We start from the raw sequence: 109,863 nt of genomic DNA, 5'->3' as shown, positions 1-109,863 counted from the left end.
GTTTGGCTCTGTATTGCTCTGTTTGACTCTGTTTGGCTCTGTTTGCCTCTGTTTGGCTCTGTTTTGCTCTGTTAGGAGCTGTTTGGCTCTGTTTTGGTCTGTTTGACTCTGTTTGGCTCTGTTTGGCTCTGTTCGCCTCTGTTTGGCTCTGTTTTGCTCTGTTTGGATCTGTTTGGCTCTGCTTTGCTCCGTTTTGCTGTGTTTGGCTCTGTTTGGCTCTGTTTGGCACTGTTTGACTCTGTTTTGCTCTGTTTGGCTCTGTTATGTTCTGTTTGAGTCTGTTTGGCTCTGTGTGGCTGTGTTTGGCTCTGTTTTGCTCTGTTTCTCTCTGTTTTGCTCTGTTTGGCTCTATTTGGGTCTGTTTTGCTCCGTTTTGCTCTGTGTGGCTCTGTTTGGCTCTGTTCTGCAATGTTTCACTCTGTTTGGCTCTCTTTCGCTCTGTTATGCTCTGTTTGAGTCTGTTTGGATCTTACTTGCTCTGTTTGGCTCTGTGTGGCTCTGTTTAACTCTGTTTGGATCTCTTTTGCTCTGTTTGTCTCTGTTTAGCTCTGTTTGCTCTGTTTCACTCTGTTTTGCTCTGTTTGGCTCTGTTTGGCTCTGTTTTGGCTCTGTTTCGCTCTGTTTGGCTCTGTTTGGCTCTGTTTGGCACTGTCTGGCTCTGTTTGTCTCTTTTGCCCTCTGTTGGGTTCTGTTTTGCTACGTTTGGCTTTATTTGGCTCTGTGTTGCTCTATTTCACTCTGTTTTGCTCTGTTCGGCTCTGTTTGGCTCTATTTGGTTCTCTTGTGCTCTGTTTGGCTCTGTTTGGCTCTGTTTGGCTCTGTTAGGCTCTGTTTGGCTCTGTTTTGCTATGTTTGGGTCTCTTTAGCTCTGTTTGGCTCTGTTGGGCTCTGTTTGGCTCTGTTTCGCTCTGTTTTCCTCTTGCTGTGCTCTGTTTTGCTCTGTTGTGCTCTGTTTGACTCTATTTGGCTCTGTTTGCCAATGTTTGGCTCCGTTTTGCTCTGTTTGCTCTGTTATGCTCTGTTTCGCTCTGTTTGGCTCTGTTTGTCTCTGTTAGGCTCTGTTGTGCTCTGTTTGGCTCTCTTTGGCTCTGTTTGTATCTTTTTCGCTCCGCTTTGCTCTGTTTGGCTCTGTTTGGTTCCGTATTGCTCGTTTTGGCTCTGTTTTGCTCTGTTTTGCTCTATTTGGCTCCTTTTGGCTCTGTTTGGCTCCATTTGGCTCTGTTGTGCTCTGCTTGGCTCTGTGTGGCTCTGTTTTGCCCTGTTTGGCTGTGCCTGGCTCTGTTTGGCTCTGTTTGGCTCTGTTTGGCTCTGTTTGGCTCTGTGTGCTCTGTTTGGCTCTGTTTGGCTCTGTGTGGCTCTGTTTTGCTCTGTTTGGCACTTTTTAGCTCTTTTTGGCTCTGTTTGGCTCTCTTTCGCTCTGGTTTGCTCCGTTTGGCTCTATTTGCTCTGTTTCGCTCTATTTGCTCTGTTTGGCTCTGTTTGGCTCTCTTTCGCTCTGCTTTGCTCTGTATGGCTCTGTTTGGCACTGTTTTGCTCTGTTTGGCTCTGTGTTGCTCTGTTCGGCTTTGTTTCGCTCTGTTTTGCTCTGTTTGGCTCCGTTTGGCTCTGTTGTGCTCTGTTTGGCTCGGTTTGGCTCTGTGTGGCTCTGTTTTGCCCTGTTTGGCTCTGATTGGCTCTCTTTGGCTCTCTTTGGCTCTGTTGTGCTCTGTTTTGATCTGTTTCGCTCTGGTTGGCTCTGTTCCGCTCTGTTTAGCTCTGTTTGCTCTGTTTTCCTCTCTTTTCCTCTGTTTGGTTCTGTTTGGCTCTGTTATGCTCTGTTTGGCTCTGTTTCACTCTGTTTTGCTCTGTTTCACTCTGTTTGCCTCTGTTTGGCGCTGTTTGGCTCTGTCTGGCACTGTTTGGCTTTGTTTTGCTCTATTTGGCTCTGTTTGGCTCTTTTTGGCTCTGTTGTGCTCTGTTTGGCTCTGTTTGGCTCTGGCTGGCTCTGTTTGACTCTGTTGTACTTTGTTTGGCTCTGTTTGGATCTGTCTGGCTCTGTTTTGCTCTGTTTTGCTCTGTTTGGCTCCGTTTGGCTCTGTTTGGCTCTGTCTCACTGTGTTTTGCTCCATTTGGCTCTGTTTGGCTCTGTTTGGCTCTGTCTGGCTCTGTTTGGCTCTGTTTTGCTCTGTTTCGCATTGTTTGGCTCTGTTTGGCTCTGTTGTGCTCTGTTTGGCTCTGTTTGGCTCTGTTGTCCTCTGTTTGGTTCTGTTTTGCTCCGTTTGGCTTTGTTTGGCTCTGGTTTGCTCTATTTCACTCTGTTTTGCTCTGTTTGGCTCTGTTTGGATCTGTTTGGCTCTCTTCTGCTCTGTTTGGCTCTGTTAGGCTCTGTTTGGCTCTGTTAGGCTCTGTTTGGCTCTCTTTTGCACTGTTCGTCTCTGTTTAGCTCTGTTTGGCTCTGTTGGGCTCATTTTGGCTCTGTTGTGCTCTGTTGGGCTCTCTTTGGCTCTGTTTCGCTCTGTTGTCCTCTTGCTGGGCTCTGTTTTGCTCTGTTTTGCTCTGTTTGACTCTATTTTGCTCTGTTTGCCAATGTTTGGCTCTGTTTTGCTCTGTTTCGCAATGTTTTGCTCTGTTGTGCTCTGTTTGGCTCTGTTTGGCTCTGTTTGTCTCTGTTTGGCTCTGTTAGGCTCTGTTGTGCTCTGTTTGGCTCTGTTTGGCTCTGTTTGGCTTTGTGTGGCTCTAATTGGCTCTGTTGCACTCTGTTTGGCGCTCTTTGGCTCTGTTTTGCTCTGTTTGGCTCTGTTTTGCTCTGTTAGGCTCTGTTTGGCTCTGTTTGGCTCTGTTTGGCATTGTTTGGCTCTGTTTGGCTCTGTTGTGCTCCGTTTGGCTCTGTTTGGCTCTGTTTGGCTCAGTTTGGCTCGGATTGGCTCTGTTTTGCTCTGTTTGGATCTGTTTGGCTCTGTTTAGCTCTGTTTGCCTCTCTTTGGTTCTGCTTGGATCTGTTCGGCTCTGTTTGGTTCTGTTTGGCTCTGCTTTCCTCTGTTTGGCTCTGTTTGGCTCTGTTTGGCACTGTCTGGCTCTGTTTGGCTCTGTTGTCCTCTGTTTCGTTCTTTTTTGCTCTGTTTGGCTTTGTTTAGCTCTGTTCTGCTCTATTTCACTCTGTTTGACTCTGTTTGGCTTTGTTTCGCTCTCTTGTGCTCTGTTAGGCTCTGTTTGGCTCTGTTAGGCTCTGTTTGGCTCTGTTTTGCACTGTTTGGCTCTGTTTAGCTCTGTTTGGCTCTGTTGTTCTCGGTTTGGCTCTGTTGTGCTCTGTTGGCCTCTGTTTGGCTCTGTTTGGTTCAGATTTCCATCATTCACAGTAATTTGCTTTTATCTTTTTAATTTGAAATCTTGCTGCTTAAATAAAACACCAACTGATTACTGCGGCTCCTGTGAAACTTACATGGCAGACATTCATCACTGAAAGCAACTGACACACGTCAAATTCAAAGTACTTTCATGTCGCATCTCTTTCTGCTTCTGTCTCGCCCCCAGCTCCCTCTGCCCGTCTAGCTCCCAGGTCAATTAGCTGCTTCATGCAGACACGGTGAATTCGTGGGAATGGGTAAAACTCGTGGGGTAAAGAGACTCCTGGATCTCATCTTCCTGGTTCTCCCAGATACTGATTACAGGAATGTGCACAGTGCCGATTATCCACAGTCACTCCCCTCCAAGTTGTTCAGCTTTTTATTTGATTTTCACACTGGATTTCAATGTGAAGAAAGCAGAGCTGTGATAAGCTTTATATTGTTCAGCAGATGTAGTGCAAGAAGATACATGACAGGCCGATGATAACAGTGCTCTTTGGATGTGGTGAGCACCAGGGAAGGATTGGCACCATTACTGTGTCGCTCAATTAGTCTCGTGACAAATCTCGTGCTGGAAATGACAAGAAAACCCATTGAATTTGCTCCGTGTTTTGGTTTCAAAAGAGCCGAATACAAGGTAAGAAAGTGCATCTCGCTCGAGTGAATTATAAAATGGCAGATTGACCCGTGCTGTTGCTATAAAATTATAGAAAGTTACGGCACAGAAAGAGGCCATTCGTCCGGGCGTGCTGCTTTCAAAGCGCAGTAGCGATTGTTTGATCCATCAGGAGTGATATTTGTGCCGGTGCAAACAGTAGGTAGCAATATTCGTACTTGTCCCACCCATATTTTGCTTCACACCAACATGTCTATACTCAGTGCTTTGCAACTTTTCCTCTTCCTTCATTCCCTCACTCCACTTGAACCAAGTGTGATGTTTTCCAGCTCTGAGGCGAAACTTAAACTCTCACTTCTCTGGTGGAGCTTTTAAACGTTTCCAATCAATGAAAAATCAACATTCATTCCAACAAATTCAATAACTCGACATTCTCTGACCGGGAATCGAACCCGGGACGCGGCCGTGAAAGCGCCGAATCCTGACCACCAGACCACCAGGGAAGCTACGCCAGCAGTTTTTGATTTCGCTTATCTGCGCTGCTTTTGCCTATTGTTTTTCGGTTCAGATCTCCTTCACCACAAAACTGCCTGTTTAGGTTCAAGATAAACGACTTCTTCAGCCAATGAAAACAACGGTTTCTATGATCTGGAACATGAAATTGACAGTGAGGTGAAATAGCCCCACAAGCTGCTCATGTATAACTTTCAATTTCCAAACCCTCCACCCTATTCGCTGTTGATCCAATGGAAGCGCCGATTCCCAGTCACTGGACATCAGGGAAACTACCAACAAGGCTTGACATTTGGATTATGGAGGCAATTTATGACATTTTCTTTTTCATTCCCGATCTCTTTCACCAGAAACAACTTTCTCCGACCAATTAGTTTGTTTGGGTTGAACACAAGTGACTTCTTCACCAATGAGATGAACCATTGCTGATGGCTGGAACATGAAATCGATAGTTTCCTCCTTTAAGACAGTTCTTAAAGCCTCCCCCTTTGACCGAGCTTTTAGACATCTGACCGGATATGTGTCTCGGTGTCACACTTTGATATATAATGCTCCTGGGGAACGTCCTATGACGTTTCATTAGGGTAAAGGCGCTTTATAAATCTAAGCTGTTGTTTTCGGATATATATGGAAAGGTTCAGACTTTTATCTTTTTACTTTTAAAATCTTGCTGCTTGAAATAAAAAAAAACACCAACCAATCACTGCGGCTCCTGTGAAACTTACAAGACTGAAAGCATCACTGAAAGCAACTGACACACATCAAATTCAAAACATTTTCATGTCGCATCTCATTCTGCTTCTGTCCCTGTCTCGCCTCCAGCTCCCTCTACCCGTCCAGCCCCCAGGTTAATTAACTGCTTCATGCAGAGACAGTCAGTTCATGGGAATGGGTATAACTCGTGGGTAAAGAGACAACTGGATCTCATCTTCCTGGTTCTCCCAGATACTGATTACAGGAATGTGCCCAGTGCCCATTATCCACAGTCACTCCCCTCCCAGTTGTTCAGCTTTGAAATTGATTTTCACACTGGCTTTCAATGTGAAGAAAGCAGAGCTGTGATAGGCTTATATTGTTCAGCAGATATACTGCAGGAAGGTACATGACAGGCTGATGATAACAGTGCACCTTGGACGCGGTGAGCTCCAGTGAAGGATTGGCACCATTAATGTGTCGCTCAATTAGTCTCGTGACAAATCTCGTGCTGGAAATGGCAAGAAAACTCGCTGAATTTGCTCCGTGTTTTGGTTTCAAAAGAGCCGAATACAAGGTAAGAAAGTACATCTCACTCGAGTGGATTATACAATGGCAGAATGACCGGTGCTGTTGGGAAACATAAAATTATAGAAAGTTACAGCACAGAAAGAGGCCAATCGGCCGGGCGTGCTGGTTTCAAAGAGCAGTTGTGATTGGTTGATCCATCAGAAGTGACATTTGTGCCGGTGCAAACAGTAGGCAGCAAAATTCGTTCTTCTCCCACGCATATTTTGCCTCACACCAACATTTCTATCGTCAGTGCTTTGCAACCAGCCCTTCTCCTCTCCTCTTGCTTCATTCCACTTGAACCAAGTGTGATGTTTTCTAGCTCTTGAGGTGCCCTTGAACCCTCACTCCTCTGATTCTGGTGGGGTTTAAAACGTTTCCAGTCAACGAGTGATCAACGCTCGTTCTAAAAAAATTCAATAACTCGACATTCCCTGACCGGGAATCGAACCCGGGCCGCGGCGGTGAGAGCGCCGAATCCTGACCACTAGACCACCAGGGACGTTAGGCCAACTTATTTCGGTTTGGCTGATCTACGTTGCTTTTGCCTATTGTTTTTCAGTTCCGATCTCTTTCACCATAAAACTGCCTGTTAAGGTTCAAGATAAACGACTTCTTCAGCCAATGAAAACAACGGTTTCTGTGATCTGGAACATGAAACCGACAGTGAGGTAAATAGTCCCACAAGCTGCTCATGTGAAACTTTAATTTCCAATGCCCTCCAGCCTATTCGCTGTTGGTCCAACGGAAGCGCCGATTCCCAGTCACTGGACATCAGGGAAACGACCAATAAGGCTTGACATTTGGATTATGGAGGCAACTTTTGACATTTTTTTTTCATTCCGGACCTCTTCCAGAGACAACTTTCTCCGACCAAATGGTCTGTTTAGGTTGAACACAAGCGACTTCTTCACCAATGAGAAGAACCATTGCTGTTAGCTGGAACATGAAATCGATACTTTCCTCCTTTACGACAATTCTTAAAGCCTCCCCCTTTGACCGAGCTTTTAGTCATCTGACCGAATATGTGGCTCGGTGTCATACTTTGTTGTATAGTGCTCCTGGGTAACGCCTTGTGACGTTTCATTAGGTTAAAAGCGCTTTATAAATTTAAGTTGTTGTTGTAGGATATATATAGAAAGGGCCAGTCTCCTGTTTTATCTTTCATGCTGATACTTTTTGTCTGTGACATTTTAACATGAATTCGCACAACTAATGTGAATCAAGTTTGCGACGTTAAAAACGTTTTAACCCCCTGAGGGAACTGAACCACATTGAGAATCACAGAGGAACAGACACAGAGAGAAAAACATCGAGATTAACAGAGGCGTAAAGAGAGACACACACCCAGAAAGCAAGGGTGTCACCAACTTGGCTCAGTGTTTGTTCCATTTCTGAAAGCAAATTTCCTGAATGTTGACAAATGAATGAAAATCAGAAAATACGGACGTATTTGGATGGGTTTCCTTGTAATTAACTGATAGTTAATTTGGTTAAAATCAAAAATGGTGAAAACTTTAGTCAGCAGGATTGCAACCGTCGTGTTCATATTTACAACAAACGGAAATTATTGAACTTTCACTCACTTAAATAAACAAGCTTGGATAATGCTCTTGCCAGCTTTCAAACCGCAGCTCCATCATATGTGAAGCGAATATGACCTCACTCGCCTCTATAAACCCTGCGCTGTAAAGAGCCCAATGGAGCTGTCTGGAATGTTAAGCGGTGACGTCATGCAGCAGCACTTTGGGTCTTTGTTTTGAAGAAATGGAATTCGGCTGTTCTCATTAGGAATGCTGGAGACAGACTGATCAACAATGTCATCATCAAATGGCACAGCTCAGTAAGAGGACCTTCCACCATGCTGTCTGTGTCAGTTTTGGACAAAGAGCTTTATAATTAATGACAATTTCCTTCTCTTTCTCCTTAGCCCTGTTTTTTTCGCTTTCAAGCCATTGAACAATTCCCATTTGGAAACTCGGTGTTAAGAAGACCAATATTAAAAGCTTCAGCTGGTTCCACACCCGAGCAAATATGTCAGACTTGCTCCAGGGACTGACGTTTGCAGTGCTTTACTTTGGTCAGAAGTTCAAGGCAATATAATTTGCAGGTAAACCTGGATCTTGTTTTTTTATTCATTCACGTGATGTGGGCTTCGCTGTCTGGGCCAGCATTTATTGTCCATCCCTAGTTGCCCTTGGGAAGGTGGTCTGCCTTCTTGAACCGCTGCAGTCCATGTTGTGTAGGTACTTCCACTGTGCTGTTAGGAAGGGAGGTCCAGGATTTTGACCCAGTGACAGTGAAGGAACGGCGATATATTTTCAAGTCAGGATGGTGAGTGAATTGAAGGTGATGGTGTTCCTATCTATCTGCTGCCCTTGTCCTTCCAACTGGTAATGGTCGTGGGTTTGGACGCTACTGTCTAAGCAGCCTTGGTGAATTCCTGCAGTGCATCTTGTAGATGGTATACATTGCTGCTTCTGTGCATCGGTGGTGAAGGGAGTGAATGTGGATGTGGTGCCAGTCAAGTGGACTGCTTTGCCCTCGACGGTGTCCAGCTTCTTCAGTGTTGCGGGGGCTGCACTCATCCAAGAAAGTGAGGAGTATTCTATCACACTCCCAACTTGTGCCTTGTAGATGGTAGACAGGATTTTGGGAGTCAGGAGGTGAGTTACACGTTGCACGATTCCTAACCTCTGACCTGCTCTTGTAGCCACCGTATTTATATGGCTAGTCCAGTCCAGTTCCTGGTCAATGGGAACCCCCAGGATGTTGATAGTGAGGGATTCAGTGATGGTGATGCCATTGAACATCAAGGGGTGATGTTTGGATTCTCTCGTGTTGAAGATGGTCATTGCCTGACACTTGTGGGGTGCGAATGTTACTTGCCACTTGTCAGCCCAAGCCTGGATATTGCCCAGATCTTGCTGCATTTGGACATGGACTACTTCAGTATCTGAGGAGTCGGGTATGGTGCTGAACATTGTGCAATCATCAGCTAACTTCGCCACTTCTGACCTTATGATGGATGGAAGTTCATTGCTGGAGATGGTCGGGCCGAGGACACTACCCTATGGAACTCCTGCAGTGATGTCCTGGAGCTACGATGACTGACCTCCAACAACCACAACCATCTTCCTTTGTGCTAGGTATGACTCCAACAAGCGGACAGATTCCCCCTGATTCCCATTAACTCCAGTTGTGCTCGGGCACCTTGATGCCACACTCGGTCAAATGCTGATCTCAAATCATCTCGGGAGTTCAGCTCTTTTGTTTATATTTGAACCAAGGCTGTAATGAGGTCAGGAGCTGAGTGGCCCTTACGGAACACAAACTGCGCATCAGTGAGCAGGTTATTGCTGAGTCTGTGCCACTTGATAGCACTATTGATGACACCTTCCATTACTTAACTGATGATGGAGAATAGACTGATGGGCTGGTAATTGGCCGGGTTGGATCATTCTCACTCTTTCTTTCCCAGTTTGGTCAGGAGAACGAGGAGAGACAGCATAAATTGCAGGGTTCCGAGGAAAAGGTCAGGTAATGGCAGTGACAGGACGGGCAGAAAGACCACGTTCTCCGCTGTAACCATTGCATGATTTCATACAAATAATAGTAGTGCGGGGTAGTTCAGTAGTCGTGGCCGAGTGGTTAAGGCGATGGATTAGAAATCCATTGGGGTTACCCCGCGCAGGTTCGAATCCTGCCGTCTACGCTTCTCATTATTTTGGATTTTATCGGCGCACAGACAGAGCTTATTATCGTTTGAATCAAGGGAAAGTGATCCAAACACACCCGTGTTCTCTTTTTTCCGTTCATTTGTCAGCCTTCTGCAAATCTCCAGTCGGAAATGGAAAACAAAACGGAGCCAATTTGGTGACATGATTTCACTCTGGCATTTGTCTCTCCTTGGACATCTGTCACTCTCGGTGTATACATGTCTGTGTTCCTCTGTGTGGGTCAACGTGGTTCAGTTCCCTGAGGAGGTGAACACATTTTTACGAGCACAAACTGTATTCACATTAGTGGTACAAGTTCACATTACAATGTTACAGTGAAAAATATCAGGATGAAAGAGGCAAGAGTAGTTTGTCTCTTTCTGTGCATGGATTACAACAGCAACTTATATTTATAAAGCTCCTTTTTCCTAATGAAACTTCACAAGGCGTTCCCCAGGAGCATTTTCTGACAAAGTGTGACACTGAGCCACATATTCGGTCTGATGACTAAAAGCTCGGTCAAAGGGGGAGGCTTTAAGAACTGTCTTAAAGGAGGAAAATATCGATTTCATGTTCCAGCGAACAGCAATGGTTCTTCTCATTGGCTGAAGAGGACACTTGTGTTCATCCGACACAGACCATTTGGTCAAAGAAACGTGTCTTTGGTGAAGTTTGTAAAAGTAAACTCCAATACAGTTTGGCGGCCGATACACAATTCCCACCAATGTTTGCTGCCTCTTGCTGTTTCTTAGCTCCACCCAAACTGATTCTACAGGTTGATCCTTCAATCTAAGTTCCTCTCTCACTAATGTACCGATCTCGTTCCTTATTAACAACGCGACCCCGCCTCGTGTTCCTTTTTGCCCATTCTTCCTAAATGACGAATATCTTTGAATATTCAGATCCACCAATCACACTGCCCTTTGAAAGCAGCACACAGGGCCGAATGGCCTCTTTCTTTGCTGTAACTTTCTGTCATTTGTTGTTTCCTAACACCACGGTTAAGATAACTTTTTTATCTTCCATGTGATGCTTTGAATTCAAGACAATAAGCAAATACAGCGAGTTTTCTTTTTCGAGCACAGCATTTGGAACCGGACCTCTTGAACGACATTTAAATGGCCTCAATCGCAGAGATACAGCTCACCGAGTCCAAACAGGCACCGTGAGCATCAGCCTGTTATGTACCTTCTTGCTGTGCATCTTCTGAGCCATAAGCTGATCACAGCTCCACTTTCTGCACATTGAAAGAAAGTGTGAAAATATTCACAATTTCAAATCTTAACAACCTGCATATTTGTGATTTTCTGTGTGTGCCACTGTGGTTCAGTTTCCCATTTTCACCACCCAAACATTATCCATGTTAGTTCTCTGACTTCATATCAGCAAAAAAAAAGCAGTTAACAGGACATTTCTCTCTTTATTTTGAGTGGAGACTGTTCAGCAACTAAACTTCTGGATGTTACAAAGCGGAGGATGATTGAAGTTTTCAGATGATCTTATTAAGTAACTGAGAATGCTCGAGGGGCCGATTGGCCAACTCCTGAACATTATTTTTTATATCCTAATTCAGTGTCAATGTTTGTGCCTAATCTGAATGTGGTAGTGAGGCCGAGCGGGATCAGCCGCTGGTTCAGGTTTGGATCTCTCGAGTGATTTGGGCTTTACTCCCACTGCTGCCAAACTTTCTGGTGCTTTGTTATTTGAGACGCTTCCCAAAAAATCTCCGTGCGGTGAAGGAGCAGCTGAGCTGTGCCGTGTTGTATTTCAGTTGGAAGAATGAGGAGAGACAGTGTAAATCCCAGGGTGACTGCGAAAAGTTGGGGCAATGGCACGGACTGGAAGACCTTCTCTCACTGGAACTCCCTGTATTCATTCTATTCTGTTAAACAAACAACATGCAGCATTTACCCAGTTGTCCTGGCCGAGTGGTTGAGGCGTTTTTCCACGTGGTTCCAATCGTGCCAACTCCCCTTCTTCCCATTCCTGATTGACACAAACTGTCTGCAGAATAAATTATCAGTCAAATGAAAAAGAAAACCACCCAAACACCCCCGTGTTTCTGACTTCAGTTCATCTGCAAACATTCACTAGCAGTCTGAAATTGAACAATAATTGGCCAAGTTAGTGACATCCTTGCTTTCTGGGTCTTTGTCTCTCCTTCGGCCTCTGTCACTCTCGTTGTATGTGTCGGTGTTTGTTCCTCTGTGTGTGTCATTGCGGTTCAGTTCCCCGAGGGGATGGACACATATTCACCAACACAACCTTGATTAATATTGGTTGTGCAACTTCATATTCAAATGTCAAAGAGAAAAATATCAGGATGAACGATGCAAGTGGAGTTTGCAGTGTTTGGAAAGAGGTGGAAGATGTGAATGATGTTATTGATGATTGAGAGGAAGGCATTACAACCTCGAGGATTTTGTAGGTCGATTACCTTCCACAGTTTGAAATTCGGAACAAGCTGAGGCTCCAGGAGGAAACAACATTGACCTCCCTGAATTTTCACATAGGAAATAATGCGCGTGCATGCCCGGCTAGGTTGTGACAGAGACAGGGCGGGCAGAAGGTCCTCTTTGTCTGCTGTAATCATTCTATAACTTCATATAAATACTACAGGCCTATTGCCAACATCTATAGTCGTGGCCGAGTGGTTAAGGCGATGGACTCGAAATCCGTTGCGGTTGCCCTGCGCAGGTTCAAATCTTGCGACTACGTTTTCCATTATTTCTGATTTTAACCCTTGTAAATGGGATCGACATTTTCACAACACCTGCAGTAGCAAAGATTGACCAGTGGGTGGCAGTGGAACCGTGATTGCTCACATCTCATGAAGCAGACGCGGTCTCAGTTATTACTGCATTTGGCACTGTCTCTGTTCATATTAACTTAGATGCCGTTTCTGTTTCTATTACACTAGGACATGTCTCTAATCATATTAGAGAAGGTCATCTCTCAGTTGTTTCTGTAATTGGTTCAATCTCAGTTGTTAATGTACTAGACTATGGCCATAGTACAGTTGGCACTATCTCAGTCATGACTGCACTGAAGCAGGTCTCGACCAAAGTTACAATAAGCCATGCCCCAGTTGTCACTGCACTAGAGCTTGTCTCTGGTTATAGAAAACTAGAACATATTTTTATTTGCATTTCACAAGACTCTGCCTCAGCTATTACTCCAGTAGAACCTGCCACGTGTCTATCAAACTGGACCCTGTCTCAGGTGATGCTGCAACAATACATGCCTCCATTCATATCACACAATTCCCTGTTTCTGTTGTTATTGTCCTAAACCATTACTCTCTTATTGCCGTACTAGTGCATGACTCTGTTTTTATTAATCTCGTACCTTTGCCGGTATTTAATTCATCAGTCACTGCGTCAGTTGTTGTTAAAAAGAGCCCTGAATTATGTGAAGCTGAACGAGACCGTGTATCAGTTTTCTTAAATTGGATCCCGTCAGTGTTATTGCTACACCAGGCTGGTTCGTATTACACAAGATCCTGTCTCAATTATTACTGCACTCGGCACTGTCTCACTTATGTTTCACTAGGTCGCGGCCCTGCTTATAACAAACTCAGTCATGTCTGCACTTATATTCCTCTAGACCGTATTTCAGAACAATTTATACTAGACTCTGTATCAGTCTGTATTACACTCGAGCTTGTCTGTCTTTTTAATTAAAATGGATCCTGTCTTTGCAGAGACGTTGTCTTTGTAACTCTGTCTCTGCTTCTATTCCACTCTCCCTTTCCCTGTTTTTACTCCACGAGATCATGTCTGTCTCTCTTACACTGGTGACAGTCTCCGATATTACGGCCTTAGACTCTCTCTAGGAAGCAATTACTCTGTGCCCTGTCCCTGTAATAACTGCCCTATTTCACTTGATGTTGATCCAGGCCCTGTATCGGTAACTATTGCACTAGACCCATCTCCGCTATTACAGCAGTAGACCTTGTCTATGATAATATAGCACTCGTCCCCGCCCTTGTTATTCGTGCACTAGGTCACGTCTTTGCTTAAGTAACATTAGATGGCCTCTCTAGTAATGTCTCTGCTTAAATTGCACTAGCCCCTGTCTCAGTAATTACCACACCAGGCTCTGTCTTTGTTCTTACTACACTATTCTATGTCTCTATAAGGTGAGCGTTGAGTTAGAAATGGGCCTGTGACTTTGGCCTAAAACTACAGGTTTTGACTGTTTGTTCCTCGCAGCTCTTAATATTCAGTTTCATTACAGCCAGCAGTATTACATATGAGACATCGCCTGTTCTGTGTGTCTGTGTGAAAAGAAATCATGCTGCGTCATTCCACAAAGATGAAAGATGTATCTTCACCAGAATGTTTCATTTTATTTTATTTTCCCTTATTCAAACTGTAACTGCAGATCGTCAAATTACGTAAATATTCATTGATAGTATATTCTGTTGTGTGCTCTTGTTTAGAAATTCATGTCATTCCAACCATTTCTTTGCTAAGACGGGCACGTTTGTCACCACAATCACTTAATGTCAGTCATATCTCTATCTGAGATAGCGTCTAACTCACTGAAACGTATTGATTTCTCTCTCTCAGAGAAAAGCAAAATACTGCGGATGCTGGAAATCTGAAACAAAAACAAAAATACCTGGAAAAACCCAGCAGGCCTGACAGCATCTGCGGAGAGGAGCACAGTTGACGTTTCGAGTCCGTGTGACTCTTCTTCAGAACTAAGGAAATGGAGAAATGTGGTGAAATATAAGATGGTAGTGGGGGGTGGGGCAGGTTGAGCTGGATAGAGGGGCAGTGATAGGCGGAGGCAAAGAAGAGATGTCATAGACAAAAGGACAAAGAGATGTTGACGGTGGTGATATTAGCTAAGAAATGTGCTAATAGGTGACATTAAGGGTAAAAATCAGGACGAGCAAGGTAGAGATAGCCCTAGTGGGGGTGGGGTGGGGGGAAGGGATCGAAATAGGCTAAAAGGTAGAGATAAAACAATGGATGGAAATACATTTAAAAATAATGGAAATAGGTGGGAAAAGAAAAAAATATATAAATTTTTGGAAAGAAAGGGGGATCGGAAAGTGGGTGGGGATGGAGGAGAGAGTTCATGATCTAAAGTTTTTGAACTCAATATTCAGTCCGGAAGGCTGTAAAGTGCCTCGTCGGAAGATGAGGTGCTGTTCCTCCAGTTTGCATTGAGCTTCACTGGAACAGTGCAGCAAGCCAAGGACGGACATGTGGGCATAACAGCAGAGTGGTGTGTTGAAATGGCAAGCGACAGGGAGGTCTGGGTCATGCTCGCAGACAGACCGAAGGGGTTCCACAAAGCAGTCACCCAGTCTGCGTTTGGTCTCTCCAATGTAGAGGAAACCGCATTGGGAGCATTAAATGCAGTAGACTAAATTGAGGGAAGTGCAATTGAAATGCTGCTTCACTTGAAAGGAGTATTTTGGCCCTTGGACGGTGAGGAGGGGGGGAAGTAAAGGGGCAGGTGTTGCACCTTTTGCGGTTGCATGGGAAGGTGCCGTGGGAGGGGATTGAGGTGTAGGGGGTGATGGAGGAGTGGACGAGGGTGTCACGGAGGGAACGATCCCTGCAGAATGTCGCCGGGGTGGGGGTGGGGAGTGGTGAAAGGAAGATGTGTTTGGTGGTGGCATCATGCTGGAGTTAGTGGAAATGGCGGAGGATGATCCTTTGAATGCGGAGGCTGGTGGTGTGATAAGTGAGGACAAGGGGGACCCTATCATGTTTCTGGGAGGAAGAAGAAGGTGTGAGGGCGGATGCGCGGGAGATGGGCCGGACACGGTTGAGGGCCCTGACAACCACTGTGGGTGGAAAACCTCGATTAAGGAAGAAGGAAGACATGTTAGAGGAACTGTTATTGAAAGTGGCATCATCAGAATAGATGCGACGGAGGCGAAGGAACTGAGAGAATGGGATGGAGTCCTTACAGGAAGCGGGGTGTGAGGAGCTGTAGTCACGTTAGCACTGGGATTCTGTAGGCTTGTAATGAATATTGGTGGACAGTCTATCACCAGAAATTGAGACAGAGAGGTCAAGGAAGGGAAGGGAAGTGTCAGGAATGAACCATGTGAAAGTGATGGAGGGGTGGAAATTGGAAGCAAAATTAATAAATTTTTCCAGGTCCAGGCGAGAGCATGAAGCAGCACCGAAACAATCATCGATGTACCGGAGAAAGAGTTGTGGGAGGGGGCTGGAGTAGGACTGGAACAAGGAATGTTCCACATACCCCATAAAGAGACAGACATAGCTGGGGCCCATGCGGGTACCCATACCCACACCTTTTATTTGGAGAAAGTGAGAGGAGTTTAAGGAGAAATTGTTCAGTGTGAGAACAAGTTCAGCCAGACGGAGGAGAGTAGTGGTGGATGGGCATTTTTCGGGCCTCTGTTCGAGGAAGAAGCGGGGAGCCCTCAGAGCATCCCGGTGGGGGATGTAGGTGTAGAGGGATTGACGTCCATGGTGACGAGGAGGCGGTTGGGGCCAGGGAACTGGAAATTGATGATATGATGTAGGGTGTCAGAGGAATTACGGATGTAGGTGGGAAGGGACTGCACAAGGGGAGAGAGAGAATGGAGTCAAGATAGCAAGAAATGAGTTCCGTGGGGCAGGAACAGGCTGACACGATTGGTCTGCCAGGACAGTCCTGTTTGTGGATTTTGGGCAGGAGGTATAAGCGGGCCGTCCAAGGTTGGGAGACTATGAGGTTGGAAGCTGTGGAAGGAAGATCTCCAGAGGAGATGAGATCAGTAACAGTCCTGGAAACAATGGCTTGATGTTCAGTGGTGGGGTCATGGTCCAGGGGCAGGTAGGAGGAAGTGTCTGCGAGTTGACCCTCAGCCTCTGCGAGGTAGAGGTAAGTGTGCCAGACAACAACAGCACCACCCTTGTCAGCAGGTTTGATGACAATGTCAGGGTTGAACCTGAGAGAACTGAGTGCAGCAAGTTCAGAGAGAGACAGGTTAGAGTGGGTGAAAGGAACAGAGAAATTGAGATGATAGCTTCCCCGATGGTCTAGTGGTCAGGATTCGGCACTTTATCAGCAGTAGCCTGGGTTCGATTCCCAATCAGGGAATGTAGATTTTTTTATCTTGTTAAAATGAGTATTAATTACTTATTGATGGAAACCATTTAACAGCTCCACCAGAATCAGTGGGGTGATAGTTGAAGTTTCACCGCAGAGTTGGAAATGTCATATTTGGACAAGTCGAGAACAAAGACAGAAGCGGAGTGAAAGAAGGAGAAGAGAAGGGCTGGGTGCAAAGCACTGACCACAGAGATGGTGGCGCCAGGAAAAATATGGGTGGAAGAAGGGCAAATTTTGCTGCCTACTGTTTGCACTGACATAAATATCACTCCTGATGGATCAACCAATCACTACTGCTCTTTGACAGCAGCACGCCAGGCCGAATGTCCTCTTTCTGTGCTGCAACTTTCTATAATTTTATGTTTCCCAACAGCACGGGTCATTCTTCCATTTTATAACCCACTCGAGCGAGATGTACTTTCTTACCTTGTATTCGGCTCGTTTGAAACCAAAGCACGGAGCAAATTCAGCGAGATTTCTTGTCATTTCCAGCACGAGATTTGTCACGAGACTAATTGAGCGATACATTTATGGTGTCAATCCTGCACTGGAGCTCACCGCGTCCAAAGAGCACTGTTATCATCTGCCTGTCATGTATTTTCTTGCAGTACATCTGCTGAACTATATAATCTTATCACAGCTCTGCTTTCTTCACATTGAAATTCAATGTGAAAATATGAGCATTTTCAAAGCTGAACAACGTAGACAAGACTGGAAGGGAAGTGTGATTGTGGATAATCGGCACTGTGCACATTCCTGTAATCAGTACTTGGGCGAATCAGGAAGATCCTGGTGTCTCTGTCCGTTGCTATCTGTAAACCGATCACGTTCTGTTTTACGTTCGCACCATCTGACTGCGTTTGAATCAAGCAGCTAATTGACCTGGATGGGCAGAAAGAGCTGGAGGTGAATATCTGTCCTGCACAAGTTTCACAGCTAATTCAACAGCCCCGCCTTTTCTCCACAGCCATTTATATTTTATTGTGTCTCAGTATTTCTGTTAAAGTGAAACACCGCACACCTGCTTTAACTGTGAGTTGCCACTTTTTCGACCAATCGGGCAATTTTAGCAGCAGTGGAAGTGGTATTTGAAACCAAGCTTCATTATTACTGCCCATCGCCTTTCCTAGCATTGCTACTCAAATAGAACAGAAGCAAAGCAGCAACAATACGTCATAAGGCCCCACAAGCCTCCTCCGTCACTTTACAAGATCATGGCGGGTCTCCAGCCTCAACACCAGTTTCTCACCCGATCCCGAGAGCCTTTCATTCCCTTAGAGTCCAAAAATCAGGAGAAGTTTTGGATGTTTTTTCTTCCATTGATCCGAGAGTTCTGTGGACACCTGGTTGAAATCAGCAATAATAAGAAGAACATTCGGTAAGATTGGAACTTTCCTGGGAAATCCCCAGTGGATTTTAAAAGCATCGTTTTCACCACTGGGACACGATGATTGACCAAGGGCCCCAGTGCTTTCCACTCAATCATCAATAACATCATTCACAGCTTCCGCTTCTCAGCTGCACCTCCTTCCAAACATTGGGATCCATTTTCCTCAGGATTTTCTCCTGGATTCAATATTTACCTGCTTTGTAACCTCATTTTGCAAACAGATTCGCTTCAATATCCAACACAAATTGAATTGCAAGCCTGAAGGACAATCAGTGGAAAACAAGTCACTCGGTTACACAAACCCCATGGTGCTCATTTTCAGATTCACAACAGTCAGCTTTTCAATAAAATGAAGGAATTTGACAGTGAAAAGATTTAGAAAGTTTTGTGTGACTTTTATTTGTGACTCACTCACTCGGGTATTCTGTAAATGCTGCTCCGAGGTTTAGTAACCGGGATATAATCTACCTGTGTTTTCCTGAGCCTGTGGTCGGTGTATTGGGAGGTTTGGCCCGGGTTGGAGTATCTTGTGTCCCAGGGATGGGCAGTTACCCGCTGATTGAAGCTGCAGTCGCCGCTTTCTGCTGGCAGCGGGTGATTGGAGAGAGCGGGGCCGGAATATTGCTGCTTTTCTGCTCTTCCCTGTCTCACTCACTGTGGAGCTGAGGAAGAGGGTAGAATTGATGGGTTTGTTTGAATCCAATAAATCCATAAATTTCCAGTATGTTGGATATCAGTGCATGGTAGGTCTAAATGTTTTCTCATTATATTTGAAATTAATATTCGAAAAAAAGCCGCTTACCTGGGAGCTCACTGGATAACATTGGAACCGGCAACATGTCCGGGGTCTTGACATTCAGCTCAAGTATCCAATGACAACCGGGAACTGAGTGACAATGAACGCTGATGGGGGAAAAAAAATGGGAAGCTTCGTCCCTGGGTGGTCTCGAACCACCAACCTTTCGGTTAACAGCCGAACGCGCTGACCAATTGCGCCACAGAGAGTGACGAAGATTTTATGCAGGATATCAGTGAGGTAAAGTTTCAGATTGCTGCTATCGGAATGACAATTGTCTCTATCAGTTTTACTCTTCCAAAACAAAGAGTGGAGAATTCATTGTGGATACATGGAAACCGTCTGATCCCACCCACTGCAGACACATCCATGTCACCGGGAACCAGCTCTCCTACAACCGGTGCCGTCCCCCTTCGAGCCTTTGCGTGGCTTGACTGTTACCAAGTATTCCGATTGTCCTGAAGCCGATATTAGGTTTGAATTCCTGATGTGCAGTAACGAGAATCCTTTCAATGTCTCAAATCAGTTAATTTCACTGATAACATCAGAGTCAATGTTCCAGCGTCTTAAAGAAGGGAAAGGTGCCTTGACTGTCTCTGGTCAGTCGGACAGTTCACCCTTCATTCTCCCCTGATTCCGGTTCCCAAAGAATATCTGAAGATTCACAAAGCTGGAGACTGAGATTTCTATTTTGGTTCCTTCTCCATTTTCCCACCTGCCAACTGACAATACATTCCAAAATCTCATTTCAATCCTCCGCCTTGCATCATGTCCAGGGATGAGGAAATTCAGTTTTGTGGAGATTTTATGGAGACCGGGATTGTCCTCTACGGAGCAAAAAAGTTTAAAAGGAGATTTCACGGAGCTGCTCAAAGTGATGGGGGTGGGGGCAACGGGGACGGGGCGGTTTGATAGAGCAGATGGGGAGAAACTGTTTCCATTGACGGGGGTCAGTAACCAGAGGACTGGGATTTAAGAAAATTAAAGAAGGGCAGACTTGCATTTTAATAGCGCTATTCCAGACCAGTGGATGTCTCAAACCACTTTCCAGCCAATTAAGTACTTTTTGAAATAAGAACAGACAATGTTGGAAAAACTCAGTAGGTTTCTCTCTCAAAAGATGCTGTCAGGCCTGCTGAGTTTTTCCTGCATTTTCTGTTTTCCTTTCCAGATTTCCGCAGTTTTGCTTTTATTGAAGTGGAGCCATTGTTGTAATGTAGGGAACACGGCAGCCAATCACCGCTCAGGAAACAGTCAAAACCAGGCACGTCACGATGAGCAGACCATGTCCTCTTGGTTGAGGGATAAACACTGACCAGGTCACGTGGCTGCAACGTGAACCCACAAATTATGATTATGGTTCTGCCCAGTTTTAAACCGGAGAACGTTTCACGTGGTGGGCAAGCATGAAAATCACTGCACCACAGAAACAGGAAACAGCACAAAGGCTCAATGGGCATCACTAAAATGTTAAACGGTGACGTCATGCAGCAGCACTTTGGGTCTTTGTTTTGAAGAAATGGAATTCGGCTGTTCTCATTAGGAATGCTGGAGACAGACTGATCAATAATGTCATCATCAAATGGCACAGCTCTACAAGAGGTCTTTCAGACAATCAATCTGTATCAATTTTGTTCAACGGGCTTTTTTGTTAATCTCAATTTATTTGTCTCTTTCCATAACCCTGATCTTTTTCTCCCTTTCAGTCATAGTCCAATTCCCTTTTGAAAACTCTGCGTTAAGAAAAAACAATATTGAAAGAGGTTCAGGGCCTTCTGCTGTGTCCATGCACAATGTATGAAAGTTAACAAAGTTTTCCTGACCCAATGACATGAAGAGTTGGATTCTGAAACCTTTGACAGTTTTCAAATTTTTTGAAATCGTTGATGTCAAATCAAATTATCAAAAAATATTTACCCTGACCAAACATCTCCTCATTTTTCTCAGTCAATATATACAATCTCATTAACTATTACCAACATTTCATTGAGTAAACACGCAGAGTCACAAAGGAAAAAAAGAAACATCATTTGAAACATCGAAATAATGAAACATTGAAAAAAGAAGTTAGCAGTGGAGATGATTTCTGTTTGTTACAAAGTGCAGGATGATCTGGTTAACTGGCAGAGCTGGTTCGAGTTTCCCAATGACCCATTCCTGCTCCTTTGCTTCTGTTCTTTTCGTTGACAATTCCAGTGAAGGAAATTATGAATAACCCTTTTTTACTTGATAGCGTAGCCGAGCGGTCTAAGGCGCTGGATTAAGGCTGCAGTCTCTACAAAAACAAATGTTCGAATCCCACCGTCGCCAAACGTTCAACTTATCTCCCTTTTAGGATCTGCAGCTGTCCCATTTGAACCAACAGATACAAACTCACATTAAACCCAGCGGAGTGTACGGTGTTTTACTTTGATCGGGGGAATGAGGAGAGACAATATAAATATGAGTTGCTGTAGGAAAAAGGCGGGGTGTGGAATTGCAGTCTGTGAGTTGCTCTTCCTGAGAGTCGGCATGTGAACAATATGCTGAATGACCGTCTGATGTAGCCGTCTATATGATTTTATACAATCTACATTCATGCAAATCTGGGGCTTGGATTCGCGACTGAGTTGTTAAGGCAACAGGTTTTGAATCTAATGGGGTCTCCACAGGTGGGCTGGAAACCTAACAACTACTCTTCTTATCATTCCTGAATTTTAGAGTGTGCCTGCACGATTAAATGTCGATTAAGTTGAATAAAAAACATCCAAAACCCCCAGCGTTCTCTAATTTCCTTTTGTCTGCAAGCGTTCACAAAAGTTACAGCTAGAAATAGAACAGAAACAGAGCCAGGTTGGTGTGATGCTTGCTTTCTGGATGTTTGCCTCGCCTTCGAGACAAACCCTTGCCCTCTGTCAATCTGGGTGTATATTCCTGTGTGTGTGTCAATGCGGTTCAGTTCCCCATTTCACCATCCAAACATTATTCACGTTAGTTTTGCGGCATCATATTAAGATGGTACAGAGAATAAAAAGAGCAGTTTTAAAATATTCAAGAGGAGTTTTCTTTCTTTTTTTTGAATGGAGATTTTTCAGCTTCTGAGGGTCATTTTGGTACAAAGTGGAGGATGATCGAAATTGTCACTGAGCAACATTTAAACAGACAGGCACCGAGTCCTTGTGGTTCAGTGGGTAAGGCAATGGACACATCGAGAGAATGAATTTTTAAATGCAGATAGTCCAAACTGAAATCACTCAGACATTAGGAACTGTTTCTACTGCTGTCGGGTGTCGGAAGGAACAGGAAAATAAAAGTTGATTCACAAATGTTCCAGGAACGGGTAGGTTAGAATCACCAGGAAAGGCTGAACAGCCTGAAGCTCTTTTCTCTAGAAAAGAGAAGGCTGAGAGATGACCTGATAGAAATGGGATGCTTTGTCCCTGTTTCGTCAGAGATCCGAGTTGAAATTTATTCACTCAGCTGCAGATTTACATCTGCTGAATCTGCATCAAACAAACCATGAACTGTTTAGGAAGATCGAAAGAAAGTTTCTACATTGAGATGGATTTCTTAAGATCGAATTTTCTAATCTACTGAATCAGCATTTTTGTCAAACTCTCTCTGCTTTTAGATTGCAACAGTGACTATATTTCAAAAAGATTTCATTGGCTCTAAAGGGCCTCCCGTTGTCCTGAGTTGGTGAAAGGCTCTGTTTAAATGTAAGTCTTTATTTCTCGCTTTCCGTCTGTCAATCTAAGTTAATGATCATGTGGAATGGTGAAGTGTATCTGTTCCTTTCAGTGTCTACCACTCTCTCTCCATCTGTCTGCCTCTTTTTGTCCCTTTATATCTGCCTCGCTCTCTTTAACTCTCTCAGCCTCTCTGCCTGTGTCTCTATCTCTGTTCACTTTTGTGCTCTTTGTTCCCTCCATTCACTCGCTGTCTGTGTGCAACCAAGATTCACTGGATTGATTCCTGAGTGACAGTGAACATGCTGAGAGGCTGTTTCTCCCTGGCTGTAGCGTCTAGAACTGGGCTCACATTATCCGGATAATGTGTCAGTCATTTAGGACTGAGGCGAGGAGACATTTCTTCACCCAAAAGCTTGTGAATCTTTGGAATTCTGTAGCCTGGAGCTCTGTGGATCCTCAGTCGATGAGTATATTGAAGGCTGATAAATGTTTGGACTTTAAGTGAATGAAGGGCTATTGGGATCGGATGGGAAATTGGTGCTGAGCTTGGGGATCTGACATGATCTTATTAAGTGGGAGTGGAGGCTCGAGGAGGCTTATGGCTAATTCCTGTTCCTTCTTCGATATTTTTAATGTTCTTTTTCAGTGGAAACAACATCAAGGCGACGGGAAACAGCAGGTTGTGAGAGGTAGCCTGGCCGAATGGCCTCAGGCGCTGGATTCAGGTTCCATTATTTGTGGAACCGCTGCCAAAGCTATAGGTGGTTCGCATGTTGGTCATTTTGAATGCTCTCCTCTGACGACAAAGTGACAGCTCAAAGTGAATGCGGGCGTGTACTGGGTTTAATTTTAACTGGGAGAAGGAGGAGAGGCAATACAAATATTAATTGCTTTTGTGAGAATGCACGGCAGTGGAAGTAGTTGAGTTTTCTTCCAGACAGCCAGCACGGAGAAGATGGGCCGAAAGCCCGCCTCTCTGCTGTAGTCATCTTATATACCAACAACATTAACCTGTTCATAGGGCCAGTTGCCGTGGCCGAGTGGTTAAGGAGATGGAGTTCAAATCCATTGGGGTTTCCCGCTGCTCATTATTCCTGATTTTAACTCTGTGTCTACTGAGTTAATTCTGGGTTAGATTCAATCAAATCCATCCAAGCACCAAAGCATCCAAGGGGGTTTTCCTATTTCCGTTCATTCACGAAAACATTCACGAAACTTGTCGTAGGGGAACAAAAACCGAGCCAGGTTGGTGACATGCTTGCTTTCTGGATGTTTGTCTCTCCTTAGAGACAAACCCTTGCCCTCTGTCACTCTCGGTGTACATGTCTGTGTGTGTTCCTCCGTGTGTGTCAATGTGGTTCAGTTCCCGAGGGGGTTAACACATTTTTCCCATCACACACTTTATTCACATTAGTTGTGCAGTTTCATATCAAAATGTTACAGAGAAAAATATCAGGATGGAAAATGCAGGGGGAGTTTGCAATGTTTGGAAGGAGGTGCAGCTAAGAAGTGGAAGATTGAGCGAGGAGTTTCCTCCTCATTTAACACGAGATTTGGGACAAGATCTGGGAGATATTTGTGTCAATGTAAACGGTAAAATCTTCACTCTTACCGCTATATTTTGCTTTGCACCATCCTCTCTATTGTCAGCACTTTGCAGCCAATCACAGCCCTTCTCTCATTCACTATCTTCACCCCTGTCTTTGTTTCTTACCGGTTGTAACCGGATAACATTTCCAACTCTGATGCAAAGTTCAAGCTCCCACGCCACTGATTCCGGCAAAGGTGATCTGCATTTTTCTAATGGGAGTTATCGAAACTCCTTTTCATAGCTTGCACGAGGTCAGCAAATTACCATTCCCTGACCGGGAATCAAACCCGGGCCGCGGCGATGAGAGCGCCAAATCCTGACCACTAGACCACCAGGGAAGCTACAGGGAAGTTTTACAACCTGGCTTATCTATGTTACCTGTGCCTTTTATTTTAATTTCCGACCCCTTTCACCCTGACACGTTTCAAACGAACATAAGAACATGAGAAGAAGGAGCAGGAAAGGCCCCTCAAGCCTTTCAATAAGATCATGGATGATCTGCCCAGACCTCAACTCTTCTTTCGTGCCAGCTCCTCATAGGCCTCAACTCCCCGATATTTCAAAAATCTATCCACCTCCCCTTTAAATACTTGCAGTGATCTTGCCTCCACACCTCTCTGGGGTAGAGAATTCCAGACATTTACTACCCTCTGGGAGAAGAAATCCCTTCGCATCTCAGTTTTAAATGAATGCTCCCTTATTCTGTAACTATGTTCCCTAGATCGAGTGGAAACGCCTTCTCTACATGAACCTGTCAAGCCTCCTCAGAATCGTGTAGGTTTCAATAAGATCACCCCTCATTCTTCTAAACGCTAATGAATAGAGGCTTAACCTGTTTCGCTGTACTTCATCCTAAAAATGAGCCTCCTGAATCTATTTTGAACTGCCTCCAATGCCAGTATATCCTTTCTAAAATACGGGGGCCAAAATTGTACACAGTACTCCAGATGTGGCCTCACCAACACCCTGCACAGTTGTAACAAGACTTCCAGATTTTTAAACTCCATCCACTCGCACAGGCCAAAATTCCATTTACCATCTTAATTACTTGCTGCACCTGCATGCTAACCTATTGTGTTTAATGCATAAGAACACCCAGATCCCTCTGTGCTGCACTTTTTTGGAGTCTCTCTCCATTTAAATAATAGTCTGCCTTTTGATTCTTCCGTCCAAAGTGCATCACCTCACACTTTCCTACAGTCAACTCCATCTGCCAAGTTTTTTGCCCACTCACTCAACCTATCTATACCCCCTTGCAGATTCCTTATGTCCTCATCACAAAATGCACTCCCACCTATTTTTGTATCGTCAGAAAATTTGGATACATTACACTCTGCCCCCTCCTCCAAGTTATTAATATAGATAGTAAATAATTGAGGCCCTAGGATTGATCCTTGTGGCACTCCACTAATTACGTCTTTCCAACCTGAAAAATCCTGACTCTCTGCCTTCTGTGTGTTAAATTGGGCTCTTTACATTGCAGGGTTTGTGTAGGGTAATAGGGATCACGGTCTCTCACACACGGAAAGTTTCCCCGCTACATTGCAGGGTCTGTGTAGGGTAATAGGGATCACAGTCTCTCACACACGGAAAGTTTCCCCGCTACATTGCAGGGCTTGTGTAGGGTAATAGGGATCACAGTCTCTCACACACGGAAAGTTTCCCCGCTCGAAAAGTGGTAGAAGCATTAACAGTATTAAATGTAGGGAAAGGTTGCATCGTTCCCTTTTGTTGTTAAATCATAACAGGATGCATCATCTCAACACAAAGTGACATTTATACTTCTCCAGGTTTTGAATGATCTTCTGAAAAATGCATGGCTGGGGAAAAAAGAGGGAAAGAATGGGGCGGATTTGCTGTAAGGTTGTTCGCACATGTGTGCGGTGTTGAATGAGCTGCTGATGTGTTCTGTCACCTGATGATTCTAATGTTAGATCAATTTCTCTGCCGCATGGCTAAGGTTTTCCGCCGAATTATACTTCCACAAAACAAGGTCCTGCAGTGCAATAAGACAGCACAGTTTAATATTCTGCAAGGAGCTGCATGTTGCTTTCGTAGCCTAATAGTTATCACATTTCCTTTACACGCGGAAGATTCTCTGGTTGGAAACTCACATTAGAACTGGCAACATTTGTGGAAAACTTTCCTGCCGCCATTGACAACCCGAATCCGTATGACAATGAGTGTTGATGGGGAAAAAAAACATCGGAAGTTTCGTCACTGAATGGTTTTTCAGATGGAAGAACACGCTAATCAATTTTGCTGCAGGAACTGATACAACTTCCTGTCTTCCTTGTACAAGCACAGCCAAGTCACTTTGTAAATCAATGGACAACTTTCTCACCTTTTCAAACATGTCCTGCTTTGCTGCTTTTTAAAAATTACTTTTACGACCAAGTGAGTTACTTCAGTCTTTGCTACATTTTTCTCCGTCTGCCGTCTTGTTAGCCAAGCACCTCTTATATATTATGAAAACAGAAAGTGCTGGGAAAACTCAGCTGGTCTGACAGCATCTGTGGAGAGAGAAACGGTGTTAACTTTTCGATTCCATGTGACTCCTCTTCAGAGCTGATGAGAAGTAAAAAGTGATGGGGTTTATACTGTTCAAGTGGGGCAGGGTGGGGATGGGGCGAGGAGGGTAGAGCAGGTGAAGCTGGGTAGAAGGTCAGCGAGAGGTGGGAGCTAAGGAGAGACTGACAAACGTATCATCGACACAAGAAAAAGGGAGTGTTAATGGCAGTGGTGAGAGCTGAAGAAGATGCTGATAGTTGCATAAAAGTACGAAAGCAGAAGGTGTGAATAGCAGAACAAGGGTCAGCACTCCGTGAAAAAACAACATGGAACGTGTAACAGATGGCGCTTTTGGAATTGGGGTGGGGTGGGAGGAGAGGGAGGTAGTTGGGAAATAAGGATTAAAAAGGGATAAAAAGGGGGATGAAATAACGAATAAATGAATAAAAAATAAGTAAATAAAATACATTTTTATAAAGGGATTTTAAAAAGTGTGAAAATGGAGGAGAGAGTTCATAGTCTGAAGTTGTTCAACTCAATGTTAAGTCCAGAAGGCTGCAAAGTGCCTAATCGGAAGATGAGGTGCTGTTCCTCCAGTTTGCGTTGGGCTTCATTGGAACATTGCAGCAGGCCAAGGACAGACATGTGGGCATGAGAGCAGGATGGGGCGTTGAAATGGTAACCGACAGGAAGGCCTGGGTCATGCTTGAGGACAGATTGAAGGTGTTCTGCAAAGTGGTCACCCAGTCTGCGTTTGGTCTCCTCAATGTAATTGTTGCAGATGTTCAACTTCCTATTTCCAAAACCCACCAACTTAATCAATGCGGCTCCTCTGAAACTTTCAATGCAAATATTGATCCTTTATAAGGTGCCGTTCCCAGAACTATACACAGTCCTCCAGTTGTGACCTAACCAGGGCTTTGTATAGCTGTAGCAAACCTTTCCCTCTTTTCTATAACAGCCTCTGCAACAGGTTGTACAGCAAGAGGAGTAAGATTGTATATATCGACTGAGAAAATGAGGAGATGCTTGATCGGAATACATTTCGTTAAAAAAATTAAATCCAAATCAACAGTTTAAGTACTTTTTTTGTTCAAAAACTATGTAATAATCATAAGTGCAATTCTTGGTGTCATTGAGTCAAAGAAACTTTGGTAACGCTGCAGAATTTAGCAGACTGGGCACTGTAGAAGCTCCTTCTCATCTTTCAATATCATTTTTATTAAATCAGTATTTTCCAAGTGAAATTGGAGAATGAATTGAGAGGGGGAAATCGGGGTTATGCAGAGAAAGAAGGAAAATCGGATGAATGAGGAGGCTCTTTGTAAAAAGCTTAGGCATAGAAAGGATGAGTGGGAGGCTCTCTTACTGCGCTGTGCTATTTGATGAAGACATTGTTGATCAGTCTGTCCCCAGCATTCCTAATGAGAACAGCCGAATTCCATTTCTTCAAAACAAAGACCCAAAGTGCTGCTGCATGACGTCACAGTATAACATTCCATCCAGGTGCCTGCGCAGTTCAGAGGAGACAAGGAACATCCCAGATTTATCTGTAACTCAGGAAATTGAAGCGAGGGAAACTCAAGAAAATTACAATCACCAGGGAAGTGATACCGAGTATATTGTTGGAGGTGCGGGTTCACAAACCCTCGGGTCCTGATGGGCTTTATCGTAGCATCTTAAAAGAAGTGCCGAGTGACATATTTGATGTATTCGTTTTAATTTTGCAAATTCCCTATATTTGGGCAAGATTCCATGAGATTGGAAACAAAAAATGTAATCCGTTGGCTCAAAAAGTGAGAGAAACAGGAAACACGAAACTGCAGGGCAGTCAGTTTAACATCTGTCAGAAGAAAAAGGTTCGGTGCTATTTTTAGTGACGTTATGGCAGGAAACATTAAAAAATCCAAGGTAATCAGGCAGAGTCAACATGGTTTTGTTAAAGGAAAATCGTCTTTGACCAATTTATTAGAGTTCTTTGAACTAGCATATATTATGGATAATGGAGAACTGGTGGATGTGCTGTACTTAGGTTTCCAGAAGGCATTTGATAAAGTGACACGTCAAGTGTTTTTTGGGGAAAGTAAAAGTTCATAGTGGAGGGGGTAACAGATTGGAATGGATAGAAGATTGGCTAGCTAACAGGAAGCAGAGATTTAGAAAAATGGCTCACTTTCTGTTGGCAGGATCAGTGGTATGTCACAGGAATCTGTGCTGGGGCCTCGGCTTTTTACAATGTGTATAAATGAGTTGGATGAATGGCCCAAGGAATGGTTGCTAAATATGCTGACGACAGAAAGATAGTTGGGAGAGTAATTTGTGGAGTTGACATAAGGACCTGAAAAGGGACATAGATAGATTAAGTGAATGGATAAAGATCTGGTAAATGGAATATAATGTGGGCAAATGTGAAATTGTCCATTTTGGCAGGAAGAATAAAAAAGCATATTATCTAAATGGTGAAAGATTGCCGGGCTCTGAGATGTAAAGGTTAGCATGCAAACATAGCAAATAATTAGGAAAGCTAATGGAATGGTATTGTCGCTGGACTAATAGTCATGGGAGCCAGGGTAACACTCCGGGTTCGAATCCCAAACAGCCCTTCTCTCCCTCTTTCATTCCCACACTCTGCCTCTGTATTTGTCCTCGACTGTGATATTTCCGCTGTAATTGGTGAAACGAGTGTGGATTGCTGTTAAAACCCGTCTGGTTCACTAATGACCTTTAGGGAAGGAAATCTTACCTCGTCTGGCCACACGTGACTCCAGGCCCAGAGCACTGTGGTTGATTCTTAAAATACACCCTGAAATGACTACTCAATTGTAACAAAGACACATAAAAGGAATGAACGGACTACCCAGTATTTGACCAAGGCACTGGAAGCGACAATGGCAATCTCAGCCCTGTCGACACTGCAAAGTACTCCTTACCAACATCTGCCTAACAGACTAGTCAAGCAAACAGCCTGACATATGGAATCGTACCTTACAGATAATGCCTCAGACACCACCATCTCTGGGTATATCCTGTCCCACCGAGGACAGGCCCAGCAGAGGTGGCGGCACAGTTGGGAGGGAGTTGCCCTGGGACTCCTCAATATTGATTCCGGACCCCATGAAGTCTCCTGGAAACAGGTCAAATGTGGGCAAGGAAAATCTCCTGTTGATTACCACGTATCATCTTCCCTCAGCTGATGAATCAGTGCTCCTCCATGTTGAACATCACTTGGAGGTGGCAAGGGCGCACAATGTATTCTGGGTGGGAGATGTCAATGTCCATCGCCAAGCATGGCTTGGTAGTGCCACTACTGACCTAGCTGGCTTAGTCCTAAATGACATAGCTGCTAGACTGAGTCTATAGCAAGTGGTGTGGGAAAAACATACTTGACCTCATCCTCATCAACCTGCCTGCCTCAGGTGTATCTGTCCATAACAGTATTGACAGGGGTGACTGCTGCACAGTCATTGCGGAGACTAAGTCCCGTCTTCACATTAACAATGTCCTCCATCGTGTTGTGTGGCACTACCACCATGCTAAATGGGATAGATTTCGAATAGATCTAGACTGGGTATCCATGAGACGCCGTGGGCCATCAGTAACAGCAGCATTGTACTTGAACATAATCTGTAACCTCATGGCCCTGCATATCCCCCATTGTACCATACCCAGCAAGCCAGGGGATCAACCCTGATTCAGTGAAGAGTGCAGGAGGGCATCTCAGGAGCAGCACTAGGCATACCTAAACATGAGGTGTCAACCTGGTGAAGATACAACAAAGGGCTACTTGCATGCCAAACAGCATAAGCAGCAAATGATGTACAGGGCTAAGTGATCCCACAACCAATGAATCGGATCTAAGCTCTGTAGTCCTGTGACATTCAGTCGAGAATGGTGGTGGACAATTAAACGACTCACTGGAGATGGAGGTACCACAAATATCCCCAAACTCAATGATGGGGGAGCCTAGTACATCAGTGGAAAAGATTTTCTACAATCTTCAGCCAGAAGTGCCGAGTGGATGGTCCATCTCGGCATCCCCCAGAGTTCCCCAGCATCACAAATGCCAGTCTTCAGCCAATTCGATTCACCCCACATGATATAAAGAAGCGACTGAAGGCACTGGGTACTTTCAAAGGCTATGGACCCTGACAATATTCCAGCAATAGTACTGAAAACTTGTTCTCCAGAACTTACCGCGCCCTTAGCCAAGCTGTTCCAGTACAGCCATAACACTGGCATCTATCCGGCTCTGTGGAAAATTGCCCAGGTATGTCCTGTACACAAAAAGCAGGACAAATCTAACTCAGCCAATTACCGCCCCATCAGTCTACTCTCTGCCATCAGTAATTTAATGGAAGGGGTCACTGACAATGCTATCAAGCAGCACTTACTTAGCAATAACCTGCTCACTGATGCCCGGTTTGGGTTCCGCCAGGGCCACTCAGCTCCTGATCTCATTAGTTCAAACATCGACAAAAGAGCTGAACCCCAGAGGTGAGGTGAGAGTGACTGCCCTTGACATCAATGCAACATTTGACCGAGTGTGGCATCAAGGAGCCCTAGCAAAACTGGAGTCAATGGGAATCTGGGGGGAATACTCTCCACTGGTTGGAGTCATGCCAAGCACAAAGGAAGATGGTTGTGCTTGTTCAAGGTCAGTCATCTCAGCTCCAGGACATCACTGCAGGAGTTTCTCAGAGTAGTGTCCTCAGCCCAACCATCTTCAGCTACTCCATCAATGACTTTCCGCCCATCATAAGGTCAGAAGTGGAGATGTTCGCTGATGATTGCACAATGTTTAGCACCATTCGGGACTCCTCAGATACTGAAGCAGTCTATGTCCAAATGCAGCAAGGCCTGGATAGTATCCAGGCTTGGGATGACGAGCGGCAGATAACATTCGTGCCACACAAGTATCAGGCAATGACCATCTCCATCAAGAGAGAATCCATTCATCACCCCTTGATGTTCAAGGCATTACCATCACTGAATCCCCCAGTGTCAATATCCCCGTTGTTACCATTGACCAGAAACTGAACTGGATTAGCCATATAAATACTGTAGCTACAACAACAGGTCAGAGGCTAGGAATCATGCGATGCGTAACTCATCTCCTGCCTCTCCCAAAGCCATCTACAAGGCACAAGTCAGGTGTGTGATGGAATACTCCCCACTTGCCTTGCTGAGTGCAGCACCCACAACACTCAAGGAGCTTGACACCGTCCAGGACAAAGCAGCCCAATTGATTGGCACCACATACACAAACATTCACTCCTTCCACCACCGACGCACCGTAGCAGTGTTGTAGATGCACTGCAGGAATTCACCAGGGCTCCTTAGGCAGCACCTTCCAAACCCACGACCGTAACCATCTATAAGGACAGGGGCAGCAGGTAGATGGGAATGCCACTGCCGGGAAGTTCTCCTCCAAGTCACTCACCATTCTGACTTGCAAATATAATGTATTCCTTCACTGTCGCTGGGTCAAAATCCTGAAACTCCTTTTCTAACAGCACTGTGGGTGTACCTACACTACACGGACTGCAGCGGTTTAAGAAGGCAGTTCACCACTACCTTCTCAAGGACAACTAGTCAGCGATGCCCACATCCAGAGAATGGATAAAACAAAGAAAAATATCAGCATGAAAAATATAATAAGAGATTGGCCCTTTCCATGTATATCCTACAACAATACCTTATATTTATAAAGCGCCTTTAACCAAATGAAACGTCACAAGGCGCTCCCCAGGAGCATTATATAACAAAGTGTGACACCGAGCCACATATTCAGTCAGGGGACTAAAAGCTCGGTCAAAGGGGGAGACTTTAAGAACTGTCTTAAAGTAGGAATGTATCGACTTCATGTTCCAGCTAACAGCAATGGTGCTTCTCATTAGTGAAGAAGTCACTTGTGTTCAAGTTTAACAAGACATTTAGTCGGAGAAAGTTTTCTCTGGTGAAGAGATCGGGAATGAAAAAAAAAGCCAAATGTCCAGTTTATTGGTAGTTTCCCTGATGACAACTGACCAGGAATCGGCGCTTCCATTGGACCAACAGCGAATAGGGTGGAGGGTTTTGGAAATTGAAAGTTACACATGAGCAGCTTGTGGGACTATTTCACCTCACTGTCAATTTCATGTTCCAGCTCACAGATACCGTTATTTTCATTGGCTGAAGAAGTCGTTTGTGTTGAACATAAACAGGCAGTTTTGTGGTTTAAGAGATTTGAGATGGAACAAAAAGATGCAAAAGCAGCATAGATAAGCCAGCTCGAGAAATGATTTGGTCGCTTCCCTGGTGGTCTAGTGGTTAGAATTTAGCGCTGTCACTGCTGCGGCCTGGGTTCGATTCCCGGTCAGAGAATGAAGGTTTGTGGATTTTGAGAAATTGTTTAAGCAAGTATTGATAACTTATTGATTGAAAATATTTAGCAGCTCTGCCAGAAGCAGAAGAGTGAGAGTATCGCCTCGGAGCTGGAAAAATCACACTTGGAACAAGTGGAGAACACAGAGGCGGAGTGAGGGAATGGCTGAAGAGTAGGGCTGGTTGTAAAGCACTGACCAGAGATGTTGGTGCGAGGCAAAATATGGGTGGGAGAAGGACAAATGTTGCTCCCTACTGATTGTACCGTGACAACTATCACTCCTGATCAATCACCCTGCTCTTTGAAAGCAGCACGAATGGCCTCTTTCTTTTCTCTAACTTTTTATAATGTTATGTTTCCCAACCGCACGGGTCATTCTGCCATTCATTAACCCACTCGAGCGAGATGTACTTTCTTACCTTGTATTCGGCTCTTAACAAACCAAAACACGGAGAAAATTCAGCGAATTTTCTTGTCATTTCCAGGACCAGGTTTGTCACGAGACTAATTGAACGACACATGAATGGTGCCAATTCTTCACTGGAGCGCACGACGTCCAAAGAGCACTGTTACCATCAGCCTCTTATGTACCTTCTTGCAGTGCATCTGCTGAACAACATAAGCTTATCATAGCTCTGCTTTCTTCACATTGAAAACCAGTGTGAAAATATGAACAATTTCAAAGCTGAACAATGTACTGGAACGTGCTCGTACAACGTACAAACGGACTAGAAGGCGAGTGTGACTGTGGATAATAGGCACTGTGGACATTCCTGTAATCAGAATCTGGGAGGATCAGGAAGATGAGATCCTGGTGTCTCTTTACCCTGCAAGATTGTCCGCAAACTTATCGCCTTGCATCTTATTTTCCCACGAACTGACTCTGTCTGCATCCAGCAGCTAATTGACCTGGGAGCTGGACACGAGACAGGGACAGAAGCAGAAAGAGATGGGACAAGAAAGTGCTTTGAATTTGGTGTCTGCCAGTTGCTTTCAATGGTGAATGCCTGCCTTGCAGCGATTAGTTGGAGTTTTTTTCCCCTTTTTGAAAGAAGCAAGATTTTAAAAGTCCCACAGCGCCCAGCGTAGGGCTCAAACCAATGACCCTGAGATTAAGAGTCACGTGTTTTACCGACTGCGCTAGCTGGGCAAGTGATCAAGGTCCACTTCAGATCCCAACACACATGGAGACACTTGTTGCTTTCAACCTGATACCTCAGCTTGTTCGAATATCAAAGTGTGTAAGTTAATCACCCTACAAAAGCCCCAAGGTTGCAATGCATTCCTCTCAATCATTAATAACATCATTCACATCTTCCACTTCTTAGCTGCACCTCCTTCCAAACATTGTGATCTATTTTCCTCAGGATTTGTTCCTGGATTTAATATTTATCTGTTTTATGAACTCATTTTGAAATCAGATTATCTTCAACATCCACAGAAATTAAATTGCAAACCTGACGGACAAACAATGGAAAACAAGTAACTCAATCACACAAATCCCATGGTGCTCATTTTCAGATCTTCAACAGTCAGATTTTCAAAACAATGAAGGAATTTTACAGTGAAAAGACTTGGAAAGGTGGTGCGATTTTTATTTGTGACTCACTCACTCGGGAATTCTGTAAATGCTGCTCGGAGGTCCAGTGACCAGGATATAATTTACCTGCATTTTCCTGCGCCTGCGCTCGGTGTAGTTGGAGGTTTGGCCCGGGTTGGAGTATCTTGCGTCCCAGGGATCGGCAGTAACCCGCTGATTGAAGCTGCAGTCGCCACTTTCTGCTGGCAGCGGGTGATTGAAGAGTGCGGGGCCGGAATATTGCTGCTTTTCCCTGTCTCACTCACGGTGGAGCTGAGGAGCAGGGAATCGTTGATGGGTTTGTCTGAAACCAATAATTTCTTACATTTCTACTGGGTTAGATGAAGGTACATAGTTCGTACAAATCTTTTCTCACTATATTTGACAGAAAAAATAATATTTTTCAAAAAGCTGTTTGTGTGGGAGCTCACTGGACAACAGTAGATCTGGAACCGTTTTGGGGATATTATCTTGTAGCCCACGTACCCAATGACAACCTGGAACTGCGTGACAATGAATGCTGATGGGGGGAAAACAGTAAAGTCTTCACTCCTGGATGGACTTGAATCACCAACCTTTCAGTTAACAAGAAAACACACTGACCAATTGTACCTCAGAGACTTATACAAGTTCAGTCTACAAAGTATCCTAACCAGGATGTCAATGAGTCAAATCTTCAGATTGCTATTACACAGATAACTATCGCTCTCTATTCGTCTTGCGCTTCCAAAATAAAAGTTGGGTCATTCATTGTGTACACATGGAAACAGTCAGATCCCACCCACTGCAGGCCCAACCATATCACCGGGAACCAGCTCTCCTACAACCGATGTCGTCTCCCTTCAAGCCTCTCGCTGTATTGTCTGTTTCCAAGTATTTTAACTGTCCCGAAGCCGATATTAGGTTTGGATTCCTGATGTGCAATAACGAGAATCATTTAAATGTCTCAGATCAGTTAATTTCACAGATAACATCAGAGTCAATTTTCCATCGTCTTAAAGAAGGGAAAGGTGCCTTGACTGTCTCTGGTCAGTCGGACTGTTCACCCTTCATTCTCTGATTCCATTCCGCAAAGCGGATTTTCATTTTCTCTTTGAGTTCCTTGACTACATCTGGCAGCATCTTTGATTTGAGAGGCATAATTTATAGTTCAGATGTAATGAAGTTCCGATGAAAGATTATAGACCTGAAATGAAAACTATGTTTATCTCTCCACAGAGGCTACCAGGTCTGCTGAGAATTCCAGTATTTTCTGTTTTTATTTCAGATGACCAGCATCTGCAATCTGTTGCTTTTCTTTACCTGATTAGTGAAACATATAAGATTCTGAGCGTACCTAGCAGGGCGGATGTTGAGAGGATGTTACCTCTTGTGGGAGAATCTAGAACTAGGGGTCATTGTTTAAAAATAAGCAGTCACCCATTTAAAACAGAGAGGCAAAGTTTTTTTTTTCTCAGAGAGTCATGAGTCTTTGGAACTCTCTTCCTGAAAAGACTATGGAAGCAGAGTCTTTGAATATTTTTAAAGCAGAGATGGATATATTCTTGGTAAGCAAGGGGGGTGATAGGTTATCGGGGGTAGACGGGGTACAGATTTCAGGTTACTGTCAGATCAGCCATGATCTTATTAATTGACGGAGCAGGCTTGAGGGGCCTAATGGTCTACTCCTGCTCGGTGTTCTTATGTAGTGTTAAGGATGTGGAACCCATTACCAGCAGATTTCGAGATCCATGTCTGAGCTGAAAACGTGCAGGTAAGCTCACATAGTAAACAGATTGTTCACCAGGTGGAAATGGAAAGGGATTCGCCCTATCATCCCAATTACTGACACAGCAACACAGTCTCGCTGGTGTTTTGACTGATGCAGTTGGTAAAGCGGAGTTATTTAAAATTCCCAGAAGGAAACCTTAAACATCTGTCACAACCTATCATTTTAAGTGTTATGTTTGAGATGCGACCCTAAATTCAGGAATCAGCTCTCGAAGTTTTAAATTAAACAAAATGAAACATTTTATTAATTTACACGGATGAGAATGTATATACACATGGCTACAAATTATTACTCTCAGAACTTTTGAAAAATTCCCACACTAATCTCCATTAAGGCAACAGCAACCCATAGACTTAACCAGACACCAGGCAAAGCATTTTCACTATACGAATTCAAAATGAGGTTCTTTTCATTTGTTCCTTGTGGAGTCAATTGGAGGCTTGCAGCTGCCTTTTGATCTCACGTTGCCTCTGTTCTGCACACCCAAAATGATTGTCTTGTTATACCTACCATTACTGATTGAATGCAAATTCTCATTTTCCCACCAGCCTCTTTGAACACCCCCTTTTAACAATGAAAGTCCTTTCATAATACCAATTTTATTAAAAAATATAAATATATTGCTTGGTAGCTACTAGGTAGGTGTCCATTTTCACCCTACTTCTTGAATGCTCTATTAAAAAATGCAAATGCACGTTATTCCTCTTACATCTCAAAACTAGCACACATCAAAGCACCCAGGCTAGCTGGCCTTAATCCAAATAACACAAACCCACAGACTAAGCCTCTATTTTAAAAGAAAATTATTTTCCAAAATATTATGTACATTAATAGCTTCATGACACCGGTGGGAGGCCATTCAGATACTTCACGTGAGCAAAGGGCATTATTCAGTTTGCCCACATGTTAACACTCCATCTTTAAAGGTTCAAAGGATTTGATCCACAATCAGAGGATTGCTACTGGCAAAGGACGGTTTAAAAGCCACCAACTCATCCCATCTGCTGAGATTCCGCTGAGTTCAGATCTAACTCCAGGGGTTTGTTCCGCTGGTCATTACACCCAGGAGAGAATTATGGTGGAGCCCAGAGCAATTTGGTCGTTGTATCAATTGATTCAACAATTTTATGCCTTGCCCCAATGGCATTCATCGTATCTGACTACAGGACATAGGCTGATATCCTTCATTTTCGCCCTTCAATGGCGGACTGGCCACCCAGCATTCACTGCGGGACAGAATGTGCCCTATTCTCACGACAGCAGTTCCTGGCACATGCGCATTGTTGTAGGTGCTTGGAGCGTGCGCTTTGCGGTTTGTTTCATGAGCATGCGCACTGCCGGTCTGTGACTGAAGCTGCTCAGCGCGGTTGAGAGAATGTCGAGTGGAGCAAATTAACAGAGTTAGTGGGAGTGTGAGGAGGAATGGAGCCAGCGCAGTGGGAAGAGAAGCTTTATAAAGACACAGTGCAGGTTGAAGACCCCAAGGTACGGGGTTTGCGGTTGCAGAGAACGGGCCGAAAAAGTCTGGATTTCTCGCTTCGTCAGGCCCGGGGTTACGGCCGCCATCTTTATAGGGAGGGGGGGTTGTGGGGGCAATGTGCAGAAGGGCGCATGCGCGGTCACTCTTTTCCAGGTGGCAGGAGGAGAAAATGTTGTGCATTTCTATCCTGGACTGACAGGGATGGATTTTGGAAACTCCTTTTACAGGAGGTTTGAAAGGGATGATTTACACACAGCAAACTCAAATCAAGAGAAATGTTTGTCTCTTCTCAATTTATGTCCTGGATTGAGAGTGATGGATTGTTGGTAAACTCCTTTTTCACAGAATTACTGAATCACACTGTGCTGAAGAGGCCCTTCGGCCCATCGAGTCTGCACCGACACATGAGAAACACCTGACCCACCTACCTAATCCCATTTACCAGTAATTGGCCCATAGCCTTGAATGTTATGACGTGCCAACTGCTCTTCCAGGTACCTTTTAAAGGAAGTGAGGCAACCCGCCTCCATCACCCTCCCAGGCAGCTCATTCCAGACCGTCACCACTCTCTGGGTAAAAAGGTTTTCCCTCACACCCCCCCTAAACCTCCTGCCCCTCACTTTGAACTTATGTCCCCTGGTGACTTACCCTTCAACTAAGGGGAACAGCTGCTCCCTATCCACCCTGTCCATGCCCTTCATAATCTTGTACACCTTGATCAGGTCGCCCCTCAGTCTTCTCTGCTCCAACGAAAACAACCCAAGTCTATCTAACCTCTCTTCATAAACTTAAATGTTTCATCCCAGGCAACATCCTGGTATATTAAATGGGAAGGATTTGCAGATTGGAAACAGAAACCAAACATCACATTAAAATCTGACAGAATGACTTGATTCATCGGAACTTGATATTATCGGCCTCTAAGGGTAAGCATTGAGTTCCAGGTCATTGCCACTCGCTGTGTAAAATTTTTTCCTCACATGCTCCCTGTAGATCTTGCCTCAAATCTTAAATCTGTAATCCCTTAAATCTGTAGTCCTGTAATCCTTTTACAATCAGACACTGTGAACAGCTTTTCTTTAACTATGTTATGTAAGCCAATTGTAAACTGGTACACCTCTATCAAATCTTCCCTCAATCTACTTTGTTCCAAAGCGAACAACCCCAGTTTCTCCAAACTAACCATACAACTAACATCCCTCATCCCTCGACCCATTCTGGTAAATCTCCTCTGCCCCCTCTTGAGGACCCTCCACATCCTTCATAATGTGTGGTGATCACTGGTTTGCACAGACCTAGATGTTCTGTGTTTGTCTGTGACATCATCACACATCGACAATTACACTGTGACATCATCACACATCGACAATGACAGGGTGACGTCACCCCACTCCCAATGTATTTCCTCAACTGGGAGATTTTTCTCTGACTCCAGTGCTTCTGATATCATTCTAGCTGCAGGATCCAGCAGGAGAGTTTAATATTGCAAACTCTGAACTTATTTCAGAGCTGCATGTTTTTGACCATTCATCTACAATCGAGACCTTTAGTGCTGTGCTCTGTTATCTGTAAGAGGTTTCATGCCTCAGGGGCTGGTGTGACTTCTTTACTGCGGATCTAAATCCGTGTTCATCCATTCCTCTGTTTCACCTCTGCCCTCCCTGATCACCTCTCTGCCATTGTCTAACTTCCTCTGTCTCTAATAATGGGTGTATTTTAGCTCCATTTAGGATTTTACTGTTACTTATGCCGACAGTGTCTAAATGAAGTTTCCATCGCTCCCCAACCCTGACCATGTGCTGATGAATTACCAGCTTTACATTCCCATCTTTCATAGTCAGGAATTGCCTTTCCTGCGCTATAGTCCATTTCTCTTCCACTTCTGAGCTTATATTGGCCATCAAATTCTGTGTAATTTTTATTCTCTGTAATTCATTCTGCATGGCCTGAAATATTAGCCCTGTTTCTTTCTCCACAGACACCACCATATATTGCCAATCCCCAGTCGCCTGTGGAGAAGATGATGTTTCACCTTCTTGAACCGCTGCAGTCCGTGTGGTGAAGCTGCTCCCACAATGCTATTAGGTAAGGAGTTGCAGGTTATACACCCAGCGATGATGAAGGAACAGTGATATATGACAGATTATTGTATTTATATCGCACTTTCAATGTAAGACAATATTCCAAGGCATTTCACAGAAATGTTGCAAAACAAGGTTTGACACTGAGCCACATGAGGAGATATTAGGGCAGGTGACCAAAAGCTTGGTCAAATGGGTCGGTTTTAAGGAGCATCTTAAAAGGGAGAAAGAGAGGTGGAGAAGTTTAGGGAGGAAATTCCAGAGCTTGTGGCCAAGGCAAATGAAAGAATGGTCACCAATGGTGGAGCGATTAAAATCAGGAATTCTCAGGAGGCTGGAATTAGAGGAGCTGAGATACCTCAGAGGGTTGTGAGGCTGGATTGCAGAGATAGGGAGGGTGAGACCCTGGAGGAATTTGAAAATACGGATGAGAAATTTAAAATTTTGCTTCTTATCCTGGAGCCTTTGTAGGTCGGTGAGCACACGGGTGATGGGTGAACAAGACTTGGTGCGAGTAAGCACACGGGCAGCAGAGTTTTGGATGACCTCAAGATTACAGGGAGGGTGAATGTGGGAGGCCGGCAGTTAGTGCGTTAAGACTAGAGGTAACAAAGGAATGGTTGAGAGTTTCAGCAGCAGATGAGCTGAGACTGGGCTGGAAATAGGTGGTCTTGTGACATCTTATGATGTGGATATGTGGTTGGAAGCTCATCTTGGGGTGAAATATTTCACCATGTTTGTGAACAGTCTGGTTCAGTCACAGACAGTTGTCAGGAGAGGGATGGAGTCGGTGGATAGGGAGTGGAGTTTGTAGCGGGGACTAGAAGACAATGGCTTCAATCTTCTCAATATTTAAATGGAGGAAATTTCTGTACATCCAGTACTGGATGTCAGACAAGCCAGGATGGTGTGTGACTTGGAGGGGAACTTGGAGGTGATGGTGTTCACATACACCTGTTACCCTGGTCCTTCTAGGTGGTGGAGGTTGAGGGTTTGGGAAGTTTTGTCAAAGTTCTGGTTTAGTTGCAGATCTATAACAACCCTCTCCTCACCCCCTACCTCTCCAACTCCCCTTCTCTCTCTGCCTCTCCCACTCCCCTTCTCTCTCTGCCTCTCCCACTCCCCTTCTCTCTCTGCCTCTCCCACTCCCCTTCTCTCCCTGCCTCTCCCACTCCCCTTCTCTCTGTGCATCTCCAACTCCCCTTCTCTCCCTGCCTCTCCTTCCCTTCTCTCTCTGCCTCTCCCACTCCCCTTCTCTCTCTGCCTCTCCTAATCCCCTTGTCTCTCTTTCTCTCTGTCACATAGAATTCTCCAGCCCAGTGGGTTGTGGATGCTCCATCATTGAATATATTTCAGGCTGAGATGGAGAGATTTTTGGTCTCTCAGGGAGTTGAGGGATATGGGGAGTGGGCGGGAGAGTGGAGTGAAACCCAAATTCAGCCACGATCATGTTGAATGGTGGAGCAGGCTCGACGGGATGTCAGGACTTCTCTTGATCCTACTACTTATGCTCCTAAAGAGACCAGAGTCCTGTGAAGGCCCAGACTGGGTGGCAGGTTCCCTTCCCTGAAGGACATTAGTGAACCAGTTGGGTTTTTATGACAATCCAGCAGTTTTCATGGTCACTTTTCCCTCGTGTCGGCCCCACAAATTCCCAGATTCATTCCGCTCAATACACAACCTGCCTTTGTGTTTTTGTGGGTTCTCTCTCACTCCCTTTTTTCTGTTTTAAATCAATTTCACAGGTTATTAGAAGGGGAGGATTTGCAGTCGGGAAACTGAAACCAAACATCACATCAGGATCTGACGGAGTCGCCCTATTGAACACGGACGGACAAAGCACCGTTCACAGTGGGGAGACACAGTGGAAATGTGGGGATTGTGGAATGGGATTCAGATTCCCGTCTGAGCTGGAAACTCATTGACACAGTCACACTGGGGAGAGACCGTTCATCTGCTCCCTATGTGGGAGGGGATTTACTCGATCGTCCAGCCTGCTGACACACCAGCGAGTTCACACTGGGGAGAAGCCGTTCGCCTGCCCCGAGTGTGGGAGTAGATTTATGCGACCATCAGGGCTGGTACAACACCAGCGAGTTCACGCTGGGGAGAGACCGTTCACCTGCCCAGAGTGTGGGCAGGAGTTCACCCGATCATCAGGACTGCATCAACACCAGCAACTTCACACAGGGGAGAGACCGTTCACCTGCTCCCAGTGTGGGAAGGGATTCACTGAGTCATCCTTCCTGCTCAGACACCAGCAAGTTCACACAGGGGAGAGACCATTCACCTGCTCCCAGTGTGGGAAGGGATTCACTGAGTCATCCTTCCTGCTCAGACACCAGCAAGTTCACACAGGGGAGAGACCGTTCACCTGCTCCCAGTGTGGGAAGGGATTCACTGAGTCATCCTTCCTGCTGAGATACCAGCGAGTTCACACTGGGGAGAGACCGTTCACCTGCTCCGAGTGTGGGATGGGATTCGTTCAATTATCGACTCTGCTGACACACCAGCGAGTTCACACTGACGAGAGACCTTTTAAATGCCCAGACTGTGGGAAATGCTACAAACGTTCTGGGAACTTGATGTCCCATCAACGTGTTCACACTGACAAGAGACCGTTCAGGTGCTCTCACTGTGGGACTGGGTTCAGGGAATCATCTCAACTCACTGTACACCAGTGAACTCACACTGGGGAGAGACCGTTCACCTGCTCCAAGTGTGGGAAGGGATTGTCTCGGTCATCCAGCCTGCTGAGACACCAGCAAGTTCACAAGTAACTCAGAACATTGAGTGGATTTTCCTGTTAGTCACATCCAGGACTGAACCATATACATTGGGGTCTGTTTCTGCTGATGTTAGTAAACATCAGCCCAGTTATAGGTGTTAATATTAAAAAAATATATATGATAAAGTAAAATAAATCAGCTTTGTATGAAATACAGTGAGTTGAATCTTTTTAGTGGCTTTAATACAAGTTAGTTCATTTTGAAGGGCTCTCCCTCTCCCCTGCCTCCTCCACCCTCACCTCCAACAACAAGTGTGAGGAGCTCATGGAGCTTCTTAGTCACTAAGATTGAGACAATCCGATCAGCTGCCTCTGCTGCTTCCCTCCCTTCCACTAGCCCACCGGGACAAACTGTCTCTAAAGTTCCCCTTGTCTGAGCCCTGAACCCACATCTTCCTCCAGTTTCTCTCTCATCTCCCCGCATGCCCTCTCAGCGCTCATCTTGTCCATGAGACCCACCTCCTGCCCCATTGATCCTGTTCCCACTAAACTGCTGATCATCTAATTTCTCCATGTAGCTGATATTGTTAATGGTTCTCTCTCTTTCTCCTGGGACTGTCCTTCTTCACCTTTCAATGCATCGTCATCACCCATCCTAAAAAAACAATCTCTGATCCCCCATTGTCTTCATAAACTACCGCCCCAGCTCCAACCTCCCTTTCCTATCCAAAGTCCTTGTACTTGGTGTCCCCCAAGGATCTAAACTTGGCCCCTCCTATTTCTCATTTACATGCTGCCACTCGGTGACATCATCCAAAAGCACCGTGTTAGTTTTCACATGTACACTGACAACACCCAGCTCTACCTCACCACCATCCCTCTTCATTCCTCCGCTGTTACTAAACTTTCAAACTGCTTATCCCACACCCAGTACTGGATGAGCAGAAATTTCCTCCAATTAAAAATTGGGAGGACCAAAGCCATTGTCTTCGGTCACCACTACAAATTCCGTTCCCTAACTACCGAGTCCATCCCTCTCCCTGGGAACTGTCTGAGGCTGAACCACACTGTTCACAATCTTGGTGTCATATCTGACTCCAAGATGAGTTTCTGACCACATATCCACACCATCACTAACACCGGATATTTCAATCTCCATAACGTCACCTGTCTCCACCCCACCCCCAGCTCATCTGCTGCTCAAACCCTCATCCATGTCCGTGTTACCTTTAGACTGGATGATTCCAATACATTCCTGGCCGGGCTCTCACATTCACCCCGTCCCACACGGAATCATGAGATCACCAAAAACTCTGTGCCTGTGTGTTCTCACCTCAAATCCCGTTCACCCATCACCCCTGTGCTCATTGACCCACATTGGCTCCTGGTCAAGCAATGTCTCCATTTTAAAATTGCATACTTGTTTCAAATCCCTCCATGGCCTTATCCCTCTCTATCTCTCTAATCTCCAGTCCTACAACTCTCCTAGATTTCAGCACTCATCCTCCTGGCTTCTTTGGCATCCCTGATTTTAATTACTCCACCACTTATGGCCGTGCCTAGGTGTGAAGCTTTGAAATTCTCTCCCTCAACTTCTCCACCCCTTCACCTCTCTCTCCTGATTAAAGATGTTTGTTAAAATTTACCTCTTCAATCACGGCTTTGTCCATTGACCCTAATATTGCCCTATGTGACTTGTCAGTTTTTTCTTTATGAAACTCCTCTGAAGCACCTTGTGATGTTTTATACAAGTTGTTCCTGTTTCATGACAGCCAGTTTGTGCACAGTAAGATTCCACAAACAGCAATCAGACTAACTGATTAATCTAGTTTTTTTGGTGCTGTTAGTTAAAGCACAAATGTTGGTCCCACTGCACCAGGATAACTCCCCTGTGGACAGGATGTGGAGTTGTTGAGCTCTCCTGAGCTGAGAGTGGAGCTGATTGAGCTGTCGGGCCTGCAGTGTACCTTGAAGAACCGCTGTCTGGGATCTTTCCTCTTAATTCACTGACTCCCAGCTGAAGTTGTTTCTGCAGTTAAATAGCTAACTTTGAATATCAATCCCAACTTAATATTCGGAGCAAAATCTGCAACTTTAAATCAGCTGTAAAAAAGAAAGAAAATTAATGCTAATGCATTTGGGGAGGGCAAACAAAGCTGGAGAATACACAATAAACAGGAGAATATTAGGAGGGGTAGAGGAAGTGAGAGACCTCGGAGTCCATGTCCACAGGTCCCTGAAGGTGGCAGGACAGGTGGATCAGGTGGTAAAGAAAGCATATATTTATCAGAACTCACCATACACCAGCACATTCACACTGGGGAGAGGCCATTCACCTGTACGGAGTGTGGGAAGGGATTCACTCAGTTATCCAGCCTGCTGAGACACGAACAAACTCACACTCAGGGGACGCCATTCAGCTGCTCCGAGTGTGGGAAAAGATTCACCCATTCAAACAACCTTGTGAGACACCAGCAGGTTCACACTGGGGAGAAGTTGTTCAGCTGCTCTGAGTGTGGGAAGAGATTTACTCAGTCATCCCACCTACAGACACATCAACAAATTCACACTGCCGAGTGGACTTTTAAATGCCCAGACTGCGAGAAGTGCTTTAAAATTCCAGTGAACTGATGTCCCATCAACATGTTCACACTGACGAGAGACCGTTCAGGTGCTCTCACTGTGGGACTGGGTTCAGGTGGTCATCTCAACTCACTGTACACCAGCGAATTCACACTGGAGAGAGGCCATTCCTATGCTGGCCATTCACATGTGGGAAGGGATTCACTCAGTCGCTAACCTGCTGAGACACCAGCGAGTTCACAATTAACAAGTGATTGGATTTTGCTGTGAATCACATCCAGGTCTGAACCATGTTCATTGGGGTCTGTTTCTGCTGATGGTAATAAACTCCAGCCCAGTTATAGGGGTTTATATTCTGGATAACAATCAGATTTGTGTTAAACACATGGTGTATTGAGTCTTTTTTAATATTGCTGACACAAATTAGTTCCTTTTGAACATAGGAACATGTCTCAGGATATTGGGGCAGCAATGAACAAACTCAATGGAATATTGGATACAGAGTCAAAACAACATTATATTCTTTCTCTGTGTGACCTGTCTCAGAATTCTCTCATCAAACAGACCATCAACATGAGAGGAATTGACATTTTCAGTCATTCCAAGAGGAAATTAGAGGCTGCAATTATCCACAGATGTTGTTCTGAAATTTTACAACCTCCCACTGTCACCAAAACTGGCAATAGACAGCTCATTGTTCTAATTGTGTTGTAGCCTCTGTCCCAGATGTTATTCAATGTAGATTTAATGTTCAGAGAAAGGGGTGAGATTGGATGGTCAAAACCGCTCACAGGCTATGGAGGGTGATGTTGACTTGAATGTGCCAAAAACAGTGTTCTTCACAGGCACCAATACTTTATCCCCAGTTTTAGTCACTGTGGTCGGTGTTGTCCACCTGATAGGACAGGATGTGTCCTCATGTGTCTGTTTGTATGGGTGCGGGTGTGTCCCTGAGTGTGGAAGTGTGTGTAAATGTGTGTGGGTGTGGAGAGGTTGTCTGAGTGTGTGAGACAGACAGAGAATGTGTGTGTGGGTCTCTGTGTGTGGTTGTCTGTGCTGCTTCTCATTAGCTATAACACAAACCTTCCTCTCCAAGCAGACAACATGGCTCCTGAGAATCTTATCCAGTGATGTGAATGGTACGATTCAGAGATCCTTCATCCAGGGTGAAACCACAGGCTGACTGTGTGCTGTGTAAAACCTGACACCTACACAACCAGGCCCCACTTCTCCTGGAGCAACATGAAGTGTCTGCTGCTTTCCAGATCCATTCCTTTCCCCTCACTATTATCCTCAGATAATTCACAAATTCCTTGTGTACAACATCCTCCAACACACATATGGTTTGCACTTTAAATATTTCCATTGGTCTTTTTCACAGACAGCAATGGGATTGCTGCTATCGCAGGAATCAGTTCTGAAATACTGTCCCTCTGATCATTAGGCTCCCTGGAGTAATACACTGATCCAGATCTTCCCACCTAACATAAATCCATATCCCCATCTGAGTTCCAGATTTTAATGTGATTGTCTAATATAGAAAACATATATCATTTAACCCATTTAAACCTGAGTCAGCACACCCCCTCCACACACACTACAAGAGGTTGTCTTTGAGATCAGCTGTTCCTTTGTAATCTGGGTTGTTCTGAATGATGACAATATGAACCTTCTTCCTAACCTGTCCTAACCCTTGAAAGGGGGTAATGTGCCATTAACACATGTATGCTTCAAGTTAATAATTCTGCTTTGTCTGACTGACATGGTTAATTTACAGAGGGATTAGGGTATGGTCGAATGGACAGATGTCCAACGGGGACATAAGGGGACTTCTTGCTAATGTCGGGATTACAAGGTTAGACATTATTTTTACGTTGATTTTTATAACAATTTGCTGATTTTTGATGGAAAGGGAGACAGTGAGAAGGAGCTAGAAAGTCGAGAAGGTTAGAGGTGGTGGTGTGGGGTGGGAGGGGAATAACAGAGGAACCAGGTATGGGTACAGACCATTTCTACATAGGCATGAACGTACAGGATCGAAATTATAAACAAGGGCACACGGTTCATTCTTTAATCATGATCAATGCTGTAATGTCTACAAAATACTCCAAACGTATGGGAGAAACTTCTATCGATGAGATGTCTTTGGGGATCTCCTGTATCCCCATATTTGTCGTTAATGTTGCTTTTCCATCACACAGCTGACTCATGTCTAGTGTCTTAGATTCTCCACAACACCCTTCCGTCAGTTCATTCACTGAAACCACGGACTCTCCTTGTTGTAACGGTGACATTCCCTGTCTGCCCGGTTATTTCTTGAAGTCAGTCAGCCCTTGAATTGTTTGTACATTGTTTCATCATGTCCCACCCAGCTGGCCACCAGTGCAGAGGCATTGGAGGAGGACGGTTTGGTCCACGTTGTTAGAGGCTGTGGACAGGCCGAGAAGGACAATGAGGGAGTTTTCCTCTGTCACATTCACATCGGGTGTCATTGGTGACTTTGGGAAGAGCTGTTTCGATACCGTGACAGGGACAGAGATCTTATTGGAGGGATTTAAACATGGAGTTCTGGGAAATGTGGACATGGATTTGGGAGGTGATCAGGACTTTGGAGAGCGAAAGGAGGTGGGAGCTGGAGCGGGAGTTTAATAGGATCGTGGGGTCAAATGTTGGTTTTATTGAGGACAGGTGATGTTGGCAGATTTGAAGGAGAGATGGGCAGTACCAGGAGCAAAGTGAGCTCTGAGAGGGCAGGAAAGGGAGATTGGAGAGAAACTGGAGAAAGATGTGGATTCAGAGCTCGGACATGGGGGATCTTTAGAGACAGTTTGTCCCGATGGGCTAGTGGAAGGGAAGAAAGCAGCAGAGGCAGCTGATCAGTGATAATGTCTTAGGGATAGTAAAAAGATTCAACATCATGTATTTAATAGAAAGCTTAATGATTTTATTTTTATCCAGAATATTAACACCTATAACTGGGCTGGAGTTTACTAACATCAGCAGAAACAGACCCCAGTGAAACATGGTTCAGTTGCAAAACTCAATCACTGTAGTTACTTGTGAACCTGCTGGTGTCTCAGCAGGTTGGATGACTGAGTGAAACCTTTCCCACACTCAAAGCAGGTGAACGGTCTCTCCCCTGTGTGAACTCGCTGGTGTTTCAGGAGGTTGGATGACTGAGTAAATCCCTTCCCACACACGGACCAGGTGAACGGCCTCTCTCCAGTGTGAACTCGCTGGTGTGAAATAAGATTAGCTGATCGCCTGAACCCAGTCCCACAGTGAGAGCACCTGAACAGTCTCTCGTCAGTGTGAACATGTTGATGGGACACCAGGTCCCCGGAACTTTTATAGCACTTCCCGCAGTCTGGACATTAAAAAGGTCTCTCCTCACTGTGAACTCGCTGGTGCATCAACAGATGGGATGAATCAGTGAATCCCTTCCCACATTCTGAACAGGTGAAATGCCTCTCTCCAGTGTGACCATGCTGGTGTCTCAGCAGGTTGGATGATTGAGTGAATCCCTTCCCACACTTGGAACAGATAAATGGCTTCTCCCCAGTGTGAATACGTTGGTGCACAGTCAGATGAGATGATCGTCTGAACCCAGTCCCACAGTAAGAGCAGCTGAACAGTCTCTCATCAGTGTGAACGCGTTGATGGGACATCAGTTCCCAGGAACTTTTGTAGCACTTCCCACAGTCCAAGCATTTAAAAGGTCTCTCGTCAGTGTGAACTCGCTGGTGTTTCAGTAGGTAGGATGAACGAGTGAATCCCTTCCCACACTCGGAGCAGATGAACGGTCCCTCTGCTGTTTGACTGCACCGATGTCTTTCCATGCAATTGAATCCCTTCCCACAGTCCCCACATTTCCACTGTTTCTCCCTGTTGGGACTGCATTTATGTGATTAACAGATTAGATGATTGGCTGAAGCCTTGTCCACACACACAACACGTGTATGGTTTCTCCCCATTGTGAACGGTGCATTTTCCTTCCATGTTCAAAATCCGATGAAATTCAGGCTACGATAAACTGTGCAACTCCATCAAATCCTGATGTGATGTTTGGTTTCAGTTTCCTGACTGCAAATCCTCTCCTTCTAATATCCTGTGGAATTGATTTAAAACAGAAAGAGGGAGTGAGAGAGAACCAACAAATGCAGGTTGTGAAACTGAGCTGAATGAATCTGGGAATTTGTGGGGCCGGCACGAGGAAAAAGTGACCACGAAAGATGCTGGATTGTCACAAAAACTCAACTGGTTCACTAAGGTCCACCAGAGAAAGGACCTTCTACACAGTCTGTGCACATAAATTTCAAAATTGTGCCTGAACACCAAGGTCTAGGTCATAGGAGCAGGAGTCCTAACACTGACTCCTGGGGAAATCCACTTTCAACCTTCCTCCATTCTGAAAAATAATTTATCTCTGTATCCTGTCACCCAGTTAATTTTGTACCCATGTTGCTGCTGCCCATTTTGTTCTATGAGCTATAACTTTGCTCACAAGTCTGTTATGTGTCACTTTATCGAATGCCATTTGGAAGACCATGTACACCACATTAACAGCATTACCCTCATCAACCACGCTGTTAACTCTCGAAAAACCTTAAGCAAGTTAATTTAACATGATTTTCCCTTAACAAACTTGTGCTGGCTTTCCTGAATTAGCCCACAATTGCTTAATTGACTATTAATTTTGTCCAGAATTATCACTCCCAAGGCTAAACAGACTGGTGTGGTAGTTGCTGGGCTTATCATTACACCCTTTTTGAACAAAAGTGTATGATTTCCAATTCTCCTGTCCTCTGTAACCACTCATGGGTCTGAAGAAGATTGGAATAATATGGTCGGTGCCTCCACAATTACCACACTGAATTCCCTCAGTATCCTTGGATATATCTCATCCAATTCAGGTGCCTTGTCAACTTTATCAGACAGCCTATATAATACCATCTCCTTATCAATATTAAACACCACAAGTGTTTGAACTCCCTCCTCTTTAACCATTACCTGTGCAGCATCATCTTCTTTGGTAAAGACAGATGCCAAATATTCATTTATACCTCATCCATACCCCCTGTCCCAATGGGTAAATCACCTTTTTTAAATCCCTAATCAGCCCCTTTCTCCTTTTACCGGCCTGTTACTAGGTATAAGCCAGAGAAAGCGTTTTGATTTCCTTCCATGTTAGCTGCCAGTCTCTTCTCATACTTTCTCTTTGCTTCTCTTACTTTCTTTTTCCAATTTCTCTCTGAATATTCTTTCTTTATCCTGTCTCTCGGTTTTATTAGCCACCTGATATCTCTGTTAGCAGACTTATTCATCTTCATCTTAATCTCTTCTCTTATTTAGTGAGCTGTGGATATGTTAGCCACACCTTCCTCATTTGTAAGAATATGTCATTACTATGTCTGATCTATTTCCTCTTTAAGGCAGCCCATTCCTCAATTACAGTTTCTCCTGCCAACCTTTGATTCCACTTTACTGGGTCAGATCCATTCTCACTCTATTGAAGTTGGCTTTCCCCAGTTAATTATTCTTTCTCCTACAAGTAACCTTTGCCCACAGACAGACAGGCCAACTGTTTACCTTCCAGATTTAAAGGCCGATGATATTCAGGTCTTCACGAATCGAGTGACTCTGCCAGATCTGAATTGATGTTTGATTTGAGTTTCCCATCTGTCAACCCTCCACTTCTAAGATCCAGTATCAGAAATTTACAAAAACACTAACCGTCAGTCCAAGATAGAAATTGAGAAGAGACAAAGATTTCTCTTGGTTTGAGTTTGCTGTGTGTAAATCCTCACATTCTAACCCCCTGGAAAAGGAGTTTCCAAAATCCATCCCTGTCAGTCCAGGATAGAAATGCACAACATTCTCTCCTCCTGCTACCTGGACCAGGATGACCGCGCATGCGCCCTGCTGCACATTGCCCCTGTGAAGATGGCGGTTGTTAACTCGGGCCTGTCTCCGAGAGGAGACGCGGGTCAGAATTGTCCCCTCTCCATTCGGTGTAACTGCAGGATCGGTAGCTTCTTATTCAAGATTTCAGACCTTCACAGGGTCTTCATGAAGCCTCCCCGCCCACTCCGCCGCTTCCATCCCTCCCCACTCACCGGCTCCTTTTACTCGCCTGTGTTCGCCATTTCTTAGCGTCTTCGACCAGCTCCAGGTACAGATGGTACTGCGCATGCTCCAATCAGAGATCGCAATGCGCATGTACCAGTCACTGTCAGCTACTGCGCCTGCGCGAGGATCGCCTGACGTGAGCATACAGCACATTCTGCCCCCCTCTGAATCCTGGGTAAACATACCGCCATTGAAAGGCCTTTTCTGATAAGATAATTATGTTTTATGATCCGATGATGATTGGCGCCATAGGGCCAATATATAAAATTATTAATATTGATATGGCAACCATAGTGCACGGCCCATCCACCATAGTTCTGTCCTGGGTGTGATTAACAACAGATCAAACCCTGACAGTTAGATCTGAACTCACTGGAGTCTCAGCAGTGGCGCAGACAAGTGACTTTTCTCCCCATATTCTGACGACTGAAACTCTGTCTTGTCAGTTGGAATGTAGCAATTGTGGATCTAATCCTTTGACCTTCTAAAACTGGAGTGTTAGTTGGTGGGCAGTGAGCAAAGGGTTGCACACATGAGGTATCTGAATGGTCTCCCACAGGTATGACTGTGCTGCTGTGTCAGAAAATGGAATAACGAGGTGAATCCATTTCCACATTCAGCTGGTGTGATTTCATGGTGTGATTTTGCAACATAAGTGTTCAGCTCACACTGGGATCTCAAACCCTTCTGAGAATGAGCCGTATATTCTCAACCACAGTTAGAGCAAGGTGGTGCTGTAAATCTGCAATAAAAAAAAACAAAATATTGGAATTTTCAGCAGATCTGGCAGTGTCTGTGGAGAGTGAAAGATGTATTTAAATTTCAGGGCTGTGACTTTCCATCAGAACTGCATTGCATCAGTGAGCAGACTTGAAAACTTAGCTCTATTTCTCAATTCACAGATTCTTCTGGATGTGCTGAGTATTTCCATGATTTTCTGCTTTTATCTCTGATTGAAGAAGTTGCATATGAATTGTGCATTAGATTTATTGATGACTAATGTATATTTATTCTCAACCATCTACAAGTGGAAAACTCTTCCACTTGTCTACCTTGTCAACCCCTTTCATTATCTTAAAGGCCTTAGTCAAGTCATCCCTCACTTTCTTTTCCAGAGAAAAACTTTTCAATCTGTTAAATCTTTGTGAATTTGACATATTTTCCAATTCTGGCATCATTCCAGTAAATCTTTTTTGCACCATCCCCAGTGATTCACTCCTTCCTATAATATGGAGACAGAGCTAATCTGAGCATCAAAGTCACATTGTCCCAAATTCCTGTATGTTGTAAGGATCATTATGGCAGTGGGAGAGCGGACTGTGGTTTTAAGCTGTTATTCACCATCCCCTGTTTCAGCCATTCTCCCATTAGCATAAAATAAGATTAGATGAAATGAGCAGATCTAATGAGCTGGTCTGTGACATTATGAATCAATTACAAAGTTGTCTCTCAGCCTTACAGTGAAGCGGAGGGTATTTTTCATTCTAAATTTGCTAATTATACCATTAAGAATACCTGTCAGAGAATGACTAGATTCCATCATGGGGCCAGTGTAAAGCTCATTTAACATGATTACCAAGCAGTGAAGAGGTGAATTTGTAATTCACATGCACCTTGTTTGTGCATTTCCCAGATTAATAGTTGCACTGAGTCTGTTGTTCTCCATCTTGATATGTTCAAGATGGAAATCCATAAATATTTGGGCACTAAGGGATATGGTGATAGGATGGGAAAGTGGAGTTGAGCTGGAAGAACATTTAATGGTGGAGCAGGCTCAAGGGGCCTTTTGGTCCAACCCTGCTCCTATTTCTTCTGTTCTTATGAACATCACTGTGAATCATTTCCATTCAAGCACAGCAGATGCAGCAGCACCCGTCCACCTCCTCCCTTCCCACATTCCAGGGCCCCAAACACTTTCCAAGGGGCACAGTGATTTACTGGTACTTCTTGCTATTCAGTATTGTCTATTCACTGACCACAGCGCGGTTTTCTCTACATTGAGGAGATTAAATCCCAATTGGGTAACTGCTTTGTGGAACATCACCTTTCAGTCTCCAAGTGTGTTCCTGAGGTTCTGGTCATTTACCAGTTTATTCTCCACCCACTCCCACTCTGACCTCGGCCTCCTGCACTGTTCCAATGAAGCTCAATGGAAGCTCGAGGAACAGCAGCCCATCTTTCATTGGACACTTTACATCCTTCTGGACTCAACATTCATTTTGACAATTTCAGATCATAACCACTGCTCCCATTTTTTCTGACAGTAGGTGCTGCTAATGGTTCTTCTTTTACCATTTATCCCTCCTCTGGGCCTGTCTGTTGTTTCTCCACTTGTCCCATTAGTTTATTTCCTTGTCTCATTATAACCCAATGCTGCCTTGCACCATCATCCCCTTTGTCATTTAATCACGAGTTCAGGCTCGGACAAGGGGGATCTTTAGAGATAGTTTATCCCGGTGGGCTAGGGAAAGGGAGGGAAGCAGCAGAGGCAGCTGATCAGATTGTCTCAATCTTAGTGACAAAGAAGCTCCGTGAGCTCCTCACACTTGTTGCTGGAGGTGAGGATGGAGGAGACAGGGCAGAGGGAGAGCCCTTCAAAAGGAACTAACTGGTGCTAGAAATATCAAAACGACTCAACTGTTCATCACAAAGCTGATTTATTCCAATTTTATACAGAATTTGTAACTGGGCTGGAGTTTACTAACATCAAAAAGGTACTAACTTGTTAAAAATAGTAAAAAGGTTCAACGCATTGTGTTTAACACAATGCTGATTTATTTGACTTTTATCGAAGTGGGCTGGAGTTTATTAGTGTCTACAGAAACACACTATAATGAACATACTTCAGTCCTGAATGTTATTAAGAGCAAAGTCCCATCACGACAGTTACTTGTGAACTTGCTGGTGTCTCAGCCGGTGGGATGACCGACTGAATCCCTTCCCACATTCGAAGCAGGTAAATGGCCTCTCTCCAGTGTGAACTCTCTGGTGTCTCAGCAGGCCGGATGACTGACTGAATCCCTTCCCACATTCGGAGCAGGTAAATGGCCTCTCTCCAGTGTGAACTCTCTGGTGCAGCAGCAGGTTGGATGACTGAATGAATCCCTTCCCACATTCGGAACAGGTGAATGGCCTCTCTCCAGTGTGAACTCTCTGGTGCAGCAGCAGCCTGGATGACTGAGTGAATCCCTTCCCACACCTGGAACAGGTGAACGGTCTCTCTCCAGTGTGGACTCGCTGGTGTGCGATGAGTTCAGATGATCGTCTAAACGCAGTCCCACAGTGAGAGCACCTGAACGGTCTCTCATCAGTGTGAACACGTTGATGGGACTGTAGTTCCACAGAACTTTTGAAGCATGTCTCACACTGTGGGCATTTAAAAGGTCTCTCATCTGTGTTAACTCGCTGTTGTCCCATGAGGTTGGCTAATTGAGTGAATCCCTTCCCACGCTCAGAGCAAGTGAATGGTTTCTCCCCAGTGTGAGTGCACCAATGAGTTCCCAGTTCCAATGGGGATTTGAATCTCTTCCCACAGTCCCCACATTTCCATGGTTTCTCTCCATTGTGACTGCATTTATGCTCCGTCAGGTCAGATGATCGGCTGAAGCCTCGTCCACACACAGAACACGTGTACGGTGTCTCCCCACTGTGAACGGTGCTTTTTCCTTCCATGTTCAAAATCTGAAGATACTCAGTTTAAGATGAATTAGGCGACTCCATCAGATCCTGATGTGATGTTTAGTTTCAGTTTCCCAACTGCAAATCCTCCCCTTCTAATCCCCTGTGAAATTGATTTAAAACAGAAAAAGGGAGTGAGAGAGAACCCGCAAAAACACAAAGGCAGGTTGTGAAATTGAGCTGAATGAATCTGGGAATTTGTGGGGCCGGCACTGGGGAAAAAGTGACCATGAAAACTGCTGGATCGTGATAAAAACCCAACTGGTTCACTAATGTCCATCAGGGGAGGGAACCTGCCACCCGGTCTGGTCCTACACAAGACTCTGGCTTCCATAAGTACATACGAAATAGGAACAAGAGAAGTCCTAACACCCCATCGAGCCTGCTCCACCATTCAATACAATCGTGGCTGAATTTGGGTTTCAACTCCACTTTCCCACCCACTTCCCATATCCCGCGACTCCCTGAGAGATCGAAAATCTCTCCATCTCAGCCGGAAATATATTCAATGATGGAGCATCCAGAACTCGCTGGGCTGGAGAACTCAATGTGACAGAGGGAGTAAGAGAGAGAGGAGTGGGAGAGACAGAGAGAGAAGGTTACTAAACAAAGCACAGGATGTCAATAAACAGAATTCAAGTGCATGGGATTGGTGTAATATCCTGTTATAGATTGAGAATTGGTGAACAGACAGAAAACAGAGAGTCGGAATAAATGTCTCATTCTCAGGATGACAGGCAGTTATTTGTGGGATACTGCAAGGAATAGTGCTTGGCCAACAGCCATTCACAAACTATACAAATGATTTTAAGGCACTCATTTAAGCAGCACCTAAATTTTCACATTCTCATCCTTGTTTTCCTCCAGGGTTGTGATCATTCTTATCTCTAACCTCCTCCAGCCTCACAATCCCCCCCGAGATATCTGCTCTTCTCAAAATCGAGAATTACTGATTTTAATAATTCCATCACTGGTTGCCATTCTGTCAGTTTCCAAGACTCTGGAATTCCCTCCCTAAACCTCTCCGCCTCTCTACCTCATTTGCATCCTTTAAGATATTCCTTCAGACCGAGCTCTTTGACCAAATTATTAGCCACCTGCCCGAGTATCTCCTTGGTTTCTAACATTTCTGTGAAATGTCTTGGTAAACTATATAACAATAAGTGTGTGATATAAACACAAATTGTTGTTGATTTGGAGATATATCAATGTCCCTTCCTCATCGCTGGGTGAATAACCTGTAGCTCCTTACCTACCAGCATTGTGCAAGCATCTTCACCACATGGACTTAATTAGTAATGGGTTGAAAGGTTATGGGGTGAGGGAGGGAAATTGGAGTTGAGGCCAAAATGAGATCAGCCATGATTGTAATGAATGGCGGGGCAGGCTCGAGGGGCTGAATTGCCCACTCCTGCTCCTAGTTCTTATGTTCAAGGATCCATGGACATGCACACCAAGGGTCTGTACTTCCCGGGTCCTACCATTCATCATGTACTCCTTGCCGAGTGAGTCCTCCCGAAATGCATCACCTCACATGTTTTGGGATTAAATTCCATTTTCCAGTGTTCTGCCCATCTGACCAGCCCGTCTATATTGTCCTGTAGTCTAAGGGTTTCCTCCTCGCTAGTTACCACACTAGTGATTTTTTTGTGTTACCGGTGAACTTACTGATCATACCTCCTACATTCATGTCTACATCATTAATGTCCACTTAAAACAACAAGGGACCCAGCACCCAACCCTGCAGTACGCCACTGGACACAGGCTTCCAGTCACAAAAACAACCTTTGGCCATCACCCTCTGCCTCCTGACACTGAGCTAATTCTGGATCCAATTTGCCAAATTGCCCTGGATCACATGGGCTCTTACCTTCTGGACCTGTTTCCCATGCCAGACCTTGTCAAAAGCCTTAGAGAATTCCATGTGGACTACATCAATTGAACTACCCTCATCTACACACCTCGTCACCTCCTCGAAAAATTCAATCAAATTTGTTCGACATGATCTCTGACTGACAAAGCCATGCTGACTATCCTTGATTAATTCTTGCCTCTCCACGTGGGGATTAATTCTGTCCCTCAGAACGTTTCCAAAAGTTTCCCTACCACTGATGTTGGACTCACTGGCCTATTAGCTCCCTGGTTTATCCCTACCATTCTTCTTTAATAATGGCACCACATTAGCTGTCCTCCAGTCCTCTGGTACTTCTCCTGTGACCAGAGAGAATTTCAAAATTAATGTCAGGGCCCCTGCAATCTCCTCCCTTGCCTCCCACAACACCTGGGATACATCTCATCTGGGCCTGTGGATAAATACACTTTTAAGGCCCAATAAAACCGCTAATACCTCCTCCCTCTCAATACTCATTTGTTCAAGTATATCACAGTCCCCCTCCCTGATTTCTATATCCACATCATCCTTCTGTATAGTTAAGACAGATGGAAAGTACTCATTTAAAACCTCACCTACATCTTCCAGCTCCTCACACAGATTGCCATTTTGGTCCCTGATGGGCCCTAATCTTTCCCTGGTTATCCTCTTGCCCTGAATATACTTATAAAATGCCTTTGGATTTTAACTTATATAAGTTCTACCTATACGGCCTGATTTAAGGAACCTTCCAAGATACCATCCCTCCTTACTGCAGTAATTGACTCCTTGATCAATATTGTGACACCACCATCTCTTTTACAACCTCCGCCCCCTTCCTGTCTCACCTGAAGATTTTATACCTTGGAATATTCAGCTGCCAGTCCTGCCCCTCCCTCAGCCATGTCGCCGTGATAGCAATGATATCATATCCCCATGTGTTAATCAGCATCTGCAACTCATCTGCCTTACTCACAGCACTCCTTACATTAAAATAAATGTCATCCAGCCTTGCCTTGTGCCTTAACTTGACTATGTACACCCTGCCTTCCAGACTGACTTGTTTTTTCTTATATCCTTGTATGTACATCACCCCCTACTATACCTCTACTCAGTATCCCACCCCCATGCCAGATTAGTTTAAGAGCCCACCGACAGCACTAGAAAATTTCCCCACACCTTTTAAAGGACTTCTCACATTTAAATTAAAAGGTCTCTTGTCAGTGAGAATGCGCTGGTGTCCCAGCAGTTTGGATGATGTCCTGGACCTCTTACCACACTGTGAGCAACTGAACAGCCTCTAGACAGTGTGAATTCAATGTGTTTCAGCAGGTCAGTCCAAAGAGACAAATATTTCTCTTGGTTTGAGTTTGCTGTGTGTAAATCCTCCCCTTCTAACCCCCTGTAAAAGGAGTTTTCAAACACTCAGTATAAACTGGGCTCCAGGAGTTTCTAATCCGGGTTTGGAGTCCTACACCGGGGCTATGTGAACCCTCCCAGTCCACCCTCCGGCTCCATTCCTCTCCTGCACTCGGCCCTTTCTCACCCGCTGGACTTTAAATTCCACCGCAACAAAAACAAAAATACCTGGAAAAACTCAGCAGGTCTGGCAGCATCTGCTGAGAGGAAACAGTTAACGTCTCGAGTCCGAATGACTCTTCAACAGAACTAAGTAAAAATAGAAGAGAGGTGAAATATAAGCTGGTTTAAGGGGAGGGGGGGGGGGGTGACAAGTAGAGCTGGATAGAGGGCCAGTGATAGGTGGAGATAATCAAAAGATGTCACAGACAAAAGTGCAAAGAGGTGTTGAAGGTGGTGATATTATCTAAGGAATGTGCTAATTAAGGGTAGAAAGCAGGACGAGCAAGGTACAGATAGACCTAGTGGGGGTGGGGTGAAGGGATTGAAATAGGCTAAAAGTTAGAGATAAAACAATGGATGGAAATACATTTAAAAATAATGGAAATAGGTGGAAAAGAAAAATCTAGATCAATTATTGGGAAAAAATTCACCGCCTTCATCCTGGTCCCCCGCCCACACTGCGCATGCTCAATTCCCAAAAGGCTCCGCCCCTCTCACTCCGATTGGCTGAAGGACCTGCCGCTCCCGTTCGGTCATCCAAACCCGCCCCTTCTTCCTATTGGTCCGGAGCTGACGCCAGTCATTTGGAGTCGGAACATGCGCAGTCCGTGGAGACAGACGGTAAGTGAACTCGAGCGAGCGGATTTAAAATGCGGGTTAAACAAAGACCGAGTACGGATGCAGAATCGAAAATAAACCCTTGAATAGCGATAGGGTTGACGGGTGAATTTGGAAGCTTCATAAACTCACGGTGTCGGCCCCAAACCCTCAATAAGGAGCCACCGTTCACGGGTTTGCTCTGAGCTGCGGGAGAAAGGCCCGAGTTAATGGCCGCCATCTTTATAGGGGGAATGTGGAGATTGGCGCATGCGCGGCCGCCATCTTGATTGGCCAATATGCTACAGGGCGCATGCGCGGCCGCCATCCTCACGGGGACAATGAGCAACAGCCCGAGGGAGACGTTCATAAAATGTGTGTTCACCAGGAGTTTTAGATCAGCAGCAATAGAATTATAAACCCACAGTCACTCAGCAGTACAGAATTTAAGTATTGCTGAAAAAGGGAGACATATTACTGATATTTCATGTTGCACTCCTCTGGACAGATGCAAAAAAAACAAATTTCTCAGCAAATAACAATTTATGCTGCACGAGGAATGGGTGTTGACTGGTTTGGCCAGTTAGCTCTGATTGGTCAAGGCATTACCATGGAGTATTCACCAAAGAGCTATCATCCTCCATGCTTTTGTTTAATTCAACAAACAGCCCCATCCCTGGACATGCACCTTCTGTCTGCAGTGGACAGTTCCCTGTGTATGAATACATGCAGCTTATAGCAAGCATAAGTGAGCCCCATTATGAGCCCGACTGATAATCTTTTAAATTTGATGTTCTTGCGCCTGTCCTGATGAGTACAAGAGAAAAGGTTTCAATAGAATGTCTCTTTTTTTGGCAATACTCAAGTGTCTTAAAGGGGGAAAACGTGGTAGACAGAGGGAGATGTGTAGGGAGAGAATTTCAGAATTTGGGAACGAGGGAACATAAGGCAAGGTCATTAATGCTGGAGCGATTAAAATGGACAATGTACAAGCTATCAGAATTCAAGCAGTGCAGATATCTCGTAGGGTTGTGGGGCTGGAGGAAATTACAGAGAAAGGGAGGGGCGCGGCCATGGAGGGATTTGAAAACAAGGATGAGAATTTTAAAATCAAGCTGTTGCTTGACCGGGATCCAAGGCAGGTCAGGAAGCAGAGGGTGACAGAGGAACAGGACTTGCTACGACTGAAGACATGGACAGCAGACTTTTGGATGGCTTCACATTTACGGAGAGCAGAATGTGGGAGACCAGCCAGGAGTGTGTTGGGATAATCGTTCAAGTCTGGAGGTAACAACGGCAGTGATGAGGGTTTCAGCAGCAGATGCGCTGAGACAGGGTGAGGGCGGGTAATGTTACAGAGGTGGAAACAGGCGATTTTTGTGATGGCACAGATATGAGGTCAGAATCTGATCTCGAGATCAAATGTAACACCGAGTTTATAAACAGACTGGTTTAATCTCAGACTGTTCCCAGGGAGAAGGATGGAGATGGTATCTAGGGAATGGAGATTGGAGCAGGGACTGAAAACAGTGTCTTCAGTCTTCTCAGTATTTAATTGGAGTTAATTAGTCATCAGGAAGAGAAGCAGTAACCGGAATAGACCATGAGACTGATCCCAGGTTTAACTTAGTTAGAGAGGGAGAGAAGGAAGGAAGGAAATCCTGGGAGGTTTGGAGAAACCACCTTCACAATCACTCATTAAATCTCCACATAGTAAGTTTTGGACACAAGGTGAACGTCTGCTATTCTGTGTGGTCGGTCAGGGAGTTTCAGATTAATGTTTTGTCATGAGTAATGACTGAAGTGAATGATGAAACATATTGTTATCTTCAGTTGGACAAATTTGTTTAAAAGATACAGGAAGAATTATCCAAAACTCTGTTTGGCTTCAGCACAGGGAGGAGGGAGAATGTGTGGGACAGGGATTTGCAGCTTTGGGAGAAGAAGATAGGAAATAATGTTCCATAGAAATGAGAATTGTCTGCTCTGAATTTCTATCCTGTTCTTACAGTGATCACATTTGTAAACCCCTTTTGCAGGGTATCGGAAGGGGAGGATTTACAGAGGGGGAACTCAAAGCAAACATCACATCAAGATCTGACCGAGTCACTCGATTCATCAGGACCTGAATATTATCGTTTTTGAATGTGCAAAGAGAAATGTTTGTTCTTTCTGTGGGAAAAGATTTCAAACATCAGTGTGAGTGGAAAAGCACCGAGACACACACACCCGAGTGAGAGTGTTCCAGTGAACTGACTGTGGAAAGAGCTTTAACCAGTTACGCAGCCTGAAATAACATCAAACCATTCACAGCAGGGGGAAATTGTATACGTGTTCTATGTGTGGACAAGGATTCAACTGATCATCAAACCTGGAGAGACACAGGGCACTTGAACCATGGAGAAACTGTGGAAATGTGAGGACTGTGGGAAAGGATTCAGTTACCCATCCCAGCTGGAAATCCATCGACGCAGTCACACTGGGGAGAGGCCGTTCACCTGCTCCGAGTGTGGGAAGGGATTCACTCTGTCAGCCAACCTGCGAACACACCAGCGAATTCACACTGAGGAGAGACCATTCAGTTGCTCTGAATGTGGGAATGGTTTCACTCAATCATCCCACCTGCGAACACACCAGCGAATTCACAATGGGGAGAGACCGTTCGTCTGCTCTGAGTGTTGGAAGAGATTCACTCAGTCATCTGACCTGCTGATACACCAGTGGGTTCACACTGGGGAGAGACCGTTCACCTGCTCTGAGTGTGGGAAGGGATTCACGCAGTCATCCAGGCTCCGAACACACCAGCAAATTCACACTGGAGAGAGACCGTTCACCTGCTCTGTGTGTGGGAAGGGATTCACTCAGCCAGCTGGCCTGCTGAGACACCAACGGTTTGATGCTGGGGAAAGACCATTCACCTGCTCCATATGTGGGAAGGGATTCACTCAGTCATCCCACTTACAAATACACCAGCGAATTCACACTGGAGAGACACCATAAGAACATATGGAATAGGAACGGGAGCAGAACATTTGGCCTCTCAAGCTTGCTGTGCCATTCAATAAGATCATGACTGATCTTGTTGTCTTTGAATTTCCACATTCCCATCTAACCTCGATAACCTTTGATTCCCTTGCCTAACAAGAATCTATCTACCTGTGTCTTAAAAATATTCAATGGTCGCGCCTCCACTGCCTTCTAAGGCAGAGCATTCCCATTCGCACATCCCTCTGAGAGAAAAAATTATCCTCATCTCTGTCCTAAAAGGGCAACCCCCTAATTTTGAAACAGTGCCCCCTAGTTCTGGACTCACCCACAAGAGGAAACATCCTTTCCATGTCCACCTTGTCAAGGCCATTCAAGATCTTGTATACTTCAATCAAATCACTCCTCCCTCCTCTAAACTCCAGTGGAAACAAGCCCAGTCTGTCCAACCTTTCCTCATAAGACAGCCCACGCATTCCAGGTATCAATCTAGTGAACATCCTTTGAACCGCCTCCAATGCATTTATATTCTTCCTTAAATAAGGAGACCAAAACTGCACACAGAATTCAAGGTGCAGTCCTGTACAACTGAAGCATAACATCCTTACTTTTATGTTCAACCCCTCTCCTAACAAAGGATAGCATTCCATTAGCCTTATTAATTACTTGCTGTACCTGCATACAAACTTTTTGTGACTCATTTACTAGAACACCTAGGTCCCTCTGCACCTCAGAATTATGCAGCCATTTTCCATTTAAGCAATACTCTGCTTTTTTGTTCTTCCTGCCAAAGTGACCAACTTCACATTTTCCCACATTTTACTCCATTTGCCAGATCTTTGGCCACTCATTCGACCTATCTATATCCATCTGCAACCTCCTCGTGTCCTCTTCACAACATACTTTCCTTGCTATCTTTGTGCCATCTGCCAATTTAGCGACCATGTCTTCACTCCCCTCCTCTAAGTCATTGATGTAAATCATAAAAAGTTGAGGCCCCAGCACAGACCCCTGTGGGACTCCACTCGTCACATCCTGCCAATCAGAAAAAGACCCATTTACACACACTCTCTGCTTTCTGCCAGCCAGCCAATCTCCTATCCATGCTAATAAGTTACCCCCTACACCATGCGCTTTTATTTTCCATAATAATTTGATGTGGCACCTTCTCAAAAGCCTTCTGAAAATCCAAGTACAGTACATCTACAGGCTCCCCTTTATCCATTGCGCATGTTACTCCTTCAAAAAAACTCCAATCAGTTGGTTAAACAGGATTTTCCTTTCACAAAACCATGCTGACTCTTCCCGATTGCCTTGACCTCTTCTAAGTGCCCAGCTATAATCTCCTTAATGATTGATTCTGATAACTTCCCCACGACAGACGTCAAGCTAACTGGCCTATAGTTTCCTGTTTCCTGCCTCCCTCCCTTCTTGAATAGAGGGGATATATTTGCTACTTTCCAATCTGATGGAACCTTTCCAAAATCGAGCGAATTTTGGAAAATTAACACCAGCGCACCGACTACCGCATTAGCCGCCTCTTTTAAGACCCAAGGATGTAGTTCATTGGGTCCCAGAGACTTGACATCAGCAGCTCCTTCAATTTGCTCAGTACCATTTCCCCAATGATTTCAATTTCACCAAGTTCCTTTCTCCTGTCACCTTCTGATTTGCAGCTATTACTGGAATGTTTTTTGTATCCTTTATATTGAACACAGAAGCAAAATATTATTCATTTCTTCCACCATTTCCTTATCTACTATTAACTCCCCACTGTCACCCTCTAGAGGACCAACACTCACTTTGCTCACTCTTTTCCTTTTTAAGCACCTGTAGAAACACTTGCTATCCATTTTTACATTTCTAGCAAACTTCCTCTCACACTCTAATTTCTTTCTCCTGATTAACCTTTTAGCCATTTTCGACTGTTCTTTATATTCTGTCCAATCATCTGTCCTGCTGCTCATCTTTGCGGAGTTGTATGCTTTTTCCTTAAGCTTGAAGCTTTCCTTAACTTCTTTAGTTAACCACAGATGGTGGGTCCTCCCCTTATAATTTTTCTATATGGTCGGGATTCATTCTGAATACTCTGAAATATCCCCCTAAATGCCTGCCACTGCTTCTCTATTCATCTATCCTCTAGGCTAGTTTCCCATTTCACTTCAGCTAGCTCAGCTTTCATCCCCACAAAGTTGCCCTTATTTAAGTTTAAGATACTAGTCTGTGACCCACTCTTCTCCCTTTCAAACTGGATGTAAAATTCAACCATATTGTGCTCGCTGCTACCTAGCAGTGCCCTTACTCTGAGGTCATTACTTAATCCTGTTACATTACACAATACCAAGTCAAATATAACCTGCTCTCTGATTGGCTTCTGAACATGCTGCTCTAAGAAACTATCTCAAAAGCATTCTAAGAACTCCTCACCCAGGCTATTACTGCCAATCTGATACTTCCAGTTAATGTGTAGATTAAAATCACCTATGATTATTGCCGTCCCTTTATCACAAGCACACAATATTTTCTCTTGAATACTTTGTCCTACACTATGGCTGCTGTTAGGGGCCCGTCAACCACTCCCACTAATGACTATTTTTCCCCTACTATTCCTCATCTCCACCCAAACCGATTCTACATCCTGATCTCCTCATCCAAGGTCATCTCTAACTATTGCACCAATGCCCTCTTTGATTAACAATGCTACCCATACACCTTTACTGAGCTTCCTATTCTCCTTGAATGTCATGTACCCTCAATATTAAGGACCCAATCTTAGTTATCCTGCAGCCACGTCTCCATAATTACTATCAGATCATATTTATTTACTTCTGTGTGGGTCATCAATTCATTTACTTTGTTTTGAATGCTATGTGCATTCAGATAGAGAGCTTTGAGTCTTATATTTTTGTTACCGTTGTAACATCTAGTCTTGACTGTTGATTTCTTCTTAGGCTTTTTCTCTCAGTCCTTTCCTGCCATTCTCTGACCATCATTTCTCATATTACTATTTTGCTCTCCTGTCTTGACTCTACACCTTGAATTGCTACCTCTACCCAAGCTTGATCCCTCACTGCTCTTGTTCAGTTTAAAGCCTTCTCTACTTCCCTAACTATGCGATTTGCAAGGACACTCATCCCAGCACAGTTCAGGTGTAAACCATCCCAACGGTACAGCCCCCACTGTCCCCAACACAGATACAAGTGCCCCACAAACCGGAACCCACTTCTCCCACACCAATCTTTGAGCCACGCATTGGTCTCGCTAATCTTATTTGCCCGATGCCAAATTGCACGTGCCTCAGGTAATAATCCAGAGATTATTACCTTTGAGTTTCTGCTACATAATTTGGTGCCTATCTCCTTACACTGAATTTACAGAACCTCTTTCCTAGTTCTACCTATGTCATTGGTACGTACATGGACCACGACAACTGGATTCTCCCCCTCCCATTGCAAGTCCCTCTCCAGCCCTGAGCAGATGTCCCGAACCCTGGCACTGGGCAGGCAACACAGCCGTCTGGACTCTCACTTTTTGCTGCAGAAAACAGTGTCAATGCCCTCACTATACTATCCCTTACTACCACTACATTCCTTTTTACTCCCCCTGCGTGAATGGCTTCCTGTACCACAGTATCATGGCCAGCCAGCTCATCCACCTTGCACATTTCACTTTCATCCACACAGGTTGTGAGCACCTCAAACCTGTTTGACACTTGCAAAGTCTGAGACTCCTCCACTACTGCCTGCTCAGTCCCATCACCTGCCTCACTGACAGTCACATCCTCCTGTCCCTCACTGCTGATCAAAACAGATGACCCTCTTCTAAGAGGTGTGACTGTCTTCTGGAACAAAGTATCCAGGTATTTCTCCCCATCCCTTATGTTGCACAGTGTCTGCATTTCGATTTCCAGATCAATAATCCTGATCTGGAATTCCTCAAGCTGCTTACACTTCCTGCAGACGTGTTTGTCATGGATCGCCTTGGCGTCCAAAAGCTCCCACATGTCACAGCTGCAACATAACCCCTGTCCTACCATTCTAACTTATGTTATTTAGTTAATTTACTTTAATTACTTTCTTCCTATGTATGCTACAATTTACTGTGTTTACTGAATGCTAGTACCACTGACAACTAAAGATTATATGCTTCTTAACTACAAGGGATGTGTATTAGATGTTGATTTAAGTAACTCTATTTTATTGCTTGTTTAAAATATTTGTGTTTTATTTGAGTTTTAAAGTTTTCAAATTTTGGTTTTTGATTGTAAAGTTTTAGTTATTTTTATTTATAGATCTACCCGAACTCGCTTGTCCTAACCTGGTTTCTCACACACTGTCCCTTAGACTGAGCACTTACCAACCAATCAACGTACCAGCTTCCTGTGACATCACAGTTGCCTCTTTCCCCCCTCTCCTGCTGCCTCACAGCAGCTGCAACAGTGAAATAGCCCATTCCTCACTCAGATCCCCCGTCTGTATTTATAGACGCTCCTCACTCAAATCCCCCGTCTGTATTTATAGATGTTCCTTACTCAAATACCCCGTCTGTGTTTATAGACGTTCCTCACTCAAACCCCCCGTCTGTATTTATAGACGCTCCTCACTCAAATCCCCCGTCTGTATTTATAAACTTTCCTCACTCAAATCCCCAGTCTGTATTTATAGACACTCCTCACTCAAATCCTCACTCTGTATTTATAGACGCTCCTCACTCAAATATCCTGTCTGTATTTATAGACACTCCTCACTCGAATCCTCAGTCTGTATTTATAGACACTCCTCACTCAAATCCTCACTCTATATTTATAGACGCTCCTCACTCAAATCCTCGGTCTGTATTTATAGACGCTCCTCACTCAAATCCCCGGTCTGTATTTATAGGCGTTCCTCACTCAAATCCCCGGTCTGTATTTATATGTGTTCCTCACTCAAATATCCTGTCTGTATTTATAGACACTCCTCACTCGAATCCTCAGTCTGTATTTATAGACACTCCTCACTCAAATCCTCACTCTATATTTATAGACGCTCCTCACTCAAATCCTCGGTCTGTATTTATAGACGCTCCTCACTCAAATCCCCGGTCTGTATTTATAGGCGTTCCTCACTCAAATCCCCGGTCTGTATTTATATGTGTTCCTCACTCAAATATCCTGTCTGTATTTATAGACACTCCTCACTCGAATCCTCAGTCTGTATTTATAGACACTCCTCACTCAAATCCCCCATCTGTATTTATAGGGGCTCCTCAGCTCCCCACTGTCTCCTGCAGGTCTGCTCTGCTCTGACTCCCAGCAAGGTAGGCCTCACTCGAATCCCCGACCTGTATTTCTAGGCTCTTCTCATCTCCCGAGTATCTCCCACAGGTCGGCTCTGCTCCAACTCCCAGCAAGGTAGAGGGATGGAGCCAATGACTATGGAGTGGAGTTTGTAGCGAGGACTGAAGACAATGGCTTTCGTCTTCTCAATATTTAAATGGAGGAAATTTCTGTTAATCCAGTGCTGGATGTCAGACAAGTCAGGACGGTGTGTGACTTGGAGGGGAACTTGTAGGTGATGGTGTTCACCTACACCTGTTACCCTGGTCCTTCTAGGGATGGAGATTTAAAGTTTATCCCTTTGTTTTATCCAATACCTCTCCAACCTCTCTCTCTATTTGCTCCGATGGAGTCCAGAGTCTTGTGTAGGCCCAGACCGAGTGCCAGGTTCCCTTCCCTGTAGGACATTAGTGAACCTGTTGGGTTTTTATGACAATCCAGCAGCTTTCATGGTCACATTTTCCTAGTGCCGGCCCCACAAATTCCCAGATTAATTCAGCTCCATTTCACAACCTGCCTTTGTGTTTTTGTGGGTTCTCTCTCACTCCTTTTTTTCTGTTTTAAATCAGTTTCACAGACTATTAGGAGGGGAGGATTTTAATTTGGGGAAGTGAAATAAAACATCACATCAGGATCTGATGGATTCGCCAAATTTGTGGTAACCTGAATATCATTGGATTTTGAAAATGGAAGGAAAAAGCACTGTTCACAGTGGGGAGAAACCGTACACGTGTTCTGTGTGTGGATGAGACCAGCCGATCATCTGGCCTGTCAGAACATAACTGCAGTCACAATGGGGAGAAGCTGTGGAAACGTGCAGATTGTAGGAAGGGATTCACTTATGCAGTTCAGCTGGAAACTCATCGAGACAGTCACACTGGGGAGAGGCTGTTCACCTGCCCAGAGTGTAGGAAGGGATTCATTAATTCATCCAACCTGCTGAGGCACCAGAGAGTTCACACGGGGGAGAGACCGTTCACTTGCTCCATTTCTGGGAAAGGATTCACTCAGTCATCCAGCCTGGTGATACACCAGCGGGTTCACACTGGGGAAAAACCGTTCTCCTGCTCCGAGTGTGAGAGAGGATTCACTGACTCATCCAACCTGCTGGCGCACCAGCATCTTCACACTGACGAGAGACCGTTCAGATGCTCTCACTGTGGGACTGGGTTCAGGCGTTTATCTGAACTCACCATACAGCAGCGAGTCCACACTGGGGAGAGGCCATTCACCTGTACGTGAGAAGGGATTCACTCAGTTATCCACCCTGCTGAGGCACCAGTAAATTCACACTGGGGAGAGACTGTTCACCTGTACGGAGTGTGGGAAGGGATTCACTCAGTTATCCAGCCTGCTGAGACATGAACAAATTCACACTGAGGGGAGGCCATTCAGCTGCTCCGAGTGTGGGAAAAAATTCGCCCATTCAAACAACCTGGTTCACAGCGAGTTCACACTGGGGAGAAGTTGTTCAGCTGCTCCGAGTGTGGGAAGAGATTTACTCAATCATCCCATCTAAAGACACATCAATAAATTCACACTGATGAGAGACCTTTTAAATGTCCAGACTGCAAAAAGTGCTTTAAAAGTTCTGGCGAACTGGTGTCCCATCAATTGGTTCACACTGATGAGAGACCACTTAGGTGCTTTCACTGTGGGACTGGGTTTAGGTGATCCTCTCAACTCGCTGTACACCAGTGAGTTCACACGGGGGAGTGGCCGTTCAGATGCTCCAAGTGTGGGAAAGGATTCACTCAGTCATCCCACCTGCTGACGCACCAGCTAGCTCACAATGGGGAGAGACTGTTCACCTGCTCTGAGTGAATCCCTTCCAACACTCGGTCAGCTAACTGGGTGAAACACCAGTGATTTCGTAAGTAACTGCAGTGATTGGATTTTCCTGTTAATCACATCCAGGACATGTTCATTGAGGTCTGTTTCTGCTGATGTTAATAAACTCCAGCCCTGTCATTCTGGTTAATATTCTGTATAAAAATCAAATAAACCAGTTTTGTGTTAAACACAGTGCGTTGAGTCTTTTTAATATCTCGAACACAAGTTAGTTCCTTTGAAGCACGTTCCCTCTCCTTTAAATCTGCCATCATCACTCCCTCCGCAATAAAACCAATCCTTGACCCCAATGACCTTGCAAACTATCTCCCCATTTCTCTCCACCCTTTTCTCTCCAAAGTCCTGGTCACCTCCAAAATCCATGCCAATCTTTAATGGAACTCCATGGTTCAATCCCTCCAATAAGAAAACTGCCCCTGCCACAATATTGAAACAGCTCTCATCAAAGTCAAAAATTACATCCTCTGTGAATGTGACAAAGGTAAATTCTCCCTCATTGTCCTTCTTGGCCTGTCTGTCCACCACTGACTGAACCATCCTCCTCCAATGCCTCTCCACTGGTGTTCAGCTGGGTGGGACTACATGCTCCTGATTCCTTTCTTATCTATGTCATTGTAGCCAGAGAATCACCTGCAGGAGCTGAGATTATTTGAGTTACATTTTCATTGACTCACACTCGGTAAGTGATCAGGTGTCACTGAACTTTGACACACAGATGTTTCATTATCACTTTCACAGTGACCGCGTCTGACAGACCAAGTCCTTCTTTCTGCAGCAGCCCTTCTTGATCAGATCAACAGAGTAGAGTGAAGACATAGCCACTACCCAAGCTCATAGCAATAAATATGTCTGCTAATGCCCATTAAAATATAAAGCACAGCAGAACAACAGGGTGTTAGTTTGTGACAGACTTATTGAAACAGATTAATTCCCAAGAATTTGCCAACAGGTCCATTATTGCAGGATGCAAATGGTAGGAGATGGACCTTGTCATTCTTAGTTTGTAATGTCTATGTTAGCAGAATCTCACCCTCATACAGACTCACTCATTAAGTAGTCAGGTCTCACTGAACTATGACACAAGCTGTGTGTATCTATGTTACACTTATACGGACTCACTCAGTGAGTGGTCAGATCACATTGAACTATTACACAATCATATTCCAATGACTCACACAGATTGCATTTTGCAGACCATATCACTCTGGATGTATCAGACACTTTCCACAAGATTGATGTGTGATCTTGTGGTGTGGACAATAACATTGACGATGTTATTGTCCACACCACAAGATCACAGCGCTACAAACATCTGGAACTTCCTGTTAGAATGTAAATCTGGGAGAACAATGGAATGTTGCTCTGTTACAAACATATTGATAGAGATTGACTGTCAGAATGAACCAATAATTTTTACCACGTTATAGATTTGGTTTGGCGCTTGGCATTTAGCCCATCGTGTCTGCACTGGCTCTCCGAATCAGCAACTCAACCAGTCCTATTCTTCTGCCTTTCCCCCATAAACCTGTATATTCTTCCTTTTCAGATAATAGCCTAATTCCTGCCTGAATGCTTCAATTGGACCTGCCTCCACCACACTCCCACACAAAGCATTCCAGACCCTAACCAGATACTGCGTGAAAGGATTTTTCTCATATCATTGTTGATTATTTTACTGATCACTTTAAAACTATGCCCTCCTGTTCTCAATCATTTGATGAGTGGGAACAGTTTCTCCTTATCTACTCTGTGCAGCCCCCACTTGATTTTGAATAACTCTGCCAAATATCCTCCCAGCCTCCTTTTCTCTAATGAAAACTGTCCTAATTTTTTCCAATTTATCTTCTGATGTGCTGTCCTTCCTCCCTGGAATCAAGCTTGTGAATCTTTTCTGCACCCTCTCCAATGCCTTCACATCCTTCCTGAAGTGTGCTGCCCAGAAATGGATGCAATAAACCACCTGAGGCCAAGCGAGTGACTTATACATGACCTTCTTCTCTTCTACTCTATGCCCCTATTAATAAAACCCAGGATACTGTATATTTTATTAATCACTCTCTCAATCACTCTCCTTCCACATTCAATGACTTATGGACATATACACCCAGGTCCCTTTCTCCTTCAACCACTTTTGTATCTTCTGCAAACTTTGAAATTTTTCCCTTTACATCAAGATTTAGGTCATTAATATATATCAGGAAAAGCCCGAGTCCCAACACTGACCCCTGGGGAACACCATTACAAACCTTCCACCAGCCTAAAAAACATCCATTAACTACATTCTGTTTCCTTCCACTGAGCCAATTCCGTATCCATGTGGCTACTGTCCCATTTATTCCACGAGCTATAACTTTGCTTAAAAGTCTGTTGAGCAGCCCTGTACGAAGTGACTTTTGAAAGTCCATGTACACTATATCAAGAGCATTGCCCTCATCAACCCTCTCTGTTACCTCTTCAAAAAACTCCAGGAAGTTAAACATGATTTTCTCTTGAGAAGTCCATGTTGTTTTTCCTTTATTAACCTGCATTTGTCCATGTGACTGCTAACTTCGTCCAAATTATAGTTTCTAGATGTTTCTCACCACTGAAGTTAAAGTAATTGGCCTGCAGTTGCTGGGCTTATCCTTACACCTATTCTGGAACAAGGGTGTAACTTTTGCAATTTTCGAGCCCTTTGGCACCTGAGTCTAAGGCACAATTAAATATTATGGCCACCACCTCTGTAAATTTCACTCTTATTTCTCCCAGGATCCTTGGGTGCATCTCTTTTGGCTCAGGTGATTTCACAACTTTAAAGTAAAAGCAAAATACTGCAGATGCTGGAATTCTGAAACAAAAGCAGAAAATGCTGGAAAAACTCAGTAGGTCTAACAGCATCTGCGGAGGGAGAACAAAACAGTAAGTCATACGGACTCGAAACATTAATTGTTTATTTTTTCATTCCACAGATGCTGTAAGACCGGCTGAGTTTTTCCAGAATGTTCTGTTTTTGTTTCACAACTTTAAGTATTGGTAACCTATCTAATATCTCCTCGAATTCAATTTTAAACCTTTCTGAATCTGAATCACCTCCTCTTTCACCATGTTCTGGGTAGCATTTTCTTCCTTTGTAAAGGCAGTTGCAAAGTATTCATTTCGACTCTCGGCTATGCCATTTGCCCCCATGTGTAAATCCTCCTTTTTGTCCCTTATCATCTCTAGTCCGAATGGCAGGAGTTGGAACTTGATCTTTCTTATTTTCTATCCCGATGCGAATTGAACCTTCCCCTTGCTTTCCCAGTTTCAGGCAAAGATTAACTGAGACGAGGTCTCTAATGGCGGCCTGATTACCCACAACCCCGTGCGCCTCAGAAACCGCTCTATCTGCCGCGGGTTGTCCGGGTGGATGGCGCATGCTCGGAGTCTCCTGCTCTCTTTGCTTGAGGTTGGTGCCGGAGAGAAGCCGGAAGCAGCGGATTGTGAGAGTGGAGAATGTTCATTGGTTCCCATCAACATGTTCACACTGACGAGAGACCATTCAACTGCTCCAACTGTGGAAAGGGATTCACTCAGTTGTCCCATCTGCAGACACACGAGTGAGTTCACACTGATGAGGCATTTTAAATGCCCGGACTGCGGGAAGTGCTAGAAATGTTCCAGGCAACTGATGCCTTATTAACATGTTCAGACTGACGAAAGACCGTTGAGGTGCTCTCATAATGGGCCTGGCTTCAGGCAATCCTCTGACCTCACTGTACACCAGTGAATTTACACTGGGGAGAGGCTGTTCTCACGCTCCGAGTGTGGCAAGTCATTTGGTTGTTCATCCACACTTCAGTGATAACAACCAGTTCACAAGTATAAAGATAAAATACTGCAGATGCTGGAAATCTGAAATAAAACAAAGTGTAGAAAGACTCAGCCGGTCTGGCAGCATCTGTGAACAGAAAAACAAAGTTTACGATTTGAGTCCACATAGACTCTTCTTCAGAAGAGTCACATGGACTCGAAACATTAACTCAAGTTGACAAGTAACTACAGTGATTGGATTTTGCTGTTAATCACATTTGGGACTGAACCATGTTCTATGGGGTCTGTTTCTGCTGATGTTAATAAACTTCAACCCAGTTATAGGGGTTAAAATTCTGGATAAAAGTCAAATAAATTAGCTTTGTGTCAAACACAGAGTGTGTCGAGTCTTTTTCATTTCTCTACAGAAGTTAGTTCCTTTTGAAGTGCTCTCTCTCTCTCCCATGCCTGTTCTGTTCTCACCTCCAACAGCAAGTGTGAGGAGCTCATGCAGCTTCTTTGTCACTAAGATTGAGTCAATCCGATCAGCTGCCTCTGCTGCTTCCCTCCCTTCCACTAGCCCACCGGGACAACTGTCTCTAAAGATCCCCCATGTCCGAGATCTGAACTTAGATCTTTCTCCAGTTTCCTATTTCCCTTCATAACCTTTCAGTGTTCATCTTGTCCATGAGACTCGCCTTCCGCTCCAGTGACCCGATTCCCACTGAACTGCTGACCATTCAACTTCTCCATGTTGGCTGATATTGTTCATGTTTTTTTTTTCCCCTCTCTTCTGGTACTGTCCCTCTCACCTTTAAATCCACTGTCATCATCCATCCTAAAAAAAGGATCTAACCTTGATACCTCCTATTTCTCATCTCCATGCTGCCACGAGGTGACATCATCCAAAAGCACCATGTTAGTTTTCACATGTACACTGACAACACCCAGCTCTACCTCACCACCATCCCTCTCCATCCCTTCACTGTTACTAAATTATCAAACTGCTTATCCAACATTCCGTACAGGATGAGCAGAAATTTGCACCTTTTAATAATTGGGAAGATCAGAGCCATTGTCTTCAGTCACCAGTACAAATTCCATTCCCTAACTCCTGAGTCCATCCCTATGAGGTAACATTGGGATATGTTGTCCTATGTTTGTCAAGCCAGGAATCTTTGTTCCTAAGCGAGAAAGAGAGGGAAAGGGGGAGCCATTCGTACAATATTCAATACACTTCTGAAGATTTTATAAGGTTATTAGGCAGTGATTTCTTACAGATATAACCACCTTGAGAAGGGAATATCCTTATTGATTTCTCACAACTGATTTCTGACTAACCTCACTATTTCTAAGCTACGAGCTTGTTTTCCTAATTTCTTTATGACAAACCGTGGATAACACACTAAAGCTACTAGAATGATCAGAATCAGCTACACAAACCCTTGAGCTGCCACCAAGAGTAAATGTGAAAACTTTATCCACTAAATGTGATAACTATCGGCTGAGATTCATCCTCCTCACCTGCAGATCATCTCACACAATTTTAAATTATTGACATTGGTAAATACATCTGGTTCAAACAGAAGTTCATGCACGGACTTTAAAGATTCTCTAGCTCACTATTCACCTTCATCCACCTTGTGGATATTTTCTAAACCTAGAGTTTGTTTCCCTCTTCACTTTAATTTTACTCCCTCTGATAGGTACTGGTGTGTTTAATTCTATCCTGATTGTTTGAAAGCCAGTTTCTCTATGGAGTGTGTGTCAATATCTTGATGATTTAAAATGTTGTCTCATTCAATTTTCCACAATAGTCACTTCATGTTGTTCTGTTGTCAAGTAGCTGAGTATGTCTGGGACATGTTCTTCAGTGTAGGGTCACCATGCATTTCCACATGGCGACCTGGGAGGGATGGATCCGGCGGCTGGGTTAGATAGAGAGTGTGGGGATGGTAGATTCAGCAGCGGAATTCAAAAGGGAATTGGACCAAATACTGCAACATGTCCAGGGAAAAGGTAGGGGAGAGGGGCCAGGTGAGTTAATTCCAGAAGAGGAAGAGGCTTCCCTTTTCAGACGCAGATGAAGAGTTTTTTTTTTTGTTTTTTCAGAGGGTCGTTAGTCTGAGGAATTTTCTCCAGAAAGCAGTGGAGGCTGGGTCATTGAATTTATTCAAGGCTGATTTGGACAGATTTTTGGTAGAGAAGAGACTCAAAGGTTATGGGGGGTGGTGAGGGTGGGGCTGGGTACGGACAGACAGACAGGAAAGTGGAGTTGAGACCACAAACAGATCAGCCTTGATCTTATTGAATGGTTGAGCAGGGTCACAGGGCTGAACGGCTTCTGTTCCTCTGACCCGGCTGAATGGTCTCTATATGTTGTTTTTGGCTCTGATTTTATGGTACAGTGAGGGGCTCGAAAGACAAAATGGTCTATTCCTGTAGCTATTTGTTATGTTCCAATTCAGTCCCGTTACTAATCAAGGCAATGGTTACTTTCATATTGCCAGCAGTAGCGTATGCGAGTGGTCTCAGGCGCTGGATTTAAGCACCAGTTCCTATTAAATCATAGATTTTAATCCCACCATTGCCAAAGTTTCAGTTGGTTTGTCTTTCAGACGTTTCATCAAATCCTTTAGAATAGGCTCGGGGTATTTGACATATGATGTAGTTCGTCTTGGCAGGTAGAACAAGGGAGGCTGTAGGAATTGCAGGGTGACTGGGAATAGGTGGGGCTGAATGCTCTCATTCTCTGCTGTAACCATTCCAGGATTTTACATGAACAACAATGACGCTAGGATAAGGCTTGCAGCCGTGGCTGAGTGGTTACAGGGATGGATTTAAAATCCACTGGGGCCTCCCCACGTGGGTTAGAGTCCTGCTGACTGTACTTCTCGCTGTTCCTTCGTTTTGCTGCCTCCAGAATTAACTATTGGTTAAATGGAATCAGCACCTTCCAAACACTCCCGTGTAGTTTTCCTGCTTCACTTCCGTGTTGCTTCATTTCTGTTGATCCAAAGAATTCACGGAATTTGCAGTCAGAAATGATACAACACTGAGCTGATTTGTGCCATACTTGCGTTCTGAGAGTTTTTATCTCCTTAGAGATAAAACCTTGCCCACTATTACTCACGCTGCATGTGTCTGTGTGTCTCAATGTGGTTCAGTTCCCCGAGGGGTGAACACATTTTTTACCATCGCAAACCTTATTCACTTTCGTTATATATCTTCATGGTAAATGGTACAGAGAATAACAACAGGTTGAAAAGTTGCAAGAGGAGATTGACCCTTTGTATTTATTTGAGTGGAGACTGCTTATTGACTCAGTGCCTGTATGTGAAACAGCAGAGGATGATTGAAATTTTCACTGAGCAACATTTTAACAGACAATGGATTCATTCATTGTGATGGTGTGTTCCAGTTCGGTAAATGCAATTTGACAGTCAATTTCTATTCGTTGCTTTGAACCCAATCTTTCTAATAGGTTGAATGTTACGCACATGTTTGTTTCAGTTTCTCGCGTTATTTGAAATGAATATTCATAAATCTATTTAGTCAAAGAGCCATAGAGGTCTACAGCACAGCAAGAGGCCCTTCAGCCCATCGAATCTGCGCCGTCAAACAAGTACCTAACTGTTCTAATCCCATTTTCCAGCACTAGGCCCATAGCCTTCTATGCCATGGCATTGCAAGTGCACATTCAAATACTTTTTGAATGTTATGAGGGTTTCTGCCTTTACCACCCTTTCAGGCAGTGAGTTCCAGATTTCCACTAACCTCTGGGTGAAATAATTCTTCCTCACATCCCCTCTAAACCTCCTTCCCCTTATCTTAAATATATGCTCCCTGGTTATTGATCCCTCCACCAAGGGGAAATGTTCCTTCCTGTCTACTCTATCTATGCCCCTCATAATTTTATACACCTCAATCATGTCCCCACTCAATCTCCTCTGCTCCAAGAAAAATAACCCCAGCCTATCTAATCTCTCCTCATAACTAAAACTCTCCAGCCCAGGCAACGTCTTGGTAAATCTCCTCTGCACTCTCTCCAGTGCAATCACACCCTTCCTATGATGCTGATTCCAGAACTGCACACAATATTTGGAGACACGCAATACTTGTGTGAGAACTTACTAAATAACAGCAGGGCTGGCAAAGTTTGGACAATATTTCCTTGTAGCCAAAGGACACAAAGTAGAATTATGTCGGTAATATGAGTAGAAGCAGGAAGAGAGGGAATCTATTTGACCCTAGGTTTTCTTAAACCATTAAACCTTCAGTTGGAATCTAACACTCTAGTGGTCCAGCCTCGGTGCTTTCACCGCCTGGGTTCAATTCTGTCTTGATGTTGTGCAAAATGTCATAACTAGCAGCCAATTTATGGTTTGAAAAAGTGTCAAATTAGACTCGAAACCTTCACTCTGTTTCTCCCTTCACATTTGTTGTCAGACCTGCTGAGAACTTCCAATACTTTCTGTTTTTATTATAACATGAATTACTGTCTTTATTATATATATGATCATAAGAAATAGGAGCAGGAGTAGATCACACGGCCCATCGAGCTTGTCCCATCACTCAATTCGATCATGGCTGATCTTGGGCTTCAACTCCATTATACTGCCCGTTCTCCATTTCCCTTAGTCCCCCGAAAGACCAAACATCTATCCATCCCGGCCTTAAATGTATTCAATGATGGAACATCCACAACCCTCTGGGTAGAGAATTCAAAGATTCACAACCCTTTGGATGAAGTAATTTCTCCTCATCTCAGCCCGAAATTATCGACCCTTTACCCTGAGACTGTGCCCCAGTGTTTTAGACTCCCTGACCAGCGGAAACAATCCCTGTGTCTACCCTATCAAGCCCTCTCAGAATTTTACAGGTTTCAATTAGATTGGTTTTCATTCTTCTAAACTCCAGAGAATAAAAGCCTTTCATCTTAGGACAACCAGCACATTCCAGAGATCAATTTAGTGAACCTCTCCTGCACCGTCCCCAATGCAAGTCTATTCTTTTATAAATGTGGAGATGAAAACAGCACACGGGATTCCAGATGCCGTCTCTCCAAAACCCTGTGGCAAGACTTCTTTATTCTTGCTCTCCAATCCCCTTGCAATAAAGGCCAACATGCTGATCCTGCATGCAAACTTTCCACATTGCTTGTACAAGCACACGCAAGTTTCTTTGAACATCAGCACTTACAAATTCCTCATTTTAAAAGCATTTTGTTATTCTCATTTTTAATAACCAAGTGAACATAATCGCACCTGCCTACATTATAATCCACCTGCCATCTTGTTGCCATACGGACTCGAAACGTTAACTGTGTTCCTCTCCGCAGATGCTGTCGAACCTGCTGAGTTTTTCGAGGTATTTTTTTATTTTGTTTTGGATTTCTAGCTTTTATCTGTTTACAGTGCTATGCTCAAAGGTTACCTTGTTACCAAATTTCATAAACGTTAATCGCAGGCCCCAGTGAGAATTGAACTCACGACCCCTGGTTTGCAAGACCAGTGCTCTAAACCACTGAGCTATGAAGCCAGTTACTCAACCCCGCTCACAGTAAGTCTCCTAGTGGAACGAGGAACAGGACAACGTTCTGCATGGATAATATTTGATAGACCTGGAAATGCCTGAAAGGGAGAACAGGAAGTTAAAGATGCGACATGAAAGCGGCAGAATTTGACGTGTGTCAGTTGCTTTCAGTGATGAAAGTCTGCCGTGGTAATGTGAGAGATTTTACTGCCGACTGTTTTCACTGACACAAATATCACTCCTGACCAATCAATCACAACTGCTCTTTGAAAGCAGCGCGCCAGGCCGAATGGCCTCATTCTTTGCTGTAACTGTCTACAATTTTATGTTTCCCAGCATAATTTCCCAGTCATTCCGACATTTTATTACACGCTTGGGGGAATGTACTTTCTTACATTCTCGCTTTTGAAGTCAAGACACTGAGCAAATTCAAAGTTTTTCTTAAATTCCTGAGCAGGATTTGGAACCAGACCAATTGAACGACACTATATTGGTGCGAATCCTTCACTGCAGCTACCCCTTAAAAACACCTCTGGTGAAAGTGTCTGAGAAATGGCAAACGTGGCCCAGATAAAGCACGTTGCAAGAGTTATAGACAGCTTTCCTCGTGATTTAGAGGTAAAGATTCGGCCCATTCACCGCTGTGGCCCGGACTCGATTCCCGGCCAGGCAATGAAGGTTTATTGATCTGGTACAAACTGTTAAAACAAGCCTCATTTACTTATTGATTGAAAACCGAAACGCACAACAGCTCCGCCCGAATCAGTGGAGTGAGAGTTGAAGTTTCACATCAGAGCTGCAAATGTCACACGTGGAACAACTTCGAGAAGAAATACAGTTCCTCATGTCCGAGGGGTATCAGTTTGGACTGTTTGTATTTACAAATTCATTCTCTCGATGTGTCCATTGCCTTAACCACTCGACCACAAGGACTCGGTGTCTGTTTAAATGTTGCTCAGTGAAAATTTCAATCGCCCTCCGCTTTGTAACATTCGGACACTTAGTAACTGAACAGTCTCCACTCAGAAAGACAGAAAGAAAATTCCTCCTGAACCTTTTAAACCGGTTTTTATTTTCTCTTTACGATTTTAATATGAAGCCACAGTAAGATGAATAAAGTGGGGACTGCTAAAAATGAGGAACTGAACCACATTGACACACACAGCGGGACACTCACAGACATATACATCGACAGTGACAGAGGGCCAAGGAGAGACAAACACCCATAAAAACACCAAACTCGCTCAGTTTTACTCCATTTCCGTCTGCAGATTTCGCAAATCCTTGCAGATGAATGGAAATAAGAAAGCGCGGAAGTTTTTGTTTGATTCTATTTACCAGATAACTAATTCTGTTGATCAAAATCGGGAATAATGAGAACCGCAGTCAGCAAACCAACATTGGGGAAACCCAGATGGATGTCAGAAACAATCGCCCCCAATACTCGTCCGCTACTAACAGCACTTCTTTCGGGAAAACATGTTCAAATCAAATCAGAGCATTCAGGAGATGGCGTATTGGCATTGTCACTGGGCTAGAAACCCAGAGATAAAAGCAAAATACTGTGGATGCGGGAAATCTGAAGTGAAAACAGAAAATGCTGGAAAAATTCAGCATGTCTGGCAATATTTCTGGTAGAGAAATAGAATTAATGTTTCAATTCTGTGTGACTCTTCTTTGGAGTTCTTTGAAAGTCGCACACAGGGCCGAATGGCCTCTTTTTTTGCTGTAACTTTCTATAATTTGATATTTCCCAACACCACTTCTTTCACACTCATTCTGCCATTTTATAATCCACTTTTGCGAGTGGGTTCAAAGCTCAACTACTTGCACAAGACTGGAAGGTGTCTGCAACTCTGGATAATCGGCACTGTGCACATTCCTGTCATCAGTGTCTGGGAGAATCAGGAAGATGAGATCCCAGATTATCTTTACCATGTCATCTGCAAACCTCTTCTTTCTAAAATCCTTGGGTCCCGCATTCTCTGTCCCTGCTTTCCAGGGAAAGCTTGGGTTCATGAACTGACTGTGTCTGCATCAAGCAGCTAATTGACCTGGGAGCTGGACGGGCAGAGGGAGCCGGAGGTGAGGCAGGGACAGAAGCAGAAACAGATGCGACATGAAAGTGTTTAGAAGTGTGTCAGTTACTTTCAGTGATGAATGTCTGCCATGTGTTCCCTTGTCAATTTCACAACAACCGCAGTGATCAGGTTGGTGGGTTTAGGAAATTGACAGTCACACATGAGCAGCTTATGGGGATATTTCACCTCACTGTCAATTTCATGTTCCAGCTCACAGAAACCGTTGTTGTAATTGACTGAAGAATTCATTCCATTTAAAGTGGAAACGGGGATAAAAGCAGCGTCAATAAACTAACCTGAAACAAGTCTGCCAGTTTCCCTGGTGGTCTAGTGGTCAGGATTCGGCGCTTTCACCGCCGCGGCCTGGGTTTGATTCCTGGTCAGGGAATGCAGTTTTATTGATCTTGTGGAATTGTCAAAATGAGTATTAATTACTTATTGATTGAAAACATTTAGCAGCTCCACCAGAATCAGTTTAAGTTTCGCCTCAGAGTTGGAAATATCACACTTAGAACAGGCCGGGAACAAAGACAGAAGCGGAGTAAAAGAAGGACAAGAGAAGGGCTGTTTGCAAAGCACTGGCCATAGGGATGGTGGTGCCAGGCAAAATATGGGTGGGAGAAGGGCAAATTCTGGTGCCTACTGTTTGCATTGACAAAAATATCACTCCTGATGGATCAACCAATCACAAGACTAATTGAACGACACATTAATGGTGCCAATCCTTCACTGGAGCTCACCGCGACCAAAGAGCACTGTTATCATCAGCCTGTTATGTAACTTCTTGCAGTATATCTGCTGAACAGTATAAGCTTATCACAGCTCTGTTTTCTTTACATTGAAATCCAGTGCGAAAATACGAGAAATTTCAAAGCTGAACAATGTAGACAAGACTGGAAGGAGTGTGTGACTGTGGATAATCGGCACTGTGCACATTCCTGTAATCAGTACCTGGGGGAATCAGGAAGATCCTGGTGTCTCTTTAGCCTGTTATCTGGAAACTGATCACGTTGTGTATTACGTTCGCACTAACTGACTGTGTGTGGTCAAACAGCTCCTGGAAGGGCGGAGAGAGCTGGAGGTGAGACAGAAAGAGATGTGACATGGAAGTGCTTTGAATCAGTGGTGAATATCCGTCGTGTGCCAGTTTCAAAGGAACAGAGGTTGGTGGTTATTTGTTTGAAAGAAACTGCACTCAACGTGCGGTGAGCCCACGACCCTGAGATTTAGAGCCTTTGATCTACCTGTTGAACTAGCCGGGCACACACAACATATGTATCCCCACATACATGGAGACAACTGTTGCTTTCCACCTGGAGCCTCAGCTTGTTCTGAATTTCAAAGTGTAGAAGGTAATCAAACTACACAAGCCCCAAGGTTGCAATACATTCCTCTCAATCATCAATAACATCATTCACATCTTCCACTTCTTAGCTGTACCTCCTTCCAAACATTGCAAACTCCTCTTGCATCTTTCATCCTGATATTTTTCCCTGTAACATTTTCATCTGAAGTTGCACAACTAATGTGAATAAAGTTTGTGATGGTAGAAATGTGTTCACCTCCTCGGGAAACTGAATCACATTGACACACACAAAGGAACAAACACAGGGATATACACCGAGAGTTACAGAGGGCAAGGGTTTGTTTCTAAGGAGAGACAAACGCCCAGAAAGCAAGCATGGCACCAAGTTTTGCTTCGTTTCCACTGTAGGTTTCGTGAATGAACAGAAAGAGGAAAACGCCCGCTTGTTTTGATGGATTTTATTCAATATAACGGATAATTAACTCTGTAGACACAGAGTTAAAACCAGGAAAAATGAGAAGCAGGAAACCCCAATGGATTTGGACTCCACCGCCTAAACCACTCGACTATGATGACTGCCCCTATGCACAGGGTAATTTTGTTGGTATAAAATTATAGGCGGCCACAGCAGAGAAGGAGGACATTCGGCCCATTGTGTCCGTGCCAGCTCATGGAAAAGGAATTCAGCTAATTCAACACTCCCGCCTTTTCTCCGCAGCCATTTTTATGTTCATTGTCTCTCCTCAGTATTACTGTTAAAGTGAAATGCGGCATACACCTGCTTTAACTGTGAGCTGGCACTTTTTCGACTAACAGGGCAATTTTAGCAGCAGTGGGATTTAAAATCACGCCTCAGTTAAGAATGAGACCTTAAACCCTTAACAACCACTACAGCTGCGCTACCAAGCTCAGGATGCTACTCCACATCGCCTTGACTGGATCTGGACCCCATCGCCTGAACCACTCAGCCACGATGACTGGTCCTATGGATAGGTTAGTGTTGTTGGTATAAAATTATAGATGGCTACAGCAAAGGAGCAGGAAATTCGGCCCAGTCTGTCCATGCCAGCTTATGGAAGAGGAATTCAGCTCATTCGACAACCCCACATTTTCTCCACAGGCATTTATATTTTTATTGTGTCTCCTCGTTCTTCCCATTAAAGTGAAACACCGCACACACCTGTTTTAACTGTGAGCTGGCACCTTTTCGACCAATAGGACAATTTAGCAGCAGTGGGATTAGAAACCACGCCTCAATAAAGAGTGAAACCTTAAACAAGCAATTACAACAACTCAGCTGAATTACCGAGCTCAGGATGCTACTGCCCATTGCTTTGTCTGATATTGCTCCTGAAACAGAACAGAATCAAAGCAGCACCAATACATCATAAGGCCCCAGAAGCCTCCTCCGTCACTTAATAAGATCAGGGCGGATCCCCAACCTCAACACCAATTTCCCACCCGATCCCGATAGCCCTTCATTCCCTTAGAGTCCAAAAATAAGGAGAAATTTTGAATGTTTTTTCTTCCATTGATCCAGGAGTTCAGTGGACACCTGGTTGAAATCAGCAATAATAAGAAGAGCATTCGGTAAGGTTTGATTTTACCTGCGGAGACTCCAATGGATTTTAGAACCATCCATTTAACCACTCGGCTATGATGATTGACCAAGGATCCAATATTTTTCACTCATTCATCAATAATACCATTCAGAGCTTCCGCTTCTCAGCTGCACCTCCTTCCAAACATTGTGATCCATTTTCCTTAGGATTTGTTTCTGGATTTAATGTTTAGCTGCTTTGTGACCTCATTTTGAAATCAGATTTGCTTCAATATCCAACACAATTTGAATTGCAAACCTGACGGACAAACAATGGAAAAATGTCACTCGGTAACACAAATCCCAAGGTGCTCATTTTCAGATTCACAACAGTTAATTTTTCAATACAATGAAGGAATTTTCTAGTGAAACGATTTAAAAAGTGTGACATTTATGTATGACTCACTCACTCGGATATTCTGTAAATGCTGCTCGGAGGTTTAGTGACCGGGATATAATCTACCTGTGTTTTCCTGAGCCTGTGCTCGGTGTATTGGGAGGTTTGGCCCGGGTTGGAGTATCTTGTGTCCCAGGGATGGGCAGTAACCCGCTGATTGAAGCTGCAGTCGCCGCTTTCTGCTGGCAGCGGGTGATTGCAGAGTGTGGGGCCGGAATATTGCTGCTTTTTTGCTTTTCCCTGTCTCACTCACTGTGGAGCTGAGAATAATTGATGGGTTTGTTTCAATCCAATAACTTCATAAATTTCCAGTGGGTTAGATATCGGTACATGGTAGGTCTAATTGTTTTCTCATTATTTTTGAAATTAATATTCGACAAAAGCCACTTACCTGGGAGCTTACTGGTTATCAGTTAACAACGGCAACATTTTGGGGGTCTTTATTTTCAGCACAAGTAGCCAATGACAGCCCGGAACTGTGTGATAATCAATGCTGATGGGGAGGAAACAGTGAAAGCTTCGCCCCTGAGTGGTCTCGAACCACCAACCTTTCAGTTAAGAGACCGACGCGCTGACCAATTGCGCCACAGGGGCTTATGCAGACTTAAGCCAGTGAGTTAAAGTTTCAGATTGCTGCTACCGGAATGACAATTGTCTCTATCAGTTTTACTCTTCCGAAATAAAGAGTGGGGCATTCATTGTGGATACATGGAAACAGTCTGATCCCACCCACTGCAGACACATCCATGTCACCAGGAACCAGCTCTCCTACAACCGGAGCCGTTTCCCTTCGAGCCTTTGCGTGTCTTGTCTGTTACTAAGTGTTCTGATTCTCCCGAAGCCGAAATTATGTTTGAATTCCTGATGTGCAGTAACGAGAATCTTTTCAATGTCTCAGATCAGTTAATTTCACTGATAACATCAGAGTCAATGTTCCAGCGTCTTAAAGAAGGGAAAGGTGCCTTGACTGTCTCTGGTCAGTCGGACAGTTCACCCTTCGTTCTCCCCTGATTCCAGTTCCCAAAGATTCACAAAGCTGGAGACTGGGTTTTCTGTTTTGGTTCCTTCTCCATTTTCCCACCTGCCAACTTACAATATTTTCCAAAATCTCATCTCAATCCGCCGCCTTGCATCATGTCCAGGGATGAGGAAATTCACGAGGTCAGTAAATTTCCATTCCCTGACTGGGAATTAAATCTGGACCACAGCCGTGAAAGTGCCGAATCCTGACCACTAGACCACCGAGAAAGCTGCTCAGAAACCTCACCACGTGCCTTATCTGTGCTCCCTGTGCCTTTTATTTTTGTTTCAGACCTCTTTCACCAGAGACATGTTTCATAAGAATATAAGAACATTAGAAATAGGAGCAGGAATCGGCCATTCGGCCCCTCTAACCATCCCCGCTGTTCAATAAGATCGTGGCTAATCTGCCCCAGGCCTCAGCTCCTCTTTCCCGCCAGCTCCTCATAGCCATCAATCCCCGATATTTCAAAAATCTATCCAGCTCCTCTTTAAATACTCTCAGTGAGCTACCCTCCACAACCCTCTTGGGAGAGAATTGTAGGCATTCACTACCCTCTGGGAGAAGAAATTCCTTCGCATCTCAGTTTCAAATGAGTGCCCCCTTATTCTGTAACTATGTCCCCTAGTTGGAAGTTCCCCCATTAGTGGAAACATCTTCTCAACATCTACCTCGTCAACCACCTCAGAATCCTGCACGTTTCAATCAAGTATCCCCTCACCCTTCTAAACTCTCACGTATAAAGGCTTCACCTTCTTCACCGTTCTTGATCAGTCAGCCCGTTAATCCCAGAAATCAGCCTAGTTAATCGCTTTTAAACTGCCTGCAATGCCAATATATGCTTCCTTAAATATGGGGACCAAAACTGTACACAGAACTCCAGGTGCGGCCTCCCCAACACCCTGTAAAGTTATAAGAAAACTTCCCTATTTTTAAACTCCAATCACTAGCAATACAGGCCAAAATTCCATTTGCCCTCTTAATTACTTAAGATTGATGGGAGAAAGGGGTTGAGAAACTTATCAGCCATGATTGAATAGCGGAGCATACTCGATGGGCTGAATGGCCTAATTTCTGCTCCTATGTCTTATGCTTATGCTTATACTTGCTGCACCTGCATGCCAACAATTTGTGTTTCATGCATAAGAACACCCAGATCCCTCTGTGCTGAACTTTTTTGGAGTCTCACTCCATTTAAATAATATTCTGCCTTTTGATCCTTCCTATCAATGTATATGACCTGACACTTTCCTATATTAAACTCCATCTGCCAACTTTTTGCCCACTCACTCAACCTGTCTATATCCCCTTGAATATTCCTTATGTCCTCATCACAACCTGTCCTCCCACCTATTTTTGTTTATTATTTATTTATTATTACAGGGGTGGGGCGTGGCGTGTAGTGCAGGCGAACCTAGATAGAAGGTCAGTGATTGGTGGGGTCTAAGGAGAGATTGACAATGATGTCATGGACAAAAGACAAAGGAAGTGTTAATGGTAGTGGTCAGGGCTGAAGAAGGTGCTGATAGTGACTTAAAGGCAAGAAAGCAGAATGTGTGAATTGAAGAACAAGGGTCAGCGCCCTGTGAAAGAACAACATAGAGCAACTGACAGATGGCTCTATTTTGTGGTGGGGTGGGGAGAGGGGCGGTGGTTGGGGGAAAAGGATAGAAGAGGAGATAAAAGGGGGAAAAAATAATGAATAAATGAATAAAAATAAGTAAAGAATAATGAAAATACATTTTTATAGCGAGATTTTAATAAGGGTGAAAATAGAGGAGAGAGTTCGTAGTCTGAAGCTATTGAAATCAATGCTAAGTCCAGAAGGCTGTAAAGTGCCTAATCGGAATATGAGGTGCTGTTCCTCCAGTTTGCGTTGGACTTCACTGGAACATTGCAGCAGGCCAAGGACAGACATGTGGGCATGACAGCAGGATGATTTGCTGAAATGGCAAGTGACAGGGAGGTCTGGGTCATGCTTGCAGACAGACCAAAGGTGTTCTGCAAAGTGGTCACCCAGTCTGCGTTTGGTCTCCCCAATGTAGAGGAGACCGCATTGGGAGCAGCAAATGCAGTGGACCAAATTGAAGGGTGTGTAAGTGAAGAGCTGGTTCACCTGCAAGGAGTGTTTGGGCCCTTGGAAGGCGAGGAGGGAAGCCCCTAAAGGGTCATCTGTCAGTTGCTCCATGTTGTTCTTTCACAGAGTGCTGGCCCTTGTTCTGTATTCACACCTTTACACCACTATCAGCACCATTTTTAGCCCTTTCCACTACCATTAACACTCCCTTTGTCTTGTACCCATAACACCTTTGTCAACCACTCCTGAGCCCCCAACTATCACTGACCTTCCCACTTGCTCCACCCAACCCCCCCGTAAACACTATAAGTTCCATCACATTTCTGCTTCTATAGATCTGAAGTGGTCACACCGACTTGAGACTGTGACTCTGTTTCCCTCTCCACAGATGCTGTCAGATGGTGAGATTTTCCAGCATTTTCTGTTTTTCATACAGATTTCCATCATCCGCAGTATGTTAAATTAATAGCTTCTGCTATTTTTTTCTGCAGTCTCTCAGGTTTTCACATTACTTGATGTTCTCAGCTGAAGGTTATCCATAGACTACAGCGAGGAATGAATTCACAGCCCTTGACTTACAAGAGCAGGGCCGTAACCGCTGAGCTATTGAACCAACTGCTCACCAAATGGAAAATCGACCATATTCAGTAGAACGAGGCAGACGCGTAAGTTCCAGGTGGATGACATTTGATAGACCTGGAAATGTCTGAGATGGAGAACAGGAAGTTAAAAGATGCGACATGAAAGCGGCAGAATTTGATGTGTGTCAGTTACTTTCAGTGATGAATTTCTGCCGTGTGTCGCCTTGTCAGTTTCACAGGAGCCGCAGGGATGAGGTTGGTGTTACCTGGTTAAAATGAGGAATAATGGGAACTGTATTCAGCAGGATTCAAACCGACAGCGGGAAACTGCAATGGATTTGAAATCCATCACCGTAAACATTCAGCCACGACTAACAGCAGCGTCCGAGCTCAAATGTGTTCTTGTCAAATCAGAAATGGCTACAAAGTAAGTCACTCGGCCCATCGTGCCTGTGCTGGCTCTCTGGAAGAGCAACTCAACCAATTCCACACACCCGCCTTTCCCCCACAACAATTTATATTTGCATTACCTCTCCGTGTTCTTCCAAACAAAATGAAGGACCACAACCCGTCCTATATTAAACTAGAGTCCCCTCTTGTTCTCCAAAAGGGTATTCCTTAAGTTCCCCAAAATGGGAATGTGACTTAAAATGTGGCAACGCTGGGATTCGGATCCACTCCTCCAGGGACTGGAAGAACCCCAAGTCCAAATCTTCATGTTACTGGGTCGGGGAAACTTTGTCAATTAAGAGAAACTGTGCATGGATTCTGCAGAAACTCCTTCTTCAAAAGTGAATTGGACAGTGACTTGAAATAGTGAAAAATGAGACTGATATGTTCCTCTTTAAAAATGAAGCTGGCATAGATGTGATGACCTAATGACCTGCCAACATGTTGCGCTGTTTGACGAGGACTTTGTTGATCAGTCTGTCTCCAGCATTCCTAATGAGAACAGCCGAATTCCATTTCTTCAAAACAAAGACCCAAAGTGCTGCTGCGGAACTGCATTGTAGTCACGTGTACAGGACCCGCTTGTGTTGAGTTCCCTAGTGTAGTGGTTATCACGTTCATTTCAAACGCAGAAAGTCCCCGATTCAAAACCAAGCAGAAATATTTTCGAAACTTGTTCATTTAGGTGAAAGAGAAAGTTGCATCGCTCCTGCTTGTTGTTGAATATTAGCTGAATGCAGAATCCCATAGCCGGATTGCACTTGCTCTTCGTCTTTTCACAAAGTGGACACTCAGCAAAGTGAGGATTTCCTTCAGCTGGCAGCGGGTGAGTGGAGAATATTCAAAATGAATATTCAATAAAAAAACATATCTGTTGGAACCCGCCGGGTAACAGGAGAGTTGGCGATTTCTGTCCTCTTTTGTCTCTTAAGGACCCAATGACAACCCGGGAGTGTGTGACAATGAATGCTGCTCCAGCTAACAGCAATCGCTGTTGTCATTGGCTGAAGAAGTCGTATGTGTTCTACATAAACGTGTCATTTTGTGGGAGAAAAGTGCCTCTGGTGAAAGAGTCTCTGAAATGAAAATAGAAGGCACAGATGTCATGGGTAAACCGGCCTGTAAAGTAGCAAGCCTGGGGGTCTAGTGGTTAGGGTTCGGCCCTTATAAACATCATGCGAATGATTAAAATAAATGTGCATCGCTTATTGATTGAAAACTGAAAGCGCATATCAGCTCCGCCTGAATCAGTGGAGTGAGAGCTGGAGTTTTGTATCCGAGCTGGAAATGTCACCCGTGCAACAGGCCGCGAGCAAACACAGAGGTGAAGATAGGAAATGAGAGAAGGGCTGTGATAGGCTGCAAAGCACTAACTATCGAGTTGGTGACGCAAGGGAAAATGTGGAGGTAAAAGGGGAGATTTCACTGTTTACACCGACACAAATATCCCCCAGATATGGTTCCAAATCTCGTGCCAAACGAGAAGAAAACTTCTCACTGAATTTGCTCAGTCCCATGACGTCAAATGAGCTGAACACAAGAGAAGAAGGTGGATTTTGCTAGAGTGGGTTGTAAGATGATAGAATGACTGTGAAGGCAGCAGCATTGGGAGTGAAAATGAAACAGTTATAGAAAGTTCCAGCACAGAAAGAGGCCATTCGGCCAGTCATGCTGCTTTGAAAGAGCAGTTGTGATTGGTTGATCAGGAGTTATATTTTTGCCAGTTTGAACAGCAGGAAGATAAATCTGTCCCATTCCCACCCACATTTTGCACCATCATCCCTTTAGTCAGTTTCTCTCTCATGCCTTGTAACCTATCACAGTCCTTCCCTTTTGTCCTTTCACTCCCATCTCTCCGCCTCTGGACTTGTTTTCCATCTGTTACATCTCTGACTTTTCCAGCTCTGATGAAAGATTATCCAGCGGGAAGATTAACTCTGTTTCTCACTCCACAGACGCTGCCAGACCTGGTTTCATTTAACAAGGAATTCCTGTTCATTGTGACAGTTCACACAGCGGGAAGGAAGAGGTTTTCCCTGTACGGGAATTAAACCTAGGCTGCGTTGGTGAAAGCACCAAATGCTCAGAATTAAATACTCTGACTTCCAGTGAAGCCGGGAGCAGTTTTCATTCATAAACCAGCAACTGTGATATTAACAAAGCGGGATGGAGAAAGACTCAGATTGAGCGGTGACACAGCCGGAGGAATGGAGACCTGGGGATCACCCATGAAAGCAGCAAAGTTTAAAAAGGGAATTTCACTGATCACAGGTCGCGAACCCAACGTACCTGGCATTACGAGCCTCAGACGCCGTCGACTGAACTCGCCAGGCATGTAAGAAGAGCAAAGTATTCCACATCCCAACATGCATGGAGATCACTGCTGTTTATGACCTCAAGCCTCAGCTTGCTCTGAATTTCAAATTGTAGAAGGTAATCGACCAATAAAAGCCCCCAGGTTGCAATACATTCCTCTCAATCACCAATAACATCATTCACATCTTCCACTTCTTAGCTGCACCTCCGTACAAACATTGCAAACCCCTCTTGAATCTTTCATTTTGATATTATTCTCTGTAAAATTTCAATATGAAGCTGCACAATCAATGTGAATAAAGTTTGTGATGGTGAAAATGTGTTCACCACTTCGGGGAAATGTACCACACTGACCTAGACAGATAAACACACACAGAAATATGCACCGAGAGTGACAGAGACCGAAGGGGAGAAAAACACCCAGAAAACAAGGATGTCACCAACCTGGCCAATTATTGTTCCATTTCAGACTGCAGATTTAGTGAATGTTTGCAGATGAACGGAAAGAAGAAAGCTGATAATTAATTCTGAAGGCAGTTTGCTAAAGTCAGGAGTTGATGCGGGCTGTGTCACAGAAAGGGACGAATGACGATCAGGAGGAGGCGATTCAGCCCTTTGAACCTGTTCCGCCATTCAGCAAGATCATGGCTGATCTCATTGTGGTCTCGAGGCCGCTTTGCTGTCCTCTCCTCAATATTTGGAAAATAATGTCAGTTGACAGCTGGGAAAATGGGCTGGGAACCAAAACAGAAAACTCAGTCTCCAGCTTTGTGAATCTTCAGAAACTCCTTGGGAACCGGAATCAGATGAGAATGAAGGGTGAACTGTCGGACTGACCAGAGACGGTCAAGGCACCTTTCCCTTCTTTAAGACACTGGAACATTGACTCTAATGTTATCAGTGAAATTAACTGATCTGAGACTTTGAAAAGATTCTCGTTACTGCACATCAGGAATTCAAAACTAATGTCAGCTTCAGGACAATCAGAATACTTGGTAACAGACGAGACACGCAAAGGCTCGAAGGGAGACGGCACCGGTTGTAGGAGAGCTGGTTCACAGTGACATGGGTGTGCCTATAGTGGGTCGGATCAAACTGTTTCCATATATCCACAATGAATGTCCCACTCTTTATTTTGGAAGAGTAAAACTGATAGAGAACAATGGTCATTCCGTTCGCAGCAATCTGAAGCTTTAACTCACTGACACCCTGGCTTAAACTTTCATCGGTCCCTGTGGCGCCATTGTTTAGTGCGTTCGGCTATGAAACGAAAGGTTGGTGGTTGGAGACCACCCAGGAATGAAACTTTAACTGTTTTCTCCCTATCAGCATTCATAGTCACTCAGTTCCCGGTTGTCATTGGGTACTTGAGCTGAATACGAAGACCCCCGAAACGTTGCTGACTCCATTGAGAAAACAATTAGACCGACCATACACCGATATCTAACCCATTGGAAATTTATCAAGTTATTGGATTGAAACAAACCCATCAATTATTCACTCTTCCTCAGCTCCACCGTGAGTGAGACAGGGAAAAGCAAAAAAGCAACAATATTCCGGCCCCGCACTCTCCAATCACCCGCTGCCAGCAGAAAGCGGCGACTGCAGCTTCAATCAGCGGGTTACTGCCCATCCCTGGGACACAAGATACTCCAACCCGGGCCAAACCTCCCAATACACCGAGCACAGGCTCAGGAAAACACAGGTAGATTATATCCCGGTCACTAAACCTCCGAGAAGCATTTACAGAATACCCGAGTGAGTGAGTCACAAATAAAAGTCACACCAACTTTCTAATTCTTTTCACCGTAAAATTCCTTCATTTTATTGAAAAGCTGACTGTTGTGAATCTGAAAATGAGCACGATGGGATTTGTGTTACCGAGTGACTTGTTTTCCATTGTTTGTCCGTCAGGTTTGCAATTCAATTTGTGTTGGATATTGAAGCGAATCTGATTTCAAAATGAGGTCACAAAGCAGGTAAATATTAAATCCAGGGGAAAATCCTGAGGGAAATGGATCACAGTATTTGGAAGGAGGTGCAGCTAAGAAGTGTAAGATGTGAATGATGTTATTGGTGATTGAGAGGAATGCATTGCAACCTTGGGGCATTTGTAGGCCGATTATGTTCCACACCTTAAAATTCAGAACAAGCTGAGGTATCGGGTGGAAAGCAGCAGGTTCCTCCATGTGTGTTGGCATATGGAGCAATATTCTATATGCCCGGCTAGCTCAGTCGGTAGAGCATGAGACTCTTAATCTCAGGGTCGTGGGTTCGAGCCCCACGTTGGGCGCTATTATATTTTAAAAATCCAAAGAAGATTCGTGCGGCTTGGAAACGTTCATTTTGTGTCTCTCACCAGCTGTGAAGTTTTTCCAGCATTTCCATCGTTCGCAGTAATTCGCTTTTATCTTTTTACTTTTAAAATCTTGCTGCTTGAAATAAACACCAATTGCTGTGTCTCCTGTGAAACTTACAAGGCAGACATTCACCACTGAAAGAAACTGACACACATCAAATTCAATGCATGTCCCATCTCTTTCTGCTTCTGTCTCTGCCTCGCCTCCAGCTCCCTCTGCCCATTCAGCCCCCAGGTCAATTAGCTGTTGCTTGATGCAGACACAATCAATTCGTGTGAATGGATAAAACTCGTGGAAGAGACACCTGGATCTCACCTTCCTGGTTCTCCCAGATACTGATTACGGGAATGTGCCCAGTGCCGATTATCTCTCCCAGTTGTTTAGCTTTGAAATTGATTTTCACACTGGGTTTCAATGTGAAGAAAGCAGAGCTGTGATAAGCTTATATTGTTCAGCAGATGTACTGCAAGAAGATGCATAACAGGCTGATGATAACAGTGCTCTTTGGACGCGGTGAGCTCCAGGGAAGGATTGGCACCATTAATGTGTCGCTCAATTAGTCTCGTGACAAATCTCGTGCTGGAAATGACAAGAAATCTCGCTGAATTTGCTCCGTGTTTTCGTTTCAAAAGAGACGAATACAAGGTAAGAAAGAACATCTCGCTGGAGTGGGTTATAAAATGGCAGAATGACCCGTGCTGTTGGGAAACATAAAATTATAGAACGTTACAGCACAAAGAGGCCATTCGGCCTAGCGTGCTGCTTTCAAAGAGCAGTTGTGATTGGTTGATCCACCAGGAGTGATATTTGTGCCAGTGCAAACTGTAGGCAGCAAAGTTCGTTCTTCTCCCACCCATATTTTGCCTCACAGCAACATTTCTATAGTCAGTGCTTTGAAACCAGCCCTATCTCCTCTCCTCTTCCTTCATTCCCTCACTTCACTTGAACCAAGTGTGATGTTTTCCAACACTTGAGGTTCCCTTAAACCCTCACTTTTCTGATTCTGGTGGAGCTTTTAAACGTTTCCAATCAGTGAATAATCAACACTCGTTCCAAAAAACTCAATAACTCGACATTCCCTGACCGGGAATCGAAGCTAGCCCGCTTCAGTGAGAGCGACGAATGCAGACCACTAGACTAACAGGATAGTTGAACCAAAATTTTTCGATTTGGCTTATCTACGCTGCTTTTGACTATTGTTTTTCAGTTCAAATCTCTTTCACCTCAAAACTGCCTGTTTAGGTTCAAGATAAACGACTTCTTCAGCCAATGAAAACAAGGGTTGCTCTGAGCTGGAACATGAAGTCGACAGTGAGGTGAAATAGCTCCACAAGCTGCACATGCGCAACTTTCAATTTCCAAAACCCTTCACCCAATTCGCTGTTGGTCGAATGGAAGCACAGATTCCCAGTCACTGGACAGCAAGGAAACGACCAATAAGGCTTGATATTTAGATGATGGAGGCAACTTTTGCCATTTTTTTTTCATTCCCGATCTCTTCCACCAGAGACAACTTTTTCGGACCAAATGGTCTGTTTAGGTTGAACACAACCGACTTTTTTTACCAATGAGAAGAACCATTGCTGTTAGCTGGAACATGAAATCCATACTTTCCTCCGTTAAGACAGTTCTCAAAGCCTCCCCTTTTGACCGAGCTTTTAGACATCTGACCGAATATGTGGCTCGGTGTCACACTTTGAAATATAATGATCCTGGGGAACGCCTTGTGACATTTCATTAGGTTAAGGCGCTTTATAAATATAAGTTGTTGTTGTTCTAGGATATATATAGAAAGGGTCAATCTCCTGTTTTATCTTTCACGCTGATACTTTTCTCTGCGACATTTTAACATGAATTCACACAACTAATGTGATTCAAGTTTGCGATGTTAAAAACGTTTTCACCGCCTCAGGGAACTGAACCACATTGACAATCACAGAGGAACAGACACAGAAATATACACTGAGAGTGACAGAGGCCTGAGGAGAGACACACACCCAGAAAGCAAGGGTGTTATCAACTTGGCTCAGTATTTGTTCCATTTCCGAAAGCAAATTTCCTGAATGCTGATAAATGAATGGAAATCAGAAAATACGGACGTATTTTGATGGGTTTCCTTCTAATTAACTGGTAATTCGTTTGGTTAAAATCAACAATGGTGAAAACTTTAGTCAGCCTTGTGCTCGTGTTTACAAAAATTTAAATTATCGGGCATTTGCTGACAGTCAACTGAACAAGCTTGGATAATGCTCTTGCCAGGTTTCAAACCGCAGCTCCATCACATGTGAAGCGAATACGACCCCACTCGCCTCTATAAACCCTGCGCTGTAAAGATCCCAATGAAGCTGTCTGGAATGTTAAACGGTGACGTCATGCAGCAGCACTTTGGGTCTTTGTTTTGAAGAAATGGAATTCGGCTGTTCTCATTAGGAATGCTGGAGACAGACTGATCAACAATGTCATCATCAAATGGCACAGCTCAGTAAGAGGACCTTCCACATATGGTATCTATGTCAGTTTTGTACAAAGAGCTTTATAATTTATGACAATTTCCTTCTCTTTCTCGTTAGCCCTGCACAATTCCCATTTGGAAACTCGGTGTTAAGAAAACCAATATTGAAAGCTACAGCTCGCTCCTCACCTGACCCAATACGTCAGACTTGCTCCAGGCACTGACATTTGCAGTGAAGGAGAACAAAGCAATATAATTTGAAGGCTAACCTGGATCTTTTTTTATTCATTCACGGGAGGTGAGATTCGCTTTCTAGGCCAGCATTTGTTGCCCATCCTTAATTGCCCTTGGGAAGGTGGTCTGCCTTCTTGAACTGCTGCGGTCCATGAGGAGTAGGGACACCCACAGTGCTGTTAGGAAGGGAGTTCCAGGATTTTGACCCAGCGACAGTGAAGGAACGGCGATATATTTCCAAGTCAGGATGGTGAGTTACTTTAAGGGGAACTTCCAGATGGTGGTGTTCCCATGTGTCTGCTGCGCTTGTCCATCTGGCTGGTAATGGTGGTGGGTTTGAACACTGGTGTCTCAGGAGCCTTGGTGAAACCCTGCAGTGCATCTTGTAGATGGCACACACTGCCGCTACTGTGCGTCGGTGGTGAAGGGAGTGAACGTGGATGTGGTGCCAGCCAAGTGGACTGCTTTGCCCTGGACAGTGTCCAGCCTCTTCAGTGTTGCGGGGTCTGCCCTCATCCAGGCAAGTGGGGAGAATTCCATCACACTCCTGACGTGTGCCTTGCAGATGGTGGACAGGTTTTGGGGAGTCAGGAGGTGAGTTACTTGTTGCACGATTCCTAGTGTCTGACCTCCTCTTGTAGTCACAGTGTTTATATGGCCCGTCAAGTTCAGTTCCTGGTCAATGGTAACCCCCAGGATGTTGATAGTGGGGCATTCAGTGATGGTAACGCCATTGAACGTCAAGAGCGATGGTTGGATTATCTCATGTTGGAGATGGCCATTGCCTGACACTTGTGTGGTGCGAATGTTACTTACCGCATGTCAGCCCAAGCCTTGATATTTCCCACGCCTTGCTGCATTTGGACATGGATTGCTGCAGTATCTGAGGAGTGGGGCATGGCTGAACATTGTGCAATCATCAGCAAACTTCCCCACTGACTGACCTTTAACAACAACAATCATCTTCCTTTGTGCTAGGTATGACTCAAACAAGCGGAGAGTTTCCCCTGATGCCCATTGACTCCAGTTTTGCTAGGGCTCCTTGATGCCACACTCGGTCAAATGCTGCCTTGATGTCAAGGGCTGTCACTCTCATCCCATCTCTGGAGTTCCGCTCTCTTGTCTATGTTTGAACCAAAGCTGTAATGAGGTCAGGAGCTGAGTGGTCCTTACGGAATCCAAAAGGGGCATCAGTGATCAGGTCATTGCTAAGTCAGTGCCGCTTGATAGCACTGTTGATGACCCCTTCCATTACTTTACTGGTGATGGAGAGTAGATTGATGGGGCGGTTATAGGCCGGGGTGGATCATTCTCACTCTTTCATACCCAGTTTGGTCAGAAGAACGAGGAGAGACATGATAAATTGCAGGGTTTCGGGGAAAATGTTGACAAGACGGGCAGAAAGACCACTTTCACTGCTGTAACCATTGTATGAATTCATATAAATAATGCGATAATCAGGGCAACTTCCGTAGTCATGGCCGAGTGGTTAAGGCGATGGATTAGAAATCCATTGGGGTTACCCCACGCAGGTTCGAATCCTGCCGACTATGTTTTCCATTACTTCCAATTTTAACCACGCGCAGACGGAATTAATGATCGTTCGAATCGAGAAAAAGAGATCCAAACACATCCGTAGTCTCTTATTTCCATTCATTTCTCGGCCTTCTGCAAATCTCCAGTCGGAACTGGAAAAAAAAATTAGCCAATTTGGCGACATGATTTCATTCTGGCATGTGTCTCTCCTTAGGCCCCTGTCAGTCTCGGTGTATACCTGTTAGTGTTCCTGTGTGGGTCAATGTGGTTCAATTCCCTTAGGAGGTGAAAACATTTTTACGAACACAAACTGTATTCACATTAGCTATGCAACTTCACATTACAAAGTTATAGTGAAAAATACCAGGATGAATGAGGCAAGAGGAGTTTGTCTCTTTCTATATATGGACTACAACAACAAATTATATTTATAAAGCTCCTTTTACCTAATGAAACGTCATAAGGCGTTCCCCAGGAGCATTATATATCAAAGTGTGACACCGAGCCACATATTTGGTCAGATAACGAAAAGGTGGGTCAAAGGGGGAGGCTTTAAGAACTGCCTTAAAGGAGGACAGTATCGATTTCATGTTCCAGCGAACAGCAATGGTTCTACTCATTGGCTGAAGAGGACACTTGTGTTCATCCAACACAGACCATTTGGTCAAAGAAACTTGTCCTTGGTGAAGTTTGTAAATGTAAACTCCACTACAGTTTGGTGGCCTATAAACAACCCCCGCCAATGTTTGCTGCCTCTTGCTGTTTCTTAGCTCCACCCAAACTGATTCTACATCTTGATCCTTCAATCTAAGATCCTCTCTCACTAATGTACCAATCTCGTTCCTTATTAACAGCGCGACCCCGCCTCGTTTTCCTTTTTGCCCATTCTTCCTAAATGGCGAATATCTTTGAATATTCAGATCAACCAATCACACTGCTCTTTGAAAGCAGCACACAGGGCCGAATGGCCTCTTTCTTTGCTGTAACTTTCTGACATTTTACGTTTCCTAACACCACGGTTAAGATTAACTTTCTTATCTTCCATGTGATGCTTTGAATTCAAGACAATAAGCAAATTCAGCGAGTTTTCTTGTCATTTTGAGCACAGAATTTGGAACCGGACTCGTTGAACGACATTTAAATGGTCACAATCGTAAGAAGCAGCTCACCGACTCCAAAGAGGCACCGTGAGCATCAGCCTGTTATATACATTCTTGCTGTACATCTTCTGAGCTATAAGCTGATCACAGCTCCACTTTCTGCACATTGAAAGACAGTGTGAAAATATTCACAATTTCAAATCTTAACAATGCGTATTTGTGATTTTTTGTGTGTGCCAATGTGGTTCAGTTTCCCATTTTCACCACCCAAACACTATCCATGTTAGTTCCCTGACTTCATATCAGCAAAAAAAAAAGCAGTTAACAGGACATTTCTCTTTTAATTTTGAGTGGAGACTGTTCAGCAACTAAACTTCTGGATGTTACAAAGTGGAGGATGATTGAAGATTTCACATGATCTTATTAAGTAGCTGAGGATGCTCGAGGGGCCGAATGGCTAATTCCTGGTCTTTTTTTTAATATTCTAATTCAGTATCAATGTTGGTGAAGACAATGTTTGTGTCTAATCTGAATGTGGTAGTGAGGCCGAGCGGGATCAGCCGCTGGTTCAGGTTTCGATCTCTCTGATGATTTGGGCTTTACTCCCACCGCTGTCAAACTTCCTGGTGCTTTGTTATTTGAGACGCTTCCAAAAGATTCCCTGTGCGGTGAAGGGGCAGCTGAGCTGTGCAGTGTTGTATTTCCGTTGGGAGAATGAGGAGAGACAGTGTAAATCCCAGGGTGACTGGGAAAAGGTTGGACAATCGCACGGACTGGAAGACCTTCTTTCACTGGAACTCCCTGTATTCATTCTATTATTTTAAACAAACAACATGCAGCCTTTACTCAGTTGTCCTGGCCGAGTGGTTGAAGCGTTTTTCCACGTGGTTCCAATCCTGCCAACTCCCGTTCTTCTCATTCCTGACTAACACAAACTGTCTGCAGAATAAATTATCAGTCAAATGAAAAAGAAAACCACCCAAACACCCCCGTGTTTCTGACTTCAGTTCATCTGCAAATATTCACTACATTTGGAGTCTGAAATGGAACAATAATTGGCCAAGTTGGTGACATCCTTGCTTTCTGGGTGTTTGTCTCTCCTTCGGCCTCTGTCACTCTCGTTGTATGTGTCGGTGTTTGTTCCTCTGTGCGTGTCAATGCGGTTCAGTAACCCGAGAAGATGGATACATATTCACCAACACAAACTTGATTAACATCGGTTGTGCAACTTCATATTAAAATGTCAAAGAGAAAAATATCAGGATGAACGATGCAAGTGGAGTTTGCAATGTTTGGAAGGAGGTGCAGCAAAGAAGTGGAAGATGTGAATGATGTTATTGATGATTGAGAGGAATGCATTACAACCTTGTGGCTCTTGTAGGTCGATTACCTTCCACAGTTTGAAATTCAGAACAAGCTGAGGCTCCTAGAGGAAACAACATTGATCTCCCTGAATTTTCACAGAGGAAATAACGCGCGTGCATGCCCGGCTAGGTTGTGACAGAGACAGGGCGGGCAGAAGGTCCTCTTTGTCTGCTGTAACCATTCTATGACTTCATATAAATAATACAGGCTTACTGCCAACATCTGGAGTCGTGGCCGATTGGTTAAAGCGATGGACTTGAAATCCATTGGGGTTACCCCACGCAGGTTCAAATCCTGCCGACTACGTTTTCCATTATTTCTGATTTTAACCATTGTAAATGGGATCGACATTTTCACAACACCTGCAGTAGCAAATATTGACCAGTGGGTGGCAGTGGAACCGTGATTGCTCACATCATATGAAGCAGACGCGGTCTCAATTATTACTGCATTTTGCACTGTCTCTGTTCATATTAACTTAGACACTGTTTCTGTTTCTATTACACTAGGACATGTCTCTGATCATATTAGAGAAGGTCATCTCTCAGTTGTTTCTGTAATTGGTTCAATCTCAGTTGTTTATGTAATGGACTAGGGCCACAATACAGTTGACACTATCTCAGTCATGACTGCACTGAAGCAGCGCTTGGCTAAAGTTACAATAAGCCATGCCCCAGTTGGCACTGCACTAGAGCTTGTCTCTGGTTATAGAAAACTAGAACATGTTTTTATTTGCATTTCACAAGACTCTGTCTCAGCTATTACTCCAGGAGAACCTGCCCCGTGTCTATCAAACTGGACCCTGTCTCAGGTGATGCTGCACCAATACATGCCTCCATTCATATCACACAATTCACTGTTTCTGTTGTTATTGTCCTAAACCATTACTCTCTTATTGCTGTACTAGTGTATGTCTCTGTTTTTATTGATCTTGCACCTTTGCCGGTATTTAATTCACCAGACACTGCATCAGTTGATGTTAAAAAGAGCCCTGAATTATGTGAAGCTGCACTAGACCGTGTATCAGTTTTCTTAAACTGGATCCGGTCAGTGTTATTGCTACACCAGGCTGGTTCGTATTACACAAGATCCTGTCCCAATTATTACTGCACTCGGCACTGTCTCACTTATGTTTCACTAGGTCGCGGCGCTGCTTATAACACACTCAATCATGTCTGCACTTATATTCCTCTAGAGCGTATTTCAGAACAATTTACACTAGACTCTATATCAGCCTGTATTACACTCGAGCTTGTCTGTCTTTTTAATTAAAATGGATCCTGTCTTTGCAGAGACTTTGTCTTTGTACCTCTGTCTCTGCTTCTATTCCACTCTCCCTTTCCCTGTTTTTACTCCACGAGATCATGTTTGTCACTCTTACACTGGCGGCAGTCTCCGATATTACGGCCTTAGACTCTCTCTGGGAAGCCATTACTCTGTGCCCTGTGCCTGTAATAACTGCCCTATTTTACTTGATGTTGATCCAGGCCCTGTATCGGTAACTATTGCACTAGACCCATCTCCGTTATTACAGCAGTAGACCTTGTCTATGTTAATATAGCACTCGTCCCCGCCCCTGTTATTCGTGCACTAGGTCACGTCTTTGCTTAAGTAACATTAGATTGTCTCTCTAGTAATGCCTCTGCTTAAATTGCACTAGGCCCTGTCTCAGTAATTACCACACCAGGCTCTGTCTCTGTTGTTACTACACTATTCTATGTCTCTATAAGGTGAGCGTTGATTTAGAAAAGGGCCTCTGACTTTGGCCTAAAACTACAAGTTTTGACTGTTTGTTCCGCGCAGGTCCTAATATTCAGTTTCATTACAGCCAACAGTATTACATATGAGACATCACCTGTTCTGTGTGTCGGTGTGAAAATAAATCATGCTGCATCATTCCACAAAGATAAAAGATGTATCTTCACCAGAATGTTTCATGTTATTTTATTTCCTCTTATTCAAACTGTAACTACAGATCGTCAAGTAACGTAAATATTCATTGATGGTATATTCTGTTGTGTGCTCTTGTTTAGAAATTCATGTCATTCCAAACATTTCTTTGCTAAGACGGGCACGTTTGTCACCACAATCACTTAATGTCTGTCATATCTCTATCTGAGACAGCGTGTAACTCACTGAAACGTATTGATTTCTCTCTCTCAGATAAAAACAAAATACTGCGGCTGCTGGAAATCTGAAACAAAAATACCTGGAAAAACCCAGCAGCCCTGAGAGCATCTGCGGAGAGGAGCACAGTTGACGTTTCGAGTCCGTGTGACTCTTCTTCAGAACTAAGGAAATGGAGAAATGCGGTGAAATATAAGTTGGTTGTGGGGGGTGGGGCAGGTTGAGCTGGATAGAGGGGCAGTGATAGGCGGAGGCAAAGAAGAGATGTCATAGACAAAAGGAAAAAGAGATGTTGACGGTGGTGACATTAGCTAAGAAATGTGCTAACAGGTGACATTAAGGGTAGAAATCAGGACGAGCAAGGTAGAGATAGCCCTAGTGGGGGTGGGGTGGGGGAAGGGATCGAAATAGGCTAGAAGGTAGAGATAAAACAATGGATGGAAGTACATTTAAAAATAATGGAAATAGGTGGGAAAAGAAAAAAATATATAAATTGTTGGAAAAAAAGGGAAATCGGAAAGGGGGTGGGGATGGAGGAGAGAGTTCATGATCTAAAGTTTTTGAATTCAATATTCAGTCCGGAAGGCTGTAAAGTGCCGAGTCGGAAGATGAGGTGCTGTTCCTCCAGTTTGCATTGAGCTTCACTGGAACAGTGCAGCAGGCCAAGGACGGACATGTGGACATGAGGGCAGGGTGGTGTGTTGAAATGGCAAGCGACAGGGAGGTCTGGGTCATGCTCGCAGACAGACCGAAGGTGTTCTGCTGTAGATATGCTGTAGGGTGTCAGAGGAATCACGGATGTAGGTGGGAAGTGACTGGACAAGGGGAGAGAGAATGGAGTCAAGATAGCAAGAAGTGAGTTCCGTGGGGCAGGAACAGGCTGACACGATCAGTCTGCCGGGACAGTCCTGTTTGTAGATTTTGAGCAGGAGGTATAAGCGGGCCATCTGAGGTTGGGAGACGATGAGGTTGGAAGCTGTGGAAGGAAGATCTCCAGAGGAGATGAGGTCAGTAACAGTCCTGGAAACAATGGCTTGATGTTCAGTGGTGGGGTCATGGTCCAGGGGCAGGTAGGAGGAAATGTCTGCGAGTTGACCCTCAGCCTCTGCGAGGTAGAGATCAGTGCGCCAAACAACAACAGCACCACCCTCGTCAGCAGGTTTGATGACAATGTCAGGGTTGAACCTGAGAGAACGGACTGCAGCAAGTTCAGAGAGAGACAGGTTAGAGTGGGTGAAAGGAACAGAGAAATTGAGACGATTTGACCCCGATGGTCTAGTGGTCAGGATTCGGCCCTTTATCAGCAGTAACCTGGGTTCGATTCCCAAGCAGGGAATGTAGATTTTTTTATCTTGTTAAAATGAGTATTAATTACTTATTGATGGAAACCATTTAACAGCTCCACCAGAACCAGTGGGGTGATAGTAGAAGTTTCACCGCAGAGTTGGAAATGTCATATTTGGTCAAATCGAGAACAAAGACAGAAGCGGAGTGAAAGAAGGACAAGAGAAGTGCTGGGTGCAAAGGACTGACCGCAGAGATGGTGGCGCCAGGAAAAATATGGGTGGGATAAGGGCACATTTTGCTGCCTACTGTTTGCATTGACATAAATATCACTCCTGATGGATCAACCAATCACTACTGCTCTTTGACAGCAGCACGCCAGGCCGTATGTCCTCTTTTTGTGCTGCAACTTTCCATATTTTTATGTTTCCCAACAGCACGGTTCATTCTGCCATTTTATAACCCACTCGAGCGAGATGTACTTTCTTACCTTGTATTCGGCTCGTTTGAAACCAAAACAAGGAGCAAATTCAGCGAGATTTCTTGTAATTTCCAGCACGAGATTTGTCACGAGACTAATTGACCGACACATTAATGGTGTCAATCCTTGACTGGAGCTCACCACGTCCAAAGAGCACTGTTTTCATATGCCTGTTATGTAACTTCTTGCAGTACATCGGCTGAACTATATAAGCTTATTACAGCTCTGCTTTCTTCACATTGAAATCCAATGTGAAAATATGAGCATTTTCAAAGCTGAACAACGTAGACAAGACTGGAAGGGAAGTGTGATTGTGGATAAGCGGCACTGTGCACATTCCTGTAATCAGTACTTGGGCGAATCAGGAAGATCCTGGTGTCTCTGTACGCTGCTATCTGTAAACCGATCACGTTCTGTTTTACGTTCGCACTATCTGACTGTGTTTGCATCAAGCAGCTAATTGACCTGGACGGGCAGAAAGAGCTGGAGGCGAATATCTGTCCTGCACAAGTTTCACAGCTAATTCAACAACCCCGCCTTTTCTCCACAGCCATTTATATTTTATTGTCTCTCAGTATTTCTGTTCAAGTGAAACACCACATACACCTGCTTTAACTGTGAGCTGCCACTTTTTCGACCAATCGGGCAATTTTAGCAGCAGTGGAAGTGGTATTTGAAACCAAGCTTCATTATTACTGCCCATCGCCTTGCCTAGAATTGCTCCTCAAATAGAACAGAAGCAAAGCAGCAACAATACGTCATAAGGCCCCACAAGCCTCCTCTGTCACTTTATAAGATCATGGCGGATCTCCAGCCTCAACACCAATTTCTCACCCGATCCCGAGAGCCTTTCATTCCCTAAGTGTCCAAAAATCAGGAGAATTTTTGGATGTTTTTTCTTCCATTGATCCGAGAGTTCTGTGGACACCTGGTTAAAATCAGCAATAATAAGAAGCACAGTCGGTAAGATTGGATTTTTCCTGGGGAAACCCCAGTGGATTTTAACAGCATCGTTTTCATCACTCAGCCACAATGATTGACAAGGCCCCAGTGCTTTCCACTCAATTATCAATAACATAATTCATAGCTTCCGCTTCTCAGCTGCAACTCCTTCCAAACATTGTGATCCATTTTCCTCAGGATTTGTTCCTGGATTCAATATTTACCTGCTTTGTGTCCTCATTTTAAAAAACAGATTCGCTTCAATATCCAACACAATTTGAATTGCAAACCTGAAGGACAATCAGTGGAGAACAAGTCACTCAGTAACACAAATCCCATGGTGCTCATTTTCAGATTCACAACAGTCAGCTTTTCAATAAGATGACGGAATTTTACAGTGAAACGATTTAGAAAGTTGGTGTGACTTCTATTTGTGACTCACTCACTCGGGTATTCTGTAAATGCTGCTCCGAGGTTTTGTGACCGTGATATAATGTACCTGAGTTTTCCTGAGCCTGTGCTCGGTGTATTGGGAGGTTTGGCCCGGGTTGGAGTATCTTGTGTCCCAGGGATGGGCAGTAACCCGCTGATTGAAGCTGCAGTCGCCGCTTTCTACTGGCAGCGGGTGATTGGAGAGTGCGGGGCCGGAATATTGCTGCTTTGCTGCTTTTCCCTGTCTCACTCACGGTGGAGCTGAGGAAGAGAGAATAATTGATGGGTTTGTTTGAATCCAATAGCTTCATAAATTTCCAGTGTGTTGGAAATCAGTGCATGGTAGGTCTAAATGTTTTCTCATTATATTTGAAATGAATATTCGAAAAAAAGCCGCTTACCTGGGAGCTCACTGGATAACAGTGGAGCCGGCAACATTTCCGGGGTTTTGACATTCAGCTCAAGTAGCCAATGACAACCGGGAACTGAGTGACAATGAATGCTGAAAAAAAAGGGAAGTTTCGTCCCTGGGTGGTCTCGAACCACCAACCTTTCGGTTAACAGCCGAACGCGCTAACCAATTGCGCCACAGAGACCGATGCAGCCTCTAACCAGGGTGTCATCGAGTTAAAGTTTCAGATTGTTGCTACAGGAATGACAATTGTTCTCTATCAGTTTTACTCTTCCAAAATAAAGGTTGGGACATTCATTGTGGATACATAGAAACAGTCTGATCCCACCCACTGCAGACACATCCATGTCACCGGGAACCAGCTCTCCTACAACCGGTGCCGTCTCCCTTCGAGCCTTTCGCTGTCTTGTCTGTTACCAAGTATTCTGATTGTCCCAAAGCCGATATTAAGTTTGAATTCCTGAGGTGCAGTAACGAAAATCCTTTCAATGTCTCAGATCAGCTAATTTCACTGATAACATAGAGTCAAAGTTCCAGCGTCTTAAAGAAGGGAAAGGTACCTTGACTGTCTCTGGTCAGTCGGACAGTTCACTCTTCATTCTCCTCTGATTCCGGTTCCCAAAGAATATCTGAAGATTCACAGAGCTGGAGACTGAGATTTCTATTTTGGTTCCTTCTCCATTTTCCCACCTGCCAACTGACAATATATTCCAAAATATCTCTCAATCCTCCGTCTTGCATCATGTCTAGGGATGAGTAAATTAAGTTAATGGAGATTTTATGGAGACCGAGATTGTCCTCCGTGGAGCAAAGAGGGTTAAACGGAGATTTCACGGAGCTGTTCAAAATGACGGTGGTGGGGGCAACGGGGACGAGGCGGTTTGATGGAGCAGATAGGGAGGGACTGTTTCCACTGACGGGGGTCAGTAACCAGAGGACTAGGAGTTAAGATAATTAAAGAAGGACAGACTTGCATTTTAATAGCGCTATTCCAGACCAGTGGATGTCTCAAACCACTTTCCCGCCAAGTAAGTACTTTTTGAAATAAAAACAGACAATGTTGGAAAAACTCAGTAGGTTTGTCTCTCAAAAGATGCTGTCAGGCCTGCTGAGTTTTTCCTGTATTTTCTGTTTTCCTTTCCAGATTTCCGCAGTTTTGCTTTAATTGAAGTGCAGTCATTGTTGTAATGTAGGGAACACGGCAGCCAATCACCGCTCAGGAAACAGTCAAAACCAGGCACGTCACAATGAGCGGACCATGTGTTCTTGGTTGAGGGATAAACACTGACCAGGTCACGTGGCTTCAACGTGAACCCACAAATTCTGATTATGGCTCTGCCCAGTTTTAAACCGGAGAACGTTTCATGTGCTAGGCAAGCATGAAAATCACTGCACCACAGAAACAGGAAACAGCACAAAGGCTCAATGGGCTTCACTAAAATGTTAAGCGGTGACGTCATGCAGCAGCACATTGGATCTTTGTTTTGAAGAAATGGAATTTGGCTGTTCTCATTAGGAATGCTGGAGACAGACTGATCAACAATGTCATCATCAAATGGCACAGCGCAGTAAGAGGTCTTTTGGACAATCAATCTATGTCAGTTTTGTTCAACAAGCTTTCTTGTTAATCTCAATTGATTTGTCTCTTTCCATAACCCTGATCTTTTTCTCCCTTTCAAGTCATTGTCCAATTTCCTTTTGATAACTCTGCATTAAAAAAAAACAATATTGAAAGAGGTGCAGGGCCTTCTGCTCTGTCCATGCACAATGTATGAAAGTTAACAAAGTTTTCCTGACCCAATGACATGAAGAGTTGGATTCTGAAACCTTTGACAGTTTTCAATTTTTTTAAAATCGTTGATGTCAAATCGAATTATCAAAAAATATTGACCCTGACCAAACATCGCCTCATTTTTCTGACTCAACATATGCAATCTCATTATCTATTACCAACATTTCATTGAGTAAACACGCAGCGTCACAAAGGAAAATAAAAAACATCATTTGAAACATCGAAATAATGAAACATTGAAAAAAGAAGTTAGCAGTGGAGATGATTTCTGTACGTTACAAAGTGCAGGATGATCTGATTAACTGGCGGAGCTGGTTCGAGTTTCCCAATGACCTCCCCCTACTCCTTTGCTTCTGTTCTTTTCGTTGGCAATACCAGTGAAGGAAATTATAACGAGCCCTTTGTGACATGATAGCGTAGCTGTGCGGTCTAAACTGCTGGATTAAGGCTGCCGTTTCTACAGAAACGTAGGTTCGAATCCCACCGTCGCCAAACGTTCAAGTTATCTTCCTTTCAGAATATGCAGTTGAACCAACAGATACCAACTCACATTAAACCCAGCGGAGTGTGTGGTGTTTTACTTTGATCGGGGGAATGAGGAGAGACAATATAAATATGAGTTCCTGTAGGAAAAAGGCGGGGTGTGGAATTGCAGTCGGTGAGTTGCTCTTCCTGAGAGTCGGTATGTGAACGATATGCTGAATGACCGTCTGATGCAGCCGTCTATGATTTTATACAAACTACATACATGCAAATCTGGGGCTTGGATTCGCGACTGAGTCGTTAAGGCAACATGTTTTGAATCTATTAGGGTCTCCACAGGTGGGCTGGAATCCTGACAAATACTCTTCTTATCATTCCTGAATTTTACTGTGTGCCTGCACAATTAAATGTCGATTAAGTTGAATAAAAAAAGATCCAAAACCCCAAGCGTTCTCTAATTTCCATTCGTCTGCAAGCGTTCACAAAAGTTACAGTTAGAAATGGAACAAAAACAGAGCCAGGTTGGTGTCATGCTTGCTTTCTGGGTGTTTGCCTCGCCTTAGAGACAACCCCTTGCCCTCTGTCACTCTCGGTGTATATGCCTGTGTGTGTGTCAATGCGGTTCAGTTCCCCATTTCACCATCCAAACATTATTCACGTTAGTTGTGTGGCTTCATATTAAGGTGGTACAGAGAATAAAAAGAGCAGTTTTAAAATATACAAGAGGAGTTTTCTTTCTTTTTTTTGAATGAAGACTTTTCAGCTTCTGAGGGTCGGTTTGGTACAAAGTGGAGGATGATCAAAATTGTCACAGAGCAACATTTAAACAGACAGACACCGAGTCCTGGTGGTTGAGTGGCTAAGGCAATGGACACATCGAGAGAATGAACTTTTAAATACAAATAGTCCAAACTGAAATCACTCGGACATTAGGAACTGTTTCTACTGCTGTCGGATGTGGGAGGAACAGGAAAATAAAAGTTGATTCACAAATGTTGCAGGAACGGATAGGTTCTTATCACCAGGAAAGGCTGAACAGCCTGAAGCTCTTTTCTCTAGAAAAGAGAAGGCTGAGAGATGACCTGATAGAAATGGGATGCTTTGTCCCTGTTTCACCAGAGATTCGAGTTGAAATTTACTCACTCAGCTGCAGATTTACATCTGCTGAATCGGCATCAAACAAACCATGAAATGCTTAGGGAGATAGAAAGAAAGATTCTACATTGTGATGGATTTCTTCAGATCGAATTTTCTCATCTACTGAATCAGCATTTTTATCAAACTCTCTCTGCTTTTAGATTACAACAGTGACTACATTTCAAAATAGATTTCATTGGCTCTAAAGGGCCTCCCGTTGTCCTGAGTTGGTGAAAGGCTCCGTTTAAATGTAAGTCTTTATTTCTCTCTTTCTGTCTGTCAATCTAAGTTAACGATCACGTGGAATGGTGAAGTATATCTGTCCCTTTCAGTGTCTACCACTCTCTCTCCCTCTGTCTGCCGCTTTTTGTCCCTGTATATCTGCCTCGCTCTCTTTCACTCTCTCAGTCTCTCTGCCTGTGTCTCTATCTCTGTTCACTTTTATGCTCTTTGTTCCCTCCATTCACTTGCTGTCTGTGTGCAACCAAGATTCACTGGATTGATTCCTGAGTGACAGTGAACATGCTGAGAGGCTGTTTTCCTCTGGCTGGAGGGTCTAGAACTGGGCTCACATTCTCCGGATAATGTGTTACCCATTTAGGACTGGGGTGAGGAGACATTTCTTCACTCAAAGAGTGAATCTTTGGAATTCTGTAGCCTGGAACTCTGTGGATCCTCAGTCGATGAGTATATTGAAGGCTGAGATGGATAAATGTTTGGACTTGAAGTGAATGAAGGGCTATCGGGATCAGATGGGAAATTAGTGCTGAGTTTGGGGATCTGACATGAACTTATTACGTGGTAGCGGAGGCTCGAGGGGGCTTATGGCTAATTCCTGTTCCTTTTTCGATGTTTTTAATGTTTAGTGTTCAGTGGAAACACCATCAAGGCGACGAAAAACAGCAGGTTGAGAGAGCTAGCCTGGCCGAACGGCCTCAGGCGCTGGATTCAGGTTGCATTATTTGTGGAACCGCTGCCAAAGCTACAGGTGGTTCACCTTTGGGTCACTTTGAATGCTCTCTTCTGACGACAAAGTGCCAGCTCAAAGTGAATGCGGGCGTGTATTTGGTTTAATTTTAACTGGGAGAAGGAGGAGAGGCAATAAAAATATCAGTTGCTTGTGTGAGAAAGTAGGGCAGTGGAAGTAGTTGAGTTGTTCTTCCAGACAGCCAGCACGGAACAGATGGGCCGAAAGCCGGCCTTCTCTGCTGCAGCCATCTTATATACCAGCAACATTAACCTGTCCATAGGGTCAGTTGTCGTGGCCGAGTGGTTACGGAGATGGAGTTCAAATCCATTGGGGTTTCCCCGCTGCTCATTACTCCTGTTTGTAACTCTGTGTCTACAGAGTTAATTGTCGATTATATTCAATCAAATCCATCCAAGTACCAAAGCATCCAAGGGGGTTTTCCTATCATTCACGAAAACATTCACGAAATTTGTCGTCGTAGAGGAACAAAAACAGAGCCAGGTTGGTGACATGCTTGCTTTCTGTGTGTTTGTCTCTCCTAAGAG

The 109,863-nt window shown here is 44.3% G+C and overlaps 2 protein-coding genes, 10 non-coding genes and 2 pseudogenes across 13 annotated transcripts; 8 read left to right on the top strand and 6 right to left on the bottom strand.

Annotated features, from left to right (window-relative positions):
• Nucleotides 1-6,145: 6,145 nt before the first annotated feature.
• Nucleotides 6,146-6,217, bottom strand: trnae-cuc (transfer RNA glutamic acid (anticodon CUC)). Its single transcript has one exon. It is a non-coding gene; the product is annotated as a tRNA-Glu (tRNA).
• A 3,131-nt stretch (nt 6,218-9,348) lies between these two features.
• Nucleotides 9,349-9,430, top strand: trnas-aga (transfer RNA serine (anticodon AGA)). The gene has a single exon. It is a non-coding gene; the product is annotated as a tRNA-Ser (tRNA).
• Nucleotides 9,431-18,847: 9,417 nt separating this feature from the next.
• Nucleotides 18,848-18,921, bottom strand: trnan-guu (transfer RNA asparagine (anticodon GUU)). Its single transcript has one exon. It is a non-coding gene; the product is annotated as a tRNA-Asn (tRNA).
• A 5,319-nt stretch (nt 18,922-24,240) lies between these two features.
• Nucleotides 24,241-24,312, bottom strand: trnae-cuc (transfer RNA glutamic acid (anticodon CUC)). Its single transcript has one exon. It is a non-coding gene; the product is annotated as a tRNA-Glu (tRNA).
• An 11,846-nt stretch (nt 24,313-36,158) lies between these two features.
• On the top strand, nt 36,159-42,540 carry LOC144675685 (uncharacterized; annotated as a pseudogene). The gene is made up of 2 exons (XR_013575123.1): nt 36,159-36,181; nt 41,691-42,540. The product of XR_013575123.1 is annotated as an uncharacterized LOC144675685 (transcript).
• Nucleotides 42,541-42,694: 154 nt separating this feature from the next.
• LOC144675684 (uncharacterized) lies at nt 42,695-61,926 on the top strand. Its single transcript, XM_078536327.1, has 5 exons — nt 42,695-42,704; nt 44,779-45,064; nt 45,151-45,245; nt 59,875-59,879; nt 61,348-61,926. The coding sequence occupies exons 1-5, from the start codon at nt 42,695-42,697 to the stop codon at nt 61,924-61,926; spliced, it is 975 nt and encodes a 324-aa protein (XP_078392453.1).
• Nucleotides 54,087-59,167, bottom strand: LOC144675682 (uncharacterized). The gene is made up of 2 exons (XM_078536326.1): nt 59,096-59,167; nt 54,087-54,755 (listed from the first exon to the last, which is right to left on the bottom strand). Exons 1-2 carry the CDS (start codon nt 59,165-59,167, stop codon nt 54,087-54,089), a joined length of 741 nt encoding a protein of 246 aa, XP_078392452.1.
• A 3,263-nt stretch (nt 61,927-65,189) lies between the features above and the next one.
• Nucleotides 65,190-69,052, top strand: LOC144675683 (uncharacterized; annotated as a pseudogene).
• Nucleotides 69,053-78,314: 9,262 nt separating this feature from the next.
• trnaa-ugc (transfer RNA alanine (anticodon UGC)) lies at nt 78,315-78,388 on the bottom strand. The gene has a single exon. It is a non-coding gene; the product is annotated as a tRNA-Ala (tRNA).
• Nucleotides 78,389-80,779: 2,391 nt separating this feature from the next.
• Nucleotides 80,780-80,851, top strand: trnae-uuc (transfer RNA glutamic acid (anticodon UUC)). Its single transcript has one exon. It is a non-coding gene; the product is annotated as a tRNA-Glu (tRNA).
• An 11,580-nt stretch (nt 80,852-92,431) lies between these two features.
• On the top strand, nt 92,432-92,504 carry trnak-cuu (transfer RNA lysine (anticodon CUU)). The gene has a single exon. It is a non-coding gene; the product is annotated as a tRNA-Lys (tRNA).
• A 4,224-nt stretch (nt 92,505-96,728) lies between these two features.
• trnas-aga (transfer RNA serine (anticodon AGA)) lies at nt 96,729-96,810 on the top strand. The gene has a single exon. It is a non-coding gene; the product is annotated as a tRNA-Ser (tRNA).
• A 2,672-nt stretch (nt 96,811-99,482) lies between these two features.
• Nucleotides 99,483-99,564, top strand: trnas-uga (transfer RNA serine (anticodon UGA)). The gene has a single exon. It is a non-coding gene; the product is annotated as a tRNA-Ser (tRNA).
• Nucleotides 99,565-105,046: 5,482 nt separating this feature from the next.
• trnan-guu (transfer RNA asparagine (anticodon GUU)) lies at nt 105,047-105,120 on the bottom strand. Its single transcript has one exon. It is a non-coding gene; the product is annotated as a tRNA-Asn (tRNA).
• Between the last annotated feature and the right edge of the window lie 4,743 nt (nt 105,121-109,863).

Source organism: Cetorhinus maximus, unplaced genomic scaffold (genome assembly GCF_964194155.1).
Source record: "Cetorhinus maximus unplaced genomic scaffold, sCetMax3.hap1.1 HAP1_SCAFFOLD_1103, whole genome shotgun sequence".
Taxonomy (NCBI): Eukaryota; Metazoa; Chordata; class Chondrichthyes; order Lamniformes; family Cetorhinidae; genus Cetorhinus; species Cetorhinus maximus.
This window is presented reverse-complemented; position numbering and strand designations above follow the sequence as displayed.

What these genes read in the sequence shown, in the direction of transcription:
- LOC144675684 (XM_078536327.1), top strand. An exon ending in CAACAAATTCACACTGCCGA is followed by an intron (nt 45,065 to 45,150) that starts GTGGACTTTTAA and finishes CACTGACGAGAG; the next exon opens with ACCGTTCAGGTGCTCTCACT.
- LOC144675682 (XM_078536326.1), bottom strand. Translation starts at nt 59,167, where the DNA reads ATGGCGGCCATTAACTCGGGCCTTTCTCCCGCAGCTCAGAGCAAACCC. An exon ending in ACGGTGGCTCCTTATTGAGG is followed by an intron (nt 54,756 to 59,095) that starts GTTTGGGGCCGA and finishes CACAATGGAGAG; the next exon opens with AAACCATGGAAATGTGGGGA.